General features: G+C 53.1%; 1 protein-coding gene across 4 annotated transcripts; it reads right to left on the bottom strand.

Annotated features, from left to right (window-relative positions):
• Positions 1–49,810: 49,810 nt before the first annotated feature.
• PCDH1 (protocadherin 1) lies at positions 49,811–105,526 on the bottom strand. Of its 4 annotated transcripts, none has more exons than XM_087760204.1 (6): positions 105,221–105,526; positions 99,433–99,526; positions 98,452–99,266; positions 94,680–96,872; positions 77,547–77,766; positions 49,811–52,890 (listed from the first exon to the last, which is right to left on the bottom strand). In XM_087760204.1, the coding sequence occupies exons 3-6, from the start codon at positions 99,247–99,249 to the stop codon at positions 52,505–52,507; spliced, it is 3,597 nt and encodes a 1,198-aa protein (XP_087616330.1). In that variant the 5' UTR covers positions 99,250–99,266; positions 99,433–99,526; positions 105,221–105,526; the 3' UTR covers positions 49,811–52,504. The 4 variants fall into 4 exon arrangements, with proteins under 4 accessions (XP_087616330.1, XP_087616329.1, XP_087616331.1 ...); XM_087760205.1 differs by lacking the exon at positions 99,433–99,526 and adding an exon at positions 54,861–54,903 and having other exon boundaries at positions 52,759–52,890; XM_087760203.1 differs by lacking the exon at positions 99,433–99,526.
• Between the last annotated feature and the right edge of the window lie 36,888 nt (positions 105,527–142,414).

Genomic DNA, 142,414 nt, shown 5'->3' with positions numbered 1-142,414 from the left:
GACAATTCCCAAGAAGGTTGTTGTGTTTTGTGCTCAATCCAACTTGGCAAACTTTTCTCTCAAGAATCTCTGTAAAGGCTTTTGGCGCTGACATGCGTTTTTCAGATTAAGGGTAGATTCTGAAGCTGGGTAAGGAGGATCCTGGAAGAGCACCATGTTGGTGGCCTGGGCTGTCAGCTGAAATGTGGAGATGGCAGTTCAACCCCTGTTGGGAGTCGTCGGTGCCTCTCTAACCCAGCAAGGGCTTATTTATCTCTACAAAACAGAAGGACAGCAGTGGGAACGTCTCCAAGAGGGACTTTACTGCCCAGTGACTGGGCTACTGCATCAGATGGGCCACAAACTTCACTCTCCCATGGTCTGGAGAAATGACCTGACTCCCGAACTATTTGTGGTAGCTCATTTCTTTTGGAACCATCTTGAAAGACTCTGTTTTCATTCTGATTCAGGCTAGTCACTGATTTTTTGGAAGGTGAATGTCTTTTTGTACAATAAAATTGGTAGTCTCACCTAACCCTCACAACCCTGGCGGCAACCTGGCTCTTCCATGAGTCTACCAGGAAACAATAGCTTTCTTCTAGCTTACCACAGGGGCTGGTTGTGGGCAGCTCTGGTGGGGATGAAAACCCATCAGACCACAGGAATGTCCTGCCATCACTGCTGGCAGCTTGGAGGTGCTCCTGCAGCTGGAGGTTTTGCTTTCTTGTTGATTCCCCTGCCTGGAGGTGTGCACTGGAGTGCCTGCACCCCCATTCTTCTGGCAGTGTGGTTGTTGGGATGAAGCAAAACCAATGCAATAACCAGAGATTATTTTTAGTCAACTAACACACTGTGTTCTGCTTTTCCATGTGCCGGGGATCTTCCCCTTTCCTCTGTACATCAATGCGTGCAGACCCTGGATGAGAAGGGACATGGGAGGGATGCTGCAGCCAGCCCCTGTCCTGCAGTCAGCTCCAGGCCTCCAGCCTTCTTCGGTCATCTGGGGTCCCTACTCAAACAGGATCCCTACTCAAAAAGTGCCAATGTTGCAGGCATCTCTGGCTCTTGGCTCCCCTTCCCTCTTGATGGTCCTGGCCTGGTGCATGGGTCTACCGAGGCCCCAGAAATCCCATTTTTGGGTCATATCCCCAATTCCAGGCTGTCTGCCTGGGACCATCTCCCACAGCAGGAGACCAGGGCTAAAATCCCACCTCCAGCCAGCTACCGGCTGCAGGTACCCACCTTCTCCCAAGTGTCAGTACAGCTTCTCCTTGCTCCCAAATATGTTGGTCCCTGCTGGTCATGGGGTCTCCATCCCACCCACCCACCCTCTCTCCAGCACTGTGAACCACAGCAGCGCAGGCAGCCATAGAAGGAGGCAACCCCGGGCAGGTGGGGAGAGCACATCTCACACCTTATGCGCGAGAGGCACGTGCATGTCCAATACAGAGGAGCCGTCAGGCGGTTAATTAGACCCAGCACTGTGCTCCCGCTGAAGTCTATTAGCAGGGTTTTAGCTGACTGCTCCCTGTTTGGGATAACTGATGTGAGCAGGGTGGGAGAGAGGCAGCAGGAAGCCCCAGAAAGGAGGATTTGTGCTCTGGCTGGTGTGGGGGAGTGAAATCACACGACATTCCTTGCCAGGGTTTCTCAGCGGCAGAGCGTCTTATTAATCTCCTTCCCTCCTGCTTGTGGAGCTATGTCCCAGGCAAAGCAGGAAGCAGCTGTGGCCTGGATTACCTGGTCCGATTCAGTACCCTGATAAAGCCCAGCTCTTTTGCAGCCCTTGGGGAGGAGGAAGGAAGCAGCACAATAGCCAAGGGCCAGAGGTCCACACAGGAAGACACCCTTCCCTCCTTCCTAGCACTCGCCTTGCATCGTGGGATGCCCTCTGAGCAGCCCCTTCCCTTGGACACCAGCCATGTTGGAGGAGGGGGATGTGTCTCAGCACAGGGCTGTGAACCGCACTGCTACTCATTTCCCTGTGCTCCAGATGCCTGGAGAAATCAAGCCCTCAAAGCATAGGTGAGCAGCTCAGCCTCGAGGCACCCCAAGCAGAAGCCATTCCACAAGCAGGCAAAGAACAGGGAGCTGATCATGCAGGAAGGACCTTTGCAGGGAGTCAGGAGCAGATGCAGGCAGCAAGTGCTGCTGGTGCCCTGGATGGAGCTGTATGCAGTGTGGCAGAGTGCTGAGCAGACCACGACAGCCACCTCATCTGTCCTGCTCAGCCCATGAAGGGTGACCGAGGAGGAAGCACAAGGCACCACAAGGTGCTCCAGCACTGTGGGACATATCCCCCTCCTGCAGTCAGGCTGCTGGTCTCCCCACAAGACCCTGACCACAGCCTGGCAGACCGCACTCAGACCGAAGCCATGGATGGCACTGCAGACCCCACTTGCCTGTTGTGGTCTCATTCCAGGCAGCCTCTATCACGTGCTCTTCTCCATCTCATCCTCCTCCTTTGTTTTTCCATGCTCTCATTCATGCAGATCTGCAAGGCTCCCTCTCTGCTGCTCAGCTGCCTCCAGGGCCCTCTCCCTCTACTTTGCTGAGATTATTACTTTTCAAATTTTCTCTTAAACAATGGCAAACCCTCCTGAGAAAATGCAGCGCTCCAGGTAGGGAGCCTGTTCACCTCTACACAGGCTTCCTCATGCAGGCTCTACCCTGCCTTCCCCCCACCTCCTAGGTGCTGCAAAGGTGGAAATTCAGATGCTGTGCTTGCCTGTATAGCTCCCAATAAAGACTATCACACAGGAATGAAACACAAAAGCCACCTGGGGAAAAATAAAAGTTCCTGACACATTGCTAGGAGGGCTGAGATGGGAATGCCGCCTGCCTGAATGTGATGAGGAAAGAATGGGGAAGCAGGAGGTTTCACCTGCTCCGTGTCTGCACAAGCGCGCAGAGGAAAGCAATGAATCAGGAGGTGCTCTCCTGCACATCCGTGTGAGCAGGCCCCTGCCCTGGCCTGCCCCTACCTCGAGACATAGATGCACACTGTGGTGGAGCAGTGCTGCTGCCTGTGGGAATCTCCAGTTGCTTCCTCAAGCGTGCTTGGATAAATGGCACCATGGGAATTTACAGCAGGAACCCGAGGACAAGCTCAGCCTGGCTCTCAAAGGCTTGGCTTTCCTGGGATCATTGCTGGAGGACTCAGAGGACATATTGTTATCCACTATAGAAAGGTAGCTGATATTTGCTGGAATTTGTCCATATGTTCAGCCCCATCAGATTCAGTTTCCCCTAGGACGGTTCTGGCACGACTATTGTTTCCTGTTCGGAGCCGGAGCAGAGGATGGCCGGGGGGCACGTGCGGAGCATCTCAGCCACACACCCCTGCCTCTACCCCGGAGCCTTTGCTGGGGGATGGCAGTGGTGCCAGTTGACCTTCTAGACCAATCATGCCTTGCTGGGATTTATAATCTGAGATACTGAATGTTTACATCCATTTCTTCCTGCAGCATGTGTACAAAAGCAGCCTAAACCAGAGCCTACGGGACAGACTCTTGCAGTGAGGCATCCTACGCTATGGGCTATTCACCCTCAGCCACAGTCACAGCAGAGAACACATTCATCCCAGGACATCTGCCCCTACTCTCAACCTCCTCCACCCCAGTGCCACCCCCAGACCCTTCCCAACCCATCGCCCTACCCACCGCCATTGCCTCCCCTCTCCTCTTGTTGCTCCTGGACGGACCAGCTGTTTCTCCTTCTCTCTCCGAGAACATCCCCCACAGCAGTTGTTTGCTCTGACATCCGAGAGTTATTTAATGTATGTTTTGCTTCTTGTAAATGCAATTTGGTGGCTGGAAATGGGGAGGAAACCATGTGAGCGGCAACATCCCTGCGGACCTCTGGCAAGCATTCAGCCCCTTCCCTGGTGCTCGAGGGACCTCGGTTGTGAGCAAGGCAGCCAACCGCTTGGAGCATCTCTGCCTTACAAAAGTTAATGCCTGATGCAGAGTCCCCGTTCCCTGCCCTGACAGCATTTCCTATTAGTCAGCCTGGCCTCTGCCTGGGCAGCACTGCTGCAGAGTGGGTCCCCTCCGGCTGCAGCCACTCCATGCCTGGCACCTCATCACCCTGCTGTCCCACGGCACTCAGGGTTTTGGAGGGGAATCAGAGTGAGGACCAAGAGCATTGCTTTTCCCAAACCAACAGCACTAAACTTACAGGCAGATTAATTTAGCATGAACTAAATGGTATTGCAACACAAATGCCCTGGAGCTATAAGGACCAGGCATTTCTCAAGCTCTTTTTTTTTTTTTTTCCCAAGGAGAACTTAGTCAAAGCAGAGCTGCCATCAGCTTGGGGGTACCACCGTGCCAAGGAGCACATGAGTCAGCAGGACACCTGGGATTGCTTGGGCAGCACAGGGGAGGAGGGAGGCAGAAAGCAGCGGAGGGTCACTTAGAGAGCCTGGGAGAGGGTCTGCAGCTGGTCCCTGGTGAGAGCAGTGCGTGGAAATGAGAGGCAGGCAGGCAAGTGATGTTGCCAATAGCTATTACTGCATCTCGCAGTGCTGACACAGGGCAGAGGGGAATGCAGTCCCTGGCTGATCTGGCCTGATCCAGTCTGAGTGAGCAGAAGAAGGGTGCAGGCTCTGCCCCAGGGTACATGCCACAGTTTCACCCTGCCACTGGGTATGCTCCAGCTCTGTGTTGTTTCTGGGTGGTTGTACAGCTGCATGCAATATTCACTCTCTTCTATAAAATAGTCAGCCCACAAAACAGTGCAACATAGACATTTCACACAGTGCTAGCAAAGGATATGACAGCCAAGTAAATAGCACTGCAAAATAACTGCACAGGGCTTCCAAAGCAGTGTCCAAGTGGACTCACACCAGGACTGAGACAGCCGGCTTCTTCACGGTCTGGAAATGGGGCTGACTCAGTGTGCAGAACTACAGTTTGCTGAGATGGGTTAACTGAGGATAGGTGAACCATAAGCAGCTATAAAGGTTCACTGAAGGTCCAGGCATATGAGGAAGACCAATTCTCCAGTGCACAGCCAGAACACGGCTGTCAGGAAGGAGATCCAGGGATCAACATGGAGGGTGGTCTCAAAATATCATCCTAGGAGGGGGCAAAACAGTCACTCAGATGTGAGGGATTACTAGGAAAGGAGTCAAGAACATCACTGCTTCTTCAGCAGACTAGGAACCAGAGGTGTTTTCCCGCCCTCCCCTGCATTCCACAGAGGTGGGACCTGCAAAGGGTTCATCCTGGCAGAGGCACTGAAGGAGCCTAAACTGAGCATGGGGAGAGAGGACACTGGAGGGGATGAGTGTGAGAAAAGGACCAGGAACAGCTATTCAGAGCGCCAGGCCCAGCGCACTGGACGAGCAGCAGCCCGAGCATACCAATTTATCCGGTGCATAATTAAAACCTGGAACTAGTTGCCCTGGGACATGGCAGGGGCCAAAAACATAAACAGATCTGAAAAGAGATTAGACAAAGCTGCAGCACTGAACACGATGATCTGGGTACAACTTCCAGCTCCGAAAGCTCCTGAAATGCTGTTTGTGGGATGCTGGGGGAGGGCTGAGAGGAGAAGGACCTCTCTAAACCTCTGTTGTTTCTTAACCCTTCCCCTCTGCATCATCTAACGTCCATCTGCAGGCTGACCGCCAGGCTACAGAAACCTTTGGCCTGAGCCAGCATGGCCATGTTATGCTCTTGTGATCTTTATGCACTTCTCTGTTCTCACGCCTGCTCTATGCGAGAGCAGCTTTCTCATGGGAGCTTTCCCCTTCAGCTTGCCAGCACGCACTGCCTGCTCAATGCACTCAGTGCTGGGAGCTTGGAGAGAGGATTGCATCAGCCCCAGCATGACGAGCGCTGTGCTAAGCATCACTAGCAAAGGCAGTGCCACCAGCAATGGCACTGCACAAGAGGCCAGGTCCCTCCTAGGCATCCCATTTGGTCACACACACAGCTACAGCCATGAAGTTATCATCTCTCTTATTGAAAATGAGAATTCAAATGCAGCTAAAAATGTTGGAAGAGTTGCAAACTGCTGGGGTTTGCCAGACCAGCCCACAGGGGAAGAGAGGGCTGTTTTCTGTGAGTAGAGTTACCCCCAGGTACAATTTTTGGGGTTTGACCTGCAAGCCTTCCCAAGATCCAGATAAAGATGCAGGAGCTGGCAACATTTCCAAAGAGATGGAGACAGATTAGTTTTTGCAAGACATGCATGAGATACTGTATTTTTCTGACTCAAATTAGAGGTTAAACTCCCTGAAAGCTGGGAGATGGTGTCCCTCTTGGAAACAGTCAACTGCTTCATGGCATCTTCCTGCAGCACAAGGCAGATCCAATCTGAGCGTGGGCATGCTACCTCTCACCAGTGTGCCAGGTCCTGGGCCAGTTCTGGTCATGATACATACCATTTTAAATCTTTGCTCTGACTTCTGGGTAACCATTGCTGCTTGTCTTTCCCATACAACATGAGAGTTCTCCACCTCGTTCTGATTGAACCCTTCAAAGCTGGCTCCACTTTTAATTTATAAAGTGACAAACAGAAGTTGTGTATTTTGCTTTGGAGTTCTTTCATGATGACTCTCATGACTGCCTTTGTTTTCCTGCCACCACCGTGAATCAAGGTGATCTTTTTGCTGGAAGCAGGTGCTCTTAACTCCAAGGTCCCTTCCCTGTGCTTGGCATGTACAGGTGAGACAGTTTTGTCTCCCATGCACATTACATTCCACTGAAGTCAAATGTCACTAGATAATTTTCTGGCCCAGGCACTCAGTCCCACAACAACATTTGGCAGCTCCTTACAGCCAGATTTTGTTTGCCTGCCCAAATTAGTTTTATGCCGTTGGTGAGTTCTGCAGCCTCACTGCTCCCTTCCTTCCCAGACCATTTGTGCCTGTACCGAGCACTTCAGCCCAGCTCCTCATTTGACTTCATGGGCCAACTCCCTCCCACCTGTGAAAATCACTAATTTTTTATACCCTTTCTTTCCTATTTTTCAACCAGGAGAATTATCCATGAGAGGAATTTCATTTTCAACCCATAACAAGTTAATTTCCTGATGAGTTTCTGATGATGGACATTGCCCAAAAGCATTTTGAAAATCCTAACAGATTATATTGACCAGATCACCCCTGTGCATATATTGATCCCTTCAGTGAACATTAATGGATTTCTGATGCATGATTTCCTTCCACAGAAACTGAAGCAACTTTCTCCTATTATATCCTCTTTATTCATTTACCCAATAGGTCTATTCTTTGTTACAATTTCTACCTATTTGCTTGAAACAGGAATCTGACCTACTGCTCTGTAAGATTCTACACCCCACTTAATACTTAAAAAAACCCCGCACAAAAACCCTAGTGTCACATTTGATACCTTCCCTTACTTTTCTACAGAGACCATTTTAAGCTATAGGTTATGTATTACAGTTAGTAGGTGGGAAATGTCATCTTTTCTTTCCATACGATTTTTGGGTGAATCTGCCTGGTTCTGGCAATTAGTTCCTATTCATGCCGCCAATTTGTTCTAAATTCTCTCTTCCAATGGCACTTCCATTTGAATCAATTCCTTTGATTTTCTAATATCAACCTGGAGTGTTACCTGAGGCTAAGCCAGCCTTGGGGAAGTCCCGTTTTCTCCCTCTTTTCCCTTTCTTTTTAATTTCCTTCCAGACTCTTAAGCTGAGTTCCTCCCCCTCCCTTTTTCCCTGGGACTGGGTTTCTCTCCTGCCAGCCCCGGTATCTTGTCCGGATTTATAGCCTGACTGTGTTCTCAATTAACATGTTCCTTCCAGCTTTTATGGCTTCCAAGTCACAACATTTTCAAGACTATGGCAACATATTATAGACTGTACATGTAAAATAAGTATTAACTGCATCTATATCTTCCTAGACTCATAATTTCCATCTTCTGTCGAGCTCTCCAAAGACTACACAAGACTTGGAGGCAGACGTGACTTTAGACAGCACTCTCTAAATTACCTTCCTTGGTGTGTCTTGGTGAACAAAAGACCTTCCTGCCATTCACCCCCTACCCTCACTCCTCTTGTGCAACTGTACCTAGTTGGAAATAAATGTAGATGCCTTTCCAACACCTTCCCTACTGCTTGCCTCCTCCTCCAGCTCCTCAAGAGCTGTGTAAGGCTGCAGAGCCCTGGTCAGATCTGCCCCTCTTCCCAGGACAACCCTCACTGCTCTCCTCCAGGATAAGGTGAGTGTGGTGGGAAGCTGACTGGTGAGCTTTCGGGATGCCTCTTTAATAAGAGCAGGATGAGGAATCAGTTTATAGATGAAGACGGAGCAGCTGCCTGCTAAGATGGTATGAAATGTCCTGGAGCAATGGATTGCTGTCAGTGAGGGCCTCTGTGCTGCAGGATCTGCAGGCCATATGTGTAGGTGTCCAGGAAACTCTTTCAAAATCTCCCAGTGGTGTACTGACTGCGGACTTGCAATTTCTTCAGGCATGATCCCTAGGCTGGACACCGTCAGCACCCTTAGCTGCGCTGCCAAGCTTCTGTGGAGACAGGAAAGGAGGGTTTAGATTGGAAAGGCATCCCTGTGGCTCTCCTGACTCCCCCATGAGGGAGTTTGATGCAGAACAGCTTCAGAAGACACTGAACAGACACTTTGGATTTCCCCTCAGCCTTTGTCGAGGGTCTCTTCTAAACTGCTTGCCTGCTAAGGGCTGATTCATGAATGCAGCTCCTTCTCTCTCATTGCCTAACTTTATTAGTTCATGAAATGAAGCTGAACTTCCCTTAGGAAAAGACTGTAAACCCTGCCTGACTCACTAACTTCCTCCGCTGTGAACTGGGGTTGCATGACCTAGTGAGCATGTGGCTTGATGGACCATTTCAAGACTAAAGAGATAAATGCCTGGTAAGATAATGGAGACTTGCTTGCTGTGGTGGCAAAAGAGTTGCATGAGAGACTGCATTCACACCTGAGGTGAGGCTGAAGCTTCTCTGAGATCTTGTTTGTGACTTGCAACACATACAGGATTTAAAGACCTTGCTTTGCTGTCTGAGTGGAGATGCAGTCCAGCAGTAGCTTGGTTGAGCTCTCTGCAGTTCTCTCCTGACAGTGCAATCCGCATGAGGACAGATGGCTCAAGCAGTCCAGTGACCAAGAGAAATCCATTCTCCTTACAAGCTCAACTTAAACCCAAGCATGACAAAATTCAGAAATTGTGCATTATTGAAAAGACAAAGGCACATGCACACCCAATTAATTCGGAGGTCATAAATAAAATAATGGCATTCATCTGTATGATTCACAGAAAACCTTAACAGTGAGCAGCAGGCAGCGAGGACATTACAGAAATGGCAGAGAAGCTTTCGGGAGGAGCACAACATGCACTTTTGGCAAGGTGGATGACAGGATCACTAAGTTGAAGCTCGTGGCTTTTATTAAACCATTTGGACATCAGGAATGTAAGTGAATGTCTTTTGGTATTAGTTTGCTCCCAAGGCATTTGAAAGAATAATAGCACTGATCTTGGAGGGATTTCAAGAAGCTGAAATTAGAATGAATGCTGTTTTTAATTTGGACTAACGAGCTTAAAGAGCAAAATGAAAGACTCCAAGCAATTTTGCAGAGTCAAGACACAACACCAAGCTGAGGAACATCAGAATCTGATCTTTGCAAGTGTTTTCCATCTTATATACAGAAAGAGCAAACAAGACCCGGTGTCTGATTCAGATTAAATGGTTAATTATTACTGCTATTGTTGAACTCTGACAGTGTAGCAAATCAGTGATGTACGAGAGAAAAATAAAACCAGCCTTGCTCTGAACAGCCTGCAATGCAAGGGAGGATACAGAGAGCACCAGAGACTCACAGCATTGCAAGCATATTTATTAGTGTCATCTCACTTCTCCTGAGATTGACAGAAGATGGGAACCTTTAGCATGGACTCGACTGGAGCGAGATGATAGCCTGGGGGCCAAGCACAGGGTGAGTGTTAATAAAAAAAAAAAAAAAACAAAACGCAAGAAATGCCCAGATTTATTGGGATGGTCACCTGCTCAGCAAAACTCACTCCAAATCTGTCTCTGGTGAATAAAACCCAGAGGGATTTGCCGGACGGTGACATTGTCTCATTCTGAGCAGTCACACTGGTATTAAGTTAAAATTAAAATACCTATTGCCTTGCAACAGCAGACTTCAAGGTTTTTTTTGGAGAGCATTTGGCCATATTACCTAAAAAAAATGTGCAATCACAATTGCGGCAAGATCTCTGCAGCAAGGTGCAAAAAAGAAAATAAATGTTCCCAGCTGTGTCAGAAAGTCTGCTTATGTGAAAGCCCTTGCACCAGCTCCCTGTTTCTTGAGAACCAGGTCTTTGCAGCTGCTGCTTGAGCTCCATTGCAGAATGGAAAAAAAAAAAGAGGTCTGTGAGGACTTGGGTACAATGTTTCCCATGGTGGGGACCTCAGGTGGCTGTGCAGTAGCTACAAGATTCATCTTCCTTCACAGGATCAGCTTCTTGTTCAGACAGACATAGTTGTGCGGTGGCTGAGCAGTTTTCTGGTGCCATTGTGTGGCACATGCAGTGACAGAGCATGGCGACACACAGGCATGGTCCCTCTTAGGTAGCGATAACAAACCTGCAGGGCTGCATCGCTCAACTCAGCAATCATAAACGTTAGCAGGAAGCTGCCAGCTGCGTGAAACCTATCTGTGTGGCTAGCCAACCTCATCTGGAGGAAGCTTTTCCTCCTCTTCTCCTCCTGATATCACACACATTGCTGTTCCTCTTGTTCTGCAGCTGCTCGCTCTTGATTTTGCATTAGCTTTGCTCCTGCTCCCTCTCTCAAAACAGATGAAAATCATGAGTACGTGCAGGTGAAAGTGGCCAGTCCTTCCTCCGTCCTGCATGCTCTCTGACCACCATAAACCCCGCTTGCATGGTATAACTCTCAGTGGGCCTCCTTTTGGGGATCATCCCCTTGCACAATGATTTCATACTGTTCCGGCTGATGCTGTCCAGGGGAATATTTAATTGTTCTTTCCATGGAGCCTGAGCTAAGTTTGGCAGGAACATCTAATACTTTCAACCAGGGCTCAACGGTGCCTCTTACTCCCTTTCAATGGAGGTTTCTAGTTAAGTTTTTTGCAAAGAAAATCTTGTGCCTCATTAACATGAACCTCAGTGTTTCAAGTGGAAATGAGCATGTAATGGACTTTCCAGGGCTTTCCATTTTGCCAGGACAGTGGTGCTAGTGTGAGATGCACTTCCAGATATTGGGGGTAGATCAGAGGACTCCCTCCTCACATTCCAAATCTGTGCTGGTCTAGGCTCCTTGGGACACCATATGTTAACCTGTCCATGCCTGGCCAGCTTGGGGACCCCTGCCCAGATCAGCAGGTGCCCTATGCTGAGCTGCCCCCTCAGACCTTGTCTCTTGGTCCATCTGTTACCCCTAATGACTTGACATGAGCCCCAATAAGTCCCTATCTTAAACTGCGCACCTTGAAACTACAACCCTTGCAGCACCAGGATGGAGAGACACAGAGCCCCTGGGGTGGAGCAGATTTGTTCTGCTGCTGCTGGGAAGAGCCACAGCCTCCCTTGGCCAAAGCAAGAGACAGCTACCCACCAGGGCTCAGCACTGCTCCCAGCTCTTGCCTGGGACAGCACACACGAGGCACAAGGCCCTCCCTTCCAGCCTGCCCCATTCTTTGTCCCTACACCTGGCCACTGTCCCTCTCTGCCCTGAGGAATCCCCCAGCTGGCCTATTCGGCAGGATGGGGAGAAGGCACATCCTGATTTCTTTATGGTATAACAATGATTAAAGTGTGGCTGAAAATCACTTGCTTTCCTTCGAGCTCTGTCTGCATCCCTGCTAGAGCTTTCTCCCTCTTCCTTCCCTCTTTCCTGAACCCAGAAAGTACCTGGGCACAGAGGAGCAGAGGAAGGGATGTGTATGGAGCCATAGGCAGCAATCTGCACTTCCCACCTTAGGGGTTGGCAGCAGCAGAGATCGGGCTGCAGCCTGGAGCCGGGACTGTGCCTGCTTCAGCACGGGATGCCAGCACTCCGACACAGAAGCCTCTCCGTTTGCTCTGGTGTTCCTCTTCTCCTCTCTCCCAAGCCCTCCTCCAGCCAGGAGTATGCACAGTGTGCCGCAACCTCCCTCCTGTTCACATCCCGCCAGGAGAGAACATCAAGGTGAGGATAGGAAGCTGGGTGGGATCTGCCGGGCTCTCAGGGCCAGCAGGGCGGGGAGGCTTGAAACAATCCAATTTAGCAGGCGCTGCTCACAGGGACATGAATAATGGGAAGTTGATGCTAAACTGGAGCCATAATTTTCATACCAGTGCAAACAGATCCAAATTGTGATAAAAGGTTTTCATCTGCAGAGGCTTGGAGAGGCCCCTGTGCTCTGATTTACTGCACCTCTTAATGTCGCATCTGACAGCACTTTGCAAACAAAATGTTCTGGCCATAAACTAGCAGGAGAGTGAGTTAGTGAGGCTGGGGGAGGGGAGGGGATGAAAGGAGAGGGTCGGAGAGGGGTGAAAGGGATGCTGTTATTGCACGGTTCCTTGGGTACCGCTGCAGTGTTCACCAATTTACCCGCGAGGGCAGCAGAAGAGCCTGTTGGAAGAGACCAAAGCGGGTGGCAAAAGGAAGATGAGACCAAACGCAGAGAGGCACCCAGATTTGTGAAGCTCAAAGGGAGGCATCCAGCTCCTTCTGCCAATCTCCATGGGAGCTGCATGTTCAAATGTGAATCAGGACTATCCCTGTCTGCCACCTCTTCTGTGCCTACAGCTGCCCCATCTTCTGCACCTGCCACCTTCCCCTTCTTCTGCCAGGGTGCCTGACCCCAAGCTGAGATCAGAGAGCTCCACATGTCCAGGGAAAAGACCTTCAGACCAAGAGAGAGCAAGCAAAAGAGATCACAGAGCCCACCAGGAGAGGTGGACATCATGCCTCTTGCCTGGGAAGGGCTGTCTTCTGCCATGATCTCCCCTTTCAGCTCCAGACATGGACAGCTGAGAAGCCCACTGCTGGGAGAAAGCTGGTCTCAGCAAGTGTGAGATGCTTCAGGTCCTGGGCTGGAGTGTGGCAGGGGTGCTGGGTTAATTGGGAATACGGGTAAAGAAGAGGGAACTGCAGGGTGATGGATCACAGCCCCCAGGCATCTGAGTGTGCAGGCTGCTACGTTTTGCACCAGTGGAAGCTTTCTCAGCCTGCTTGGCTCCATTCCCAGATATAATGAGCTGCAGTAATTGAGCCCGGAGGTCAAAAATGCGCAGCTCACTGTTACCAGAGTGTAGAGGGCACTGTCTTCTGCACAGGAAAGGCTTGGTGAAGGTAATGTCTTGTCTCCATGGATATTTGGATGTTGAGCAGCACGGGTGGTGCTGAAATGATCAAGAAACCTTCTGGGAACTGTAGTGCCGAGCAAGCCAGCTAGGCCCAGAGTCAATGTGCAGGGTGGTGCTCAGCTCTGGCCACAACACTGCCTGGGCAATCGCCACATTGGAGCAGTGCCAGGAAGACCCCAGTGTCCAGCCTCTGGCTCCAAGATGCTTGCAGGAGCTCTCGGTGGCAGGGGGAGCAGGCAGCCCATGTGTACTGATTCCACTTCCCCTTTTCTCCCTGCCAGCTCAAGGGTAAGATGGGATGTCGTCCATCTTTTGTTGTGTACAATGCGGGGCTAGAGCTCTGTTGGTCATGCTAGGCTTCACAAGTCAGCAGAGAGGAGTAGGCGACAACTTGTCTGATCTACCTGAGTACAAAAGAATTATACACTCAGCAAGACTGAGTAGGTCTCCATTGAAGCCAAGTCCATGCTGAAATTCAATCAGATGAGTCCCTTGACCCTGGATCACAACTTTTTTCTCCCCAAACCTTGTGACCAAGTTCAGTGTGATTTGTTATGCTCTTCCTTGATCTCTCCATCACCTTTCCCGTTCTCTCTGGCCTGGGCAGAACCTCCTGCCAGGTGAACATCATCACTTTTTTAAAACATCTAGATGTTGTCAGTTCACAATTAGTCCAGACCTGAGGTTTCTGAAGGGGTCCCATGGCCCAGATCCGTGAGATACCAGAAAACCTGCAGCACTGTGCTACATGCTCACTTAGCAAGTAACCTATCCAGCAACGCTCTGACTAAGTGCTGACACATTTGTCATCTGAGTTGCCTCCTGTCCCCTGGGAAAAGTAAATGACATTATTGTAACCCAGGCAGTTAATATCAGGCCCTCCTGCCTCCTGTCCCCTGCATGTGCAATGACCACTTCAGTGCTGAAGGCAAATGAGCGTGTTCTTAATGACATTCCCAGCAGTGCATCCTTGCTCCAGAGAGGACTAATCCCTGTAGCCATTCATAAGGTGGCTGAAAGCAAGCAGGCTGGGATTTGCTTCCCCATCTTTACGTGTCAGGCCCTGCTCATGCTGAGAAAGCATCAAGCTTAGCAGGGAAGGAAAAATGAATGAAAATACCCCAAGCAAGCAGCCTGCCTCAGGTCCCTCTGCCTGGGGCATGCCCCTCTCTCCCTTGTGGTGCAGACTAATCAGCGCCAGCAAAATGCTTCTCCATGTCAGACCTTTTCCCCCCTGCTCTATAGCACGGCCATGCTCACAGAAGCTGTGTCCCTCCATGCCTGCATCTGCCCTCTCTTTCTCAATTTTGAGGCAGGATTTCCCCTGCCCTTCTTGGGGATTTGTTCTGATCTCCACCAGCAGGCTGGCTGAGATGATCCCAAGCTCCTCATGATCCCAAGCTCTTACCATAATCCCAAGCTCCTCATCTCTTCTTATCTGGACCACTGGAGATACCTGACTTGGCTGGAGATCTTGTACTGGCCTGGAAAGCCCTTTATAAAATGAAAAGTGCTTTTTTGGGAGATAGCTACTGTTGTCCCACTGAGGTTGGCCATGAGTTGTGATGTTTACTGTGGTCAGCTGAAGGGACATTTGAGATTTAGCATTCGATATGCACAGCCAGCATAGCACCCTGTGGACATAGGCTGATTGCTCTTGATCCTTTTTCCTCTAGGGAAGCTTTTGCTCAAAGGTTGCTGATGCTGCGGCATTTTACTTGATCTCCACTTTGTCGCTCTCACCATGCATTGCCCTGGAGTGAGTCATGGGAATGTCCGTGGTGCTGGGAATGGTCCTGAGGAAAATCCAGAACATGAAGGAAAGCCAGTCAATGTTTGGTGTGGAAAAAGGACACCAAAGTCAGGGTCCTGGAGCAGGCAGGCTCTGGCTCTGACCCCACCTGGTAGTTCTGGTGTTCCTGTGCACTCTAGCTTTTATAGGACAATTCATCTGACAGTACATTTCTGGAAAAATAAGGAAGGTATAAAGACAGGATTCCATGTTCTAAGAAGCTGGCGCACAACGAATGCTCATCAATCACTACTGCGTAGTAAAGGAACTTGGAGACAATTTCCCCAGCATTCAGGAGACCAATGAGTTCGGTGTCCCAAAATGATGGTGGTTTTTCAGTGTCCACAGTCTGGAGTTTTGAAGACTGCACAGCCACATCCAAGACCTACGCACAGCCACACTCAAAGTGACTTGGAAGCCAAACCCATGGTGAAACAATAGGCTTCCTCCACAGTGAATGGGGATGAACGGCACTGCAAATGGGCACTCCCCAATCTTGGCCAAGTGGAAGACACTATGGTTTCGCACCCTGTTGCATTGCTGGGTATAATGCTTACCAGACATCATGTACTCTGGTGGTGCACCCGGACCTGTTCTTTTATTTGATCCAGTGGTGAAAGAGTGATAGACCTGTATGTTGAGATTTTGGATGTTTCTTTTCACCAGCTTGTCTCTAGTAACAGGCTCTGGGTGGGAGACGGGAGACAGGAATCCCCAGACAGAGAAACCTACCCTGGGGATAGGTGGACCTCCACATGGTGCCTTCTGACTAATGCAGCACTGTGTGGCTGAGCTGACAGCTAGACCACCCTGGAACGCAAGGATTTTATTTCAGAGACTGGAGCTTTTTAATACCCCTGAGGTATGGTTTGCTCCAAAAAGCAGGTATTCGTAAGGCCAGGGACTTTATCATCTGCTGGGGCAAGGAAAGGCAAGTCCTGTGTCTTCAAAGCCAGGCATCACTGAGTGCACCAGAGCTGATGGTACTGGTAGGCGCACTCGTACAGCTCACACCAAGCTCACATCCTCCTCACCTAGGGATCAGGCTGCTTCGGCTGTTGTCAAAGCAACGGCAGCTGTTCTGCAGTTTCTCCTGGCAATAAAGTTTTGCACTGAACCTCAATGACAGTTACATGTACTCTCAGCCCAGATGCTTTCATGATATCTCCTCGTGTTGCTGCACAAAAGAGCCAGCACACATGGCGGCATAAAGCATGTTTTGAATTGTCCCCAGTGAGAAACCTCGTGGCAGAGATCATTGGGCCAGTAAAAAAACCCCCATGTGCCAGTTAATTTCCCCTGTAAACCATGCCACAGTAACACAGGGCAGATCATACTTTATTGCCAGCTCTGTTCCCCACCTGCATGCTGTTTGAAACTCTGGGAAGTCAGAGGCAATGGGATCAGTTCCTTGGAGTCAGATCTAAGTGCTGAGTTTCATTTCACTGCTGAGGGTATGGCAAGTGCTTGGTGTGGGGATTTGTATCTGTACAGGTTGCTGCTGACAGATAAAGTAGAAGGTCCCGATCACACTAGCACGCTACAGCATTGCTAGAGATGGGAGCTAAATGTCCTGTCATCCTGCCACCACCTGCAAGGAGCTTTTGCTTCTTAGGTGCAACCCTGGGTGCTCAACATGCCTCAGGTGACAAGGGGAGCCCCCAAGACACTGGTGCCCATGAGGCAATCTGGCGCAGTGCAAATAGTCTTGTGCAAATAGCCTTTCTGAACACCCTTATGCCATAAAATTTATAATAAACATGGACATGGATACCTCACCAAAAAAAAAAAAATCCTGCAGCCCCAGGTGGGAAGGGCAGCCAGTCTTTCAATGTCTTTGGGGTCCTGCTTACCAAACCCAAGCATGCATAGCAGAGGTCAGGGTTGATGGGTTCTCCACCTCCCCCAGTCTGTTGTTGGTGTTCCCTGAGGATGGTGCACCAGGCATCTTGGAGCAGTGTGGAGAGATGCCAATGCTCATGGCTAAAAGCTTTGCTATGACAAAAAGGGCATATGTCTACAGGGAGCAAAACAAGCACTAGCTTGATTTTGGGGTAAAGCACTGGTTCATGCAGCTTAAACTGGAACAGCTGCCTTCTATTGGGGTCCTGCGCTGTTCTTTCCTAGTGCTTCTGCCACTCCCTCCAGCTCCCGTGCCCCTGGAGTGCTGGTAAAACTGCTGGATCAAAACTGCAAACCCACACTGGTGGGCAGCTTTAAGATGGCAAAGAGGCAGCCTCCATTTCTGCCAACAGGAGTGCTCAGCACTGGCCAGCACAGCAGCTCGCTAGGACAAATCCCCCCATATGTGGTTGCTCTGCATCCTAGGAAATTCCCAACCCACCCGCTCCTTGGAGCTGCTGGCTCGAGAGGGCTTAACACTCCCAGCACAGAGAGCCCTGGAGCCCTGCCATCCACCTCCCATAGTCTGGTGCCATTGCAGCACCGAGTCCTTCCTGAGCAGCACAATAGCTCTCTACAATAGCTCTTCCTCTGCCCCTCTGAGGACAAGGCTGCAATCTTACTAATGAGTTTGTTCAAAATGAATTTTCCAGGTTTTTACAATTGCTCCCCCCACCCCCTCATTCCCTTTTTCCAGCTGCCTGACTCCAGCACTCCCCAGCTTACCCAGCGCCGAGGTTGTTTCTCTCTTCAGTCGCAGTTTAATTATATGAACTGCCTTTTTTTTCCTCCTTTTGGTTGCTATTTGGTGTGTGAATTCAATGTTCATAATGTACCCTGGGAACCCCTGCTCTGCATGTGCTCCACTGGGTCCCAGCACTGCTGATTAGAAAGAGATCCTTTATCTGTGCCGGAGAGGCTGGCGTGTCAAAGCAGCCCAAACTTTACCATTCACATTTCCCCCTTTCTGAAATGCCTGTGGGTCCCTGCCACACTCGGAGTCTCTTTGAAAATCCCTACAATTCAAATAGCCAGAGACTGACGCTTTCATCACTGGGGTCATGGCTCCTACCAAGAGTTATTAGTGTGCCTTTCTGTATTCTTTAAAGCTCTTTCATATAACGTTCTGTCTGTTTGTGTTTAGAAAGGGTTTTGTATAGATTTGCCACTGGTGCAGCTCTTTCTGTGTGGAGCTTTCTCTGGCCTGAGGCTGACGCCCTTTGCTTCTCCCCCTGGCTGGAGGGATCACTGCCTGCCACGGGCATCCTCCCCAAGGGGCTGTGGGACCACAACTTTCACCAGTGCTCATCTGGTGACTGTGCTCTGCCAGGGGCTCTGTAAGCAGCACTGATTTTGCACAGTCCCAGATGTCCATGAGGATGTGTCAGGGCTCCTCCCAGAGATATCAGGCCAAATGGGCACTGATACTGGCAGCTACAAGGCACGGACTCTGGACCCTGACTTCTGTGCCAGAGGCATTTCCATCCCCATTTAAACTATTGAGGTTTCCTATCTTTGGGATTTGTAAGCACAGCTGCATTCTGCTGTCTGCATCAGCCTGTCCTCCAGAGGGCCAAGTATCCCTGCACCACCAGGGCTTTTCCCACCCTGCCCAGAATCCTCCTGCTTCTGACAGCTACATCTTGCTCAGAAACCAGCTCCTGCTCTTTGTTCCCTGCTCATTTCCTCAGTCAGAAGCAGATTCCTGTTCTTATCTCTCCACATCTCACCCAATGACCAATTTTCCCCAGAAAGAGGGAGCTGGCAGCCCTCGGGGTCCCACAGCAGGGACAAGGCATCTGGTGGATCCAAGCAAGTGGTGGTCAAGTCCTGTGTCCAGTGGAACAGTCCAGTTTTGCTGCTCTTCTCCATGACCCTCTCATTTCCTTTCCCAGTCTCGACTGCTACTATTGCAGCCTGCATCTCCTCTTCGGGCTGTTGTCTGGCCTCATCTCCAGCCCCCAAAGTTCTGCCGTATCCCCAGGCAGGGATCCCTTTCCTTGCAGATGCATGAGAGCATGAGCAAGTAGTTAGTTTATGGCCCAAAGCACGCAGGCTTATCTCCTGGCTAAGCCAAATGTGTGATCCTGTCCAAGGGTGGCCACCAGGGATCTCATCTAACCCATTTACAGATCTAACCCTCTTCTGATCCCTGCTAAATCCACATCCTTAGGCATGCCTTGTGGCCATGAGTCCCTCCAGCTAAGCTTTTGCTGTACATATGAAACTGTTTCCTTTTATCAGTTTTAATTAGGTTGCCTTCTGGTTTAATGGTCTGGTACTTTCTTTTTCACTTTGAGAAAAGGTGAACAGGGGGACAGGATGTTCATTATATGATATCTGCAATGAACAGGTACCCTGTACCACATCCCCACTCATCATCTCTTCCCCAGACAAAGTGATCCCAGCCCTTTCCAGTTCCTTGCACGCCAAGTCCCTGAAGTGCAGCACTTCCATCAGCCTGATGTTGTTGCTTCCTAGTCTGCTTGCTTCCAGGTAACATGACAAAAAGGGACATCTAGTTGTTTCTTATAATTTGCCTGGAAGAAAGCAAACCTGTAAGCTTCACCTGAGCCTGTGATCAGCTGCAATTCAAGGACCAGGCCTGTGGTAGCTTTTGCCCAACCTCCAACATGAAGACAGATGCATAGCATCTACTATCCCATTTCTTCTGCATCCTGGCGTGGTCGGTGGGTCCCTGATCAAAGAGGATGCAAGTAGAGGAGGACATCCATGGTGAACCATGGCCATGGCACATGAATTCACAGTCATACTCATCTCCTTTCTCAAATGCATGCTCTTTCTCTTGCTGGAGTGCATATTTACACTCTCAGGTCGTTCTCCTCATGCTTCTACAGGTCTGACTTGCCTTAATTATTCGTGTCATATGCAAGGTCACTGTTGCCCCTTTTTCCTCTGTTATTAGCTAAGGCTTTGTGCCACAGCTGCTACATTATGCCACTAGACAAAGTCTTTCAGATCTTCCCTAGCAAGTGAGAAAACATTTAGCCTTGGGAAGGCAAGGGAGTGCCTCTGGAATAAGGGACACGTGGGATGGGAGTGGGTGAGAGCAGGACATCTATTAGCTAAAAGCCCTGCCGGAAAATCAATTCACTGCTGCCGCGTTCCCCTCTGCAGGTGCTGATATTGTGCTATGGTTCCTGGAAAAAGATATTGCCCTGCCTGATGCAGTGTATGTGTGCATGTGGGTGTGAGTGTGCAGAGTAAGGAGTGTGCTCAGATGCCTGGGCAGAGTTCATCTCACCTGACTTTAGATATTTGTAGTGTACATCTTGCCAACTGGACCACTCATCTCTGTTTCACTTGCACTCACTGCAGAGGAAAATAAACTTCCAGGCAAGATATGTCTGATCTGCTCTGGCACACACCCCAAACCTGCTGTAAGAGGAGCTCAGGGGGATAAACTCAGGTGAAGATGCCTACCTCCAGTCAGATTAGACTGACCCTGTGCCTAGTTTCATCTTTCCAGGAAGCATTTTGCAAGGAGGCACAGTGACAAAAAAAGATGCTGTACAAACACTGTGGCCGAGGAAGCTGGGAGCTCTTATGCCTAAATAGAGATGAAGCAAATATCTGAAGCATATGAAAAAAAATCTCAGAGGCCTGGAAGGAGTTCAAGCTCTGTCTAGAGGCTTTCTAGGAGACACAGAGAGATGCCCTACAGCTGCAAAGAGGTCAAAGCCAATTGCCTGGAAGTAAAAGCTCTGCTGAGGGCTCAGATGTTCAGGCATAGTTTCAAGTGGAGCCTCAAACTGCCCAACCATGGCTGGCAAAGGGGGTTGAAGAGCTGACCCCCTCTCACTGGAACCATAAGGCTTCATGAAAACAGAAAGAAGTCAGCATGCCACGGCCTCCCTGGAACTTGCTAAGAGATGAGGGGCTCAGAGAACTGCCTTGTGCAAAACCCTGAGGGCTGGCAAAACATAGGCAACCACCCAGCACAGCCCACATGCAGAGCTGGGTTAAGGCATGAGAACCTTTGCACTTTCTGCCCTCTCTGCATCCCACAGGAGCACAAAGTCAGGTTGTCCCTGCTCAGGTGCAAGGCACCTCCTTCTCTTCCCACTGCTGCTACCCTCCTCCATGCAGTAGTGGCTCAGGTCCATGTTGCAGTTCAAATGGACAGGCAGGGCGATGAACCAGGCAGGGAGATGAACCAGAAGGGAAGATGAATGAGGCAGGGGCAGGTGGGAAGATGAACCAGGCAGGGGAATGAACCAGGCAGGGGGGCTGATTCTAGGTTGAGCAGCCAAGCCCTGATGATGCTGCAGAAGTTGCCCTGGACCGACTTATCCAGAGCTGGCACGGATCCTTGCATGCTGCCTGGGACCAGATGACACTCTGCATTGGTCAGGACTCAACAGGGGTCCAGGCAAGGATATTCAGCAGGATTTCCACCTGTGGCAGCTGGGGAGCTGAGAAGCATGGCACAGCAGCACAGCCAGGTCTCAGCAAGGAGCCCAGGCTTGCATGCTGCGAACCACAGCTAGGACAGCAACCAAAGTCAATGGAGAAGAGTGGGCCTGTGGTGAGGCTGCAGGACGTGCTGCAGACCTCAAGCCTGGCCATGCAAAGGAGAGGCTGACTTCCACGGAGCTGTGCACATGAATGTCTCTCACGTACAGCATGGAGCAGGGGATGCTCATTTGATTAATGGCCCTTTGGGACAGTTAGAGAAATTGTTAGACTCATCTAGTGAAACAAAAGAGATTGGCAATCATGTGAAAAATAAGGAAAAGGGTTCAGTGAAATCCTGGCACTGTGAAATGAATGTTATTAATTCAAAGCGAGCCAGGCCAGAGTGTCACAAACGTCAAGGCCAGGCATTGCCCTGCTCAGGAAATGGGCAGGCGCTGAGTGGAGAGAGCAAAGACTGGTAATGTGGGCAGTGGCCCCATGGTCTTCCCATAGATCTGGGCAGCTGAACAACAGTTCTGGGAGCTTGGCCACAGCGTGCATCAGGGTGTATGGGAAGCGCCTGGGAGCTGCAGCCGGCAGCTCGTGGGTAACGGTGATGAGAGCAGACGTGTGAAAGTGCCAAGGGCCAGAATGCAGAGCATGGGGATGCTTGGGCAGGACAGTGATGAGGCAGAGTGTGCAGTAAAACAGCACCCTCGACACTGCAGGGAAGGGGTGGTGAGACGGGGGAGAGCTAGGAAATGCCCCAGATTTCATCATGGTTAATTCGAGCTATGGACAATGGGAGCACCTGGTTGGCAGGCACCCGCCCTTGCTGTGAGCAGGCTGTCCCACCTCCAGGCACTCCAGCACTGGTGATGCCCAGTGGGGACACATGTGGGCAGAAGGGTCAGGCTGGGAGCCAACAGCTGCAGCAGCAGTATTAGCTGCTGCTGTGTTTTTAGGCTCAGAGCAGGTCCAGGTTCCCGTCTGGTCACAGAATGATTCAGTTTCACAAGAACTGAAAGAAAAGCCCAAAGCAAAAAAAACATCCAGGGACAAATAGCAGTTGTCAACATTTTGAAAATGAAAAGGAAACCAGCAACAGCCATTTCCCAGGGTGCCTGATGGACTCCTTCTCTGAGGTTTGCAAGACCAGCAGGCCTGAGGGAGCATGGGAAGCTCCTGAGTGGAGTGGTATGGTCCCTGCTGGACTCCTTGGATATTAAAATTCTCCGTGGCAGCTAGTCAGTTTTCAGCCCTGCCCATGAGGTTATCCAAACTCTTCACAGTGCAAACCGCACTGCAGACCTGCACAGATCTAATTTCCATCCATGCATAGCTGATTACAAGCCAAGGAATCTCCTCAGCTGATGCCCCATTGCTGGCAGCTCCTCTGCAAGAACCAGGACAGGATCCAGTGAGCCCTGAGCTGCACAGTGTGGTGTCTGAAGTACACCTGGGGACAGCTTCATCCCACCAGTGAGAGCACTGCCTTTGATGTCTTGCCCAAGGGAAGTGACTAGGTGGGTCCGTTGGACATGTTGGGTTTGCAGCCTGTGACATAAAGCAGAGAACAGGTTTGAAGGGAAAAGAAACTCTCTGGCCTCCAAATCATGGGGGAGTTGAGGCAGAAAGTCACCTTTCGGTGTCTCTCTAAATGCATGTGTCTTTTTGAATGTCTTTTCGACTTGAGATTGTCAGCTTCCACAGGAAGGTGGGTGAATTGCTTGGCCTGGGGAGTTTCTGGTGGCTCTGGAGGCTCTGGAAAGTGGAGCAAGAGTGTGAGGTCAGTTTGCAGAAGCATGTCAACCTGGGTTTAATACATCACAGCTCTGCACACTGTCCTTCACCGCTCATGACCCAGAGTACTTATCACCCTGAATGGCTTGCTCCTGTCATCTCAGAGCTGGCTCCCCTGTGAGGGGGCTATGCCTCCAACACAAACATTTCTGCAGCTGCTGACAGATAAAATTTTAAAAACTAAGTGTTTAGATTGATGAGATGAATACACCCAAGGCATTTCCAAGTAAGAAACTCCAAAGACATTTGTGCCACTTCTAAGACCTGGGACCAACTCAGCAAAACCAAGATATATGGGAGCTGTATGGAGCACAACAGGCAAAGGCGTTTGTGAGCCTGAAGTTCTGGGCTAATAGGAAGGAGCAGAGAAAAGTGAGTCTGGAGTACCTTAAAATCTCAGATCTAAATCACAGGCAGCTCTACAGATATAGGGTTTCTGTGCTGGCATCAGCTTAAGTGATTTGGAGGACTTTATGTTCAGAGTTTGACAGATTGTCATGAGGACACTCTATCTAAAATAGCTCATGGAAGTACATTTGTGCTAATTACAGTCATAGGACCTGAAGCAAGGATTGTAGGCACTCCTCCCTGTTCTTACCAGTAACCACATTTTGCAGTTCTTTAAGTGGACCGTGGGTTTTAGCAATATCTGCCAAAGGAGAATGAGCAAAAGCCTCTGGAGCTGGTGAGAGTATGCTGGCGGCCTCCTGGGATGGAGGATCAGGTAGAAACATGGAGTCAGAGGAGCCCTTTGCACTGTACTCCTCTGAGGCATGGCTGTTGCCTCCTGGCAGGATTGCTATTTCCAGCCATTGGGCTTCAAGGCTCCTCAGATGCTGTTTGTGAGCCAGGGGACTTAGATGTCACAGATAGGCTTTGACAGTCATCCCAGAGGAGTTTTCTTTCCAAAATCTGTCTTCAGGACCTGAACCGAGAAATCTGTCCTCTCTCCTAGGAGTTGGTTTCTGTCATGGGATCCTTCCTATGAATCAGGGTGCTGGGTCAAATGGATCTATAGATCCATTATAGTTATAGATCTATAGATCCATTCTAGATCTTATTATATTTCAAGGAACTTGCTCTTGTTGAGAAGGAGGCTTCTTTCTTCCCCAGGCCCACAGATCCAGTTATTTTCCCCTGCTGTCCCTGAAACTTCAGTGAAACTGTGCCCTTTGGACAGACAACAAATAGCTGCAATATCAAGCTGTAAGGCTATATGTTTTGGTTGATCATAATTCATTAATGAAAACCAGAGAGATAAAGGCACACAGAAAAGGTTATATGAGCAGGCAGCTGCTTGTTGCCACTTGACTGAGGTTAGCATCACAGTTAAGCTACTAGTTTTATAATAACCTCATTGGGGATTTTTGACAGGAGGAGTGCCTTGCTGGTACACAAATACCACCACATTATACCAGCAAAACTCCTTGCACAGATGAAGCTATCCCAAGGAAGTAGCCTTTTATACCCACCATAGGAAACCCAAACCAAGCAAGCAAACCCATCCAGACCACAGAAAGCACAGCTCTGCCCATGAATTGCTTCTGCAGGAGGGGTTTTGTACGATCCCACACTGTCCCCTCTCCCAGCAGCACTCCTGCCTGCAGATGCCTGCAGGGTTTACCTGCGTGAGAAGCTCTGTCACAGCTCAGCTGACAAGCTGCAGCATTGTCATCTAACTCTCAGGAGCTTCACAGAAGAGCACTCTTAGTTTGACAAACCCTGCTCCAGGTGCTTGCTTGTACACTGGGCAATTGCACCAGCTGAAAAAATCCTTGAGAGCCAGCACTGTGCACAGGCATGCTTGGATGGGGGGACAAGACCTATTGACACTACCTGCTAGTTCAGCTGCATGAAAATGCTGGCTTCTGTTTTGGCAATGGGGAGCATGAAGGAGTCAGCAGGAGAAGGCTGGAGACTGCAAAGTTGAACATTTTTGAAAGCTGAGAAATGGGAAGTGACAAAAGCTGGGCTCCTTTTGCCAAGGGAGGAGAAGTTCTTGGCACTAACGGTCCACGCAGCATTTCTCACGCCTACAGCTCACTGCTGGAGGCCTTGCCCTGGAGCTGATGCCACTGTGGCACAGGCAGAATCAGAGAATCCCTTTTTTCCTTCCAGCAGATTTGCTTTTGCAGCCGCTGAGGCATAGCACGTGTGTGTGGTAGGAGATCCAGGCGTTGCTCGCAGGGAAAGGCAGAATTAGACTGATGACTGTAACAGGTTACGTGCTGTTCCAACATGTTTTACCAACCAGGTTGCAGAGGAGTTTCGTGTCTTTAGCCCGGAGCACATGGTTTCACCCCAGCACATCATAGCTGCAAACTCGAGAGACAACCAAGTCATCTGGACAAACTCCAGAGATGACCAAGAGGCTGTCCGGGATCTGGACATGGAGGCTGAATTTTCCACCCTTGTCCCGCTCCTCCAGTTACCTATACTGGTACATACCATGCCTCCACCTTCTGTGTTTAAACATGACAGGGGCAAAGAGAAGGAGAAATGGAAGAGGATCCATGTGGGGAGGGGGACACCAGCCCATGGATGGAGATGTGCTCCTGGACTGGGGAGGAGCTGCTCCGCATGAGTAGCCTCTGCTTTGGAGCTCCCTGTGATCCTGGGCTTCAGGGACCAGGGCCTGGTCCAGTTAAAAGGTATTTTCAGGCTTTTATTAGGAAGAACAAGTATAAATAATAGGTGTCCAAAATTCAGGCTCTGGGGAAACTCCAGGAATTCCTCTGACTCTTTCATTCCCTAGTTCAAAGATGTGCAATGTTTTCACCACTTCAGGCTGCTTTGGGAACTAACCAAAAATTCCTAGGCTACACCTCATTTGTATATAATCTGCATCTGAGCTTTGTTATGAGATAAATGCAGGCTGGCAAGAGGACACAGCTGTTTATACACCAGAGCTCATAAGCACTGATTTTTGCAAACACAGAAGGACTTTCTGTGCAGGGCGAAGGGGCTGTCAGGGTGGAAATGCAGCTTCCTGAACCTCTGAAAACAAATGTTTGCTCTTCATTTTCCCCTTGGGTCTGCACAGTGTGGAAAGAGGGTCAGGCAAAGGCGTCCCTTCTTTGGTCACATTCCCATAGGAAGCATCTGCTACTAAACATATGTTGCTGGAAAAAAACTCATAAATACAAACACAGTCTTTTAGTTTGTTTCTGGTTCACAGGCACTGCTGTCAATTCAGGATAGGGTTCTCTGAAGCTGGGACATGACCTGTCAGTTGTACCCTGCATAGCAATCTCAGAGTCAAGCCTGCTGGGAGCTGGGCACCGGGTCAGTGGAACCTCTCCATGGATCCATCAGCTGAAGGTCAGAAGCAAGCTCAGACAAGCCCTAGCAGAGCTGGCATCTATCCCAGCTGTGCCAGCTTCCCAGGAAAATCATAGAATCATAGAATCATAGAATGGTTTGCGTTGGAAGGGACCTTCAAAGATCATCTGGTTCCAACCCCCCTGCCATGGGCAGAGACACCTTCCACTAGACCAGGTTGCTCAGAACCCTGTCCAGCCTGGCCTTGAACACTTCTGGGGATGGGGCATCCATAACTTCTCTGGACAACCTGTTCCAGTGCCTCACTACCCTCACAGTAAAGAATTTCTTCTTTATATCTGATCTAAATCTAGCCTCTTTCAGTCTAAAGCCATTAAATGGAATAAGAGAGTGCAGGGAGAAGGGTGAGGGAGACGAAGGAATAGGGACAGGCACGGTGCAGGAGTGAGGGAGGACAGGGGGCTCTCTGAGGGTCTCCAGCCTGAAGTGCATCTTCTGGGCAAAGGGCTTGTTGTAGCTGCTGCTGCAGACATTTGATGCCCTTATTCAACACTGGGACCTACCAAGAGATGAGAACGTGTCTTCCATGCAAAGCTCGGGCAGGAGCATACAGGGACATGATTTTGCACCCCCAGTGTCTATGGCACGGTGTGTCATGCTGTTAGGTAACTTGTGTTTGGGAAGAGAACCAGGCCTGCCATCTCATTCCTGTCCTTGTGTGGGGACACTCAGTCTGGGCACAGTGGTGGAGTGAGAGCAACTTCCAGTCACGTGGGATCCTTGAGAGTCAAGGTCATGCCGTGCCACATGGGGCACCCCTGTTCTCTCCTCACCCACCACGCATCACCATCACCACAGTGCCTCGTACCAAACTCACATAGCTCCTTGGGAGTGATTTCTATCCCCTCGTGGGTGACAGTGCTTGTGACTCCAGCCCCGCTCCTCTCCTGCAAAGTGGCCACCACCTCTGTCTCTCACTGCTGCACTCACTTGCATTTCAGGGGACCCTTTGCCAGCAAAGAGTTTAGGAATTTAAAATAATTTTGCTTGTCCTGATGGAACAGAGGCCTCAGCTTAGAGGAGAGTGGTTTCTAGTTGTTGCTAATAAGAAAGAAAAATTTCCCTTTTCTTAAGCAAAGAAAATCAAGAGCTGGATAAGTAAGGAAAGGGCAATATTCAGACATGGTAATTCGAGGGTTGCTGGTCCCCACAAGTCTTTTCCCACCTCTCCAGAGGAAAGCTTTGAGCCTCACAGCAAGGCACAGCACAAGCCTCCTGGGGCAGTGATGGCATCTGAGTAGGGCAGAGGGATGGGGAGGCAACAGGGCATGGAGTACCTCCTCCATGTGGACCCCTGGGGTGTGGGACCCTCCCTCCTTGCCCCTGGGTGCAGGGTGACCTGCACAACCCAGGAGGCTCTGAGGCTCTCTTTCATAAACAGCAAAAAGGCTCTGAGCCAACCCTTCCCTGCTCCTCTTGGGAGGCTTTTCCACAGCCACCCTGATCTTCTGATGGCTTCAGCAGTTTTTCCAATTTCTACTCAAAATATATTCATGAATAGTTTATCCCATTTGCTCTTGTGCCAACACTGGCCTATAGTTTAAATAACAAGCTGCCGTGCTGATGTTTACCCTTCCCTCCCCCTCTTTCTCCCCAAAATATTTATAAAGAGCTATCACATGTCTTTCATTTTTCTGGGTTACACATTATGGGGCAGTCCCATGGTTTACACATGAGCTGAGCTAGGGGAAGTCTACTGCAGGGCCAGCAGCTCCAGTGAGCATGTGCACTGAGCAGCCTGAGGTGCACAAGGAGGAAAGCATCCCACTACTGAAGAAGCTCAACAGCTTCATGAAATGCCAACACAAAGGGGCAGAACAGCATTACCCACTTTTAATGAGAAGAACCCCGTGGGCACAGTGCGTCCCTGCACTGGTTTCCAGCAGGTGGGAGGCTTGAAGGTGGGCTCAGCCCAGGAGTCTCAGCATGAAAGGAGGGTCATTTCATTCTGTCCCATCTCATGTGCTGCACAAGTTGCCCTGGTTCCTCCTCCCTTAGGTTCCTTGTCTCAGTATACTGCTAACAGTCTCTCCTCTCCAAATTCTGCAAGTCTCTGGGCTGGGTTAGAAACATGGCTTTCCTCAGCAGAAAGCTACCTGGGTGCTGTCCTTACAACTGTCCACACTTTCTGTCTCCTGGATTCCCATCCATTCTTCTTTTTTTGATTTCTTCTCCCTGGGTATTGAAATCAGATGTAGAGATGATGTGGGTCCTTCCAGCCTTACTCTGGTGTCATCTGATGACTGATCCTGTGCCAAGCTTGATCCCATGAAACCCAAAGCCTTCTGATGTCCTCTGAAACCTCTAGTACAGAAACATGTCTGCAGATATGTGGTCTTTACACACAGCAGCACTAACTGTCACCGTCACCTCCTGGGGACATGTGCTGACCTGGACTCTGAACTCCCCAGCTCCCCTGTATGGAGACCCTGCTATCTGCACAGCATGTGGTGGGGAACCACTTCTGGACAAGAGGCTCCCTCCTGGGAAGGTTTAAATATTTGCTTGCAGTGGGTGTGTGGACATCATGGTTCCCTGCCCCAGAGCAGCCGTGCTCTGGGCTTTGATAGCCTGTCTGCTCCTACCAGGCTTCGACCCCTCCCCAGTAAGGCTTCCAGCTCCCACTGCAGAGCAGGACACCACTGGCAGCCGGCTGTGTGTCACAGCTGGCAGTCTTCCCAAAGCTGTCCAACGTTGCCCAGACTGCATTTCCAAGAACTCTCTTCTTCTACACCACACGGGTACTCATACCCACAGGAGTCTTTCACTGGTCTGAAGAGCTGGCTGACCAGAAACAGTGAAAAGCAGGATCTGGAGAAAAGGCAACTTGAGGCCTGACCTGAGCAATAGGCCAGGCTTTAGAATAGATTTTAAAGGAAATTGTAATTAAAAGCATTGAAGTAAATAGAAAACGGGATTAAATACCACATGGATTTACCAAAGGCATACTGTGGCAGGTTGGCTTGATAGCTTTCTTTAAGAAGGTATCTGCTTTCCCAGACAAAAGAATTGAAGTAGATCTCATCTCCCTGGACCTCAGTCAAGCATTTGATGTAATGCACATGAGAAATTATTAATTAAACTGGTGAAGATGGGGATTAATGGAGAAATGATAAGGAACAGGGGTAAGATGGGAAATGGCTGGAGGGGAGGCAGCAATGGATAGTGTTAAAACAGCAAGCACTAAGCTGCAGGCAGGCTACTAATGGAGTTTCTCAAAGATCCATTTGGGGCCTGATTTTGCTTAATATTTCCACTAATGATCTTTGCACAAAAGGTAGGAGACTGCTGATAAAACCTGCTGATGATTCAAAGGAGGAAGCAAATGCATGGCAGCAGTGGAATATCAAACAGAAGCGATTGGGTGACCTTAAAGACTGCAGTAAGAGACCTGGAAGGAAATTCAATAGTACAAATGTGAGGTCAGGTACTTAGGAACTGATGCAGGAACTTCAGCTGTAGCTAGAAGTAAATGAAAAGCACAAGGAGCTTGCTGGGGGAGTCAGTCACCAAAGGGCCATAAACTGCCAATTTGGTTCAGCAGTGAAAAAGGCATGTGTGAACTGAGCTGCAATATTTCCTGGAGAGAGAAACGCATCAGTGCTGCAGACGGTGTATTAGTAAGGCTTCATCAGGAACAGTCTTGCCAGTCCTGCCTGCTCTGAGACTCCCAGCATGGCCCCCTCCCCATCTTTGGAAGAGTTTGACCTGCCTGCCCACCAGGATGGCTCAGAAGGCATCCTGCTCCCCAAAAATGCTCCAGGGAGGGTCATGGAGGAGAATCTTTTGAGCTGATGGGTGACATCATTGGCACAAAGAAAACTAGGATTGAACAAGCTGAACAAGTCCACTGAGGCAGTTCTGGAATAACTTGCTAGCAGCACAGGGATGAAAAGTCACAGCAAAGTGTATTGAACAGTTTGTGCGGTGGACTACACACTGTGGTGTAAAGGCTGGAATTTGCCTAGGACCCCATGGCTTTGCTGACCCCCCTGAGATCTCCAGCCCTGTGACCGTGGAAAACTGCTGCACACCATGCTACAGGTTTGCATGAATGAGCCAGCTGGTGTAATGTTGTTGCCCTCACATACCACTGCTCTTTTCCCTGCTTGCTGCCCACAGGTTTGGCACTACCAGAGGCACTACCCAGAGAGGTTTAGCATTGGGTGAAAAGAACGGCTATCAAAGTATGCCACCTGCCATGCACTTGGCTTCTTTGCCAAACCTGACAAAATGAGCCACTATGTGACGTGGTGGCCCAGTCTCACTGTTGGTGGTGGTCAAATCTCCTCCATGGACAGTCGTTGAGAGCAGGCATGTCTTGGCTTCTACTGATGGGTGATAAAACACCACTGGACCCATGCAGGTGTGAAGCTCAGTGTCACCCATTCCTGCTGGAAACCCCACCTCCCTGTGCCAAGCTGCAGCATCACCTCCCTTCAAGATGTCATTTCTTTTGGCCTCCCCAAAGCTCACAGGGCTCTGCAGCTGGCGAGAGCTGCACATGCCACTGCTGACATGCTGCGTTCCTCCCACGATGTGACCTGATGAGGCTGATGTGGCACTTTTCCATCTGACCTGACAGCTCAGGAAATTCAGTCGGGCTGACAGGACACACACGCCACTTGCCGAGTGCAGTGGGTCCCAGCGTGGGCGCCAGCTGTTTCTGCTTCCACTTCATCACTCCTCTTGGACCAGCTCTTCAGCACTGGCAGCAGCAGCAGCTCCTTGACTCGAGACCTCACAGACGTCAGCTCTTGGAGAAAGCCTACGCATCTGTGTCAGGACAGTGACAGGGATTGCCAGGCATCCTGTGGTGACATGGCACTTCTGCAGCACAGCAAAGCTGCTGCCTGGGCAGGATGTGAGCCTGGCTGCGGGATGCAGGGAGATGAAACTCTGCCGGGAGAGGGTCACAGGTGCTCACAGATCTCAGGATGTCTGGGTCTGCAAAGCCCAGCCCAGAGGGGATGGGGAGCCCCATGGCAGGTTAGAGAAATGACCACTTTCCCAGGGCAGAAGATAGCTGCTGATGCTGCCGCCTCCAGCTGAACTGGAGAAAAACCATGAAGCAACCCTCACTCACCTCCTCCCAGAAGGGTCTCCCACCCCTCCTCTGAAGCATATTTACTCCATGTTTTAGGACTGAAAACACAGCCCCACTCCTGTACTTATGAGCAGAGGGCGAACCCAAACTACCATCATCCTTGGTCAAAGAAAGCATCATGGACTGCCTGTGCTCTGCTCATGGGAGCAGCCAGAACAGGCACCTGGCAGAGAGAAGTGTTTTCAAAACAGCCTGGGGTCCAGTTTGGTCCTGAGAGATGCACATCAGCTGGAAGTGGAGCTCTGAGACTCATCCAGTCTGCACACTGGTGCCCATGAGCTTCCAGCTCCCAGCTCAGCAACAGCGCCCATCCCCCTGAGGCACAGGGCTGTCTTAGCCAGTGCACCCACTGTGGGGTGCAGCGTCCTCACAGAGCCTGCCCCCCTAGCCACCTGTAAACGGGCATCTCCCAGCAGCTTGCCCCGCAGCTTGCTGCAGCCACCACCTCTGCTTCCCATGCTGTTTGCACCAGAGAGAGTTTGGGAATGGGTGTGCCTTGAGGGGTGCTTCTGGCCCCTGGTGCCGAGGGCATGCAGCATCCTTGTTCACTCCGGCAGCCTTCCCCTGACACCCACCGCCCTGCATCCTCTGCAGGGTGACCCCAGGTGCTGCTGCAGGTGCAGTGCTCTCTCCTGACACATCAGCGATTTCTCCATTACTGCTGTTATGATAGTATCCAGAGACTTGATTTGAGATCCTCGAAGCCTGGCTGGGAAGTCAATCCCACCCAATATTGGCTTCATTACTTGCAAGTACATGAGAAGAAACAGGGCAGTCATACAGTAGCTAAGCAATCTCTGCCACCTTGATGTGCCTGCAAGTGCTAGAGAAGCAGGTTTGCAGCTGGGGTGAAAGGATATGCCCTGAGAGCATGCAAGAGCTGGGAGCGAGTCCTTTATAGCCTTTAGAGCCCATCCTGCAGAGACGAATGTTTTTCCACAGTGTTAAATATTGATTCGTGGGTTAGGAGGCACTGAAACGATGTCTAGCTGCCTGTGCCAGGGTAGGGAAGGGCTGCTTGGTGTGAGGCACAGCTGGTGACGCAGGTACCTGCCAGCACCCAGGTGGACTGATGTGACACCTGCTTGTCATCACTGTGTGTGCTCACTGCCACAGACAAGGACATTTGTTCCTTGGGTTCAAGTGAACCGTGAGTCAGCCCAGAGCAGCATTTTCCTGTTTCTTTCATTCTCCTGCCTTCCACTCTGAGTCTGCCACTAGAAATAGGAATCTTTGCCTGGCTAGATGGCTGATTTTCTCCTCTCTATAATTAGATCTTCTCATTGTCTGTTCGGTGTTTGTGCGACCGTATCTGAGGTTGGTTTCTGCTGTCAGGCAACCACAGGGCATTCCAGTCCAAGTGCTGTTGATTTCTGCTTTTATCCATCTGAAAAAAAAAATGAATGAATACCCTGACATGCCAGTCCTGGCCCTGGTCCACGCTGCAGCCAGACGCCTGCCACTCGGCCCTGCTCAGGGGGAGCACTGGGAGGGGAGGAAGCCAAGCTGCCCAAGCCACCTCTGCTGCTGGTTATGGAAATAAGAGATGCTGTGCGCTGCGTGGGGCTGTGCACGAGAGAAGGTCTTTGCCCTCAGCCTCTCAGTGCCTGTGCTCATCCCACTCCTGTTTGCCTTTCCAGGGGATGCTCTGGGAATGGGAACTGGTGTCTTTTCAGCATCATGAGCATGGCAGGAGATTTGCAAGTGCATTGATGGCCAGTAATGGAATTACAAGGGCTCATGTGGGAGACAGGCTCCTGTCTGGCTTCTGACCAGGATCCTGGCTGCTGTGGGGTGAATGGTGTTGTCAACAGCATGTGGCAGGGCAATGCAGGCAGCCAGCAGCAGCAATCAGCAGGCAGGGAGGCACAGAGCTCCTGGCCTGCCGTCCATGGTGGTGGCGGGTATGCAGTCTTGGCTCCCTTTTAGACAGGGTCTGCATTTTACAGCTGCTAGCAATTTAGATGAAAAATCTCATCACTGCAGTCAAAACACATTGGCTAAATACCATGCAACTTTGAGTGAAAAAAACCAAAGATATTTTAAGTAATGCTTTGGTCAACAGATAGAAAACCTGGGGAGCCTGGAGACAGAGAGACATGGTAGCTGGAGGGATGGGGATTTTTAGTGCTCCAGAGACAGGAGTGCTTGTGAGGGTGGCTGAGCCCACAAAGGATTGCAAAGAAGACCTGGCAGGTGGCAAGGTGGCTCAAACCCAGGGAGCGGTCCTGGAGGGGAAAGCGAGGACCTAGCACCCACCAGGGGAATGGGCACTGCAAATGTGAGGCGCTGTCACACATGTCCAAATTTGCAGCATGGGGAAAGGCAGCTGCGTCGCAGGGAGAGACCTAAAACAATCCTGAGCAAACAACAGGGCAGAGGAGCCCCAGCTGCTGCCTACCAGACTCCATTTTGCTCATTTCTAGCAATCTGGAAACACAATTTGTGCTTTGACAGTTCCAGTTCATGATAATATTTTTTTCTCGTAACTTGATTTTGCTCTAAAATGAACTGACACAGAAGTTCATCAGTCTTACAAGACTGGAGTTGTCCTAGAGAGGCAGCACTGGGGTGAGACTCTTGCTTTCAGGCAGGTTGCAGGCATGTGAAGGAATTCAGGTGCAGCGCTGGTGAAAATCTGGCAGACCTGAGGTGCTTTGAGCAAAACATGACTTGCTCAACAAATCAGCATTTCATGATGTGTCCCAAAAAGGGATGCTTTTTTGGTTGGATTATTTCAGGGACACTTTAACAGCACAGCGTGCAATGCCCATGCAGTGACACAGAGCTGCTGCACCCATGGGACTGATAACATGGGTGCACCCAAGACACCGTGGGCAGAGCTGGCCCCTCCTGACACAGCATCCTGCAGGAGGTGGGTGGTGGAGCCCCGTAGCTGCTTCCTTTCTCCTGACCCAGTCACTGCTACAGCCCCAAATGCCTCCAGCACAAAGCAGGGGTCCCATCACCTTGCTTGGACCACACAATGCTAAATGGTGCTCTCAAAAAGCTTGGGATTTTATCTTTTGTGATGGTTTTGTCCAAATCAAAAAACAGAATAAAATGTGTCTATTCCCATCTTATTTTATTTTAATAGGATTAACTATTCTGGTGCTATCAAAATGTCTGTTTCAACATTTCCAGGCTGAATAATTTCTCTTTGTTCAAAATTACATTATGAACAAATTTCATTTAAGTGATCTTTTAACTTCTGTTTGAAAAAGTCCAAATTGCAATGACGTATTTTGGCTTTGTTGACACTGAACATTCGGACTGATCCAAAAGAAATGCTTCCAGATCTTCATTTCTAGAAAAAATTCAGACTTTGATGGGACTGTTTCATTTGCAAATGAAGAAAAAAAAAAAAGTCACATTCTCAGCATTTTCTGTAAAAATACAGCTCCTTTCCTTTCCCTCATGGTCTCTGAGACCGCGTGGAGCAGATGTAAGATGCTGTCTCCATGGGTAACCAGCTGCTGTGGGTGCATTTTCAGGTGGGGGTGTTGGTGCAGAGCCCCATGAGCAGTGAAGATGGTGGTGGGGATGTGGGTGCAGGCAACATCTGGGCAGAGCTGAGAGGCTGGGGTACTCCCAGGATCTGGGCTGGCTGGGTCCCCAGCAGTGGGACCTCCCAGCCTGATCCAAGTTGCTTTTCAGCAGAGGCTGCCCCTGGCAGATGCCACCCATCCTTCTCCCAGCTGGCTCTTTGGCAAGACCCAGTTCTTACAAGTTTGGTCACCAGTGGATCAGTAATTACCATGTTTCAAGTGATGGGGAGCTTTCAGGGCCCCCTGCTAGCCCCTGGAGCACTTCAGAGGGATTGACAGCCACTGGGATCTTGTGCCATACAGGGGACTTCAACCAGTGATGGATTGAGCCTAATATATTTACTGTTGCAGGTCAGTCTCGGCACTTTTCTCTCACTCTCTAAGTGATGTTTGCTTATCAGTTTACTCCATTTATCATTGGTTAGCTGGTGTGAGCTAGCAACTCCTGGTCTTGCCCGCAGAGTACAGTTGATTAGGAGAGATTTCTTCTCAAAGTCTAGGGCTGCCTTACCAGCTCAGGGAGGGATGCACCTTTGTGGGGCTGTAATTAATACAGGGCAAGCTACAGACCCTGCATCATGCCCCCTACTCCCCTGGCTGCTGGTGAGAGATGTGAGGAGGAAAGGGTGTTATTTTTTTGGGTGGCATGGGGAGAGTATGACATACTCCCTCAACAAGGGGGTAGATTTCAGCAAGTCGCCTAACAAGAAGCACACAAAGAACCGGCAGCAAAACTGCTGAAAGATCTGATGGGATGGGACATCAGTGTCTTGGAGGCAGGGAGGACAGTGACTGACTTGAACCTGTCGGAGATGGGGAGGAAAGGCAAAGTGAACTAACGCTGCCAAAGAGGTTAAGGGGAATAAGATGGTTTTTACAAATATACCAGGGGAGTCTCAAATACTGGAGAGGAAGTAGGAGCCATTAATAAATTAGGAAGAAGATTAAATTAATGATGACTCTCAAATGGCTGAACTGCTGCACAGCCTTCTAAAATTTGCCATTAACCAAAAAAAAAAAAAAAAAAAGAGCATCTTACAGACAATAAGAAAACAAAAAAAACTTTGTCAAATTGTCAGATATAATTCTTGAGCAAAGACAGGGTGAACCTGCATGGCTCAGCAGGGCTGGGGGCATGCAGCAGGGAATGGGGTGGGACTGAGCTTATGAAATAAAGCAGGGACCGACAATAGAGTTGTTTAAGTTACAGAGAAGCAGGAAATTACCAGAGGATTTGGAAAAAGGAAGAACACCAGCCTTCATGAAAAGACAGTGATGCCAGCAGCGATAACTTTATGGCTCCATCTTCAACCCAACAATAGAGCCAATAGACAGGGAGACTTCTGGAAAATAACAAAATTGCGGCAGTGTCCAGCAGGACCATGAGGGCAGAGGGGGACCAGGCACACGACCCACAGCGTCTGCAGGCTGTGCATGCGTTTTTGTCCCTGTGACTTACCCGTGGCACTCCTGCCCTCTCCCTGCACGGTCTTTTGTGCTGCCAATCAGAGGGCTAGTGCAAAATGCACCCTTGGTGATCGGGGAGATGTGTTTTCCGCTTTCAGGCTCCTTCCTTGTGGAGCGGCAGCTCTGGGGATCTCAGCAGCAGCTACAATCCTGCTGCTTCAAATGGAGCCACATTGGGCTTCTGGTGCTGGAAATGCGACAGCTCTCACAGGGAATCTGGACAGAGGCAGCCAGAAGAAGGTCCTAATCAGATAGAGAGGTAGAAACAGCAATTGTGGTTACATATGTTGGATGAATCTGGGACGGAAATGTTGAATTCTAGGTCATCTGCACAAAATGTCTTATCGCACAGGAATGGGAGAACAGCCCCCAAAGCCCTGACCCAGAGGGGCAGGACATGTTCCCACTGCATGACCTGCAGTTTTAGTCTCTGCAGGATCAGGCAAGCCTCGACGGATCAGTCACACACCCTCATCATCATGAGATTTTTCTCCACAAGTACGAGAAACATCGCTGGGTTTAGCCTGGAGCAGAGATTTTGGCCCAAATTTTGCAGAGAGGAAAATCTGCAGCAGCAAGTACTTACAAAAGCAGAGCCCTGGGTTTCCCTAGAAGATTTCCAGTGCCCTGTGATCAGCTGGGAATGGAGCAGATGCCAGGGCACACAGAGGGCTGTGTGAGAGAGGGGATGCTGTGGCATGACAGGCACCAGCACGGAGAGCTGAGTGATTGCAGCTATGCGCCATGCCTCCTCTCCCTGCCCTGGTGCTGCCTGCTTTGGCAGCTCTTTTCTCCAACATTTGTCAGGGAGCAAGCAATAACAGGGGTCTGATGAGGGCACTGAGGACTGCCCATCACATCGGAGGGTCTTGGGCTTAGACCAGCATTGGCAAAGGAGGCTCCTACAGACAGAGGAGATAGCCAGAGGCAAACAGTGCCTGGCATGCAAGGTGCCCCCAAGCATCCTTAGAGACCCTGGTTTCCCAGGGTGACACGCCACAGAGACAGCCCAGGGGATGCGGGGTGCCCCAGTGCAGCAGTCGTGTCACACACACCAGGGCTGCCAGCCATTGTGCTGGCACCAGCAGCCCCTGCCTGCAGCTTGTATGCCTGGGCACAGCTGGAGGCACTGCTGTCCCAAGGAGATACAGACACGATAGACACAAGGAAAATGATGAAGGGGCTGAAAGATGGGATTTAGGAGGCAGATTAAATGAACTAAATCTGTCTAGCTTTCCCGATCAATCATGCAGGCAGGAGCCAGATAACTGTCTCTGAGTGCCTGAAGGGTGCAAACACTGAGGGAGAAGGAAATTACTTAGGGGACTTCAGGGTGTCAGAGGGGGAAGAGGAATGCCAGAGCTGCTGACTCAGCTCTTCCTGCTGTTCATGACAGGTCTTCACGGGCAAGGGATGGGACAGACCCCCAGCCAAACCATGCCTGGGCTGCAAGGGAAGCTTCTGGTCCATGGCTGGCAGGTCAAGGAGGTTTGCAGAAATTGTATATGGGATGAGGGGAGGGTGATGGAGCAAGGAGAACATGGTGGGCTAACGGAGCTGTGCAAGGAGAGCAGCGGGGTGAGGAAGGTGGGATGGGACTGATAAGCAACTGCAAAGATTGCATTGTCTGCTGCATTTGTTTTGTTACAGACCTTGACTTTGGCAACATGGCTCCATAAGATGCTGCTATCATGCCTGCTTGGAGTCAGCTGTCTGTCCTGGAGATCTCTGGGCAGAAGCTGTGGTGGGAGAGCCCAGCAGAGGGGAAGGTGGTCCTCTGCACAGCAGTCCATACACAGTCCCTGGCCATACCCTCTTCAAACACCACAGGGATGGAGGTCACCCAAGTCCTCATTGTCACAGATAGAGCTCAGCCCAGTTGGTGCTGGGGAGGGATTGTTTTGGGTGCCCTCCCAATAGAGGTGAGCCACCACTCCTCCCCAGTGGCATTCACAAGGCATATCTCCCAGCACTGTGGACCAGACCTGCTGCCCTCCATGCTGCCTTCCCCAGCTGCAGATCAGGCAGCAGTGCTGACTTGCAGGACAGATCATTTTAACTTACCCCCGCCGTGCCAGCTTCCCCTCATCAGCCCAGCCTGCTGGTTTATTAGGGCCTCTGGCGGAGCTCTGCCTCATTCAGGCTCTTTATCTGTTTTCATTTTCTATGCACACCTCTGGGGCACTGTACAAATATAAAATAATCAAAATGACAGTCCCCAGATAAAGGCCACTTTTGTTAGGAACACACCAAGTTCTCATGTAAAAGCATATAAATGGCAGTTTATTTTCTATCTCAGCACCTTTTGGGTCTTGCAAGCACTGAATACTTCGTGAGTCCAAAGAAAAATATCCTGGTCAGCTCTTTCACACTCGTGAAACATGGTGCAGTGCATAAAGTTCAGAGCCAGGAGTGAATAACAGCGACTTTCATTAACTGTCGAGTGAAACCAGAGGCAGGCTGAAGTGCTAATTCCAGTTGGGACCCGTTCAATAGCAAATTAACCTGCCAGTGATCTCCCAGTAGGCTACTGAACAGAGCAGAAGGAATAATTTGAAACTAGGTTTGTAGAGGTAGGTAATATCTTTTTTATTAGATCAGCAGATAATTTGTAGCCAGATATTTATTCAATGAGCCTCTGTGTGCGTGAGTGGCGATCTGCCTCTCCCTGTTCCCCCCGATATCTGAACAAATGACGAAGACCTTTTCAGATCTTGCCACGGACTGTTTGCACATAGGCAAAACCCAAGCGGGGGGTCCATGATGGACCTCACACATCGGGAGACGGGGCTGGTGACCCACGATGGGAAGGGCACAAGAGCACTTTTGGTACTGACACTGAAGCTGATTTCTGCAAACCCTTGCTTGCTGCACCCGTAGGAGGGGAGGGAGCACAACGCAGATTGAGGAAGGCCACAGGAATGTCTGTAAAGGCTTTGGCATTTTCCCCTCCATCGCTGGCAGGGAGAGACAGGGCAGGCCGGCAATGAGCAGTGCCGGAGGAGCATTACATCACCAGCGCAGAGCCGCGTTGGCTGCACAGCGCCCGAGGAGGAGGATGCTGTCTCCTGGCAACCCCTGCGCCTGTCACATACATCAGCATCAGCAGCGAATGCAATGCAGGACCGATCGCCTCTTGCAGCACCCCTCTGCCCAGAGGGGAGCTGGCCGCTGTACAGCAAGGGTCCTGCAGCTTTGCTGGGCACTAATGAGGTCTCCCATCCGATGTGGCTTCCCAGCTGCAACTCAGCTCCCCACCACCCCTTGAAATGGGCTTTTCTGACACGGTCGGCAAGAATAAAGGCAGCTCTGGGGCTGGGCAGTGACAAGGCTTCTCAACCAGCAACAGGAGCAAGTGCAGTGTTGGGAAATCAGACTCTAGATAGGATGGCTCACTCCCAAAATTGAGCACCATGCTGGGCCCAGCTGCAGAAACTCTGTGCTTGCCCCAACTGACAGGTCAAGACATCCATCCTTGCCGTCCACACACAGCAGAGAGGAGGCTGCTGTGCCATTGAGGGTCTTTCCTGCAATACCAGCTCTGATTTTCTCTGTGCTGGGAGGCAGGGACAAGGATGGAGAGAGCTGTCAGCTGCAGCCATCACCGAGTCCTGCGGGCACCCTCTTCCTCTAGGGTCAGGGGAGGGGAGCAACTGAGGAGGTACCATCTCCATGTGGAGCTGCCATCAGTCTGGGCCGATGGATTCCTTCGGGTGCCTGGGGCATGTCAGCCACTGCCAGACCATTTTGCTTACCTGAGTCCTCCAGCACTCCAGACTTTCACCTTCTGGCCCCCAAAGGGAGGGAGATGAGGCAAAATATTTGTGCCTTCTCTGCTGGGGGATGCAGGGTATGTCTTCATCCATCCCCTGTCTTTTGCCAAAGGTGCCTTCCAGAGCATCCCTCCATGCTGTGCCTTCTCCCCATGCCTCAAAGCCTGAGGTCCACCATCAGCTCTGTTCTCTGTTTGGTCTCCATAGTCTCTGGCCATGCAACTTCATCCCATCCCATGGCTGTACCCTTTCTCCGATCTCCCCCATGTGTGGTTGGTGACTGCAGGTCTGTGCAGGCGGAGGCACCCCAGCAGGAGCAGCACAGACGCTGGGATAAGAGGCAATAAAGGCTGTGAATCAGCCTGGGGCTGTCAGCCAGGGCCTCTTCTGGCAACTGGCAAGCTGCCTTCAGTCTCACAGATGAGTCCTACAGCACCAGCCTATTCAGGGACTTCTACTACTAGCCTGGAAAGGGAATGGGGATGAGGCACAAGATAAGTGCTTTCCCTGCTGGAGGATGCACGCTGGGATGGACTGGAGGAGGAGCAGAAGGATGGGGAAATGGGAGCGAGGCACAAGCATCCAAGGGGATATACTGTCTCTCAAAGGAGATGTCAGCTCCTGAGCTGCTTCGAGACAGGGGTTTAATTTGCAACCCATTCAGCAGCACAGCAGCATCTGCACCAGTGGGGGGGCTGGAGGCACTCAGCATCTCCAGGCTGCTCCTGGCAGCTAGGAAAATCCCCAGTGCCTGGCAGCTGGGGCAGCGATGGAGACAGAGCGGGAGCACTTGGAGGGCCAGTGACTGAGCAGCCACCAGCTCCTGGAAAAAAGTCATGATGGCCCCAGGCTTCCTGACCGCTGCAGGCTCATGGGCTCCCACAGCAGGGGGGAGATGAAACAGGAGGGAGGAAAGCTGCATGGAGGGGAGATGGAGAGAGAGGAGGAGAGGAAGAGTGGGGGAGGGCAGGAGAGGGAGCACCTGATGAAGAATACGGGAATGGGAGGCAGACAGAAAAACTAATCGAGGATGATTGAGGGAGAGAAGGAGGACGAGTGAAAGATTGAGACAGAGTGATAAAGAATATGTCAGACGGACAGGTACACTAATAAAGAATAATAACCACCCCTGGCTGAATGCAGCACACACACCTGCCTGTGGCTGCATGTGAGAGCACAGCAGCATTTGGCCCCCTGCCCCATGCCCAGGGAGGACACACGTAGGGACATGCTCTGTGGCTGGCCACATGCACGGCCCCCCCTCGGACATATGGTCACCCACAGACGCTTGCACGCACACAGAGCCCTGTCAGTAGCCCCACGGAGTGCTCTCAGCTGTGCGGGGAGGAGGATGGCATGTGTGTGCAAACCCAGGCACCACCAGCAGCCGCTGCCCACACACTGATGCTGGTCACTCTCCCCCCATGTGTGCTGTATGCAGGGTGTCGTGTTCCCCCACAGTACCCAGACTTCATCCCAGGACAGGGGAAGGATGAGGGTGCTTGGAGGAAGGTTTGCCCTCAAGACATTTGCCTCCCAGAGCAAGTGTTCAGCTTTGACAAGAGTGGGGAAAACCAGCTCCTAGAAGGCTCAGCTGTGGCTGATTTTATTTCAAGTATGTGACCCATTTGGGATCTCACCGTGTCCCAAAGGCTGTTTGATGTGCAACATCTGTGAAGGGTTCAAGTGTTGCATCTGGTGTGCTGCTGCACTCAGCCGTTGCTGGTGGCTGTGCTGTTGGAGCATATGCCAGCATCGCATCAGGCTGGAGGCGGAGCCCTGGAACAGCAAGTAGGATTTTATCATCTCTTCACCTCCTGCAAATTTGACTTATGAGCATAATTCAGCAGGTTTCAGGCTACAGAGAGCTACACAAGGCAGGGGAAAATAGCCTCTCCTTTGCTTTTTGCTCTTTGGAAATGGCCAGTCCTTCCCCACCTGCCTTACCCCCAGCAAAGCATTTTGAGGTGCAGGTGGTGTCGTCAGTCAGCATTTCGGATGAGATTGTCCACATAGTGAGGGACCTGTGCCATGGCAGACCAACTTTGGCAGCCAGAGAGGCACTGGGAAAGATGCCATCCTTTCCAGCAAGCTTAGAAAGGGCTGGGATGAGCACAGCTTATCCCAGGATAGGAATGCCGTGCCCTCGCAACCATGCTTGGAGGTGGCTGCTGGGCTGTGATATAAATATCACGGGGGGTGTGGTGCCGCCGGGCCTCCCACACGTGAATGACGGGTCTGCTTGCAGTAAGCAAGCACGGCGCGTGGGAGCTGCTCCATCTGTGCACTGAGTGTGCATGGAGGAGTCTGACCTGCCAGGGCCAGAGGAGAAGGTCCCCTGCAAAACCGGAGACAGCAGAAACACTGACCAGGAGCAGAGCACTCAGTGGGATGGGATGGAGAGCATGGGGGAAGGCTTTAGTCCAAGGTAAGATAAGGTAGGGAAAGAAGACTCTGTCCCTCCTGACACCTTCCCACTCTTCTCACTGCTCTGCATCTCCTGTCTGCCTCGTTGCTTCCCCTGGTCATCCCTCCCTTCCACACAAGCCCAGACCCAGCGCTTTGCACATCCAGCTGTGCCCAGCACCTTCCCCACTGTCCTGCCCAGCCTTGGCACAGTTACAGCCAAGCACTGCTGGCACACAGCCATTTGCTTCCTTCAAGGCTTTCCTGCTGGCTTCGATTTTTATTGCAGCAAGGCAGTATGCGTATGGAGGCAGGTGGAAGTGGTTGCTCAAAGTGGAGCACACGGGATGCACCACCAGGGTGATGTGTTTAGTGTGTGGGCAAGGCAAGATGACCTTTATTATCCATTTTGTAATGACAGACATCCTCCATTTGCAAACCTCTACTGTGTTTGGGTAGAAAGCACTGGGCTTTGGGGGTTTCCCCAGCCTTGCGAATGGTTTATGTTTGTGTCTGCCTAGGTGAAGGATGAGCTGTGATACTGCCATGCAGGCAACAAATTATGAGTGGGCAAAGCAGCCTGCTCTGATGGTTTCTCCAGATCAGATCCACATATTCATAGGGAAACTGAGGCCTGACCAGCTGACTCCAGAGATGTTGCCCAAAGGACACACAGAGTCCTGGGAGAGCCCTTCATCTGCTGGACCATCAATGAAGGACTATCCCAGGTCTATGTGGTCTTTGGAAAAGCCATTTAAGTCACTCACTCCCTGCTACCTTTCTGAGTCTGTAAAGCAGCCTCTGCAGCCCTTTCTTCAGATCTGGAATTATTTCATAGGGCAGAAGGAGAAATGAAAAGCAGTTAAGGACAAGGCTGGGAGACATAGCAGCAAGACATTCGTGAATTTCCCCTGCTGAGTGTGAAAAGGTTTACAGCTCATCTCTGATGGGTACGGAGATGTTGCAGCAGCTCAGCTCCATGATCTTGCCATGCAGTTGCCCACAGACACCTTCTCCTGCATGATGGGAGACCCAGGAGCAGTTTCTGCAGCAGCATCCCTCTGTTCTTTCCAAGCTGCATCAGTCAGGAGAGGGTGGCTGGCACCACACTGCCAGGATACCACCCTGCCCACGATGGCCTTCTGTGACAGCTACTATCAACTTTGCCTAATTACAGTCCCCCTCCAGCTGACAGCCATCTTTGTTCCATCTCCAAGGGCTTGTCTCAGCTGTAGAGTTACAATCCCTAGTGCCCAGGTTCAGTCTACACGTGCAGCTGCCCTGCTCGCAGGCAGCTGAGCTTCCCAGGCAGGGTAGCTGGGGGGGAAGGTGTCTGCTTGGTGTTGTGGTTGCATGGGTTGGTAGTCTTCCCACAGCCCAGCATAAGCATGTTATAAATCGCATCGGTGTGGCAAAGCCAGAGAAGCAAACATCTCTAGTCGATGTTTGCATGGTGCCGAGCGTAACACCGCAGTGGTTTATGGTGGGAGCCTCAGTATTATTGCAATGCTAACTAATCAACAGTAGGTGCTGATGGTCCTCCAAAGACTTCCATGTTGCCCAGAAAGACAGGCAGATCATGGGGCTCCAGAGCACCCCGGCTCCCTGCAGCGCTGGCACTGTGCCAAGGCTGCTGCAAAGAGAGAACCGAGGAAGGGTTTGGTGTCCATCCTGACATTGCAAACCTTCATTTTAAAAGCCTTTTGAAAACAACATCTTTCTCCAGAGGCTAATCTGGTAATGTCGCAATTTGGAGCTATTTCACAAGTGAAAGTGGGACTCAACCAGGTTCTGCAGCAGAAGCTGGCTGTCCATAATGAGATCAGGGTGGAAAGATAGGCTCACAGACTAAGATATCTGATGCATTGCATCCATTAATTTGGAGGAGCCTAGGACAGCGAGTTTTAGAAAGCTGACTTTTCTGAGGAGTATGGGTGCTGAGATATCTGGTGATTGGCATCCCATCAGGGTTGATGGACAGGCAGGGAGGGAAAGGCAAGCTCAGCAAGGGAGGGCAGGCGTGCATCCCTCTCTGCTGGAACAGAGCATGGCTCCCATTTGCACTAATCCTATTAGGTCTGTTTGCACTAAGCCCCTGCAAGCACTCCCTTGTAGAGAGAGTGCCTGCCTTTGTGTGGGCCAGGCTCAGCTCCACGACCGCCACGAGCAGATGGGGAAGAAGAGCACGGTCCAACCAACTGTGCCTCTTTGTGTGATTAAAACATGGTGCCAGGCCATCCTGGCAGGGGATCTCAGAGGGTCACACCAGGCTAAAGGGTGCTTACAGCACTGCAGAGGGCCTGGGGCTGGCTGGGATCAGCTGAAGAAAGGGATGGGAACAGCAATGTGGGGTGAAAGCTGTTGGGGGTTGAGCATCTGGCTGTGGAGGAAACTGATAGACTCTCTCTGTCTTGGATGATGCCAATTCCCTGCTAGCAGAGGGGGAAAAGTTCCTGCTCTTAGATTAGCTGCTGTGAGCAGCACCCCAGCCTTCTTTCTATCAGTCTGCCTATGGGAATAAACTGAGCTGCGTAGTCTGTGGGGGCTTCAGTTCGAGAGCTCCCCGGAGAGAGGGCTGGGCTTGCTCTAAATCTCCTAATCCACTTCATCACACTGCCAGATAACCAGAGACACCGCAGAAAACTGCCTGGGGCTGGGTCCCCCTGCCTCCCCCGAGCTGCTTGCAAATCCCAATCATCCTGTGGGTGATTACAGGGGTTTCTCCTGTAGCACAATATCCAATCTCCCCCAGAGGCCACCGCAACATATGCAGGGCTGGGCTCCATGGTCACTGTGAGCAGAGGCAGCCCTGCTCATCCTATTAATGGCAGTACACGGGGGGGATGAGCGGGGCAGGCATGACCTCTCCTCAGCCTAAAGCCAGCCAGGGGAGGAGGGCTTTGCAGCTTCCTTGTACCATGGTCCTGCTCCTCCTGCATGGTGGGCTCTGTTCCTCGCAGGATCTCACCACGGAGTACGGTTATTGAAGCACATCACTGCCCTCTCCACAGCCAGCCCTGCTCTTGTGGCCCCATGGCAGTCCACAGCTGCCTGTGGGCATCATGGCATAAACACATCCCCTGCCAGAAAGATGGTGTCAGCTCTTAAACTGCTTTCAGCTCTTTTTGAACCTCTACCCTGAACATCAGGCTGGCACAGCAATGGCCCAGCGCCCTGCTCCCATGCAAGGAGAGGCCACCATCACAGCACAGGCTGTGCCACCCCATCACTCATCCGAGCAAGAAAGCCACCCTGGTGGGAACTCATTGTCTGGCCACTTCAGCTCTGTGCAGAGCTCTGCTGGCTCACTTTGTCCTCCCACCAGACCTGCTTGGCCCAGGAATCATCTCATTTTATTTCTTTAAAGATTCAGTGAAAATAGATCAGGCAGTCCTGAGATTTCCACCGGGTTCCCTGTTTCTGGCTTGCAGAAATGCCCATTGCTGTAGAAGTGAGGAACTGTGACAAAGAACCAAGTAAGCACAGATCTTCTGTGGTTACTGACAATACAGCTTTAAACTTCATGGTGCTTTTTACTGAGTAAAGCCATGCTGGGAGAAAGCCTCAGAAGAGGCAGCCTCCATGAGGAAGATGGTGCCGCTGCATGAGGTCTCTCATGGTTAGAGCCAGAAAAAGACCCCAAACCTCATCCATTTTACCATGGAAGCACTGAAAATGAATCTGCCAGATCTGTGCAGGCAGCTGGACAGCTGAAGCTGCAAGGTCAGGCCCTCAGGAGACATGAGAATTAAGTTTTCCATCAAAATGGATGTCCCTGGCCTGGCACATTCCCAGTTTCTGCTGTAAGACCAGGACCCTATTAAACCAGATGTACTTGAAAAACCCAGGTAAGAACAAAGATTATGCAGCAAGTGGTTCCTTGCCCAGCCCATCTCCCTTCACACACTGTCCCCACCTGGCAGCCAGTCAGACCATCACCCCTCTTTGCAGATCCCCCACCCCAGGGGAGGCTGCCAAGGAGCGGGCAGGAGGGGCAGCTTCCCATCTCCTCCACCTTAGACTAGGAATGATTCTTGTGGAGCCCCAGGCTGTGCAAACCTCCAAGGACCAGTGGACTCGGCAGGTACACTGAGGCCATGTCACTTAACTCCATTTGGGTTCCTCATGGGACCCAGTCCAGTGGGGCACCCCTTCCACATCCACCTGCCTCACTGGGCACTGAAACCCAAGGGCAGTACTGACCAGGGACCCTTGTGTTCAAACCCCAAGCTATGCTGGGCAGACGCAGCATCCTCACCAGCAGAATCCGTGAGGCCCCTTCCCACCCCAGTAATCAATGTGTGCTGCCATGGAAACCAAGCCAGCACATAGCTGGCTGAATGTGATGCTCAGGGCTGTGCCGGAGGACCAAGAAGACTTGCTGCACTGGGGTGGGGTGAGGGGAGGGCGGGGCTGTCGGGGGGAGCACAGTGGAGTAGGGGAGGAGAGGCAAGGAGGGAACAGAGGAGGTGGGGGAGTGGGTAGGATGGGGCATGCTGGGGCGGCAGAGAAGGGTAGAGCAGAGGAGGGGAAGGAGGCATGAATGGCGGGCACAGGGGGTCTGCACAGCCTCGCCTGACTGGGGAGGAGGAAGGAGCATGAGGAGCAACTGTAAGGCATGGCACAAGGCCAGGCATGTTCAGGAGGGACAGGGAGGTCCTGGGTCTGTGTCTCCACTTAGGAAGACACTCTTTGGTGATCCTGGTTATCTTGGGGGCAGGTAGGTGCTGACAGCTCTACGTGGGTGCTACCTGCCCTCCCTGTGCCAGCTGTGGGAGTCTGGCACCATCCTCAACATCTGGATCCTCTTTCCTTGAGATGGGGCATCAGCAGGCAGCCAGGTCACTTGGTTCCCCAGGACCCCTCGAGACACATCCCTGCTGCCCAGCTGGCGTGTGCCTGCACAGAGGGGCAGCTGACAGCCTCCCACACCCTCACCCATGAGGTCATGATCCCTCAGGAGTGGGGGGCATGACCCAGAGGAGAGCCGAGGGAGAAGGGGATGGTAGAAAAGGAGTCTCTACAAAACCCCACCGAGACATCTTCACTGGGAAACTCTTCCTTCCCAGGGACACTTGCTGGTGTCTTCCAAGCTGGGGCTGAGTCTTGCCTTTGCCTGGTGCTAAGACCACAGCAAGCTCAGTGCCTGCAGCTCAGCAAAGAGAGAGAGGTGTGGTGCTGTGTGTGAGCCCAACACAGCCGAGACACGTAGCACCCATATGTAACCCGACTAATGAGGGAAGCATCTTTACTCTGAGCTTTACTCTGAGCTAAGAAACTGCCCTGTACAGCTATTGATCTTGCCTGTGCAAAGGCAAGCAGGAAAACACAACAGCCACAGCTGAGCAAGCTTCCTGCAGCTGCAGTAGAAAGCAGCCGCAAATGTGCCCTGGTTTGAAGTGGTCCAGCTGTTTCCAAAGGGTCTAAACTACCTAAAAAAAATATCAAGCATGCTTGCTAAAGGAGATGTTGAAATGGCGGGAAATAGCATCAGGCCTCCACGGAGCAGTAATGGAGGTGGGAGGGAGTCTGGACCTGGTTGGTGGGACTTTCCCTGGTTCCCACCTTAGCTGGTGACAGACACAAGTGCAGGCAGCCTTGGGGCTGAAGATGTCTTTTCACTGCAACGTTTTGGTTTTAAATAAAGGAGACTGGTTTGTGGCAAACTGCTTTGTGGGGTTGTCTTACTCATACCTGTGCAGAAACATCCTTAAGCTGGAAAACAGGAGCAGGGAGACAAGAACGGCCACACCAGTGCTCCTTGCACCTGGAGGAGGGCAGCAGGAGTAGGTATCTCCCCACAGCCACCAAGGCTATTCACTGCCTCCATGTGCTTTATTCCCTGAGGATGCCCCAGGCCGCCCCCAAGGATGTGACACAGAGGAAGAATCCATCAGGCATAGGCACCCGGGTTTTCACACTTTTATTGTAAAGCTTTAGGAAGGGCTAATTACAATGGAGTTGGTCATCTGACAGCTCAGCAAACAAACAGAACAGGAGAGAACAGAAAGGGGATCACGACGGTGTCATGCTCACTGCTCTGAACAGAAAGAATTACAAGGGAATCAATTGTGCTCACAGCGCCCGGGGAAAACCAAGCCCAAGGCCAAAAGCCTTCCCCGCACAGGGAAATGCATCACACATTGAGAGCAATACAACCTTAGCAAGAGGCATTGCCTTAGACATAGGTCACCATCTGAAAAATAGTTGGGTACTTTACTCTGCCATAGGACTTCTCCTTTAGAAAAGCTACACCTGCATGTACATAAAACTGTACAAAAAACAAGGCATCACAAGCAAGGAAATGAAATCTCGTATAAATAGAACCAACACTGAAGAGCTACAAAGGGGTCGCTTAGATCCTTCCCACGCAGCCCGCCTGCTCCCTGGCTCCCACCTTTGGTTTTACCCCTGGCTTGTCCTAGTGCAGTGTGAGATACAGTGAACCCCTCCGCAGAGGCGTTGAACGCCCCTCCTCTTCCCTGTGCTTGTCTAGACTGGAGCCCGTGGGGAGCTTCCCCCCTGCCACGTGCACAGAGGCTTTATCCTTCTGGCTTGTAATTGTGCAAATGAGCTTCTTTCCAACAGCACCTCTTCTTTGCCCTCCCCCAGGACTGATCCCCAATGACATTGCCAACTTCACCCTGGGACAAATCCCCAGCACCCCGTCTCCCAGGACCAATGTCCAATGCCTTCTCCTCCCCAGGAACCCATTCCCACTGCACCCCTTATAGCCTCCCACCCCTTGGCACCCCACCAAGGAACCACTCCCACTGCCCCCTCTGTTCTTGCCCACAGACCCACCCTTCCCCCATCATGCTCCCCCTAGACACCCATCCCCTCTCCACCCCACAGATACCCATGCCCTCTCCCCACTGTGCTCCCCTCCAAAGACCCAGCCCCACCATCCCTCTGTGCACCCCGACGAGACTGAACCCCCCCATCCTCCCTCCCCATGGCATGCATCCCCAGCACCCATACCTCCTACCCCTTGGGGACCCCCTCTGCACTCACCCCCCACCCTTGCACCATGCTTGCACTGAGAACATCACCAGGTGCTCCAGGAGATGACAGCAATTCCAGCCACAGGGCTTCAAGCTTCAGGGTCCCTCTGGTCACCCCAAGCATAAGGTAGGGAGCCCATCCACAGGTGAGGGGCTGGGGGAAGTTGGTCTTGGACAAGCACCCCTCAGATGTGGCTACATCACTCTCCCAGGGGGTCCCCAAGAGGGGCACTGGACACTGCCGCTGCCTAAGCCAAGGGGAGGCGTGAGCAGTCGAGTTGGCAGTGGAGTCAAAGATCCTGGCCAGCGTGGCCAAATTGCACATTCTGCCCAGTTTGGCCCTGAAACTACAGAGCTACAATAAAAACAAGTTCAGGAGCGTGACCTGCTCAGGCAGCCAGGCCAGGGGAACGTGGGCCCTGCTGGGCGGCCACTGCGGGCAAGGGTAGAGCAGGGATGCCCAGACGGGCGGGCGGACATCCACCAGGATCATCGCGCCCACCTCAAGGGCCCCCCAGCCGGTCAGCAGGGAGCAGCAGCAGGAGGCCAGGAGGAGGGTCCTGCCTCCTCTGGGTGGCACCCCAAGGTGCCGGGGCCATGGGCGATGCAGTGTGGCGCAATGCCACTTGGGGAAGGCGAGAAGCAGGGCTGGGACACGAGGGAGCGGGTGCGAGCAGGTGCCTTCTGCCACCCTTCCCTTGTTACCCGGGCTTGGCTTGCACCATGTCCCCTCAGGTCAACCAGAGCTGCACCAGGGAGCTGGCTGCATCTTGCCACCACTGCTGAAGCAAAGAGAGAGGAGCTGCTCAGAGAGAGGGATGCTGGAGGAGGGCAGGAGGCTGGGCAGGGGGCCCCCCGGTGCACTGCACCCCGACAGGCACTACAGCTATGGCAGGACAGTCTCTGACCCACAGCAGCTGGGGTAACCTGTCCCTGTGGTGTCCCAGTGCCGGTTGAGCCCAGCAGAGCCATCAGCGAGCCCAGCGGTGATGGACCGCATGGACTGAAGATGAGCCACAGGGGGAACCATCCTGCAGTTACCACTGGCCTCGCTCCCTAAGGAAGATCCCAGAGATGAAGACAATCGATGCACGTGCAAGTACAGGAAGAACAATGGTGCAGCACAGCCCCTCCCCGCGTCCTGGCGGGGGAGGACCGGGAAGGGCTACCCAGGAATGAGGCGGGAGTGCCCTGGACCCCTCCTGCCAGGGGTGCATGTGAAGCCCCCCAAAACAGGACTGTGCCCCGGCTCCTGAGGGAGCAGAGAGGCTCAGGAAAGCGCCCAGGGTTCCCCCTGCAGGGAGCCCCTTGAGGGGTGAGGGTTCCTCTCCCCACCACATGCGCAGCATTGCCCATGTTGGTTACCCTGCAAGGGAGCTGAGGAAGCTGGGGCAGCGGGGGACCTGCCAGGGAGACCGGTCAACCTTTGACAATGGAAGAGAAAGCTGGATCCCGTGAGAGTGGCCCTGTGGCCTAAGGGCAGCGGGAGTCCAGCGGGCAGGGGCTTGGTGGCCCCCGGTGTGACCCTGAGACAAAGCTCCTCCTCACAAAGGCAATGGTGGCTTACAGGCGGATGGGACGGAGGTCAAAGGCATGGCACAGCCGGCCTCATGGGCATCCCCTGCCCCGGAGGAGGCACAAGGCGATGGGCTGAGATGCCACAGCCCATGACGACCTCCCTGCCAGCAGAGTCGGACTGAGGGCTTCTCCGGACCCAGCCGGTCCCTTGACTGGGGGCTTCCCCATCCCTCCTCCACCCGCCGGGTGCAGGGCCACCACCAGGGAACCGCCTTCCAAAGCAGACCCCGCTTATGGCACCAGGCAGTCCCTACAGACCCTGCAGCTTGTGGGCACAGTGACAACGTTCAGAAAGAGATCCAGGCTGAAAAATAGCGAAGTCCCTGCAGTCCGGCTAGGACACTGCCCCTCTCCTCCAGCTCCCCAGCTGCTGTTTCAGGGACTGGTCACATCTCTATTTACAATATAGAACATGAGTGTGGGCTGGACGCTGCGCTCCTGTGGGCTCTTCCACGCAGCAAACCATTCAAAGCTGGAACTTGCTCCCTGTGGTTTGTTTCTGTTTTCTTTTTCTTTTTTTTTTCTTTTTTTTTGTGTTTTTTTTGTTTTTGTTTAAACGTCTTTTGTTTCAAGGACAATAAAAAGTTTCGATCAGGCAGGACTTGAATGTCATTCCTAAGATTCGTATTTACAGGAGTCTACAGCAAAGGGACAGGCAGCTCGCTCCCTGTGCATGGGGACACCCCTCGTCCTATGCCCCAGGAACTCCACCAGCTCTGCGTGGACCTTTGGTACGTAAGCCCTTCTCCCCAGCCATGCCCTCCGCACCAGGAGCCTGCCCAGCCCTCCCCGGTAATGCAGCAGTTCAGAGACATGCACCTGCAAGTGCTCAGAAATTGGGTTTTGGATGCTTTCATCCTTCCCACCCACCCCCGGCCCCAGGAAACAAAGGGTTAAAAAGGTGCTCCTCTCATCCCTGCCTTGCCCTGCCCTGCTGTCCGTGGAGCCCGCTGCCTGGAGAACCGGCTGCCGGATCGATAAAGCATTGAAGTTTAAAATGTTCCTCTGGACACTGGCCTCAGAAGCACATCTGCTCCCTGCCCCTCATGCCCAGCCTCACAGGTATATCTCCCTCTTGGTGGTCTGGGACGAGGGGGTGGTAGCTGGCTGGAAGTCCGAGGTCTGGGTGAGAGGAATTTCCTCCATGGGAGAGTCCTTGCAGGGCTCATGGCTACTATTGGAGAAGGCACTGTACGTGGGGAGCAGGCGGAGGTTGGCCATTTTGGTGCTGCGCTCTTCTGAGAGTCTGGGGCTGCCATTCCCGACTTGCTCTTGACTCCCTCTGTCTTGGTAAGGCACAAAAGTGGAGAGTTTGAGGGCATTCTTGGGCCTGCGGCTGGGGGAGGACTGGCCAGGCATCCAGCAGGTATCAGAGTGGCCGAACTCCGTGCACTCCCGGGTACAGGTCCCAGTCATGGCTACATCGGGCAGAGGCCGGAGATCTGCAGAGAAGCAAGCGAGAGCATCGTTAAGCACGCCTGGGTACTACCGGCTCGGGATGTGAGGATGGAGCACAGGGATGACAAGCAGAGCCTGGACGTCTCTGTACTACCCACACCCTCCCACAGTGGGAGGGGACAGCCGGATCCATGGCCACCCAGGGAGCAAAGGCAGAGCTGGGAGGGGAACCCAAGGCTCCTGGCAGCTGATGCCTCCCGTCCAAGCTCACAGCCCCAGCTCCCCCTGGACAAGCATGCTCCCTGCAGTGGCTGTGTGCAGAGAAATGGGAGGCAGAGCATGGGGAAGAGCTCCATGAGCTCACCCCCTTTGGAGATGAGCATTGCACAGGAGGGGCTCCACAGCCTGGATTTGCACAGCAGGAGACAGGCTGGCACAGGACTTGTCACCCCACAGGTGTGGGCACCACCTGGACCCTGCTATGCTCCAGGAAATCCCTTGGTTCAGCACCTTTGAGCACCACTGACAGCTTCACCATGCAGAGACACGGAACTGCCCTAAACACAGTCAGGCTCTTCACTGCCCTGAGGTACAACCATATTTCCCGAGCACCATCCTTTGGCAGCCCTGCCCTGCTCACCATCAGACATGCCAGGCCACCCACAAGCCCCCCCAAGCACCCATAAGCAGGAGCCCCATGCTCAGCCAGAAGTCCTCAGACATTGGCTGGTGTCCCGCGGAGCCTGAAATCCCCGAGTGCAGCAAAGCACACATGGCTAAACCCATGTCTACCCCCAGAAGAGGCTGGACATATCTGATACTCATGAGTCCCTGCCCCAGGAGTGCCTCTCTGTGCACCAAACACCTGCCCCTGGAAGAGCCAGGTATCCGAGGGCATCAATAGCTCCCTGCTCCTGGCATAGCCGGGAAACTGACCACCAGCTACACCAGTTCATGGTCTGGTGTCCTCACATACCAGCCACCCTCAACCCCAGACACTACAAGGTCTTCTTGAGCCTTGGCCATGTGTCCTTTACACAGGGAGTACCTGTCACAAGTCTTCAGAGGCCAAAACTTGGCATTTCCATGCAGAGGTGAGTGTCCTTCCAAGAGCCATCCCAGACACAAGCCACTCCTTGCCATCTACCCCAAATTCGGGCACAACATAGCCCCCTGTCACTGCCTCGGACACATCACTGCCCACTACCACAAGCACCTGCTGGCAGATCAAGCCTTATGCTGATGCTGATGCTGAGATCAAAGGGGGTGCTGCTCATGACCTTGAGACTGCTCTGACTTGCAGTCATCCCTTCTGGTTCACAGAAGTCCTCTCCATCTCTCCACCCAGCTCCACGCCTCTGCATTGCTGACCAACAGCCCTGCAGACTAATGGAGGGAGATACTAAGGAGTTCTGGGGACCTGAGGCATATGGGGCTTTTACCAGCTCAGGGCATGCCCCTTCCCACCAGATACACACTGGTACACATAATCCCCTCCTCCCAAAAATGAACAGACCTGCTGGCACTCCCTCAGCCCTGGGAAGAAGCAAACAGGAGCCATTCACACTGTGCTGGGGGCTCTGCCCTCATCAGCACGTCCCTCCTGCCAGCAGTTTGGGGCTCTTGGACACAGGCATCTGCGAGTCACGCTGGCACAGCTTTCACACACAGGCAGCCCCGGGATGCGAGGAAGGTCTCTGCAGAAGAAGGCTCCATACAATGGCAAGAATGGTTGACAAGGGTCATAAGTGAGAACTAAAGAGATGGGCATGGAAGAAGGGGCAAAGTTAGCAGCAAACAAGTGCATGAGCATATCTTGCCCTAGAACAACCCCCAGTGACTGTATCCCAAATTCTCAGCTCCTCTAGGGGCTGAGGCACCCCAGATTTTCCCCCTGGTTCCTGTGGAGGCTCTGGCACCCACGCTGCTCCCTGTGCTGGGAGCCATCTCCTGTGTCCCGTCCCCTGGCACACACATAAGCTGTGATATCCTGGCAGAAGCCATAAGGACATACCTCAGCGCAGACCCCCTTCACAGCCTGCTCCGCTCAGGGGACTCTAATGAGGAGCAGAAAAAGGACGAGAGGGTCACATCATTGCACAGCCCCCAGCCTCCACACCCACCCTTAGGATCCTCCTGGACCCTTCAGCCTCTGCCAGCCCTCCCCATCGCATTGCACCAAGCCCCACAGCATCCCTCTGGTACCCACTGCCTTCAGGAGTCCCTTGGCCTCTCCTGGCCCTGCTCCAGCCTCCCTGAGGCTGCTTGACCACCACTGCTGATCTCTCACCAGTTTCTCCAGCCTTATCCTAGCCTCCCTGGAGCCCACTGGCCATTGTAGGACCCACATGGGAACCTGAGGCAAAGCTTCAAGCCACCTGGCTTGTGGCACTCCGAGTCCCTGTGTGCAGAGGGACTGGGGCTGTGCATTACACGGCAATGTGCACACACACACATGGATACAGCCCAGCTGGATGCACACTGATGTGCTCATGCACCACAAATGGGCACACTCAAATGAACTCGTGCACAGGGGACAGCCACGCTCATGCTGCAGGGTGCAAAAGCAGGAGCCCAAGCATCACAGGGGACAAGATGCCTGCACAGGCCAGTGTGAGAGCATAGCTTGCCAGTGCATGTCTTTGGGGTCATTCTCAGGACTGGCCACAGACCAACTGTCCTATTTCCTGAGCATGTGGAAAGTTGCCTCATTCTTTCTCCTAGCTACAGACAGAAAGTAAGATACGAAACCAGAGCTCAGAAAGCTCGGTTTTCACCTCTACTCTGTGCAAGTCAAAGCAGAGACTGGAGCCTGTGTCCTAGATGATCCACCAGGTCTTCCTCTCAGGACAACAGGATGCCCCGGTGGCCACCGGCTTGGTCAGTCTGAGGTTGTGTTGTGTTCTCTTTCACTTCTGTTCAAGAGGCAATATTGCTGTCTCTCTCTCATCTACTTTCCTACTGGACAAATGGGATGGCTCATCATCATTTCTGCTTCCAGAAATGCCTTGGTGCTGTGCACCCCCAGGGTGGTGAGTAGATGAGTGTCACATCTTCTTGCTCTGGCAGAAGGCGCTTTGCTGAGTCTACAGGGGGTACTGGCAGGACCGAAATAAAAGCTACCTCTCCAGTGAACAAAGCTATGATGATTTCCTTGCGCCAATGGCAGCACAGAAATCGCAGGATCAAGCAGGAACGCTGTGTTCAGGGTCTTTTATTCTGGTTTTCCCATTGTCTGTTTCTGGCACCAAGGTCTTTTTCCAGCGTTGTCCCTTCACTTGCAGTGAGATGCTGGCATCGGAGCCCTGCTGCTAAAGGAGCGTATTATGTGCCATGAGCACAACCAGCTCTGCTTTAAGAGCCCTGGAACGGGGCAGGGTGTAATTCCTCAATAGCTGTGATTTAGAGCAAACATGACCCTACAGCCTAATTCTTAGTGCATGCCGGTGGGCCAGAGACTTCAGTGTGCCACTGCAGACAAGCAAAAATCCTTCTTTGGGGGTAAACGCTGGTGGAAATTTTGCCCGCAAAGTGCTGATTCTGGATGCCCTGCAGTGTGGTAAGGAGGCAGAGCCCAAACCTCACCTCAAAGTTGAGGTGTCCGTTTCACCGTAGGAAGCGTACTTGTGATTTTGGATCCCTCCTTCACCCCAGGAATGCAGTTTTGTGACTTTGAATCCCTGAAATCTGACAAAGTTCCCAGGTGATGAAGAAGATGGCCATGCGCTCTCCAGCATCTCATTCCTCCACGGCATCCTGGCCATGCAAAGTAAAAGCTATGTCTGTGCAGCTGCCGTGTTTTCCTGAGCTTTGCCCTCTCACTGCGCTCCTTCGGAGGGCTGGCCCATCCTGTTATCGGCATTTCCATACCAGAAGGCTGTATTTCACAGTCAGGAGGGTTGCCTGGTTGTCTGGGCATTCACAGTCCTCACAGTCTTCTGGCTCCCCCCTTTCTATAGCTTTGCATTTCTCTGGCATCCTCTTGTTAGCTGCCTTAGGGCTGCTCTGCCTGGGCACATTGCATAGGAATGAATCCGGGGTCATAAAAGTCGCATCCCTTTGAACTTTTCAGATGAAAAGGGGGCACGGTTGGGACTTTACACCAAGATGCATTCAGAGATGCACCCCGGGCCCTTGTTCTGGCTGGAGGAGGGGAAGCTCTCTCGAGCTGCGGCTCTGTTCTTGATGCTGGCATGGCTGTTCTTGTCTCCTGACATCCAGGACACCTCTGCTCTTTGTGAAGGAGACTGTGCCAGGCTGTCTCCTCTGGGAAGAGGCACATATTGGTGCCTCTGCTAATTATTTCTCTCTATATATCCCCATGCAGGGCAGGAACACATTCTCGCAAGGGCTCCTCTAATAGTATTATTCCTCTTAGTGGGGGATTTCAACAGTGCATTTGAGTACTGTTAGACAGGAGACAAAAGCAGGCAGCCTCATTCAGCAGGCACTTCCATCTCCTGCAGTAGATTTGCAGAGGTTCATTCACCCACTGCAAGCCAGGTATCTTCAAGCAGAAGCTGAGAGCCAGCCTCAACCACTTCTTTTTTGCCACCATCTGCAACGTTCACAGTCTAGTTTGGTTCCCCCTGTCTTCCATTCGCATCAGACATCTGCACCATATGTGTGGTGTGTGGCACTGGGTGAGCAGGGATGATGCAGCACAGAAGGACAGATCTTGCGGGTGAGGGGATGTAGTGGAGCAGCTCTGGGAGGGAAGACAGTGGGACTGTGGGGACGTGACACAGCAGAGCATGGCAGAGGATGCAGAGAAGCCTGGAAGGGAGGAGGAGGGAAGCACAGCATGCCAGGAGGGACTGGAGAGTTTCAGTGGTACAGAGAAATGGGGAATATGACAGTGTGGGGAGAGCAGCTTGGAGGCAAAGCAGGATGCTTTCCTGAAGCATTAGATCAGAAAGACTCAACTTCCAAACCTGATGGCATGGAGAACATCAGCCACTAATTTCAACCAGCTACCCCTGTTCAGAGCCCAAAAGTACTGTACCTCTTCTAGCCTCGGTCAGGGAGTAGAAGGGTGGAGCATGTCCCACGCTGCAAACTGAGGGCTGGGGTGTGAAGTATTTCTTCCAAAATGGCTGTCTTTCAGCCAGGGAAGGATGCAGTGTTTCCAGTACAGGCAGCTTTACCACCTCTATTGCCCTGGTGTGGACACCTGGAAACACCTCTTCTCCCACACCAAGCCCTCAGGGCTCTGCAGACCACTCTTGGGACACCCCTTACAGTGGTGACCTCCCATGACATCATATCCCAGCAGCACTGTCCTCCCTGCCTGTCCCTACAGCATCTATGCAATAGGAACAGCTTCCCCAGTACTGCTCTTTCCAACGACTCCCTTCCTACAGCACAGCTCCTGAGACTAGGCACCATTCCCCTACTCCACCATAGCTTACTGGTGCCATTCTCCTGCACCATTGCTCCCTCCAGGTACCACTCCCCGGAGTGCTCACACTTACAGGTACCATTGCCTACAGCGCTGTTCCCTACAGGCACCATTCCCCTGCCAAAGTACTGCTGACAGGTACCATCCTCCCATGCCACTGTTCTCTATAGGTACCACTCCCCTACAGCGCAACTACCTACAGGTATCGTTCCCCTGCAGCGCAGTTCCCTACAGGTACTGTCCCCCATAGCGTGGTTACCAAAGGTACCACTCTCCTGCGGCATTGCTCTCTACAGGTGCTGTTCCCCCGCGGTGCCATTCCTGGGAAGCACCATTCCCCCATGGCGCTGTTGCCTACAGGTACTGGTCCCCCACAGTGCCACGTCCTCCAGGTGCCATGTTCTGTGCTGCTGCTCCCTCCAGGTATTGCCTCCCCCCTGCTGCTGTCTCCCCTCCAGGCAGTACTGCTCTAATGGTGCCATTTCCTCCAGGTACCATGTTTTACAGCGCTGTTCCCTCCAGATACCACTCCCCTGTGGTGCTGCTTCCTCCAGGCACCGTTACTTCATGGTCTGTTCCTTCTTCACTACAACCTAACAGTACAGCTATTTGGATAGTGTGCCGCAACATCCCATTTTCTTACACCAGCAGCCCCATTGCTATGCTATGCTATGCTACGCTACTCTACGCTATGCTATGCTATGCTATTCTTAACATCTTTGCATCCCGACACTGCAGGAATGAGTGCCTTGCACTATCCTGCCCCTTGACTTACCCCTCTCCATGCCTTGCCCCAGCAGCAACATATGTGACTCAGTAGCCTGAAGGAGTCCCCCCACACTGGCAGCAAGAGATGCTCAACAGCCCATCCCCACCTGCCAGCTCAGTGTGGGCTTCCTTTGGTGTACAGGAGCTCAGTGGTTCCTTCCCAACACGTGTTCCCCTTGCAAGGGCTTTTGGGAGCAGGGAGCTGTGCTGTAGGTAACTGTGGAGTCGTGATCTCCTTTGCAAAACCCAGACACAAGGTCCTCCCTCAAGGTCCCCAGATGAGGTGGGCACAGCCAGTGCATTATCCTCAGCAGGGAATGCCCACCCTCCGGACACAGGGGACCAGAGCAGCAAGCTCTCCTTCTGCAGCTCCTCAGTCCATCTCCTTTCTGGCCCCTGATTCCCACATCACATGTGGACGTGACCAAAGCCCTCTACCTCCAGAGCAGCACAAGCACAACACCAATTTCACTTTCCAGGCCTTGGGGAAGGCTGCTGGACTGCTGCCCATTTCCACAGCAATGCTCCAGAGATCAATCAGTACAGAAATATCGGAAGCTGAAAGCACAAGCGGAGAGCTCCCCGCAGTCCACGTCAGTCCCTATTTTTCCTAGACTGAGCTAATACCATCCCTACAACACCCAGGCAGACGGTTTGCAGGACCATTCCTAGCACTACAACACCCAGACAGACGGCTTCAGGGACCAATTCTAGCACTACAACACCCAGACAGATGGCTTTCCAAACTTAACACCGTCACTACAGCACGCAGACAGATGGCTTCTGGTATCTGAGACCGACCTGACACTGCCCATAAAGGTGGTTACTGCAGTTCAACGCCACACCTACAGCTCTCAGGGCAATAACAAGCAACACCCACTCTTACAATAAATATTGAGAAAGATCCTCCGACTGATGCCAGCACACAGATGGATTTCTCCTAGGCACCAAAGTCAAGAGATATAACATGCACGGGCACCTCCCCCAGACCCTACAGCACTGAGCATCTCTCCCCTCATGCTAAACAATAGTATCTAAACACCAGTACAGACAGCTTGCTCCAAAGTTAATGGCCTGTCAGCCCCCAGATGCACACGTGGATCAAACTATAGCCTCTGGAGTATATTACAACAGCACACACTACCTGCAGCACTGAAGCAAATGACTTCCCAGATCCTGCCAAGGGTATTACAGCAGAATCAGCACGTAATTAATGTGGACAGATGCACCCACCAGCCTCAGCCTCACCAGCACAGGTAGTGCTAAACCACTTTGTTGGCAGAGAGGGCCTTGAGCCCAGGCTCCCAGAGGACATGTTCTTCCCTTGCTGACTGTAGCTGGAGATTGAGGGACCACCTCCCCGCTGCCATTACACCTGCAAACTGCAGGCAGCAGTGCAACAGTAGCAGGCTGGCTGGGAAGCGCAGGCATTCCACGGCCACATCACCACAGCACCGGGAGGTGATCTGTACCCTGTGCCAGTGGCAGGAGCACCCAGACGGATGGCTCTGGACACTGATCGTGTTCCTGCAGGGACCAGGCAGGGCTCACAGGGCTCAGTGACAGACTACGGCACCCGTGGGACTCCCAAAAGCACCATCTGCCCCCCAGCTTCACTGTAATCCCTGTGATACCCAGCAAAACAAATTCAATCTCCCTGTAACAGATTTTGTGCTTGTGGTGCCACTTACACGATCTCCTACCCTGGCACAGTGGGGCTTCAACCTTCGCTGGACTATAAAAAGCAGAATTATTACATTAAATTACTGAATAATTATGTTAAGAACTACCTTAATAGGATTACAGGGTTCAAAGGTTAGGAAATGCCAAAATTAGGATTGTCCATGCAGTCTTAATTCGCTTCATGAAAGACTGCTTCATGATGCAGACCAGAATTAAGCTCTGGTGGAAAATATTTTCCCTGGAGTCCCTTTGTGCCTCCGGGGGAGAGGACAGAACCACCTGGGAGATACACCAGGCTTTTTGGGAAGAAGAGGCTTTGCCAGTGAGACTCTACCCCACAGGCTGCAGAAATTGGGGAAGGTACAATGAAAAGGTCAAGAGATCACAGGAAATGACTTCTCTAAAGCATGGGGCTGGAGGATAGGGGGATTGCTTTACTATTGAGAAAAAGCTAACAATTTCCTTTCCTACCTCCTTTGGGAAGTGAAATATCTGGACAGATTTCACTGCCACTTTTCAAAGTATCTGGTAAATAGCATATGTCCACTATGAAAAATTGTGTCCTTGCGGTTAAAATTTGACAAAACTTCAAGCAACTAAAAACAAAGTCAGGTAATGAGCATTACTGGGCAATCCTCTTCACCCACATTGCATAAAACACAGTAACAAGTCTAGCTCCAAAAAGAAATCCTGGTTCCTATAATATCCAAACACTGTCCTCTGGCCAACCAAGAACTTCTTGTGACACCTACAGACAACAGATATTCAACAAATAAGCACCAGAAAGGTCGAGGAGTCACGCAATAACCAAACCAAACTGTGCAATTACAAAACCATCTTCCCAGTCTCATTATTTGCCCCTGCAATATCCAGCCCAGGTAAGTAACAACTCCTGTAGTACCTTCAGGAGTGCACAAAGGTCTTGACAAGAAGTTGTGGGCAGCAGAGCAGCCGCCCTTTTTCCCCCCCTGCTCAAGGAGGAGGGGCAGGTCGGAGCACAGGGCTCTTCTGGCTTTTGAGTCCTCTATTGCAAGGGCTAATGATGGTTATGTAAATAGGCAGAGGAACACCACCTGCTATCCCCAGGGGCTGTCAGCTCATGCATGCCTTGTATGCACATTCCTGCTACCCAAATACCTACACAATTGCTCCTTCCACATTCTCACCTTGCCTTTGCCGCCTCCCGTGCATAGGATTCCTCCCAGACCCTCCCGGTGGGGATCTCAGCCTGGGTCTGTGGGGCTGATCTGTCCCCCTCTCCAGCCACAGGTTCCCCGGGGACACAGGGATGCCTGGCCCAGAGCCTTCTGGCATGCGCCGGGTACCGGTGTGCTGCCAGTCGATGGGAGTGGGGTGACCAGAAGGGGCCAGGCTTCCAGGGCCAGGAGCAGTGCCACCCAGAGAGAGTTCTGGCTACCCACCGACCTAGCTAAAGGGTACCTACAGCTGAAGTGCCCTTGCCCAGCCCTCTGGTGCAATGCACTCTCCAGCCAGGCTCTGCCACATCTGGGTGAACAGCAGGAGAGCTGAAGTTGGGGCCTTGTGGCACCAGGTCCTGGGGAGCTCCTAGTCCATATTATTATGGGTTGCTGACATACAGTGGTCCTCTCACCCCATCTCCCTCCTCCCCTCTCAGAGTATCACTAAGACACATCGTGGGTTCTGGAGGGGACTAGAGACCTGTCCCATGGCTCCTGCAGGAGGATTGTGCCCTGAGCTCCTGCCACTGCTCCAGAGGCTGGGGACACTCATCTGCTTGCACTGAAAGCCTTGGGGCAGCAGTGGGGGCAAGCGCAGCAACCCACATGCCCCAGGCCACCTCACAGCTTCCAGGAATAGGATGTGTTAAAGCAGCAAATGCTTCTTACAGAAGGAACCTGAGCGGCTAATCCTTGAGCTTTACCTTGTGCCTAAGCCTGTGAAAGGCAGGGGTCTAATCCTCTCTGACCCAGCCCCTCTGCTCAGGCACAGGGCTCAGAGAGAGTGCATGGAGGGGTTCCCTCCAGCCCACATCCCACACACGCTTTCAGGCGAATTGCAGCCCCCCGTCCCTGGGGCTGGCCTCAGCACCCGCTGTCTGCTGCAGCCCATCACTCCAGCCAGCCTCCCTCCAAGGGTTAATATTCCTCTCTAGAGCTTCTCAAAGCTAATTAGAAAGGGCCTGGGCAAGTGTGGTGGCAGACACCGCTGCACTTATCTCCCCACTTCCGGGGCTCTGCCCTTATCATTTAATTAAAGCTGCAGTCGTGCTTCCCTTCCTGGCAGCAGCTAATCAGGGAGGGCACTGGAGCTTGAGGCAGCCTTTGCCAGTTCGCGGGGAAGAAGCAGGAGAAGGGCAGGGAACATGCCCCAGGAAGGACAATAAAAGGGAGAAGAAGATAAAGAAAGAGTCCCTTTGTGCTGGCAGCCCGGGGACCGGGAGGGCAGCGAGGGACTGAGCCCCAGCCCTAGGGCTAGTCTGCCAGCTGCAGTGCTGTGCGTAGGGGGATGCAGGATCCTCTCAGCTCTGGATGGACCTCTGCAATGTCAGCCTGGGAATGAGCCAAGAAAGCTGCCTCCACCACAGGCAGGCTGGGAGGCACTACAGGCTAGCTCCATCTCCCAGCACGAACAGGACCCTGGACCCCCACCCTGCCCCAAAGCAGCTCTCCTAGCAAGGCACGCTCAGATGCACCCTGACACCAGAGCCCATGCATGCCACATGCTCCAGCAGCAGAGCAAGCCACACTCAATCCTCCCATAGGCAAGGAACAACCCGTGCCATGCAGTACCCAGCACCCCAAAGAAAACTGGGGACACCCAGAGTGCTGGGGAAAGGGCATATCCAGGAGGGATGTCATGAAGCAACAGCAGGGATGTCCATCCAGCAACAGCAACTGCAGCAAGCTCCTGCACCAGGTCTCTGAGGGAGGGCAAGGATGCATAAGCCCTGAGAAATGCTGTTGTTTGAAGGCCACACAATGGTGTGTGGGCGCAGCTACACAGGGATGCATGCTGGCACACATTCATTAAGAGACTCAGGCATTTTGGGGCAAACAACCCCCAACCGATGCTGACAGCTTCTGTGCCAAATTCCACACCTCTCTTGAAAAGCATGGTTAAGCTAATGGGTCTTGAAAAGAAATCCTTATAACCAGTTTGTTAGCAGGGCTGAGACAGCATTTCTTGTTCTCAAAAAACAGCTGGAACACCTCTGCTAAAACTTAAGAAAAAAAAGAAAAAGAAACCAACCTGAGGGAAACCCAGCATGGAAAATTTAAGCTTTAGCATTGAAAATCTGCTGAAGTGATAAGCAATTGAAAATAAGTCTGTATAATACAAAATGTCAAGCAGCCTGAGGCTGCGCAGTCTATATAATGATCCTCATTGCAGGTTCCAAAAGCTGCTCTGAAGGCGCAGCTTGGTTGGGAGATGTATGTGTGTACTTGGCATGCTCCAAGCAGGAGGAATACAGCAATTGTTTCAGCCTTATGCCAACACTGTACAGGCCTTCCACTGCTCCTGAAAAGGATGGTCCTCTCCCACCATTGCTCACCTGCTAGTTCCTCGATCCTCCTTGTGTCCTAATCATATGAGCAAGAATTAATGCAGGATATTTTATTTTTTTTAATTTATTTTCAGCAAGATCAATTGTCTCACCTCACCTACAGGCTTGTGTTGGATTGGAGTGAGTGGGTAGCCACATGCGCCGCATAAGAGTGCATTGCAAGGTGTGCCTGTTCATGTGTACAGGGACATAGGAATACTGGTCTGGTTTTATGAGCACTCTCTGTGTTTGCTCCTTGGTGGCTGCCTTTCATTGTACACTTGTATTAAAGCTCTTGTGTCAAGGAGAAAAGAACTGGCATACGCATGTCTGACTTTGAACAAAACCATTGTTAAGCTCCATCAACAATTTAATAATCTTTCACTAGCAGGAGAATGAATCGGGGGAAATTATTATTGCAGGGATGCCAGTAGCCACACAGCAAAGCACTGTTCAAGGTCTTTGAAGTCACATAGGTGTTTAACTGACAAAAGAAATCACAACTTTATGAAAAGGGCTTGCCTCAACAATGGGATCTAGAAACAAAGAAAACCAAGACCACTCAGAGAGATGCAGAGCAAGGGAGAAGGAAGAGCCCTTGGAAGAGAGTCAAGCCAAACCCCAAGGAAACTGGGAAAGGAAATGACAGTATGGATTTGCATGCATACGTTTTGTTTTCTTTCCACAGATCTTTCCTGGGCTGCTTAAGAGTAAAGTGAGCACCTTCACTTGTCATTTCAGCTTTTTTACAGTCTGTTCTGACTGTAGAAACACGCTGATTGCCTGAACCATAATGTAGACACTGAGGAGAAAAAGGCCAGATCCTTGCCAGAATTTGTGGTGGATATTTGAAGGATCTGGGAACGGGCACTAAATCCAGGGCTGATGCTCTTGGGCTGCCCTGAGGAGGAAATACCTGTCTGCTGACGGAGGATGCACACATAGACCCGGATACCACACCCAGCCACAGAGAACCAAATGCACATGAAATCCAACATACAGCTGTTTTGTGAGGATTAGACCAGGGGTATGGTCATGAAAATTTGGAGGAATGATCCGACACCAAATGAGGGTGTCTGACTGCTGATTGCTCAAAGATCAAGTTGAGCAGCCCACGCAGGAGAGCCTGAACCTCTGAACTACCCAGCCCGTTTCTCTGCAGTGAAGAGACATGCCATAAACCCAGCTGAAAATGCACGTTATTGATGCCTCAAACACCCACAGCCTCGGAGGCTGAAAATCTGCAGTGGAAGCTAAATGGGGAGAGATTTTGTGGCTGGCGCGTGGCAGAAGCAGCATATGCACTGGTCAAATCCTCCTATGGTGCAGCCAAAATACATGCCAAGAAATCAACCCAGGTGGTTAACGTTTCTGAATTGAACCACTTGCCATCTTGCTGGCATGATTCCCCACTGAGGCACTGAAAGGATTTGAAGCGCTGATGGCCACGGCTGGGGAGAATTCACCTCCTCATGTAAAAATAGGAGGTATCAACACCTCCTAAGCTGCTAAGGTGCAGCTATGATTCTGTGATCAGTGTGCTGATGTAAATGGGGAGGTTCAGGAACAGGGCAGACTGGTTATGGTTTGTTTGGGAAGACCCAGGAAAAAAGCCCAGATCCTGATGAATACTGCTCTGCCCTATGTTTTTTATTTGGATGGCAGAAAGGTGCTCTTGTGGGAGAGTGGGAAAAAGAAGGATAATTGCTTCCTATAGGGAATATCAACCTCCAGCTACCCCTGGGTGCTGCAGTTTACAGACTGCTGGAGGTTAGATGCAATAAAGTTTGCACCACTCGAGGGAGACCTGCCAGAGGCAGTCCTAAAGGCGCAGAATGAATAAAACACGCTTTAAAGAATGAGTGAGGATTAAACCTGCTGCCTAACATCCTGGCAGGACAACAGGGATACACCATCGCCTTGCATTAGAGGCAGACTGGCAAAGGGGATTTGCCAGCTCTGTCACCCCCAAAGCACAGCACAAGGGAACAGCAGGATGATCACGAGATTTTGATTTCACGGTCCAACAGAGATGTATGAAATCTTCCAGAATCAGTCCAAGGGCATAATTTTTACAGATTATTTTTCAAAAGGGAGAAGACAGTGATAGCAGGTCTGCTCCTTATGCATAGTCCATAGCAACAGAAAATATGTGCGTAGCATTGAGCAAAGCAGTGGTGTACCTGCTTGAAAGAGCAGCCCAGAACTGGACAGGTAAAGAGCTCAAAAGGATCTGTGATTTGAGAGGTCTAGGATCAGCAATTGACCCTTCGAAGGAAGTCATTAATCATCATTAAGGAGGTTTATGTCCCAAGGGACCAAGAGGCAAAATGTGAGCCTTGTGTCTTGTGATGTGGGTTAGCAGAGAGAGAAAACGGCTTGGAGAATGAAAAATGAAATGTGTGTGGGCAGCAGGTTTACCTGCAGCAGGGAACTGCCTGAACATGGGAAGGGTTCAGGATCTGGCTGCTGAAGGCAACTGATAGGGTGAACAATAACGTCGAAGCAGCAGTGTTTTCAGGAAAGGCAAGATATTTGCCTTCTTTCACTGATTTATCTGCATCTCTGTGGGTGCCCCTTCCTGTGTGGCTAATTAGCAGCAAGACACTAGATATGGAATACACAATTTCTTTTGCTTTTATTCATTTTCTTTCTAGATATAATAAGTCTTGCTTTTGTCAAGATCCCTGTTGTCTGCATAATTTCATCTAGAGATCCTCAAGGAACAGAGATCTCCATATCCCTCAAAGTTTAATATCTTGGTTTTAGTTGGCATATTTTCAAGCAATAACTTATACAGCTGAAGAAGAAAAAAAAAAAGCTTATGTCTAATTGGCATTATACTAATTACCAGCAGAATATATCAGGCAAATATCACATCTACTAACTCTGTCATTTTACGTTCCCTACTCCATCTTCTCTTTCCTCAGCAGCTATAAAACAACACAACATGCTGTTCTGACACATCCCTGAACAAAGATCATATCCTAACCCTCTCCTCCTTTCTCTTTCTGCTTCCTTGTTTTTTTCATTTCCAAGCAAGGTCGTTTTAAAACAGACACAGACATAAAACTGATTGAGAACTCCTGGTTTTATGAACTTGGTCCCATATACTCCAGCATCCTGCTCTTCTCTGCTGGATCCCTTCCCCAGCCTCTCCCAGTGTTTCTTGTACAGAGTGTTTATGGCTATCCATGTAAGAATGTTTTACCTTTTATATCTGAACAAGTATATGAACACAGATAGACTAAAACAGAGGCATACTTTCTCTCACACACAGGCCATCTGAGCTGATTTATTCCTGACTTTCAGCATTTTTGCCAGTTTACCCTAAATGATTTTAAAAGTGAAATAAGTTAAACCTGATAACACCAGTCTTATGCTGGAGTAAGGGTCCTGAGTGTAAACCTAAGCATTTCCAAGACCCACCATGAGCGCTGTCCTCATCATCCGGCTCATTTTGAGATTAGCCTGCTTTCACCTGGTTCAGAGCAGCTTTCTGCTAGACAAGAGCCCTGGAGCAGTTTGGGGGTGAGCACTGTGGAGGAACCCTTCCCAATGGACAATATGGATGAAGCAACACTGACTGAAAGAGTTTAGCCCAGTAGACATGAGCTGTGCTGGGGGAGTTGGCCTCAAAACCCAAGAACAGGATCTGGTTCTTTGTTTTTAGTGATACAGCAGTGGAAGGAGCACCCATGTAGGGCTCAGTATCCATCAGACCCTGGGCAGTCCCATTCTTCCATCAGTGAGGTGCAGCCCTCCTTTCCCATGAGGAGCAAGGCTGAAGCCCATCGCAGAGATTATCTGGGAAGCCTTGTACCCAGTGCAAAGGTACAGCCCCTTCTCCATCCCACTGCAGTCTCCAGTAATAACAAATATGGACAACTTGTCACTGCATGCCTCTGAGACCTGTCTAGATGTGCCTGCCTGGGAAAATGGAGCCTGCCGGCCACGAAGCACATAAGCTTCCCCTGTTTCTGCTTGTTGAAAGCTTCTTGTCCTGCTCAGACTGGATAGAGGGCTGAGGTGTTGGAAAGGGAGCCCAGGTCCAAACGCACTGCCCAGGGAAGAAGAACCTGACCGCCATGTGGCTTCTCTACACCGCTGTTGTGTCGGCACTGGCCCTGGGCAGACTGCATGGTTGCATCAGCTCACATGAAATGAGCCCTGGTTCCTGCAGGGGAACCTCAGCTCTCTGAAAGGAAAGGCAAATACAGGGGCTGATACGGTTAGATAACCTCTGAGTCAAAGCAGCCTATCCTTGGTATCTCTCGCCAGATGCCATGACTAATGTTAAATTTATGGAGTGTCCTCTCTGCAAGTAAAGCAAAGAACTAGCGTTACAACCACTTAATGGAGGTGACTTTAAATCAGGATGGATGAGAGCTTGTGGGAAGGAGACAGGAAGAGAGATTCATTGATAGTGAGAGCACAAAGGATAAAATCCTGAGGAAGAGTGAACAACTGAGACTGACATTTGACCTGTCTCAATAGCAAAGCTCACATTGATTTCACTGGGGACAGGAATGAATCCCTTATCCTCTATCTCATGCCTACAAGAGGGATTTTGCACCTGAGGGAATCTACACCTGACCAATCCTTCAAACTCAGGCACATGCTATTTTTATGAGAAAGAAAATGCAGTGTGAAGTCCTCAAGAAGCTCAAATGGGAGACTTCATAAGCTTCTCTAGCATTAAGTTTAAATCCCACACTAATGCACGTCCCTTTACATGGGAAGAGGTACTGCCAAGCAGGAAGGTTTATAGAGACATTCAGGAGCATTCAGAGGCAGATAAAGGGGAAATAACTGAGTTGGATCACATAGGAGCTGGAAATGGCATGTCAAATTACTTCAAAAGGAGCTTTCTAAGGAAGCAGGTCTTTGAAAAAAACAAATAGTCTGGGACTGCTGAGGGATCCTAGTTGTCTATGGCTTTTACAGTTGGTCGCTTTTTCTGGTTTAGACATATTCTGAACCTGAACGCCGACCTCATCTGACTGCTCACTGCCCCTCTGCAAAATCCCTGCTTTCTGCAAGTTCAGCTCTTTGTGGAGCCACAGAGGAGTCAGGTTAGGAAAATTGCTCTGACTGAAGAGTAATATAGCAAAAAAAAGTGATCCAGCAAAACTTCAGCCTGATCAGCTCCCCAATCCAGTTCGCCATGCAGCCAGCCAAACAGCTGTGTTGGCACAACAGACCACATGGCACAGGGACAGGGATGAGCAAACCAGACAGAGAGGAGAGGAGCTGCCTATTTTGGCACTCTTGCTAACAAAACACATGGGATGCAGGCTGTGGTTAACAGGTTCATCAACAGAAATGCTAATAACTCAGCTGCTGGCTCTCCCCCATGGATATCACACAGACCATCTGCAATTGCTCCAGAGCACCTGTCCAAAGGCAGGACACTGGGTCTCAAGCCCTGTTCAAGTGCACATCTTAAAATGTTATAGAAAACACAAAAGAAGAGTCTGAAGCAGCTTCATCCAACCGCTCATTCTGAGGAAATTTCCTCTCTGGAGAGCAACATGGTACAAACGAAGATGGGACCCACCTTCTTCCTCCTGTTGCAGATCTAATTCTGAAAGCTTCTTCCTGTAACACAGTTTAGTGAACTTGAGTTGAAAAGTTTGAGGATGACATAACCTACTCTTTGGAGAATAGACTTCATGCCAAAGAAGAGGTGTCTAGATTTGGTCCAGGTAAGAGTATCTGTGCCTGACCATTTGCATGGACATTTGCAACTATTGCCAGGCAAAAGCAAAAACCTAAGAAGTCCTGTGCAGACTTAGTGGCAGTAACCTATATCTCACCTTGCATCCACCTTGTGAAGGTGAAGAGTTCCCTATTTTAATGTCACTAGGGCTGCAGGAGTGCATGTCCTGCCAGGTGAGAGCTACAACCCAGCCCCAGGGCTGCTGAGATGAAATGGTGGTGGAAAGTATCCTGCCCTGGACTGGAGGAGGTACATGACATTGCTTGGTCTCCCTGGTCTGGCAGACTGGGAAATCCTCTTTTCCCTGGGACAGTAGAAGTCATCTTCCCTGCATAAGTTTATTTATAGTTTTTAGATAAAAGTTTTATACTCCCACCTGCTTGGAGTTGGTTCCTATAAGAAAAGTCTCAAAGTCTACCATGGAGCTGACCAAGCCTAGTGAACAGGGAAGAGTGGTTCCAAAAAGCAAGGTGAGTTTTGGGCTAGTGCTCAGCATATTCTCCAAGCCTGTGGTCTCTGCAGTATTGCCCAGTAAATCAGCAAATTCAGAGCAGGGTCACCTCCCTGAGATGTGCACTCATGATAGTGCAGGGAGAGAATTGTGTTGGGTAGGGCTTCCAAATGGAAGAAAGAATAAAGATTAAGAAAAATGACAGGATTTTCCCCATCCAGTAGGTTCAGAGCAGGACGAATGTGAAGGACATAAAAGAAGGGAGATGACATTCACTAATTTCCATCATCATGCCACAGACAGCAAGAGGGAATGGAAGATGTCACAGCCCAGAGCAGGATCGTAAGGAATAGCAGAAAACTCAAAAAATCCAATCTCAAATGCAGGAGGCACACATACAGCCATAGGGACCTATATATTCTACAAGAGAAGGCACCTTCCTACTGAAATATGAAGCTTTTTGTCTCTTGGGCATTGACTCAGAATGACTGTCCCGCCTAGATTTTTCATAATCACATAATGCAACCATAGTTCAGGGATAGAAAGGGTGAAAAAAGTCATCAGAATCCAACAAGGAAATTTGGTTCCTTCACATAACTCCTCTAGAGATGCCCAGGATATGCCAAGGATCTTTGGAGAACTTGAGGACAATCTTACATGTGCAGTACCACAGAATCCTGTGAGACAAGGAAGACACTGTCAAATAAATTATAAAAGCTATTTTGGACAACCTCTGAAGCAAGCAGCATCCTTCTTAGAAGGTCTTGAGAGGATTAAAGGCATTCTTTGTAGCTAGTAGCAATGTACTTGTTAGTCTGGGGAATAAAAAACAGCTGTACCCTGTTTAGCCTGGGATCCTTGGTACAATTAAGGAAGGTGACCTGGCTGATGTGACATGCCACAACTACTCTGACCTGAACGGCTCTTTCATAAGAGAGAGTTTACCCAGACACGGGTGCTGGAAAATATGGAAAAGAAGAAGTAGGGTGAGAACAAGTTTGAAATTACAGCTCAGACAGAAATGGCATGTTGAAACCAAGATGGTGTAATCCATGACCATTTGCAATCTGTCAGATGTTTTCTCTCGTGATAAGAATCTTTTCCCACATCTCTCCTCAGTATCGATTAGGAAAATCAGAAGTTGTCTTTGGGGATGAACCAACATTAAGTGAAAAAAGTAGAGAAGCTCACAATTTCTTAAGAAGAAATGCAGATGCCTGAAGATCACTGAGAAACCCAGACAAAATTTGTAGAACTGGACGAGATGCAGAAGATGGTCACAGAGGGTATGCATACCCTAAAAAAGAGCAGGACTTGGAAACTACTAGTAATGACAAAACACCTACAATAAGTAATTCCAGCCCTGATGTCAATAGTCTGTGTTAAAAAGGAAAGGGCTGCAGAGAAGTTTAAAAAAATCCACAATGTCTCAGCTAGAGAGGAGTTCAAACACCAGTCAGACCCAAGCCAACAGTTCTCAGCTGATCAGATGTGTGACCTGCTGGTTCTCAGTCAGCAAAGGGGAGACCAGTGCACAGTGCCAGCCAGAGGCCATCTTTCTTTATTCCACGGACAGCAGCATTTATCCTATCCTATGCCATACCCTTAGTTTTCTCCCACAAGGTGCGAGATCTTTCAGTAACAGAAGAGGTCTGTGTACCAGACATCCTATCTGGTCTCACCAGCGTTTGACCAGGAACGGCACAGAGCTAGCTCGAATCCCACATCTCAGACAGGAGCCCAGTCAAAAGAATTCCTCAGCACTCTGCAATGAAGCAAAAATGCTGCAGAGTACATTTGAAAAAAATGCGCAGACTGAACATGTGCCTGGAACACTTTCTGCAAGACAAAAGGGACATTCAAAGGTAATGCAAAAAGAGAATAGGTTTTAAGATCTAGAGACTTCACTCTGCCGGAAGAGGAGACAAAGTAATTTTTTTTTGTCCCATCTGCTGGCTGAAAGGAACTGAACAACAATAGCAGTGAGAACCTTAAAAAGCTCATGACCAGACTGAGACTAAGCAGAAGACAGGAGGTAGTGGCTGCCCAGTGCTGCAAATCCATCTCATCACCATAAGCAGTGAGAAGGGACCGTTGGCTTGGGAGTCCTCTTCTGAGCCACCCATCTTCTCAAGGTGCTGTGATATTGCAGGGTGCACGCACAGCCCAGTGCTAGCCAGAAGCAGCTCTGTTTGCATCCGATGGACACACATGCCTGTCATGAGACTATGAAGACAAACACTAGCAGTCACATTATCTCTCTGCCTGGTACTGCTATGGATGCCACTGAGTGCTGCTGGAGAGCTGCAGGCTATCATCTGGACACATCCACACCGATAAAAGGTTGTTGGCAAACTGGCGATCATGCAGAGAAAAAATGATATGAAGGAACATAAGATTTGAACTATAATCAGAAGCATAGCAAAGGGGAGCAGGAGGAAAAAAATCTCACCCGGCTGCCTTTGCAAGGGTTGCCAAAAAGCAGCACATACATCCAAGATGTGCCAGATGTTGCTGCTGCCCAAGAATGGGGCTGCAGGCCTGTGGTGGCATCACAAGCAGATGGCAATGGCTGGGAGGAGCCCAAGGAAGGGTGGGAGGAAAGGAAGAGAGGCCCAGATGCCAAAATGTCTTGCCTTGGCTCTGCTCATAGTAAGGGACTTGGCTTAGTTTTTGAGGGTATCAAGGAGAACTTTAAATGTTGACTTGCTTGCATGTGATCTACAGGTATGCATGAAGCAAGGCGTCTTCTAATGTCATAAGATTCAATGGAAAGCAATGGGAGCTAGAGCAGCTCAAGCAGAATTTAAGTGTAAGCTTGTGAAACTGAGGGCAGAGAGGATCTACCACCGGAAGGGCTCACCAGGGATCTCACACACTTGCCACCATTTGCAATCAAAACAGGATCTTTCCAAAGAAGCACTCCCACTCAGCCATGGTGAAACACAGAAATCACAGGGTTGAATTTTATGGCCTGTGTCATGCAGGGGTTAGACAAGCTGCTCCTTCTGGCTTTACAATGCATCAATCTACCAATCTTGCTCGAAACAAAGAAAAATCTGGACTGAAAGGGTTTTATTAAGTCCAGCAGTCAAACCCTGAAAATGGTATCTCAATTCATTTGGTCAAGCTGTGCTGAGGTGTACAGAGGAGGTAGGAGACCATGAAAAAAAGGCTGATCTTGTCAGAAAAGCCTATGGCTATGCACCAGGCGAGAGGATTTTACATCTAACTCCGCCACAAAGTCCCAAAGCCATGCTGCTCACGCCTCGTACGTCAGCAGCTGCCCGGAGGTGACTGATCCAGCCTCAGCTTCGCCGTCCAAGAGCAGCTGGAGACCTGCCTCATGGCTCAGGAGCGCTGGGATCCTACAGCAGCTCTCACCTTCTGAAAAGAGCAGATCGAGGAGCTGCCAGCTCATCCAGGGGGGTCACCCAAAGCTAGCAGACAACGTGGAAATGCAGAGTATAATCTTCTATTTCATTCCCCACCTATGGTGGAATTTCTTCCCTGGAAGGGGAACTGTGAGGATAAACTCATTAACATCTGTGAAGTACAGATATTACTGCCCTAAGTGCATTGCGAAAGCTCATGAGATGATTGTTAATTACATATTCAGTGCAGGGTTGTAATGGCATGCATTAAAAATGGCATGGAGTCCTCACTTTAAATAATGGGGATAAAACAAAATAAACATTTGCCCCTGTTCTGTAGGCTGAAGAAAGCAATTCAGAAATACTTCATCCAATATGTTGTCGTCTCAGGTACCTTTGTACCACACAGGGACAGAGTGAAACAGCCTTCATGTAACGTTTCCTAAATTGCACATATTTGGTCTTGTAATCTTACCAAATTCTCTCCATCGTCAATGGAGAGAGACTGGCACTTTCATAATCCAAGCTCTGCATGCATTATGGCAGGACAGATCCTCTGCAGAGCAGAATCACTCCCAGGCTCCTTCCAACTAAAGCAAATCTGTGATACAGGGGGAGCAGATGTCTTTAGCGAAAGCAACGGGTGGCCAAGTGGGAGACTAAGCTCAGTTCCCAGCTCAGTGTACCCCACAGAAGTGGATAACAGCATGGCAAAATGTTGGGGAGGAAACAGTGGGCAGCTAGGTAAAATACCAGGGATGACAAATGCTTGGGATGACTGAGGAGCTGGCACATCAGTGCCAAGATACTGGAGAAGTCTTCATCAGAAACATCATAATTCCTCCTGAAAAGGACCTGGCTCAGCCCCTGCAATACAGCATTTTACTGCAGTCTGCACAGTAAAAGGTGTCCAAAAAAGGAGGACACTGAAATGTGTGTTAATCAAGTGAAGAACCATCTACAAAGAAAAGGCATGGATCTGTCTTCCAGTTGAAAAGCTATAAATAGCCTTGCATACTTGCTTATCAGATTGGTTCGGCTGCAGGGATAATCTCCTGGAGAAAGCAATGGAAGCCCTGTTATGTTGGATATTTATAACTAGATGAAAGCCTAGAAAATGCACAGTCGTGTCAGTCTTGCGCTCGCACCATGAGATAGGGTGTGTGGGATCCAATTAGTCTCTTCAGTTTAATATAAGGTCAAGAATGCTTAGTCTTCCCAGCTTCACGAAAAAACAAAATCTGATCTCTTTGAGGGGCTGGTGCTACTCGAGCAGCTACAGAAGCCAAGACAAGGGCATGGTGAGACAGTCCCCCAAAAGGCCATGATGGTCCCACCTCACTGGAGACTCTTTGCAGGAAGCAAGACATGACTCTTTCTCTGGACAAACAAGAGAGAGAGGTCTTGTTTGCACCACAGAGAGGTCTGATGTGCCATGTCTCGGGCAGGCGGACCATGGGAAATGCAACTCTGATGAACTGATCCAACACGACCAGCAACTCATTATCTCCAAATCACCTGGCTCAGTGCCAGGGTCCCCTAATAGTCTGCTTAACAGATCGTGGCCCTGACCCCAGCCCCTCAAGTTCATTGAGCTGCCTTTGCCAGATTATCTGCAGCGCACCAGGACCAACTAGAATTAATGCTGGTGGATTCCCCAGAGCCTTGGCCTGCTACGGCCTCTGCACTGAACTGGGTTTATCCGGGTCAGGACAGCTGCTAGAGGCACTGGAGCCTGATTCCCAACCACTGCCATGTGAAGGGAGCCAAGCCAGGACAGGCTGGAGGACAGCAAGCAGAACAGGGTTACGGTTATCCCCTGGGAGCCTCTGCACATGTCTGTATTACATGTGGATTTGTTCGTGGATAGGTGTGTGTGGTCATTTCTGTCCTCCTGGGCTGTGAACATACACAGGATCTCTTGGGCAAAGGGAGAGAGCTGCCTAATTTATAGGAGAGGTTGGGTTTTGTGATGCTGTGGGCAGGGAGCCATGCCCGGGTGCTCTGTCTCTGTGAGAGCCACTGCTCTGGGCAGTGTCTCCTAGCCTTCCTCAGGTCTGCTTATCCCCATTGGGCAGACAACAAACATCCCAGGAACTACAGGCAGCCCTCTCTGCCCTCCATCTCCTACTGCAGACCCTCCAGGTCCTCCTCTCTCTCTCCTCTTTCTAGTTTTAGCTCTGCTCCTCCCTCATCATCTCTGGGTTGCCTGTCACCTTCAGGGGCTCAAACTTTCCTCTTCCAGCCCCATCATCACTACTGCCACACTATATCCTTCAGCACAGCCATGTGGCATCTCCTTGCCCACATGCCCTTCAAGCCTGTCTTGCAGGCACCTGGCTGTCCAGTACTGTCATCCTGTGCCAGGACTCCAGGAACCTCTCCACACTGCTCTTCCCAGTTGACTGGCTAGTACTTTTGGGAAGAAAGTGATTTTCACGACACTCCTAGACAGGACGGTGCTTCATATTGCAAGAGCAACAAATGGCTTTGGGAACCCTGCCAGACCTGGTACCACCATGTCTTGCCTCAATGGTCATAGTGTAGTGAACTCCAGCGTTACTCCAGGAACTAACCTGGGAAAAAGGGAGAGATGTTCCACTAGACCTTCAAGACCACAAAATACCCTGAGCCCCTTGTGTTCCTTAATAGGGGGACCCAACAGGTTTGCAGCTCCCTAGACCAGCTGAACACACTCTCAGCCATTTTCACACCAGATACAGACCCATCCCAAAGTCAAGGTTGCTCCCAGAAGTAGGAGGAGACTTCAGGAGAACTCTTTGCACCTCTTTTTCCCTCCCAAAGGTTTCTTTCAACTTGCCAGCTCCACCGTGACCCCCCCTCAGTAGAAGAGCACAGAAGGCAGCAGGTACAGGAAAGTAGATGTTATGTGCACAGCCAGAGCCAAGTCCGAGGAAGCAACTTAAGCTAGCCAGAGAAGATAGCTTGGGGAGTGGGCTGGTTGAGGGTAGTCAGGCAGGCAGCACAGAGGCAGCACAAGGAGCAGAACTAGGGTTGAAGCTGCACCAGGGTGGGGGAAAGCCAGTTCTCCTGCGGTGAGATTGCAGGCACCTCTGGTGGGGTTCTCAGGTAAAGGTGGACCTGAGCAGGAGGTGACCTGAAGGGCCCAATGAAGGCAGGACACATCGCTCTCGGGTTTGCCACCATCACACTCTCTGATCCTCTGCTCTACATATCTCCTTACCCCAGTCTGTGCCACTAAGCCTGCTCTCCGCCTCTGCTCCCCGTGAAACTCCCATGGCTGCGACACCCACCATAGCACGGAGAGCTGCATCACACCCCAACCACCCCTACACCCCTGCCCTGCCACGGGGGCAGGCACCCATGGGACCACCTGACTGCAGCACGCAAGCTCACCATCAGCTGGGCTACAACCCCCTCTGCATGCTGCCTGTGCTGCCATCTCGGACCATCCTGTTGGGCCCCCTATGTACATCATGCCAAACCCATCTGCCTCCTGCCAAACCCATCTGCTTCCTTGGCTTTTCCCACTCCCCCATCTCCTGGCCTCTCCCAGACCTCCTCCCCCTTATCCACCTCTCCCCTCCCCACCAAGTCCTTGCTGCTCACTTGCTTTGAGCCTCACCTCTTCTCCAGCCTCCCAGCCCCACCAGACTTGAGCGTGGCAAGCCTGTCCCAACCAAGCTCCTCATCCCATCTCACCCGCACCAGGGGAGATGCAGCACTGAGGATGAAGAGCTTCAGGCACAGGGTCCCTGGGAAGGGGGCAGGCACGCGTGCCATCAGTACCTACCATTCTCAGGGTGCTCCATCTCCCCGATGCTGCCGTCGGGTGTGGTGCGTTCATAGTGGTCCTCAGGCAGGGCTAGTGGCCCGATGCGGGGCCCTGATGATGATTTGCTGCTTGGGGTCTCTGACTCCTCCAGCCCGCTGTCATAGTAGCTGTGCTGGGAGGGATCCTGCAGGTCCTGAGCCTGGCTGGCTGCAGAGAACGTCACTCGGCGATGAGGTAACTGGGAGAAAAGACAAAAGTTGTTGCATCACCCACCCAGCAGATGAAGGCAAAGAGGGGGGTCATCAAACCTGATCCCTAAAGAGAGGCAGAGCGTTCCTGCCCAGCGCTCCTAACACCAGCAGGGTCCATCATCAGCCCCCCACAGCCATCCCAATAGACACAGTGCTAGGCTCCACCCCAGCCAAGAGCACCCCATCAGACACCACCCCATGCAGGGAGCACACCTTGCACGGTCACTGCGCTCCCCTGACCCAGCAGCTCCCTCCATGGGTCATGCCCCAGCTTCCTCTTCCACCCAGAGATAACCCTGGGCAGATGCCCTTTCCCATAACAGGTAGGCTCCAGAAAGGTCTCCCATTAGCACAGCACCCTCAATCATTGGCCCCCACCTCACCCTTCATCTAGGGTCTCCACTTCGCACTCAAACTCTGCATGCACCCTTGGTGCTCTCAAAGACCCACCTGGCAGAGCCCACCTCTCCCGAGAGGCTCTCTAATGGGATCACTGCCCAGCACAGAGCGCTATGGTGACACCATCCCTCACCTTCCAGCCGCTGGCCTGACACCATCTCTGATCTTAAGAGGTTCTCCATCAAGGGTCACCATCGCTTCTTTTGTCTGCTTGTTAAACATTTCAAAGACCCTACTTCACACTTTCTCTCCCCAGCTTTGCCTCATGCTTGGGAGGAGCTCCCTGCAAACAGCCATTAAGCTACATCATTATCCTCCTCCAAATCCTTCCATGAAATCCTTCTTTGTCATGATTACCAAGAGTGGAAAGGGTAGCACAAGTTCATAGGGCAAGAGCAGGATGATGAGCACAGAGAATGAAACACAAACACCAAGAGACAGAAAAAGACACAATACCACCCATAAATGTAGGAAGGAGCCCAAGAAAGGAACTATTTGATGGGGATCTGAAGGCAATCAGGAGAGAGAGGAACCAACACACCATTTAGGATGAATACCTTTTTTGCTGATGTCTTTACTACAACTGAGTGGCAATCAGGCATCCCACACAGCTAGCACCAATGAGGAAGGGGAAGAAATTGAGACTAACCGAGGGGAGGAACACACAGGGAGCATTTAGATGAGCTAGCTGCTTTTAGGTTGGTTGGACCTGATTAAATTCACCCCAGGTGCTTAGAGACCTGATTTAAGTAACTTCAGAGCTGTTAGGGCTTTTTTTTTTTTTTTCCTTTTTTTTTTAATATACTTTTTAAAAATAATTTGTAGAGAATCAGGGAGCTTCCAGAAGACTGGAAGTGAGCTAAAATAGCACCTGTCTTTAAAGATGAGAAAAAAGAAGAGTTGGAGAATTATAAAACAGTTAGCTTAATTTCAGTTCCTGGAAAAATACTGAAACAGATAAAAGAACTCTTTGTAAGTACCTACAAGATAACAAGGAAATGAGTAACAGCCACTGTAGGTTTGTCACAAACAAACATGTCAAGCCATTGAAATTCTTCCTTTGAAAAGACATCAGGCCTTGTGGATGGAGGAGGAGCAGTAAATGTTATATCTTGACTTTAGGAAGCTTTTTGACACTATTTTAGATGATATTCTCACAAGTAATGCAGGAAAATAGTGTAGGTGCAGCATAGTACTTCTCTGCTTAGGTAATATAGTGCAATTCACTGCAGGGTGGATGCAAAGCATTTAGAAAGTTGTATTCAGAAGATAATTACTGAAGACAGGCCTTTCAACTGGGATGATGTATCAAATGAAATTCTTCGGGTTGTGTCCCGAGTCCATTGCTAGCCTGTATTTTCATTAACTGCTTGGATGACAGATGTGGAATATATCTGTCACATTTGCACACTTGGGAAAAAGAATCACTGCACAAGCAGCAGGCTGGCTGAAGGATTGGGGGTTACAACACAGATCCTGGGTTGACTATCCGTCAATGGTGTCAATCTTTCACCAAAAAATGCATCTATATTGGGATGTGTAAACAGACGCTTTGTCTTTAAGTCACACAGGGATCTGTCTGCTCTGCTGGGCTCAAGTAGGACTTCAGAGGCAGAGCTGTGTCCAGTCTGGACACCACTTTCAAGAACATGTGCACCAGTTAAGCAGAGAGGAACAGAAACAAGCAGCTGTTAGAAATCATTGCAAAGCATAAAAAGACTGAGGAAACTGGTTTGGGGAGGAGAAGGCTAAGGGTGGCAAAGGCAGCACTCTTCAACCTCGTAAAAGCCTTCTGCAGAGAGAAAGCTGATGCTTTTGACCATCGACAGACAAGAAGGAATGGCCTTCACCTGCAGCAGGGAAGGCTGAGGTTAGCCGCTATGGAAAAAAACACAATGGTAGGTTTAGCCAAGTGCAACAGATTGCCAAAGCAGAAGGTGCAATCTCTGTCATGAAGGGATAGGCAAGCACCTCTCAGGAGGTCTTCGTGTACAGCTCTGAGCTGAGGTCAAGGCAGTCCTGCCTGCTGCAGAATTGTGTGCAGATAACTCTCCAGAGGTCATCTCCCAGCCCACTTTGTAGGCTGTGCAGTTGTGTAAAGCCTGCAAAAGCCTTCACTGTACAGATGTCATTGCCCACCACACCAGGTAACACTGTCCCACAGCTTCCTCCTGCACCCTGCCTGCCTGTCTGAAACTGCTTTCCTCTGCCACCGTGGCTCATCCCTAGCTCCAAGCTTCTGCTTTCACTCTGTGCTTGTAAAACCCCTGACAAACAACTAGGGCTCCTTGGGGTGCCTGCAATAATACAAACAAACAGCCTCAGAAACCCAGCCTGTGATAGCTACTATCCCTCCCCTGAGGGGTCTCCTTCCAAATAGCATCATTTTACCTAAAAAACACCTCCTTTAAATGTCAGATCCTGCCTGGTAGCCCTTGAAAGGGCTCTTCGCCTCACTGTGCACAAAGCCAACCCACACTCAACCCCACTCTCCTCTGCCCAACCCTGCACTGCAGCATGACACTGATGGGAGTTAGTGCCCCCCTCGTACTCTGCGTAGCCCCCACCATGCTGTGACCAATGCACTTCAAAAATAATAGTAGCTTGTGTCTGGCTGAAGCTCCTCACCTGGAGAGCCTTGTTCTGGAGTCACGGAAAGACACTGAATCCATTTGTCTGGCACTGACTTACAGAAATTGGGTTTTGTTTGACCTTTCTCTGCTAGGTTAAAGAGCCTTCCAGCACGCAGTGTTTTCTACACAAGAAGTTGCTTGTACAGTGTAATCAAGGCACCCCTCAATCTTCTTTTTGAGAAGTTAAACAAACTGGGTTCCTTAAATCTCAACCTGCAAGGCAGCAAATCAGTCTTGTGGCCCTCATTTTTACTTGCCCCTGTTTTTTCCCCATTCCTCCTCAGAGGTGATGCCTGCAGGACTGCTGGTGCCATCTCACCAGGCCTTTCTGTAGAGCCTCACTTCTCCTACCTCTCACGTTTTTTCATGAGGATTGTATTAGCCCTTTGGCGGGAGCACCACAAGCACTCATGCTGAGCTACTCATGCAGTGTGACCCTTAAATCCATTTTAATGTCACTGCTTTCCAGGATATAAACCAGCATTCCCTATTTCTCAATGTATAGCTTTGCATTTGGCCGTGTTAAAATGCACTTTGTTTAAATGGGCCCAGTTTACCAAGCAATCTGGATTGCTCTGCATGACTGCTCTATCCTCATCATGATCTCCCACTCCACCAATCTCTGTGTCAGCTGCAAATTTTATCAGTGGTGATTTTATATTTACTTCCAGATCATTGATTGCAATGTTGAATGGCAGCAGGCACAGTACTGCTGCCGAAGAGCTCCTCCAGGAGAACCTCGTTCCACGAGGGCTCCCAACCAACAACTGCTTTTCTTTGCTAAGCTGTTGATGAACCAGATCTTCATCTAGCTAACAATGCTTTACTTACAATGAGTAGTGTTAATTCAAAATAATAATAACATAACGCATTATCAACTCGGCATCTTCATCAAACTCCAAGTTGATCAGCTGCACACTGTAATCTCACACCAACATAAAACAAGTTCTGCTGCTTCAGACCCACAGGTATGCCTAGAGCAGATCCTGTTCCTCACAGCAGCTAGGAGCAGATGCCTAAGGAAAGGTTTAAGTGCTGGACCTGTCATGTAATGACACTGCCCAGTATCCCTTCCCATCAAACTGTCTTGACTGACGTCAATGCTATTTCCGTCATTGAGTTTCCTGCCTTAGCTATTAATCCAGTTGTTCCCTGGGGCTGACGAGGACAGTATGCAGTGCACACAGCATCCCCATCACTATTCCAGCTGGCTCATGGCATCACTGCCCTCCCACTTCTCCTGGCCCGTACTCGGGTCCCCAGCTCTCCCGGATCAGAGAGCTCCTACTCCAGACCTTTGAAGACTTTTTGGCTCAAATTATTTTATTTGATTATTTCAAATATCACTATTTAAAGGAGACGGTATTTTGAATGTCTTTGCTGGTTACCAACGCATTGGCAGGTACTGCATCCTACATGGTTATGCCTCAGTCCAAATTACTAGAACTATTTATTGAATACTTTTGCATTTTTCTACATAATTAACAATTTTGCAATCTCCATTTGGAAATGACAATTACTGGATTCCACCTCTTCCTAGCACATTTTTTAAAGTACTTCTTATTGTGTTTAGCTTGTCAAAATTGATTTTCCCCCAATGTTTTTGGCTTTCCTTGTCAATTTTCTAGACTCCATAACTACTCATTTCTACTAATTGCTATACACTCCCTCCCTTTTCCTTTCCCACCCCCGTCCCAGTATCCATTGTTTTTCTATTTCTAACTACTGTTTCCACTTTGCCACTGCACTAGAATGGGATTTGGGGCAAAGCTGTCTATTTTCTTAGCTGAGGAATTGTGGCTCTGAAAAAACTCCTTTCAAGGGCTCCCCAGTGTTCGCTCTTATATTCCTGATGGGGAAACCTGTCTGTGCCAGCCTGTACATCTGAGGAGCAAACCAAGCCCCCGTCCCCCACTTTCCACAGGGAGCACGGGCACTGGCGGCTGCCTCCAGCAACAGCGGATGCTGTGATGAAGACATTCATCCCCTGGTAAATCCTGCGGGTTTCTGTTGTGCCGAAGCTCAGGTTTTTTTCCTGAGCAAGGAATCGTTTGCAGCTCATACGTTTAATGACCCCCATCCTCTGTGAAGTGCTCTCACGCCTTTTTGAGTCCATGCCAGCTTTTGGCCTCCGTGGCATGCTGCAGCAATGAACTCTCTGCCCATGTGCTACGTGGAAAAGCACTTCCCTTTGGTTTTACATCTGCTGCCTGGTAATTTTTCCTTGAAGTTCTCCTACCTGCGGGGTTATGAGAAAACATGAGTAATTGCTCCTCATTCTACCCCTTTTCAATTTCAGAGATCTGCGCTGCATTCTGCTCTGCTGTGTCCTCTGTGAGCTGCAGCACGCGAATAGGTGCAGCCTGTCCTCTTGCAGACACTGGGCAGGTTTGGCCAGCTTTGCTGCCCTTCTCTGTGCCTGTTCCAGCTCTGCCACAGCCTTTCTGCAATGGAGAAGCCAGGGTCACACCCACGGTTTCAGTTTTGGGGCTTATCTGAGAATAGCAGGGAATTGTTTTGATGAAAAATTTTCTCGGACTCTCCTGAACAGCCTTCCCCAGCCTGCCTGGTCCTGGCAGCACACCCCAAAACCCCCTAACACCAGTCCCTGCCAAGGGGCTCCTCTGTCCTGATGCCCTCTACCATGAGGTCCCCACCCACGGATGCTGGAGGGGGACTAAGGGGACCCCCTCCCTCCTCAGCCCCATTCTGCTCCCTCCTGCCTCTTCCGTTCATCACAAACATCTCCAGCTCTCATCGGGACCCACACCAAGCTGATTCTCCTTGCTAAACCTGGGGAAAACAAACTCAGCCAAAACGAGAGTGCTATGAAGGAACAGGGCTGTGGGGTGTCGCACCGGCTCCCCCAAACACACGGCATCACCCCCTGCGCAGACAGCATGGGCCGAGCGGCAGGAGATGCAGTCTTGCGTGACAAACCAGAAATTGCGCTGTTCACAAAGGAAACCTTAAAATCCATCCCGGGCACCCTTTTCCTGCTGAGAGGAATGGTGCAGTGCAACAGCTCCCATGGAGGTGAGCTGCCCTGCTCCCCGCCCCGAGTGCCAATTAACACTGGAGTGGTGAAAATATCAAAATTGTTAACTACCTCGCTGCTGATCTGAAAGCAGGATTGGCGGCTAATGGGCTCATCTGGCAACCTCCAATTGCTCCTGCGCCTCCCCACATGCCAGAAGCCTCAACGGCCTTTCAGCCAGCTGCCAAAGGAGCTTGCTTCCCCAACAGCCGCCACAATGCAGCAACTCACAGGGCTGAAAGTGAAAGGCAATGTCAGACCCAATGCCCAGAATATAAAAATAAGTGACAAGGGAGCCATTGTAGCACATGAGTTAGTCAACTTCAGATTAATTCAGGAACCCCTCTCTTTTACAAACCAACCTGGAGCTATGCAACATCCCTAGTTACTGAGAAAAAAAAAGATAAGCTCAGGGACCATGCCCCAAACTACACAGATCCAGCTTTTCATATATGGAGGCTTTGCTTCATGTGGAAATTATTTTATTTGCTAGTGTCATGTCTGGAGAGAAGCACAGCTTCTTCAGAGCAGGAGGCTGAGGGGAATATTATGCCCATGGAAACCAGGGCAAGCCTCGAGAAAAGCTGGACCTGAATTGCCAAGAACGGTCCAGGCCAACATTCTAGCTCTAGGAACAAGCTCAGCTCGTGGCCATAAACAATCGACCATTTTACAGCTCATCTGAGCAACAGCATGTGCTTCTGCTGGTGTTTTGGGGTGAGGACGGAGTCAGAGCAGATAGCTCTTCCCACCCCTTCCCGTGCTACCCCAGCAGCTCACTGTCCAGCCACTGCACTGACTTTTGGAGAAGAAACCCCCCAAGAACATCCCCCACTCCTCCTGCACCCACTGTCATGCCTGGGGCTGCCACACCTGTACGTGATGTGAAGAGATCACAACACTGCAAGGCACCAGGCAGAACAGCACAATGAGGGTGAGTGTTCGCATACGAGCAGCGAAGGCAAATGCTGCCCTGGCTTGGTGTCAGCCTCCTGGCACCTATGGCAACCCTCTGCTCCTCAAGGACTGTGCTCTCCCTCCTGTGCCCCCCTGGTCCCCTTTGTGGTCTGGGGATCCTCTCTGCCCCAGACGTTCCTCCCTGCCCTGCCACAGCATCTCCAGGTCCAGATTTTCAGAGGCACAAGGGCTACCTATCACTTCGTAAAGTGGACTGAACCAAACCAGAGCTGCAGCTCCCAGAATTACTGGATTGCTCCCTTTTAGCACAGCATGAAGGAATTGAGGAAAGAGATGGTGCAGAGCAAAGGAACAGGTCCCAGGGGCTCTGCCTGCTTTGGACAAGGGAGGGATGGAGCAACCAGGCAGGACAATTGCCTGCCTGGAGCTCTAGCCAGCACAAACAAGGGAAGGAGACAGATGGACCCAGCTCTAAGCAAAGGTATGGTCTATGCACACCTGTAAGACCCCTCCTGCATTGAAAAGAATGTTCAGGCCTTCCCAAAATTTTGTCATTGAAGGTGGTGTCTCCAGGCAAGCACTAACAATTCTGGACAGGACTACTAGCAGACTTAAAGGCCCAGTTTTCTGATCTATGAGTCTGACAATTTGCTGGGGTCACCTCCATCACAGCTACTGTGGTTGCACAAGGCACATTAGCAACAGGGCTGACACTTCTAGTCCATCCAGAGGTCTTGTTCATGAAGTCTTGTTTGATGGCTGTGCTCTGCCCACAAATCCTTGTGTCCATCCCTATCCCAGTGTCTTTAGCTCTCACTGTTGACAAATGAAGCTACAGAAGGAATCCACAACTGGAAGAAAGACGCAGAGGAATCCATGTGAATCACACCTCCCAAAACCAGGTATTATCAGAAAAGCAGCTCTTCTAAGTGGCTGTTCACGTGGCTTCCATTGCTGACAATTAGCAAGTGCTGACCTTGCAGTCAGAAGAGAGGTGCTACAAGTCCTGCTGAAATAATGATAGCAGAACAGCCATCCCAAAATGGACATCAGATCCCGAGGCACTATTTAATGAATAAATCTGGGTAAAATGTGGGCTGACTCCACATAGGTGCCCTGAAGCCTCCTGAAATTTGCATGATGCTCAAAGAAGCCGCCAAAGCCCGGTGCCAACCTGCCTGGTCAGATCGAATTTATCTAACTCATAGCAAGATTTAACACAATTAGAAACCCATTTAGACAGCCTCAGGACAGAGATTGCCTAACCTCTCAGCCTATCAGAGCTCTGAGCCCATCAAGGATGCGCAATTTGGCTTTTCTTTGGTTGAAATGAAGACTAGAAAGGAAAATATGGAAATAAATCATCTGAAGGGTGAATCATAAAATCTAAAGGGGTCATAATCTTTATGGAATAATGTCTAAATTGGACTGACCGTGGTGTCTTGAAATGTCTATCACCTTCAAGCTGATAATAGAGCCATTTTGTAGATAGTTGGTATAGAGCGGAAATTGTTCAGGACACAGAAGGAGGTCTCATAATCACGTTAAAACCATCTGAAGATCCCAGGGAGAAAAAGGTTCCAGGACTGGGAGTAACACTTGAATAAAGGCCTCGAGGAATCCAACAGCTGTAGAGTGGGAAAATAATGCTGGGAAAATAATGAGCTAATCTGGCTCCCAGTTGCACCCAGTGGAGCTGACAGATAGTACTGAAAGCTCTGGGGAGAGCAGGGGGTATAGAGCCATAGACTCAGGACTCTAAAAAAAGAGAGATAACCAGGAATGCTTCAACGGAAGACTTCACAAGGAAAAAATGTCAATTTGTTGAAATCAGATAATTTTTCAAGTGAGTTTCTTGTTTCAAAGTTGGGGCAGGGAGGATATCTTTGCTGACACGTAAAAATGAAAAAATGATACTCTTGCAAAAGTAACTTTCATTTCAGAATTCAAACCAAGTATTAATTATGAAGCTAAATTCAAAAAGGTCAGTCAAAATTGTGCCTTTAGAAATCATTAGGAAAAAAAATATATATATACATCTATATCTGTTGATTGACTTGAACCAAAATAGAAAAAAAATTGTCAGTTCTCGCTGATTTGTTTTCAAATTGATAATTTTCCTCTGATGGCAACCCTGTTTTCTAACCACCTCTGTTTCCATAGGGAAAGGGCAGAAGCTTTTCCTGCTTGGTCAAGGAATTTTGTCTGTTCCATAAGTCTGTGCACCAACATGCTCTAGACATCGGCAGAGCCCCCACTTTAGTGGTCTGCAACCAACCTGCACTTCATGATGAATGATGATACTGGGTAAGACAAGCCTTCATTTGGAGAGATCAAACAGGTAAGACAAGTAATATTGTAAGGCTTGTTAAGGCCACTTATCTTGTCTGCACTGGTCTGGCATTACCACTTCTACTGGCACAGGACCCCTGGTATGGATGAGCTGAGGGCAGCTTTCTTTTACCCTGTCCTCAAATTCTAGGTAAGCTGTGAAGTCCTTGGGACAGACTTTGCAGATCGTAGCTCATGAAAAATTTCCTGAACATTAGAGAGGTTTCTGAGCTCTCTTCTCTGGGCAAAAGACATCCTAATAGTCCCCAATAAACTGTGATCTACTTGACATCCTTGGAAAAAGCAGCCCAAGCTCCTCCAGGCACTCCCAGGACCTTGAATCACAACACCCCAAAAGGTCTTGCCAAGCCTGAATAATAACGAAGGGCTCTGCAAATATCTGAAATACTGATTTTGCTTTCTACTGGGCTTGAGTGCTTTTGATGAAGAAGCAGAAAGATTAACAGATTAGTGTAAGAGGACCATCAGACATCACATTAGCAAGACATTTAGAACACGATCTCAGTCCCGAGCTCAGACAAGAAGTTCCCCCCACAGCAGGGATGAATGGATATCTGTCAGAGTCTCCCTGGCAGCAGCTTTGCAGCTGCTGAAGAGCATCAGGGAGTTTGGACCATGTGAAAACCAGGCCACATGGGAGCTAAATAGCTCCAGGCTTTCAGGTTTTAGAGATGTCTCAGAGGAGCTGAATCAGGGCACTCTGCTCTGACAACTTCGCTACGGAGCAGGATCCGTAGGTGGATCCGTAGGAAGGGAGAGGTGGTGATTTGCTGCCCTCCCAAAATGATGGCTCTAAAGAGAGCTTTGATGAAACCTGCCAAGATCGAGGGCTGCCCAGCCGTGCCATGTTTAGATAGTAGATCAGGAGGTGTGTATTTTGCAAGTGAAGAGGTGCTCAGAAGGATGTTTACCTCCCAGGGCAGGGGCATCTTCAGGGATCTTTGGGCAGGATCCACAAGGCATGGCTGTGAAAGCCAAAATGGAGGTAAATGATGAGATAATGTACAAGCGTTCCTCTGCCCTCCTAGCAGGTCACTGCCACAAACCTGCTCTCCTAACCACTCTTTCCTGTGAGCATCTGAAGGACTAAGGCAGTAAACAGCTTACACCATGGGAAGACATTGAGGCAAAACAACTAGGAGGTGTTTTCAAGGGATCTTGAGGAGTTGTTTTCTTTCTGTTCCTTTTTCTGACCTCCTCTTCTTGTGTCTCAACCACAGGGTTGAGTTGGGAAACCCAGTAGGAAAAGAAACCTATACTACTGGTGGGATATGGAAAGCAGGTCCTCAAGGGTGCAGACAGAGACCTCCAGAAAACTCCAGAAAGTCAGAGAGAAAACAAGGTCAGCAGAGGACCTACTGAGGGAAGGCTGAACAGGTCTGAGTCACAGGTGACCCTGACTCCCAGAGGTGAGACCAAGACCGAGCTTCATCCAGGTTGGACTGATGGACATTGCAGCTAGCGTGAGAGGTGACAAGAAGAGGGGGACCAAAGTGCCAGAGGTGGCCTGTGCCCCTGCAGCCAGGCTCCTTCTCTGCCTCAGCCAAGCAGACTGTATGCTTCCTGGGGCACTGAAGGAACAGGGGACTGTGGGAAGGGTCCCTTTTGGAGTAATCTCCATCGACCATCTTGGTTTCTCCCAAGAGCAGAGCCTGGGTTGTGCAACTGCAGCTTGGATGGACTGGCTTGCAGGGCAGTATGTAGGAGCACAGCTCTCCCATGGCGATGAGCTGTGACCAGGGTTTCATGGGCAGGTGCTCTCATGCGGCAGGTATGCATGGGGATGGAGGGTGGAGGGGGAGGAAGGTGCTTTGGGCTTGGCACAGGGCTCAGCTCCAGGGGCAGCGTTCAAAAGAACATGCCGGCAAGAGAGAGATTTGGCAGGGTACTGCAGGGCTGAATGTTCAAGACCCCACAAACCATGAAGGGGAGCTCCAGCTCTTTGTAACCCACCCTGGCACAGCCCCACATGAGTTAGCCCATGCACTGCTGCATGGCTCTTGCCCATGATTCATGCTGTGGTATCCCAGGTAGACACCAGCTCCAGGGACACAAGTGCACAGCATCCACCTCTTCGCTGCTGCCCCACGCCCTCCTGGGGCTGCCCTCCCCACCTTGAGCTGACACAGTTCCCAGGGACTGAGCCGCTCTGTGTCCCTTTGCTCCACGCATCTTTTAGCCCTCGCACTCCCCCGCAACACCCCACCCCATCCTGCCCTACATCATGCACCCTCGCATTACCCCAGCCTCCTCTCCATCCCAGCTCTGCAACCAGGAGCACCCCACCCTCCACCTCCTTCAGCTGCATCCCACTCTCCGCCCTTCACCCCATCCATGGCCTCCTGGCTGCTTTCTGGTCGGAGGGACAACAAAGTGCCCGGGGACACACCCCGTCAGAGCATCGGGTTTTGCCCCAGGATTTGGGTGACTGATTAAGCAGGCTGCAGGGCTGGGCCCCACTCCAGCCTGGTCTGTGCGAGCAGGGAACAGCACTGCAGCTGAGAGCCCGGCCGAGCGGGCAGAGCAGTGCTGGGAATATCAATCAGTGCAGCTTGGACTGGGCGGCTGCCCACACAGCCAGCGCTTTCATCGCACAGAGGATCCACAGCTCGGCTGTGGGAGCCAGCCGGGGACTCAGCCCTGTGCTGCGGAGGGCTCAGCATCCCTCTGTACCAGGGCCAGCAGACAGCCAGTCAGGAGAGACTGATGGGGAGGGGAAAGCGACAGGGAAGCGGGAGGTCACTGCCCGAGCTGAGCAGGGGGAGAGATCAGGAGAGAGGGATAGAAGGAAGCAGATACAATTGTGAAAGGAAAGAGGAGAGGGTGGGGGGAAAAAAAGAAGCCCCCCAGATTCAAGCTAGGGAAGTCTGTGTTCACCACAGACCAACACTGGCTCCAAGGGTATCAGGCAGGGGAGAGCCTGGGGATCTGAGAAGAGAGAGGAAGAGGAGGGCAGGGAGGAATGAGAGGCACCTGGCTCAGCAGGGTGGGAACAGGAAACTGGCCAGAGCTGCAAGCCACCCAGGCAGCCCAGCTCGATGTGAGGAGCCCCAGGCAGGTAGCACAGGCTGGGCAAACCTTCAAGGAAGCAAAGGATGAGGTCTCAAGTGATGGTGGGGCCAGGGACTGTCAGGCAGGAGAGGCTCAATGCTCTCATCGATGGGACAGGGACAGTAAGCACTACTGCCTCATTGCAGACACGCTGCTTACAGAAGAGTTGTCACCTGCCCAAGGCTGCATGCTATGTACACCCTACTGTCACCTCCTGCCATGTACAAGCTGTGTACACCCCACTGCCACCTCTCCGCACCGTGCAGCTTGCACATAACCCTGCGCCACCTCTCCCTGCAGTATCAGCTGTGTACCCTCTCCATGCCTCCTCCCGCTGCAGTACAGGCTGCAGGTACCCCGCTGTCACCTCCTCCTGGGACAGGGGTTGTACCCCTCCCTGTGCCACCTCCTCACAGAGGAGGCACAGGCTGCATCCCTCCACATCACCCACCCCTGCTGCACAGCCTGTGCACATGCCTCCACCACCCCCTGCCACGGAGACCATGCACACCTCCATGCCACCCCTCCGTGGGGTACAGGCTGTGAGCACCCTGCTGTCACCTCCCACACAGGGAGCGCAGGCTGAGTACACCCTGCTGTCACCTCCCCCTGCAGCACAGCCTGCGCACACTGTCCCTGGCTGCACAGGCCAGGCTGTACCATGGGGTTGCTAATCTCCTGTGTCTGAAGCTCTTCATTTTGAGGTCCCAAATGCCCCACAGTGCTGTCCCAGGGATAGGCACCCCTCCCTGCCATAAACTGAAGTCCCTCAGCACAGACCTGCCAGAAGCCACTGCATATTTCTGCCTTGCTTGTGGGGCTCTCGGCATCCTCACCAACTCCTCAGAAGCCAGCATGGTGTATGACCCACTCTTCGCCCCCTCTTGTGCTCCCCCAAGTTCTCAGAAGCACCCCATTGGTGCTCACAAGCCTCTGTGCATTCCTAGTTGTTTTGCAGAGCCCAGTCACTCTTCTCAGCATAGCTAGGGCTCAGACCCTGCACTGCAGCCCCCGGGTCCTCACTAACACACTCACTCATTCGGTCTCTGCATGCCAGAGCCGAATCTGAACCAAGTGCAATTGATGCCGGGAGCAGGAGCTGATTTGCAGTGCCTGGGAACTGCTCCCAGCACAGTGTCTTTCTGAAACTGGGGAAAAACAGGGCAGGTCCCCCATGAACCCTCAGCTCCATCTGCAGCTCATTGCTGGATCCATTTATCAGCTCATTCCACGTGAACGACCTTGAGAAAATCCACTGACCCAGGACAGTAGGAGACTTTCCCAGACATCTGCCAACACCTAAACCTGCAATTTATGGAGACTCTAAGCTAAATTCTAAAACAAGACAATTTCATTTCTGTCCATTACAGTTACAATATTCCTCTTATCCCCCTCCCCCCGCAGAGAGTAATTAATCCTGCACCGTGCTCCTGAGCCTGCAGGCAGGTGCAGGCACCTCTGCTGAGCTTGCAGTAGCATGCTGAAGTTAACACCACTCCAGCCAGCTTCTCAGATGGTGGGGGGCTGTAAGGACTCAGGGCAGTCCTGGGCTTGTGCAGCCGGGAGAGGGTGTAGCATAGCCCCCCTCCCCAGTGTAAAAAAGCCCCAAAGGATGGGGCCTGGGAGACGGGCAGAAGAAAGAGACGCTCCCCACACTAGCATCTGAGAGGTTGTGTTCTCGCCCCAGGTTCATCAAAGAGTTGCCGAGGCCATGGAAGGAAGAGAAACCTCTCTCAGAAAGTTCCCAAAGGGAAGCAGATAGCAACGCTGAGCCAAGCCCCCAGCCTGCCCTGCCCAGCCCTGCAGGGACTAGTTATTTAGGTGGTTGCTGGTGTCTCCTTGCCTCCGCTGCAGCCATCGCATCTCCCCGCAGGTCCCAGCCCTGCCTGCCTAGGAGGCCCAGACACTTCCTGGACGGTTCAAGATAAAACCTTATGCTGTTAGCAAAACAAACTAGGAGGCTGTGAGAGCCAAGGCTGGCACAGGGCTGAAACCACCAAAGCCAGAACCACTGGTTTCCCCAGATGATCTAATCTCTCCCAGCGCCAGAGCTCCTCTTCTCTGGCAGCCTGGTGCGGCCGGCTGGAGCCCCTGGGGAAGAGGTGAAGCTGGCGTGATGGGCGCAGGGATGTCTGTCCCAGTTTGAAAGAAAAACTGTGAGAAAGAAGGGGTGAATGGGGAGGAGGTCCCTGAGATGTGATGCTTGGATGGAGGGACTGGGGTGTAGGACGGCCCCATCCAGGGCCTGGGGAAGGGGTGCTGTGCTGCTCCTGCCTACCAGGATCCATCCTCTCTCCAGCCCGCTGGAGACAAGAGCCTGAGCAAGCCCCACGACAGCAGCATCACCCCCAACCTGCCCGCCAGGAGAGGCAGAGCCATCTTTATGAGCATGGCCACCTGGCTCCATTGCCTGCCTGCAGCCCTGCCGCTGCCAGCAAGCCCGCCTGGGAGGACCTCTCCTTCGCTGCAAGGGTGCCCATCGCATCCCAGGGTGGGGAGAGCACCTTGCTTCGGGTGCTTCGCCCTGGCACTGCTGATGCACCAAGGCTTCATCTGCAACCATGTGCGTCCTCATTCCAGCACTGCGGCGGGTGAGAGGCAGGCGTCTTCCAGCCCTCGCTGGCAGGATTTGGGTCATGCTAGCCAGGCACTGTGCGGCAGGGATCTGCTCCTCCATGTGCTGGCTTGGGGACATGGGTGGGTCTTAAAAGGACATGGGGATGAACCAGGAGAAGCTATGCAGGGGGATACTGGGGTGGAAGAAAGCTGGGCTGGCTGGTCCGTGGCTCAGACTGCCTCCACATCCACACATGTACATGTCTGTGTGTATGTACATGCATATGTTATGAACCATGTCATGGAGGAAGCTGTCTCCTTAGAGAGCCAGGCAGTGACTGGAGATGGGAGATGTCAATCTGGGGAGGGGGTCAGTACCATGAGGCCTCTGGACTGGCCCTGCTGGGGCACAGTGGAGGGCTTGAGGAGATGTCTGGCCCACGTGAGCATTACTTCTGGGCACTGCAGGGGCTGGGTGCTCCGGTGGCTGAGGACATACAAAATATGCCTGGCAAACTGCTGGGAGCAAGAGCATCTTCAGGGGCAGCAGGGAAAATAAGGCACAACCGGTCAAAAATAGAAAACTTTATTGAAGTCAAATCCAACAGGGAAGCTGAGCCCAGCCCCACGGCAGGAGCCCAGCCTGCCGCTCACTGGGATACAAAGAAGGGAACAGGGGTCTCCATAGGGCACGGAGGGTACAGCACAGTGGGGGAGTGGGTGGTCCTCACCCACGGGGCCCCAGGAAGAAGGCAAAGCCACAGGCACTCATTCCCCCTCTCCCTCCCTAGCTAGTTAAGGATAGACCCGACAGGCGCCAAAGCAGAAATGTGATGCAAGCTAACTAGCCAGACAGCCTGAGGAAAGAGGGTCCTGCAAGCTCTGGGCTCATCCCATGACCTCCTGGGACAGCTCCAAGCTCCAGTGCACACCAGCGAGCAGCCCTTCCCAGTCCGCAGCGAAGACCTACCTCCACCCTGCCCCGCACGCAGCAGAAACCCCCGGCTAGACCAAGAGCAGTCACCCAACCGCAGCACGCAGCAGAGACCCCAGTGCCCTGCTCATCCAGCCCTGAGCACGAGACCCAGACCCAGCCCCAGCACATGGCCGGACCCGTGCTGCCTGGAGGAAGCGCCCTGGCCGCCGGGATCCGCTCTCCTCCTCCGCAGCAGCTGCAGCACGGCTCCCACAGAGCCATAGCTCCGGGCCTGATGCTCATGCTAAGGGAAGCCTGGTTTTCACCACGCCGGCTATGGCAGAGGGCCCAAGCCTGGGGGAAGCCAGAGACTGAGCCTGGGAAAAAGGCAGAGCTTTGCTCCTCCACCCAGCCCCACCTGCCTGGGCAGCCACAGTGGGTGCAAAACTCCCTTTTGGGTGGCTTTGCACAGCGATGGTGAAAGGTTCAGCTACACCAGCAGAGCCAGGCTGGCAACAGCAAGGCTAGCACCTTCCTCGCTTCTCCCTGGACAGGGACAGGGCTGGAAACTGGCTGCCCAGAACTGTGGCAGGAGCAGGACCAGTCTCTCCTTCCCACGAGTCAGCCCAAGCAGAGGGATGGATGGGAGGGTGGGCATTGCCCTCCACAGCGCTCTTAGATCCAGTCCCCAAAAGGGACCAGGGCAGGTGGGATTCCCTTCCCAGAGCTCCACATGCAGAGACAGATGCATGCAGTGCCCTTCACATTACCATCACCCAGGCAGTGCCGCCAGGACCCAGCCCCGGATGCTCTGACAAGGGCTCCAACAGTTTTTGGCCTCCCCCCTGCCACCATCCCCATGCCCTCCCCGCCCCACAACCAGGCTCCATGGCTCAGCTCCAGGGTAGTCCTTCGCCAGCCCCCCAGGCCATGCATGCAGGGCTGGGGGCCAGTCCACGCTCACTCCCACACCTCTGTCCAGATGGCTCCCCGGTGCAGGGGGGGGGCCGCTGCCGGCCTCAGAATGAGCTCTCCTACCTGCTTGTTGGTGTATTTCTGGGGATTGGTGCGGTAGCTGTAGTCCGAGTACTGCTCGGAGCCTGTCGAGTTGTTGTCCCCGGTGCCAACAAAGGTGTTGGTGGCTGGCAGGTCCTGCACCACTTGGTGCTTCTTGGAGGCAGAGGGTGACTGAGGCTGCAGCTGGATGGAGGGCAGTGGCGAGTTGGAGCGGTAGTGGCGACCCAGGTCTGGGCTGCCTGGCGGGTAGTTGAGGGGCAGGTGGATTCGGGGGCTGTCACTGACAGAGTCATTCATGAGGTTGAACTTGAGCGATTTCTGCAGTCCTGTCTCCTCCTCATCCTCCGTGGGCTTGGGTGGCTTCGGGGACTTGCTCTTCTTCACCTTGCTCTTGCTCTTACCACTCTTGCTGGCCTGCTTGGGTGCGTACAGGTCCTTGGTCTCCTTCTTGCCTGCCTGGTAGCCGCTCTTGGCCTCCCGCTGCCGGCAGTAGCGCACCAGGATGACCAGCACGATGACCAGGGTGACAGCCACGATGCCAGCAATGACTCCAAAGAGGATGTTGCTTCGCTGCTTGCTGCGCTCATATTCGGGGTCTCCAGCGATGTCTATGTCGAGTGGTGTGTCCAGGCTGTGCCCCACCAGCGTGTCCAGCAGCGTGCGGTTGGCCAGTGTCTCATTGACGTAGAAGTGCACCAGCGCTGTGCCATGCCGCGAGGGTTTGCCCTTGTCGTTGACGCGCACTACCAAGCGGTGCAGGCCATGGTGCTTGCGCAGGATCTCCTTCTCCAGGGTGATGTCTCCACTGTGCGGGGAGATCTGGAAGAGCTCAAAAGGATTGCCTCCTGTGATGCTGTAGGTCAGCTCCGCATTGACACCAGAGTCAATGTCCTCTGCCTTGACCTTGCTCACCTGCTGGCCAGGGCTGGTGTGGGGAAGGATGTGTTTGTAGGTGGCATTGGAAGGTGAAGTGATGAAAGGGGCATTATCATTCTCATCCAAGACGTTGATGGTCACCCCCACATAGGCAGACCTGGGAGGATCCCCACCATCCACCGCCTTGAGTCGGAAAGTGTATGTGCTCTGCTGCTCCCGGTCAAAAGAGATGCTGGAGAGGATGGTGCCAGTGCCATTCTGGATGACAAAATCCCCATTGTCTTGCTCCACCGACAGCTGGATGCGGGCATTTTCTCCTTTGTCAGCATCGATCACCGTCACCATGCCCACAGGGCTGAGGGGCGGCATGTTCTCCATCACTGAGAAGTTGTAGCCGCTCAGCATGAACTTGGGGTCGTTGTCATTCCTGTCCATGACATTGATGGCCACAGATGCTGTGCCCTTGAGGCTGGGGCTGCCCTTGTCTGCTGCCACCACCAAGAACTCATAGCGCTCCCGCTGCTCTCGGTCTAGCACCGCCTTCACCCGGATCTCCCCGGAGTCGGGGTCAATGGTGAAGGAGCCCTTGGAGGAGGGGTCTGTCACCAGGGAGTAAACCAGCTTGGCGTTGGAGCCACTGTCAGCATCACTGGCGCTCACCTCCATCACCAGGTCGTCAGGCTCATTGTTCTCAGGGAAGGCCACTTCGGTGTAGCTCTGGCTGAAGACGGGCGCATTGTCATTCACGTCCACCACCTGCACCTTCAAAGAGTTGGTGCTGGAGAGGGGTGGATTCCCCGAGTCCACCGCCACAATCTCAATCGTGTACTCCTTCACCGACTCGTAGTCCAGCGGCGTGGTGGTCTGCAGGAAGTATTTCTTCTTGCTGTCACTCCCTGTTTCACTAGCCTGCCGCAGCTGGAATGGGACATCACCAGCCACCACGCAGGTCACCACGGCATTTTCGCCCTCATCTCGGTCGGACACCTGTACCAGAGCCACTGCTGTCTCTACTGGCACATCCTCTGAGATGTTTGCCATGCCATCCTGGTGGGTCACGAGTCCAATGCCCCGTATCTCTATGGAGGGCGCGTTGTCATTCATGTCCTTGATGGTGACCACCACCTGGGTGCGGGCGCTCTTGGGGTTGGCCCCCTTGTCCTTGGCCATGACAGAAAACTTGAGGATGCTGACATCCTCACGGTCAATGGGCCCCTGCACGGTGATGAGCCCTGTGGTGCGGTCCAGGCGCAGCAGCCGGCGCACCATGTCCGAGGCTTGGTGGAAAGAGTAGTCGATTTCAGCGTTGGCGCCCTGGTCCGAGTCGTTGGCTTTCACCTGTGGGATGGAGAGAGAAACAGTGAGCAGGAGGGCAAGGCAGTGTGAGCCTCTCCACAAACTGCCACACTGCCTGCCGCGGCCTCCTCTGCAGATGGCTGGTGGGGAAAAACCAGGATTTCCTCTTCTGGGGCCAAGGACTATGGGGCAAAGAGCCTGGGACCGGCAGAGTGGCTGGGAGTGGCCCTCTGGCATAGAGGCTTTTCCTTGCTCTTCCAGCAAAACCGGCTGGGCCGGTCGGCTGTGCTCCCTGGCCAGCTCTGGCATGCAGGGAATCCTCTGGGAACCCTCGCCGCCATGACCCAGGCAGCAGCATGGAGGGACGGCTCTGGCTGCATCCGCTCTGCAAAACCCTCCCAGAATAGGGGCTCAAGGCAAGGATGAAGAGGGAGGTGAGGATGTGCAGTCGCAGCAACTCCATCCCAGCATTCAAGGATGCAGCCAAGCAGGGACCAGGGCCGCCTAAGCTCTGCACAGCACCAGCCATCCCTGCCTGCCCATCAGGAGCTCTGCATTCACATAAACCTGCCTCTACGCCTATTATTTGCTTTCTAAAGAAGATGAGGTTTGTCTAACATTTGCCTCCCTAATCGGCTCTCCGAGCAGCCTCTTCTCTGCACCATTTGCTGCTCCGCCGTTATCTTGCTCAGCAGATTTGGATGGAGAACGAAAGTTGTTAAATGTAAATTCCACCTTTTACCTCCACTCACAAAAAAGGCGGAAGTCATTTTCCCCCTGAAAGATAAAAGCTGAGCAATGGCAGCAGCGGCGTCTCAGCCCATTCTCCTCCCGGCCGTGCGGCTCCCTTATCTGCTTCCAACTTCCATTCTCTTAACAGTGAAAAATGAATTCTTAAAAAATTCACATCAGAATTAGCAAGCAGATGAGAGCTGGCTGCGCTCTGCTTATTAAGATGGCAGCTGCAGATAAACAGATGTCGGCTACTATCATCTCAATGCCCCCTCCAAGCCAAATCCACCAAGATCCACCCCCCTGGGCTCCCTGGGCCAGTTTGCATGACTGCCTGAGATGGGGCAGAGCCCCTGGCCCCTGCAGACAGCAAGGCACCCCCAGAGTCATGGGAAGCCCCCCCAGATGGGCAGCAGGGATGCTGCCTGCCCCCCATCTCCTGTGCGAGCCTGAGTTTCCATGGAGTGGCCACGGGAATGCAACTTATGAAAGGGTCTATGTCTTGTCTGCAGGCAGCATTGAGACCAGTCTGGCATGAAGCCAGACTCCCCGTGAACCTTGGGTCCCAGCCCTCCCCATAACCCGGAGCCTTGCTCCCGCATACCCGCCAGCCCTGCTGCTGCCCCTCAGTCATGTTCTGCAGCCCCTGCTCTGGCTGCACCTTCCCATGCAGCCTTTCCAACCTCGTTTTAGCAGATGTGACATCCCAGGCACCTGCCTGCCTGCTGGCCCCAGGTGACACTGGGGGCTCCTATGGCTTGCAACCCTTCTAGGCTCCCTCATCCCTTGAGGAACTGTGGCAGCAAGCAGCCATATAAATGCTCCCTGGGTTGTCCCTGCTGCAGCCAGGCAGCAGGGGAGCTGGGGAGAAGAAAGCCCCTGCACTCACCTGGAGGACAGAGTGCCCCATGGGGCTGTTTTCGGAGAGCTCTGCCTCGTACAGGGCCTTCTCGAACTTGGGCGCATTGTCATTCATGTCCAGTATGGTGATACGAAGCAGGGCACTGCTCGCCCGTGGTGGGTTGCCTCCGTCCTGCACCTTGATGGTCAGATCATAGGAGTCCCACTGCTCCCGATCCAGGCTCCCCATGACAATCAGCTGTGGCTGCTTTTCGTCCTGATCCTCCGCCACCTGCAGCCCAAAGAGCTCCTGTGCCTCCGGACCAGCCGTCAGCTCGTAAGAGGCAACGCCATTGAGTCCCGAGTCCCGGTCCATGGCCAGGGGGATGGGGAAGAGCGTCCCAATGTTGGTGTTTTCAGGGATGGAGAGGGTGAGAACAGGCGAGGCAAAGTTGGGGGTGTTGTCATTGATATCGAGCACCTCTATCTGCCCCTCAAGCAGGCGTGGGCTGCTGTTCAAGATCAGGTCAGTGATGGACACTTCGAACTCCAGGAAGCAGGGCTCTCCGGGCCCAAGGTGCTGGCAGTCACGCAAGCTCTCCCGGTCGATGGAGGTCTCTGTGGTGTAGATGTCCCCAGTCTTGCCATCCACACGTAGGTACGGGGCCCCCACTTCCAGCTTGTAGAGGTGCCCCACATCCGGGAAGCCATAGTCGGAGGCCAGGCTCCCTATGAGGGTGTTGGGGGGTTGTTCCTCCTGCACTTTGTAGACCACACGTGTCCCAGAGACCAGTGCAGGGAGCTGGAAGAGGAGCCACAGGCCCAGGCAAGATGCCAGCGGTTTCATCCTGCACTGCAGGGGAGCTGGAAGGAGACACAGACACTGGAGGTTAGGTAGTCCCAGGCCCCCGGGTCCACTCCACCCCAGCCCACTTCTGTGGCATATTCTTTTGGGTGCACCCCCTGTGCCATGCAGGACTGCACGTGTCCCAAAGCAGTCCCCTGAAGGGAAGTGGCTTCAGGGGCTCACCTGGCAGAGCTGGCCCCAGCTGTGGTCTCCTGGAAGCCTGCTCAAGCAAGTGCCCGGGAGGACTGGTCCTGGCTTGCAAAGTTCCTGCAACACCCTGTTCAAGTGAGCAACCCAGTCATTGAAACCTCATCCCTGGCTTCCTGTCAGTTGCAGGAAGCCACTCCTGCCACTGTCCACCCTCTTCGTCACCACGCAAACTGTAATTAGACCCAACGAGGCACACTAACAGGGTGGACTGCACACAGCCTGCTGCCAGCAACCCGATGGGAGCCGGCCAGGCTCAGAGACAGCTTCTCACCACAGAAACACAGGAGCATTGTGTGCCACGCACTGCAGGGGCACTGCCTGCCACGCACGGCGGGGACACAGAGGCACTGCACACATCTGCCAGCCCTGCAGAAAGCACCAAAAGGGGATCAGGGGCTCTGCCTGCTCTGCAGGGGAGCAGGGCTGCCACCCATCCAGCACTGCAGGGATACGGGGCACTGCAGGGATGCAGGGCTGCCACCCACCCAGCGCTGCAGGGACATGGGGCGCTGCAGGGATGCAGGGCTGCCACCCACCCAGCACTGCAGGGATTCAGGGCACTGCCTGCACTGCAGGAATACCACCTATCCATCAATGCAGGGACACACGGCACTGCCACGGAAGGGACAGAGCAGCACTGCCCTCCCTGCACTGCCGACACAGCAGCACTGCCAGCCTCACACTGCAAGATACGAAGGCACCACCCATCCGGCACTGCAGGGATGCAGGAGACCCACACATCATCCATCCTGCACTGCATGCAGGGCACTGCCATCCACCTGCACCCCTCACAGAAAGAGGGGCACTGCCCACCACTGTATCAGAGGGACACAGACTCACTGCCCACCTTGCACTGCAGCGCAGACACACCTCACAGGGCAGACTGCGTGCCTCTCCGTGGAGCAGCGGCACTGCACAGCCCCAGCACACTGCAATGGTAGGCACAGCATCTCCCCTCTGCTGCACAGTCACTAGGCAACCCCACACCCTGCGCCAGCAAATACTGTTCCCTTTGCTCACTGCAGACACACAGTTCCTTCCCATTCTCTCAGACTGGGACACTGCACGCATGCACTGTGTACCCACCCTGCCCCGCAGGGACATCCTCGCGCTGCCCACCCAGTGCCAATGTCCACCCCACCCACTGCAGAGGCAGTGACAGAAGTACTGCCCCCCTGCATTGCAGAGACACACACTGCACACGCTGCACTGCAGGCACCCAGTCACTGGAAACCTCCTCCCAGTATGGACACACTGCAAAGGCAGTGCCAGGCGCACCACCAGCCCCATAGAGACTGCCCCCTTCTGCGCCAAGCCACATGCCCTGTCACCAAGCCTCTCTGCCTAGTGCTGTGCCTGGCCACCAGCTTTCCCATCCACCGCTATCCGTTCTGGGAACACACCTTCCTCCAGGGTCCAGGCACACCCAGGCAACTTCTGCTGAGCCGTGAGTGTGAAGTGGTGCAGACCAGCTCAACGGTGCCCAGAAAGCCCAGTGGCTGGATGCCCTAAAATCAACAGCCACAAGCATCTGCCATGGCCCCACAGCAGCAATCCTCTCTCACCACTCCCACCACTTGCTCTCTCCATACTCTGCACCCAGCCTGTGGGATGGGTGAGCACTCCACCATCTCCCCTCCATGGTGCCACATAGCAAGTGCCTAATTCCTGGTTACCCCAGCATCATATAGATACTCAACAAGTGGAGCATCCTTCACTGTCCACCCTGGTACTTCCCGCAAGCCGGCAGCTCCCAGTCCCTCCACCCCTCCGCTTCCCCATGGACAAGTGCCTCATCAGCAGCACGAAGAGAGGAGCTCTCCCTCCACAGGTGAAAATACATCTCTCTTTCTGGAGATGAAGCTATGGTCCTGAAGCTGAGCTTGACTCTGCTCCCTTGTCCTGCAAGCATCCATCATGCAAACAAGAGGTATCTCCACCTTGCTGAGGGCATGCATAACTGTCCAGACCAGTGCTGTGTGCAGATACCTCTGAGATGTATGTCTCCAGGAGGAAGGGAAGAGGCAAACAAGCCTTCTTCCATCCCTGCACAGGCCTGAGGATGGAGGAGGTAAGAAGCTGAGCGGAAACACAATGCATCTCTGCATCAATACAGGCAAAACCCAGCAATGCATGTACGTGCAAACGTGTGCCTGCACTGAGTGTGCATGTATCCCTGTGTGCACTATTAGCATTTGGGTGTATGTGCACCTGCCCAGAGCATGACTGTGTGTCTGTAGCAAGAAGCGTACATGTGCTCACATGTGCACTAGCAGGGTGTGCAGGCGTGCCACACATGTGCATGCACTGCGAGGAGCACATCCATGCCTGCACAGGGAGAGCCTGTGCACCAGACACAACTTTGCATTCCTGCTCTGAGCGCACGTGTGTGTGCACTGAGCAACGCGTGTGCCTGCGTGGGGGGAGAATGTGCGCATGCCCCTGTCGCCACCGGCTGTGCGTTTGTGTGATGTCACCCCATGTGGGGGCACTTGCACTGTGTGCGTGTGCATGCCCCGGCTGGGTCACACATGTGTCTGCCCACAGCACGTGTGTGCGCTCACACCAGACCCCTCCCACATGTCCACCTGCCTTCACAGGGTGTCCGAACCCACACTGAGCTTCATCACCCTGTTGCCCTGCGCTCCCTTTGGAAATGGCTGTGTAGTGAGGACCGGGAGAAGGGAAAGACAGGCAGCCCCGGCCACTGGGAAGGTGCTCCTGGAGGATGCCCTGGCCAGGAGAGGCACCCATGCCTGCCACTGGACTGTTTGCACAATCCTGTTTGCACTAGGCTGGGTCGCAACTGCGGATGACGTAGTGCCGTCCTGACTAAGCCTTGATGTGAGGTGGAAGATAGCAGGTAAAGGTAAAAGTCCCAGCATGGGGCGATGCCTCACATGGCCCTGACTGAGCTGGGAGGGAGGGCCCCAGGAGCTGGAAACACCAGGAGTCCTGTGCCAGCCTGGAGGAGGAAGGGAGTCACCCAAGGGTGCCCAGCACTCATGCTTTCTGCTCCTAAAAAGGGGCCGGAGCCTGAACCCAAACCCCATTCTCACAGGTGAAGGAAACCTCCAAAGCAGGGAGGCTGGAGGAAGAGAGGAGCTGGGAACCTGAGTGGGCCCATCACCCTGCAAGGGACTGCCGGCAGGCGTGAGGGCCCCCGGGTTCATCGGGGCAAGGAATCCTGCTTGGCGCCTAGGGGTGCGAATGACACAGCGCAGACGTGAGAGCCCAGAGCTGGGTGTGAGGAGGAGGCGGAAGCCTCCACCACTGGGGAAAAGCACGTCTGTGCAGGAGACAGAGGCTTCCCAGGGGCCAGTCCAAGGCATCGGGCTATTTTCCCATGGGATCTAAGGACCATCCCACACTTTCTTCTCCAGTGCCAGGCACCTTTTTCCGACCTGCTGGCAGAGCACAGAGCACTTAAAAATAAAAACCCCTCCCAAAACAACTATTCCTCCGCACACACAATTCTCCCTACAGGGAGAGTGTGAGAGAGACTGAACCACATGAGAGAGGCGTTAGTCACGCTGCTTAATGCATGACTGGGAAGCTCTCGGAGGACAGTGGCATGCAAAATCCTACAGAATTCAGCCATCCACTCACAAAAAAAACAAGCCCTAATGAGAAAGAGGTTATAAAGCGCCGAGAATTTAAGCAACTGCTTGAACAAGCCTGTGCTCCCTGTGATTCCCACAGCCCCTTGGCCCCATTCCACAGAAGGCAGCACCACTCCGGGAACGGGTACCAAAGTCCATGCTCTTATTGCTCCCAATGGCTGATTGCGTGGCTCGGAGCCATGCTTACAAGTCTATCCAAACCCTGCACTGAGCACACAAGTACTAATCCCCCCCCCCCCCCCCCCAAGCTCTGCTCTGACGCTTGGAGCAAGCAGCAAATGCTAATCAGCTCCACCGGCTCCACTCCGCGCGAGGGGCTGAGATCAAGGACCATATTGTCCAAAAAACAGCCACTGATGTTCAGTCCTGCATCGAAGGCACGGATGGGCTGAATCCTGGGCATTTTGTGGCACGTCCCATAGTTTGCTTTGGCTCCGGCTGCCACTGCGGCTGCTCGGCATTTATATGGCTGGGCCCAAGCACCCCGAGCCAGAGCGGACCGCGACAAGGAACCCCACTTGCTTGTGAACAGCTTTACCCCAAAAATCATCTCTTAGGAGCTGCACAGTGATGAAAAGAGGGCGAAGCCCGTGGCCCTCCCTCCTCCTGCCTCCTTCTCTATATCCTTTCCAACTCCTGCAGCCAGCGAGGCAAAGACCTGTCAGAGCCTCCCCAGGGTGGCAGCCCTCATCCTCCCACCCCGGGGGTCCCCCACAGCCCCTCCGGGATCCTGCGGGCTCCTCTTCCTCCCTGCCACCATCCTGCTCTCCATCCCGGCCTGGAGGGGAGTCCTGGGGGAAGGCAAAAATGTCGCGGCCCTGAAACACCCCAGCAGGGCCGCAGGGAGCCGGCAGCAGCGAGTGCGGCTCTTCTACAGGACCGCAGCCTGGAGGGGCTGGGGAAGCCTTGGGCAGGGGGGATAGGGAACCGCCTGCCTCGCAGGGGGCCGGGGAGAGCCGCGGCTCCGGGCCCCCACCCGCCCCTGCCGGCTGGGAGGGAGGATGGAGGCCGGGCTCCGCTCCCCGGCCGCCGCGGCCGAGGCTCCCCGGCCACCGGCGGGGCCGCCCGGGCTGAGGCTCCCGCAGCCGGCAGCGCTGGCTCCGGTCACGGAGCGCCCCGCTCCGCCGCTCCCCGGCGAGCCCCGGGGGATGAACGGGGCGCCCGCCGCCAGCCCCGCACACACACACACGTACACGCGTGGAAAACACACGGGAGCCGCTCTCCCGTCCCCGGCTTCACACTCAGCATCGTGTACAGGCAGGGAAACGGATTTTCTAAGGCGCGGGCACGCACGCCCCGCTGACACACTCACCCGCACACACACCCCTCTGTAACACACACCAACACACACCCCGCTCCACGCACGCACCCGCAGCCCGCTCCTCGACACGCACAGCACTCCTGTAACCCACACCCCAGTGGCACACGCACACGAGACACCCCGCCACCGACACAGGCGTGCACACCTGCCAGCCCCCTTCGCCCCGCTCCTCTCGCACACGCACAAACACGCACAGGCACACGCACAGCCCCGCTCCCAGCACCCAGCGCTCGCCCCGGTTCCCAGCCGGCTCCCAGCTCACCCGCAACTTCTCTCGCTCCCACGCACCAGCGCACCCCGAGCCGCGCTCACACCCGGGGCGCACACACCCAGGGGAGGATGGGGGACACACACCCACAGCCACCCCCGATGGGAAAAAAAAAAAACACAAAAACAACAAAAAAACACGCAAAACAAACAAAAAAACCCCAGGCTCACCCCGACACAGCCGCACACCGCAGCCGCCCCACGCCACCCACCCTGTCCGGGCCCGGGCTGGCCCCGCTCCGCGCCGCACAACAAGTGGCAACGCCGGGCGGGACCGGTAACCGGCAGCCGCCCGCCGCCGCTGCTGCCCGCAGAGCCCCGCGCCCCGCTGCTGCCGCCCGCGCAGCCCAGCGCGGAGAGGCGCGGAGGGGAGCGGGATGCTCGCCAGAGCCGCTCCGCCGCCGCCCGGCCCCGCGCTCCCGCACAGCGGCGGGGTCCCGCCCGGGGCATCCCGCACCGCCCCGCACCGCTCCGCTCCGCGCCGCCCCGCACCGCTCCGCAGCTCTCCGCGGCCGCGGGCGGGGGCTCCCGGCCCTGCCGCAGCTCTTACTTGGATGCGGCCGGCGCTGCGCTCCGTGCCGGCCCCTTGCGCGCTGATCCAGCGGCGTCTCCATCGCCTCCTCCCCGCCGGGACCGGGCTCCCCCCACCCTCCCGGCTCCTCTCGATCGTTATCCACGGATGAAAATCAAATTAAAAAAAAAAAAAAAAGAAAAAAAAAAAAGAAAAAAGGGGGGGGGGGACACACACAAAAAATATCTCCCGTGGGAACCGCCCCCCTCCCCCGGGCCGGGGCTGCGGTTCCTCCGGCGGAGCGGCGGCGGCAGGGCTGGCGGCAGCCCCGGTGGGCAGCTCCGTCCGTGCCCGCCTCCGTCCCTCGGTGTGTGTGAGGATGTGCAAGGGAAGCGCAGCGCAGGCACGGCCCCTTCCCACCCCCCCGCTCCCCGCTGCCTCCGCCTCTCGCCGCCACCACGGGGAGGTGGAGCTCCGGCTCCTTATCAGATCCCGAGCCCAGCCGGGCCCGGGACGAGGCGGGTATCGGCTGCCGGGCAGAGCCGTCGCACCGAGCACCTCCCGGCTGCCGGCTGCGGGCACCGCGCCAAGCCCCGTGGCGGTGGAACAGTGGGGGTGCCGCAGCCCCCCGGGACCCCACTCACCCCGGGGACTCCTCCACTCCTCACCCACACACGTGTGGGATGGGTCTCCCCTTTCGCTTCCCTCCCGGTGTTCTTATTTGTTTATTCACTCATTTATTTTTCTACCCGGTGCTTCACACCTCTGCAGCCCTGCTGCACGGGGAAAGGGGGCCCGGCTGGCAGCGCACCCCGGTGTGCTAAGGAGAGGGCCCCTCCTTGGGAGCAAGCCCACCGGCGGGCTGTGCCCAGCCCTCCTTGGATCCCCCTCAGCCAAGGAGGACTCCTGGCAGGCTGCAAGCAATGGCTCTCACAGCCCTGCCCAGGTGAGGTAGTGGGGTCCGGAAAAGCAACTGTCCCCTCCCGCCACACCTCAGTGAATCATGCTTTTATTGCAGGGTGTCGGGACTTGGGAGCAGAGAGCACCTGCAAGCTCCTAAAAGCACCTGCAAGCTCCTGGCTGCCCTTGCGATGCTTTCACAAGCTGTGCTACCTCAGCTGGGTCCTCACTTGCCTGCTGGCCCCCGTAGGACCTCAGATGGGTGAGTGCAAGTCCCAGGGATCCTGGGGACAGCGTGCTCCAGGGGTGCCCCTTCCCTTGATGCTTCCACTGGCCTCTGTGTTCCTGCGAGGAGAGACAGTGCTCCCTGACAGTGGGCTAGATCTGCAGCCTGGCCCTGCCAAAGACCTCAGCTCTCTCAGATGGAGATGCTGGGGTGGCTGTCGGCACCCTGCAAGGACCAGGCACCCCTCACCAAGCAGCACCCGCCTTCTCGGCCGGTTGCAGTGCACATTTCTTGTCAAGATGCTGGAAAGTCCTTTCTGCTTCGCCGCAGCGTGAGGATGGGAGCATTGCTTCCCGCTGAGCTACGCCAACCTGTTGCGCAGCTCCCGTCGCCGCACACATGCTCAGCTCGGCTGCGATGACTGCACCATCTAGAGGCTGCGCCGGCCTGCTCGGGGGAGCCCTGGCTCCGGCTCAGCCCAAATCGCCCCGCTTTTCCCCCGCAAGAAGGAAGCTCAGCCCCTGGCAGGGTTTCTTCTTGCTGGGCAGGAGAAAGGGGCTGGAGAGTCATCCCCTCTGGGTGGAAAACCCTGCTCTCCTCAGACTTCCCTGTAGCAGGGCCACCTCTGCTCCTGCAGACATGTCAGCTTCTCCGTGACTGTATGTTTTTGGTTTTTTTTTTATGGGTGTCAATTCTCATGAAGCCAATTTAGCAGAAGATGTGAAGTGAGAACCCAGGGAAGGTCAAAGCCCACTGTGGAAGGGCAGGGAAAGGAGCTGTGGGGTTTGTCAGGGTTTACCCTGCTGATACAGTGTGAGCTGGGGATCTGGACAGAAAGAGAGAATTAAACTCTCTGGAGACAACGTGAGATTTAATTCATCAGTCACTGGCAGCCCTCCTTGGAGGGCTGGAAAGCTGTAGCAAAGGGAAGAACTGAGGAAGTGACCCTGTGGATCCAAGGCTGTCTGTGGAGCCGTGAAGGCAAACAGGAGAGCGCTGGTGACCAAAGGGTTCCATTTCACAAGGGGCACAGGTAGTCGATAGGCAGGCTGCGCAGAGAGCAGCTGGGGAAGCTGTGCATGCATGCAGTTTACTAGATGCTGCCTATTTGTGGGGGACCAGTGCCTGCCATCTGCAGCCTCTGCTCAGGCACGTTTCTGAGAGGCAGGAGAGCGTGAGGGGGAAAAAGTGTCCCAGCCTCAGGAGCCACTTCTCTGCAGCCCAGAGGAGCTGCCTGGCAAAGCCCTCTGCAGTGCCAGCAGCACCCAATGGCCAGGGGAGCTAGCTGGACGCCATGTCCAGGCCACCAGAGGCCTGGCATCCCAGGGGTGATTTCTCTGTCGATACCTTCCTCCTCTGCCTGCTGCCTTTGAAAGTGGCCAGGCTCCTCCCAGAGTGCTCCTTGCCCTCTGACAGCAAGGAAAGCCTGATGCTGGCATTGCCATTCCCTGTCCTCTCTTTGCTTGGGCGTTACAGTATGAGTCACCGTTCCTTACCTTGTCTTCACCATTTCCTAGAAAGCAGGGCCAGTCCAAGCAACGGGAAACCATCTGCAGCTTTGGCCACAGAGTTGTATCGCGAGACCCTCCAGATCCTTCCCATCCACCTGCTGTGGTGCTGGCAGTGCCACCGACCCTGGAGATGCTGCTGGAGGCTCTGGCTTGCCCCGCACAGCGGGTGCCCCATGCCGGGATGCTCTGGCGTCACACAGAGACAGCTGCTTCATGGTGCCGGTGAGGCCTTGTCAGAAGAACAAAACCTGTGAGGGAAGAGCATCCAGCTAAATCTCTGGGAAAGCGAGAAGAAAGGGAAACACGGAGAGCAAATGAACCTTACAAGAGAATAAATACCCCCTCCCCAACATACACACGCAGCAACCTGGCTGCCGTCTGCTGCAAGGAGTTCAAAGGCTCTTCTGTTCTCTCTCTCATCAGCTCTGTGCTCCACAGGAGAAGCAGCAGCGCGGATTTGGGCAGCAAATGCTAATAACACAGATGTTCTGACAATTTGCTTGTTTCTACAATTAAAAACAAAAAGATCCTCAAAACCCAAATGCAAGGAAATGAGCACATTAAAGAACTTCTTCTCCGCATGCCTACCGCGTAATGAAGGGCTGCAGGTTTGCGGGGGAAGGAGCTGGGCTGTTTCAGCCTGATCCGGAGCACAAGTGGGATGCTGTGGGAGAGGTGCATCCCTCGGACCACGACGCGCTGGTGAGCGCAGCCGGGAGATGCTCTGGCCATGGGATGCGGACGGCCGACCCCTGCACCGGGATCAATGGAGGGGCTGAATGGCTTGGATGGTTGCTGCCTGTCTTGCTGTGGGACACTTGCTGCTAAATTATTGGGAGATTGTTTTTATTACTGTTTTAACTCTTTTTTTAACCTTGTTTTTCTCTCGGCTGCACTTTCACTCACTCATTAATTTTGGTATTTTTCTCACGGTATATAACCCCTGTCACGGCTGCCATGGCAACAGGAGGGAATGTGCTCAGCGCTAAAATATCCTCTCAAAAATAACAAAAATAAGACAACAGAGGCAGCTTCTGTGGGCTGCTGCAAATGCAGATCTGGCCCGGCTTTGTGGTGACGGCGGATGAAAGATCCTGCAAGCCGGGGAAGCCCCTGAGCTCTGGTCCTCCCACGGCGCTCAGCCCACCTCACATCTCAGGGCCACACGGGCTCCACCATTGCCACGCTGGAAGCTCCTCCTGGGATGGACCCTTGGGACTGAGCATCTCAGGCCTCCTCGACCAGCCTTGAAAGCTCATCCCCTTCCTCAGGGACCACCATCCCCCACTGCAAATGAGGAAGAAACATGGGTATAAGCTAGGAGAAGGAGGTGAGGGTATTGCTCAAGGGGGTTTGCTGGTCTCCAGTGGGTTTTCAGTCCACATGTGGATCCCTGGGTTGAGGAACAAATGGCGATGTGAGGTCCCCAGAATCAGGAGCTGCAGCCAGCATGATGGCACAGATAGTGAGGCCAGTCACACGAACCTGTTGTCTTTTTCTGACAGGATTACTGGTCTGGTTGAGAAAGGCAATTGTGTTGATATAGTACACTAGGATCTCTCCGAGGCATTTGACTTACTTCCACCTGACATTTTGATTAAAACTTGCATTATAAGGAATTAACAGGGCACATATTAGATGGATTAAAAATGCTTCCCTGGCAGATCTCAGAGGTAGTTGCTAATGGGTAGATATCAGTAAGTAGCGCTATTTCTACCTACCTCCCCCCGGGGACCCATTCTTCGTCCACTGCTATTAAAAATTTTTATTAATGATGTAGATGAAGGTATGAAATCTTTGCTGGTAAAGCTTGAAAATGACACAGAGAGTGATGAGATAGAAAAGAACTAGGATGGTTTCATGCTGAATCACCTGGTTAAATGGTCAGGGTGCATTTGAATACAGATAAACACAGGAATATGTCTGGAAATGAAGCTTGCATGTTAAGCCTGCAGGCTAGATCTTGGAAAGCAATGACTCTAGGCATGCCTATACAGGGTGGAGATAAGAACATTGGTTTTTAACCAGCAACCAAGGGAGCTCATTTGAAGCCCTCCCAGTAGTATATGCTTCATCTAGCAATGTGGATTCGACTGTCAAAGAGAAATTAGGGATCAGCGTGAACAGATACCCCAAAACGAGCTTGGTGCGCCCTGCTGTGGGTGTCTGAAAGGGGAGCACTAGTAAATAGCTTACTGCTGGAGTGCCGCGTCTGGCACCGACACTCGGAGGAAGTCAGGGAAATACCTGAAGAGCTTGGAGGAGCACCACAGACCTGACCACAGGCTGGAAAGCCAGGCCTAATGATGTGATGCTCATTAAAACAGTACGCTGTCAGGTGATCTGAGGACCTGGCCTATGTCCTCCCACGTGGAAAAGGTAGTGGGGAACCATTAAATCCCACAGAAAGGTGTAACAAGAGCGGGGCTGGACCTGAAGAGAGGCAGATTCAAACTGAAAGCCAGTGTCCTAGTGGTGAAAGCATTTGAAGGCTGGAAGAGCTTTTCTCAGGGAGATGATGGGCTCACAGTGTTGTTCAAGCTTTTCTAAAGAGATTAGATCTCTTTTTTAAAAAGGAACCTTTTAATCCAGCTTCTGGGAGCAACTCAGGCTGACGTGGGAATGGGCTGGGGTGAGTGACCTCCCCTGGCCTGCAAGGGCCTAACGGTCCACCTCATCCCTTCCTTTCACAGGCAGTTGGGAACAGATTGTCTGCAGTGCCCTGCAATTATTCAAGCAATGATTAATCAATCTCTTGCTTCAGGGTTCAGGTGGACTTCTGCAGAGAGCAGGAAGGTTTCTCCAATCTCCACCCATCCTCTGTGGCACCAGAGATTTCTTCAAGTAGAAACAGCAGAGCACCAAAGATGAAACCCTGCTGGCAAATTGAGCTTTGGTGCTCAAAGCCCAAGCTGATCTTGGGATTCAGACTTGAGAGGAGCTTCCCAGAGCCTATTAGACTATCGGAAACCTGTGGGAATGCTCAGCTTCCCTGGGCTGTGAGCTACACCCAAGGGGCTGCTTCTGCTGTTCCCAGCACCATGCCCATGCCAGGGACTTGGGCTGTGGTGGCCTCCCTCCCATCCCCTGCCTCTGGCACTCTGTTTTTTCCCCTACAGAATCAATTCTTGCTCATGGGGCTTAACACAAGGGCTCCTGGGTAAGCAGTGAGCTGTGCTATGCATGAGGTGGGGGGGGGGGGGGGTCCTTTGGCCCCCTTTGCTGCCTCCCCACCCCTACCTACACCCCTGGACCTGGCAGGGTGCAGGTCTAGGAGCAGCAACCCTCAGCCATGCCCTGGCCAAGACACAGGTGGGTTCATGTCCTGCTAGTGCAGGAGTTGCTGAGGGTCTGGCAGAGCTGGCCCAAAGGGAGGAGAGGCTGGAGATGAGCAGGAAGAGGGAAGCTCTCTGGAAACACAGCTTTGCAAGGAATCAGCTGAATCTACCGCATCCCTGCTGTTTTCTAAGCTGGCCTCTCCTCCTCTTGGGGATCTGCTATTCATACCTCCTCCGCAAGGAGAATTCCACCCACTTCCTGCTTTTGTTAGGGTCCAATGGTCTCTTGCTTGTGAGCCCACCTCCAGCCAGCCTCCAACTGCTTCTGGGAGATGGTCCAGCCCTGGAGACAGTCTTTGAGATCAGGCACCGGTGAAAGGTTTCCACATCCTCAGAACAGGAGTTGTCGGCTGTTGGGGCAGCCATGACCTCTCCGCACAAGATCCTGCCTTTTGGCTGCAATCTAAAGGAGGCAGGAGGAAACTCAGGGAGAGGAGACCAGATCAGACCTGCCCTGCCCAGTGTGACTTACACGGGGGACGGGAGACACAACAGCAGGAAACTCAGTTCACGCTCTGACTTGCCCAAGGAGACTGGGCTGGGCAGGAGAGGAGCAGCTCTGCATACGGAAAAAGGGAGAGGCTGGGCTCCCCTCACCCCCGCTCCTGGCAGGGCAGACACGTCTCGGAGAGCCCTGGCCAGCTGTGCTGTCAAGCATACTTCTGTAGGGCTCAGGGTTGCATCAGGGGCAGGCATCATGGCAGGGAGGGTGTTGGGTACTGACTGTGGGGCAGGGAGCATGGCAGGGACAGACAGACCATGCTCATGGACACCAGAAGATGGAGAGGTCAGGGATAGGATGGACTTGGCAGGAGATGGCAGGGACAGAGTGAGAGGTGGGGGCTGAAGGCAAGGTTAGTGGATGGAGACAGCGAAGGAGAAGGGAGGTGGAGGACAGGGAACCCAAGGTGCCATGAGCATCAGCGAGGTAGAAACAAGGTCACTGTGGGCACAGGGGGCAGGAACAGGCAACCCTAGCACTGGGACCTCATGGGTGGGGGAGACCAGGGCAGCACGGGCTGACGATGGAGAATTACTGAGGCCAGGCAGGCAGTATCTGGTGGGAGGTCAGTGTGCTGCGTGCTGGGGCTGGCATGTGGCCTCCCTGCACCACCAGGCAGGAGCACAGGCAGAGGCTTGGGGCCAGCAAGGGGCTGGGGTGGGAGGTGATGGCAGTGGTGTACCTGCATGGCCTTCGCAGTCTCTGGGATGGAGGTTGGAGAGTTGTGTTTGCTCTGACAGGATCATACTGCGCCTTTATCTCTGCTCTTTGTTTGCTCTGCAAGATTCCAGAGCCAACACTTTTCCAGGGCAAAATCCAGAGACATTTGAGTGAGACTCCAAGGGGAATGTAATGCTAAACAAGTGACAAACAAGCTGGGCTCTGCTGAAAAAGTCTAACTGAGACCCTCTCACAAGGGATGCAGTTCCCAGCAGTGGGAGCCCTGCCCAGCAGGACTGGCCACAGTGGGCCTGATCCAGCCCCATGCAGAAATGACATATCCCTAGGGAGAGAACAAGCCTGAACTAGGAGGTCTGCAGGTCTGGAGTGTGGGATCCTTGTGTTGGGATCTTTGTGTGGGGCTGGGGCACATGGGGATGGTGGCTGTGCCAGAGTGCCTGTGCTGGTGTGGGGATCAGCTGGACCTGGGATGCAGTGGGTGGCATACTGGGGATGGGATGCATGTGGTGAGCATCGCTGTGCTCTGTACCGGGGCCCACCATCTATGCTCCCTGCTTGTGCCCAGGTGCCAGGATGATGGACACATCACTGACAAAGAGTGCACAGCACATCCTGCTTCCTCTTGCCCCTGAGCATCACTGCCCCAGGCTGGGATCCAGTGTGGGCCTTCTCCCCTCTTGCCCCTTGACAAAGTACTTCTGTTCCCAAAGCTCAGGAGACCCCCCTGGCCTGTGCAGCAGCGTGCCATCTGGTTTGCTTGGTGCCATGTATGTGAGTGTGCTCTCCCCACAAGCAGCAAGGCCAAGGAGGCCGAGCAGAGGTGGCAGGGCTGTGTGGGCAGGGTGGCGATACAGCTTTGGGGCAGGTTCATGAGGAGCTGTGAGCAAGTTGTGTCCAGGGAGACTAGACTTTGCCCATCCTGGTAAACAAATAGCATCGATTGCTCCAAAGCAATAACTGACTCAGTCATCCATTTCTCTTGCTAACAGACACAACCTGCAGGGCCCTGAACTTTTGTATATTTATTTTAGGACAAAATCATTAAAGGGAAAATATCAAACAACAAATAATCTACATGCATACTGGCTTCCTAGGCATTCTCTGCTCCCCAGGGCATGCTGGTAGGTACAGCCTGTGCTGGTGAGTCCCAGATCACATAAGCATGTCTGCCTGTCCCCAAGCCCACAACAAGATTGTCTCTAGTCCCTCCACATCCACCATTCATCCAGCATCTCAAAACAGAACAATCCAGTCTGAGTAGTTTCCTCCAGGAGGTGAGGCTTTCTTCAGACTCGTTTGCTGCACTGGCTCTTGCATTTATTTTTCCCCTCCAGATGGGCCCTGTGGGTCCTGGGGACCTGAGGATTTGTGCAGCACCTTATTGCACAGGGTGCCCTTTGAACATCTATAGCATCTTCACATAATCCTCTAAAATGTTCCTTTTTTGGTTGTCTTTCATGCCACACAATTGCCAGCATGCAGCCAGTTAGAAATGAATTAGAAAAGCCCTGTGTTGGTGGGCTTTGTCTGAGGGGGGAAGTTTCAGCCTGGAGGATGGCTCCTTTGGCCTCAAGCCTGCTGAGGTCACCAAAGTGCCCAGCTTGGGGCAGCTCCAGGACCACAGACCTGGTCCAATGCTCACCAGCAGCCCAGTCACTGTCCCACCAGGAGCTCCAGCTTCAGCAGCAGTCGCTCACACTTGCAAACAGCCTTATTTCATCTCCAGAGGAAACTCTTCAAAGCCACACAAGCACTTTGATTTGGGAAAGGTTTTCATTCCTGTGAAGATAAGAAAAGCTCCCTTGACACAGTGCAAGGTCCCCCGAGAAGCACTGCAGCCCATGTGCATGTGAGCCTGGCAAGCAAGGGGCTGAGAGAGCAAGGCGGTCAAACAAGTCCATGGTCACCATCTGCAGCATGCATCACTGGTGGCTTGGCACAGGACAGGAGCTGGCCCTGCACTTCTGAAGCTGGATCCTGCCCTTTGCCAGGGCCAGCGGTGATGTGTGGTGACCCAGAGATAGGCTGTTTCAGCCCCTGGGAAATGGGGTGGCCACCCCTAGGCACTCAGGACGGGGCTTGTGATAGGTGACGGGGAGGTGTCTCCTTGTCGGGGTCTGAGAGGGAGGTGAGCAGCGTGCCCGGTGTGGCCTCTTGTAGGGATGACGGTGCAGGGCCCCAGGTGTTGCGCCCAGCTGTGGGCTCCACTGCCCAGGGGCTTGTTTTGGAAACGGGTGGAGTGTGTCCGGGTTTGAGAGCTGTGAAATGAGAAAGTGCAAGAGGGACAGATAGATGGGATGGGCTGACAGCAGGGTGTAAAGAGCCACGTGGGGAATGGAGAGGATAGGGACCAGGCTCTTGGGGCAGTCTGCCTGTCTCTAGGGAATGATGGGGCAGTCACAACTGTGGGGGGGAACCTTCTTCCTGTTACCCTCCCTGTGGCCAGAGCCTTGCCCCAGCCCTCCAGCCTCATCCTGGCCCTGAGTAATCAAGGTTTTAATCACAAGAGGCTTTGACCTGCAGGATCTAGGGGCCAAGAAGAAAAAGCAGTCTTGTTGTCTGGGTCTTCTCCATAGCAAGAAGTAAAGCTAATGTCCTTAGACAACTTGGATGGGAGGTTTGGATAATGAGATCCCATCCACTCAGCTGAGGTCCCTGGCAAAACCACCGTGACCCGGCCAACAGGCAGTAAGGAAAGCCTTTTGGAAATCAAGACATCCCAAGCCTGAGTATGGAGATGGCTCTGTTGGAGGGATATCACAGGGAGCTGCAGCCTTTAGTAAGAGCTGCAAGAAAGTGGATTCGGTGCTGCATGGCAAGAAACCATGGTCTCTCCCACCCAGCAAATTCAATGGTGCTGTGCATGAGACATGAAAGCAACGCAAGTGGAGCCAAGCGTGGGAAGTGCCACTGGGGTTAAAAAGGGGCTGTGCATGCCAGATACACATTTTCAAGCAAAAGGGTAGATGAGCAGAGAAAGGAAAAATATTGGAGAGTGTTGGCCCGGCTTGCAGTAAGACTTTTTTAGTGAACCTCATCGCATTAAGTTTTCCTCACAAAATTAAATCTCTTGGCCTGATAACAGCAGCGTCACTTGGACCTGGAGTGGGCTGAAGAGCCACACGCAAAGGGCATTGTGAAGTGGTTTATGGAGCTAGTCAGCCCCTCATGAGTGGTGAGGAAGGTGAAGGGGGCAGCATGCCGGTGTCACCAGGGTGCTCCGTGATGGGAGGTGGCAGCATGGGGAGGGAGGATGCAAGGCACAGCCAGCACAGAGGCTGCTGAAATGCAAGTGGGAAGGGGACCCTGTGCTCCCCACCTGCTCCACGCAGGGGCTGCCCTGTGGGTTCAAAACTCATCAAGCTGAAGCAGGGCTGGTCCCAAGTGAAAGCTCAGCTGTTGGCTCTTGTACAAAACCCACTCCACTTCAGTGTGGCCCCACAGACAGTTGTGATGGTGCAACTAAGGAAGGCATAGGAGATACGTGGAGGACAGAGCAATTGTAACACCATTGTTCTGCCATGTCAGCCCCACACGGCCACCAGCACCAGATCCCCCCGTGATGTGCATGGTCCATCTTGGGGATGCCTGAGAGTGCAAGGAACACCAAGAGGCTCCTGAGCTGCCTGCAGTGGCAGTTTTAGCTGGGCTGAAGGGGCAGTTCCCAGGCTGGGCAACATGTTCCTGTTCCCTGTCCTTCTTTTGCTCTTTGTGACTCCACGCCTGCAGTATTAGTGTCCTGTGAGACACCAGACAGGCCCAGCTCAAAGGGACCCCCAGCACAGTTAAATCGGGGACACCATTGAGTTTGAGGATTACATTGGTGGAGCAAGAGAGGGCAGGGTTAGGCAGGAGTGAACTGGAGAGATGCTCAGAGTGATGGAAGGAGCCCAGGAGAGCCTGGGAGACATGTCCTACTTTTTCAACAGTTAAGAGCAAGGGGGGTCCCTCCTGATTTCTTGTCCTCAGGCCCCTTGGCATATGCTGTGGGAAGCTGCAGTGGGGATTTCCAGACCAGCGTCCCTCCAGACCAGCCTGCAGTCTCTGTGGTGCCCTGTGCAAATGCTCTAGAGAAAGGTGCATGAATGCCCCGGGGCACAAGGCAGGCAGAGGAGGCCCTTGAGGGAAATGCTTGCTCTTCTTCCTGCCAAGAAAAGCCCAGGGCAGAAACATTCATCTGTGCTGGCTGCCTGCCTGTACCCCCACCTCATAACAATGGGGGGCTCAGCAGGGCTGGTTTGGGGGCACAGTGAGCTCCAAAGGACTGAAGCAGGCAAAGATGTACTCTCTGAGCATCAGACCTCTGCTGATGTGTCCCGAGGGCCTGAGGTTCCTTGCAGGGGGCTTTGTCACAAAAGGCATTATAGAAAGGTCTTTCTCAGCTGTTTTTTGGGTAGTTTTTTTTTCAGTCTGAGTCAGGTATTTAAAACCCCATGGACCTTTCCATGCCACTCCACCTAGTTAGGAAAGTGGGAGGGGAGGAAGTAATAAAACAGATCTCATAATACATTTTTGTTTTGCAATCCTATTGTTAGCACTGAAAAAATATAACCCAAAACCGCATCAATGGAAGGCAGCTTGCCCAATCCCTGCTGGTGGAACCAGCCCACTCGGAGACACCCTGGCTGGCTGCAGGGGAGTGATGGCTATTTGGTCATTTGGGTGTTTGGTTTATGGTCCTTATATTTCAGCCTGGTTTTCTAAGGAAATGAGGCAACTTTAGCTCTTGGCTGATTCCACCAATGGGGGTAAGCTCTGCAGGATTTACCTTCCTTGAGGCATCCCCAGAATCAGTGGCTGGATATGGGGAGGTGCAAAAGGTGCCCCGAAGGAGCAAAAGACACGACATGAGCAAATGGCAACCTCCTGCATGACTGCTAGCATCTTCCTGGCACTGCAGTACCCCTGATCCAGAGTGCTGGCGGCAGGGGCCAATTCTCTAGTCTCAATCTGGATCCTGATGTGCACATGTGCAGAAACACCAGAGATGGAGCTGCTCAGTGCTCCCATGGCCTCTTCCCTGTCTGTGCATGAACAGTGGGTTCCCTTCCATGCTTGAATGTGCTCCTTCCTCCCAGCAAGCACTCCCTTGTTTGTGCAGAGCATCAGCGCTGGGTGCAGCATCTTGGGGAAATGAAGAGGGAAGTGACTCTTTGCAGCACAGGGGCAAAGCCACATGCCCTGGGCTATGCTGGGTCTGACCTGCTGCTGTTAGCATGGGTGCCAGTGCCTTGGCAGACTCTAAACCCCTCTGTCTGACAAGAGTCCTGCTCTCCCTGAGGCCCTGAGGTCTGCTCACAGTGTCAGTGGCAGCTCTGCCTGCTGCCAGCCCCTCCATCCTGGCCCCAAACTGTGCCTCCTGTTGCATGGGCACAACCTGTGTGTCCATGAGGGGACCAGGCCTATGAATAACCTGGCCTAGAAAAGAGGAGCTGCTCAGGTGATGTGCACTCATTTGAAGTGGCTGGATACGGCAGCTCAGGAACCCCTGCTCTACAAGATTTCTAATTATGCCTATGCATAATTGTTTCAACCATTTCCTTGCACTGAAGCAAAGCTTATTGGCTTGTAATCCCTAGCACACCCCAGGGCCTTCTTTAAATTGTAGGCCCAGCATTTACTGCCCCCGGTCCAATAGTTGGAGGATGTGAATTTGTGTGTTATTGCTAAGAGCTTAGTCACTTGGTTTTTAGCTCTTTGAGGACTCCAGATGTGTCATCTGGGCTCGGGGATTTGCTACCTTTTGTGCATTTCAGCATCGTGGCTTTGGATCCTCCGTCTGCCTTTTGCTTCCCCACCTGAGGAGGATGAATTTGGGAACACAACTCCCTGCTCCTGCACGAGGATTTACTTTTGGGATGCACCCCTGCTTGGCTGGGTGGTCCCACAGCTCCACCACGTTTCCTCCATGCCCCCATCCCCAGCAGGGTCCCCTGTGCGTGTGTTGCATTGGCTGTGTGTGCTCTCAGCCATCTCTGCCTCCCAATTTCCATCCCATGTTTTACCCGCTGCATTTTCTCTTTCTTTCTGTTAGCTCTCTGGAGGTTAATATCTATTTTCTCAACAGCATTTGGCTCAAACAATCTCATGCATCTGCCAATAAGAGCAATACGAACCTTCCCTGTTTCTCTTCCCAGTTGTCCCCAAAACATTGCCAAGCAGGCCCAAGCCCGAGTCCCATCACATTGCATACTGCCACATTCAGGTCTCTGCCTTTCCCGCAGGTCTGCAGGGCCAGGCTTTAGCCTCCTACATCTCCATCCACCACTCCTAGGAGATGTGTCGCAGTGAGAACTACCCTTCCTTCGATCCCAGGCATGGCAGCTTTAATTACCTGCCTCCATGTCTCGGGGATTGCTTTGTGGGAGTCACAGCATCCCTGACAGGCAGGATTGGAGGCAAAGTCACGAGCAGGGACTGAGGTTAAACCTGGTTCTGGCCTGTGACAGACCTACGGGGGGGGCAGCCTAAATGGGAACCTCCATGGGAAGGGAAAGGGCATGCCACCCTGCTCAGCAAGAGGGCTTGGGCTCATGCTGATGCTAGGGCAAGTGTAAGCTTTGGGGTTGCATAAATGATGTGCCCTGTGTGGCCTTCCAGCTGAGGTGGCACAGCGAGCCTTGGGAAGTGGGTGCGCAGGGGCCCACAGGCGGGGAAGGTGGCATTACCCAGCATGGACAGTACTGGAGCAGCAAGCTGATACCTTGGCAGGAACAGCTCCTGCAATTGCCGTTTCCTTCCCCCTCTGCCTGCAGCCTCCTCTCATTTTACAGGTGCTGCCAGAGCCCGCCTGCCTCCTGCTCCACGTGCCCCTCCACAGAGACCATGTTATGTGACCAGGGGACTGCTCCCAGCAGGATTTTGTGATCTTTCTCCATGACTTTCCCATTTCCATAAGCTTTTGTGGAGGAATGGGAAGCACTGAGCTTCAGGACAGTCTGCCAGCAGGCAGGAACCTGTGCAGGGTGGAGGGCTCCCAGGAAGGGAGGCTGACTCTGTTCGGCACAGACAGATTGCTTGCAGAGCACCAACGTTTTCAGCCAGAGGAGAGGGACATTGTGGACCATCAGTGTCTTGCCATGATTTCTGCTGATGAGCATCTGAGGGCCTGGCCCCACCTGCACAGTCCAGGTCAGCAATGAGCTGTTGAACACACAAGCTTTCCGCACCCTCCCAGACTGTCAGAAGTTAGGAAAGCATCCCTGGCAGCCCCTGGTGCCCTGTGGGGTCAGGCCTGGGGAGACACAAATGTGATGGAGTAACAGAAAACTGGGAACGTGTCTCCAAAAAAATCCCAATGAGGCTTGGGAATGTGGTGCCAAGAAGCCACCTGTGAAGCCCTCCACACCTGGGACCACTGGGAACATGGACAAGTGGCTTCTTCCACAAGCCCCAAATCCTGGTGCTGCTGTCCACATTGGGATAAAGAAAAGCTATCTTGTGTTAGAGCTGCTGCGGCTCTTGAGAAAACAGAAGGGAGCAATTTGGGGACCCAAGCAGCAGCAGATCTGATGGAGCAGCAGCACCAAGGGGAGGTGTGTGCCGCCAGCACCAGCAACAGCTTCCCCCTGCTCCAGAGATGCTTCACCCTGCTTGATCTGGGGATCCAAGGCCCCTCTGGCCTCCTCTCAACAGCACCCTGCTGTCCAGCTGCCTCCCCGCTGTGAACTTAGCCCTGTGCCATGCTGATCTGCCAGGAAGGAGGAGGGATGAGGCCAGGGCAGCTTCCCAGGGCTGCCAGGTTTGGCACCCTGATTGCCTCTTCCAGGTCTCTGCCATCCCTGGCCACCGGCTGCTGTGGGAACGGGCTCCATCCCCAGCCTCTGCCCCAGTCACCTCCATCTCTTTGCAGCTGTGAGCTGAATGGCGCTGCTGATGGATGCTTGGATGGGCTAAGCCATCTACTGAGGCTGGAGCTCCCCGTGCTCTCCTCCACAGACAAAGCCTCTTGAGTGGCTCTGAAGTTGCTGATTTCCCCAGAGCAGCCCTGAGCACCCTGGCCAGGACACAACCTTCCTTTGGTTGTGCATGTAGCATCTGCAGACAGGGATCTCTTCTAAGAGACAAGGCCACCCCAGGGTCTTGCAGAGTTCCCAGGGCAGGACACACACGGCTGTGCCATGGTGCTGCCCAGGCAGAGAAGAATAGCAGCAGCAGGCCTGCGCAGTTATGCAGTAATATCCAAATCTGCTTACTGTCTGCCACTGTGATTGAAGGAGTTTCTGTAATAATGTATTAGCTAAAGCTTCCAGATTATCCCAAAAACATCAGCTTTAACAAAGGGGTAATGCCTCTTTAATCCCCGCATGATCCCGTTCCCAGTCTCTGCAGGACATTAATTCATGGCTAATACACAGACTCCAGGCAGGCTGCTAATGTGGGCTGCATCCGAGGCTGGGGCTAGCCGGCCACATGCTGCTTCTGCCTTGCCAGGCCACTGCTTTGTTCCCCCTGCTCTCTGGGAGCAGCTGAGATCTCCAGCCTGGCTCCGGTTTCTGAGCAGGGCTCCTGGCTTTGGCTGGCTGCGGTAGGTCTCAGGGCGATACAGGATGCTCCCCTCTTCCCTGCACCATGAGACAGGCAGGCTCTTGATGCTGGGTGTTGGACATTTGTTCCTCACCCCCACATCCCTGGAGGAGGACAAGCTGGTGTAATTGGCTGCGGCTGGTTTTGTTGCACTTGGCAAACAGCTTCCGTGAGGCTTTCTGACTGGAAATGCCATGGCCAAGGCTGACGGGGGCTGCTGGGTGAGCACGGAAAGGTGCATCCCTTGCAAGCACCAGGACCTCAGAGGGGGCTTCACCCTGGCCCCATCCCTTGTGCCAGAGAAGCTGTTGTCTGTCTGCTCCTGGGAGCTGGTTTTTGGAAAAGGACAGTGCAGGCTGTTGGTGGACAACAGCCTCCTGAGGGCCCAGCGAAGGCAGGGCTGCAGGTCCAAAACCCGGTGTGTGTGGAGATTAGCCAGGAAACAAGACAAGACAGGAGCTGGATAGACAAACCTAACAGCAGATGGGGACCACGCGATGCCTGTCCCCTTCAGCAGGACCTCAAGAGCCAGTCTGCCCCACTGACAGGTTGTAAAACACCATGGAAATTGCTGTTGTCATCCTGGAGTGCTGTAGCCGGAGATGCTGAGCCCAGGCCTGCACCTGAGCCTCCACTCCCACCCCGTTACCAGCCCAGCCATGTACAGGATGAAGCTGGTTCAAGAAGAGGTCCCTTGTGAAACAGCTTCTCAGCCTTCTCCTTCTGCACCCCATTCTTGTTCTCCTCCAGGCCCAACTCCACGAGCAGAAGGGGCTATAACTGAAACTGATGATGGTGATGGTCCAAAATCTGCTTTATCAGAAAAGATATTTTGCCCTGCAAAGCTATGGTTATCTGGTGGCAACATCTGGCTGATTCCAGCCAACCCTTCAGAAAGCTCATTTTCTTCATGGCACAGAAAGCAATCCCCCTCCATCCTGATCTGCTAGGGATGTGCACATAGTGCCAGCTCTCTTGAAAACATTTGATGGTGGGAGGGCAAGACAGGAACCACTTCATGGGTACGAGCACCCTCAGTGGGGAATGCCCCTTCCACTGCCCATCTCTCTGTGAAGCTTGGGACAAGGCTACAGCACAGAGCACAGGGCAAAAGGCCGAGGAACACAACCTCTACCACAGCAGCTAAGGCATCAGTGATGGTGGCTGTCTGGCCACACATGTGTGGGATCCCTGGCCATGAAAACTTTGCAGTGGTGCTTTCTGTCCCACTGGTCATTCCCTCACATAGCCAAGCCCTGGGTTCTGCATCCACGGGCTGCTCCAGAAGTAGCTGACAGACCTGTCTTGGAGCTTCCCGAGAATGTCACAAATTGTCTTCCAGAGGTGTCCCCATCCCCTACAGCCTATAAAGGAAAACTCAGAGCAGGCTCAACAGGGAGGCAGTTTGAGCTGGGAGGGACACGTCCTACCCCATCTGCTGAGGCCAGTAGCCATCTGGGTGAGGACCTGAGCACAGTTCTGCTGCAACCTTTGGGCAGGCTTTTCTCAGTTTCCTCTTTTGATGTGTAAATCAGCAGCTATCTCAAAGAGCTTCGAGATGGCTGAATTCAGCAGCAGGTGCCTTTTTCAGATTTTTACTTTCTCACCAATTACCTTTCCGGTATCCAGGGTTACTGCATCATCCTGCATCGAGAAGGTTTCTCTGCCTGCTTGTCCATCACCTGGCACCTGTGGGGGCATTGCTCCAGACCCAGTGCTGCAGACACCCAGCTGCAACAGGAACAGGAGGCTTGAGGGTCCCCAGGGAGAAGATCTTTCCTGATTGCCCGTCATGCCTGACTGCCTTGAGATGCAGCCTGATTTGCTGGGAACATGCAAGCACCTGCCCTGACCATGCCTCTGTTTCTGCCACTCCACTGTGTGCACACAGACACTGGTGTTGCTGAGGCACCAGTGTTGGCTGAGCTCCTGAGGAAACACGCACTTGGATCCATATGAAGGCATAAGCTCCTACCCATGTGGGGATACTGTTTGGACATGCAGAGGCCAAATGCACTACAGTTTGGCAGGGATTTTGCTTTCAATTCTTCCTAGGCAATGTGAAGGCTCTTAGGTGGAGCCACACACAAGCAGTGCAACCATGAGACACCACCTTTGAACCTGGGTTCCTGTTACAGCTGGTGATGTAGGCACAAGCCAGGAGCCATCACAGGTCATACTGGGAGCCTGGCGGAGCCAGGACCTGAAACCAGCCCTCCTACAGTGTCTGGACCTGCAGTGAGTCAGTCACCTCCTGTCTGCTCTCTGCCAGGCAGGCACTGAAGACGCTGCTGCAACAGGTCCTTTTTAAGGTCGTTGCCCATGCCTGGACATTCCCCAGAGCTGTGTCACTGCAGGGAAGATACCTGTGAGCTTGCACACACAGACGTATGCACATGCATGCACACAGATGTGCACAGAGTATGTGCAAGCACGTCTTATCATGGGGTGAGCGACAGAGGGTCCAGGGCAGCAAAACAGCCAGACCATCCTCCTGTTCAGCTCCGGGAGATGTCTCCAAGGTTCATTTTGTCATCTGCTTTCCCAGCCTCTGTTTTCTTCCCAGCGCTCAGTTCCCACACAGTTCCCGTAGCCAGTACTCTTGCAAACGCCGGTTAATGCTCCCCCCGCCTCTGATCTGGGTTTCCAATGCCAGCACAAGGAGCTGCAGCAGCAAACCTGGGACGGTGCCAGCTTCTGAAAGTCTGACTCTGCCATACCGCACCTCAGCACACTCACAGGGAATCAGCCCCTGCAATCAGGTTGGGGGAGAGGGCATGAAGGGGGAGCAGCATGTGTTGATCCGGTCAGTGGAGCCAGAGGTGTGACACCCATGCAAGAAGGAACCAAAGCTGTCAGAGAGGCTGGGCTCACTCTCCCCACCATGCTGCAGAGTGCAGGGCTTGCCTGCAGCCCAGCAGCCTGGCCTGGTACCAGGAGGAGGCCAGTGCAGCCAGCAGCCTGCATGCACTCCACGTGCAGGCACAGTGCTCCCCGCTCGGGTTCCCAGCAAGCATGATGCTATGCCTGGCCCCGTGCCCCAGAACTGCCTCCAGCAGGGCTCTCCCGCATGCCAGGGAACGTGTGATCCTTGCAGCGAGGACTTCGTGTGCCAGGGAGGCTCCACCAGCCTGTGTAGGTTTAGGAAAGGCACGGGGCACCCTGCAGAGAGCTACCCGGACAGGTTGGATAGCATTTTCCTGCAGGGCACCATTTCACAGCTACAAAGTGGTTTCTCCCCAGACACATGTGCAGGAGGTGCATGGGCAGGCATGGAGGAGCAGGCCAGGCAGGCAGGGAGCTTGGATGCAGGCCTGGGAATACCAGGAGCTGAGCCAAGGGACTGGCATGAGAAGAAGTGGGTCCAAACTGGGCACAGACACATGGAGGCTAGAAAGAGGAGGCAGCTCTCGCCTGATTAGCGATGGCATCTCCCAGGGGTGCAGGGAGGCAAGTCACTGAAATGCTTTCACACAGAGCCTGAGCATGGCCTCAATGGTGGTTCCTGTGCTAAATAGGGATGGATTTGTGACCCTGGAAGTTCACCTCTGCTTCTGCCTACAGCTCATGGCTATTTGGCTTGGGCCTTTTGCAATTCTAACCAACCTATGCGGCTCCCCTCTGACATGGGAAGAGTCAAGTGGACCTTTGGGCACAGGAGCAGGGAGAGCCTGCAGGACCACTGCCCCAGCACCCAGAAGCTTGGGGGCTACTGGTGGTACCTTTAGCACATTTCAGCTCCGTGCCATCACTCCTGCTGTGTAAGCAGCCTGCCACCCTAATTAGACATACTTTAACGACAAATAAATGCCACATACCGCCCACAGCAAGAGGGAGTGGAAAGCTAAAAATACCCTCCCCTTACGGCTGCCAGCAAACCCCAGCAAGCCACCTGCTAGCGGAGAGCCAGAACCACCAAGACAGGCACTCACCACACACTAAGGAATATAAATGAGTCTTGCAGCATGACCTAGTGCTGCCGGCGTGGGCTCCGCAGCATGGCCCTCGCAGTGGAAATGAGTGCCCAGGCAGCTCAGCCCAGCTGGCAGCTCCCCATGCTGCCTCCAGACACAGCGGAAGGTGCAGCTCCTGGGGAGAAAGGCTTGGAAAATACTGGGGCGGGTTATATCCTTCCCTGCCTCCTCCCCAGGGTGGCAGAGAGAAACCGGCAGGCCAGAGGGAAATGCATCAGCAAGGGCATCGGGGCTGATGGCAGAGGGGCTGAGGAGCTGGCGGGGACATGCTGTAGTGGGGAGACATTGCTGGTGGGATCAGGGTGTTGCAGTGGGGGCTACAGCAGGGACATTGCTGTGGAGTTGGGGTAGGGACGTTGGCTCTGTCGGTGCAGCCTGGTTTGCACTGGAGGCAGATGAATACAGCACCAGCAGTGATGGAGGTGTAGGGATGAGGATGGTGGGGAGATGCCCCTGAACCTGCAACACCCTGGACAATGTTTCCCCAGTTCTAGATGGTGGAGATGGCACCTTCCCACCAGTGGCTGCAGGGAAGGGCATTGGTGACCTGCGGAGAGCCATGAAGCAGGGAGGCATGGACAGCACAGGGAGACATGGAGATGCACAGAGGTGCAGATGGAGCAGGAGCTGCTGGTTCCAGCCCTGAGTGGCACTCCTGTCACCAGATCCTGCAAACTCAACCCCTCCCCACCCTCTTCTACCCATTACTCATCAAAATGCCCATAAAGACCAAGGTTTGCTCCCCACTTTGAAAGCTTCTGGACTCTCAGGGATGGCCGATACAGACTGAAATTCCTCTGATCTCTGGGTAGGCAGCACCTCAGGAGCTGTGGGAAGCACAGGGGCTGGGTATGCCAGAGCTGCTCTGTTCAGCTCACCTTGCTTAGGTAAACACCTGGGACCTCGGGGAATAGATATGAAGGGGAGCAATGGGCCACACGCTGCCTTTCATCCAACAAAATGGAAACAAGAGGTCCTGGAGGACACATCACAGTGTAAAGAGCATGAAACTAGAAAACATCTCTCAGCTCCCTGCCTGCCTAGCTCTGGAGAGATCTGCCCACTCAGCCCGAATGATGAGAGATGGAAAAGGAGCAAACCAGAAGAGCTTTGTCTCTGTATCAACCCATCAGAGACTTGAAACTTGACAACAATGCAGGAGAGATTTTCACCCTATTGTTACAGATTATCAGTGCATGAAAATGCCTGCCACACTTCGCACCAGACCCATGGAGCAAACCTTCTCTGAATGCCCACGCTGAGAAAATGCAAGCAAGCCCCAGTGAGCAGCATGCGTCCCATCGGCACCAGAAAGCCCACGGCTTCCTGCAGCAGCACCAGACCACCAGATGAGCAGGACCCAGAGCCCCTTGGAAAGCTGCAGGCAGGCTCTTGCTCAAGATGGCTTTGCTTGGGCTGAATTTCACTCCCCAAAAGTGACCCCTCTTCCCCTGTAAATCCTCCATGGATTCAGGCTTTCATGTCCTGCTGCCTGTGTTTGTGAGACCTAGGGGCCCACGCAAGCTCACCCCATCCTCCAGCAGGACAGGCAACTTGCCAGGGGAAGTCAAGCCTGGAGGACCCCTCTTTTCCCACAGAAGAGGAATTTAGCTAGAAAGACAAAACCAGTGTAGGGACCCTTAGCCGGTGGCAGCCCTCAAGACACAGGAAGCCACAGAGAGGCTGCGTTGCAAAGAACTGAGTCATACAGTCTTTCTTGCTGTCTCATGCCAAATATAATGGACATGAAAAAATAAAAAGCAAGAACTAGGTTTTCCCTTCTTTCGCACAGTGATGATGCTGAACTGCGTGCTGGTGGCATGGTGGGGACCAGCCTGACTCCTTCTGGGGCAAGGTTCAACCCTGTAAAGCCTGTAAGAGTCTCACCTTGCTGTCTGGAGGTTTTCTCACCTCCAGAGTTTCCTCGCCATGTACAGAGCAGGCGAGATGCTTTCTGCTGGTATCTGCTCTGGAATCAGGGCACCCACACATAATGGGTGCCACATTACACATTATGAGCTGTTATTATGGCATGTTTATTCAATCAATCGGTAGTTGAATAGCCAGGGTTAGGAAAGGCTCTGATTCACCACCCGGGTGGGCTAATTTGAGGGCAATGTTTCCTGTCCCTGCTCCCTGCTCCACCCTCTGGCCGTGCTGCCAGACTGGTTGTGTTGCTGGTAAACCAGCCGCTGAACTTCCATGGCAGAAGACAGCCACCGCAAACAGATCTCAGGTCTCCTCCACGTGCTGGGCAGTGATTTGTGGCCACACAGCAGCTTTGCACAGGCAGCAGGAGCACCCATGGGACCAGACAGGGTGGTCGTGGCGAGTGGTATCACATCCACCAGCTGGAGGTGGTCGCCTCCACTTGTGAATCTGCCCCTGCACTCTGAAATGCTCACACTTGAGACTTCCCCAGAGGATGTGGAGACCAGCAAAAGTGCTGTTCATTGCTATGCCACATTTTCATCTGTGGTCTGGAAGTAAATCTAAAATCTTGCTGCTAATATTTGCACCTGACACATGAGCCTGGCAGAGCAGTAAATAGTGATGAAGAGACGGCAGTCTTCAGACCAGCACAGGCTGATCCAACCATCCTATTTAATACAACCAGCTGAGAGTTATAACTAGGAACAAGCAGTGCAGGCTGTTCCTGCCAAACTGAGGTTGGTGTTTTGAGAAGAAATATGCAGGAGCCATAGCAAGTGAGCATTAGCATCCCTGCAAGCACTGGCGAGAGGGCATCTGTGGTCCTGAGCAGAGGAGGGGAGACCAGCTACGGGTGGCTCATGCATGTGCTAAGAAATGCTGAGCCTCAGCCCCTGCCCTAGGTGGCACGTGAGGTTCGCAGCATTAGCTCTTGGCTCTCTCAAAGGTCCACCCAGCTCCACACCAGTGAACCTCCCTGCATGGGGAGGAGATAGTCAAGCCACAGAGAAAGACAAAGTAGATGTTTTCAGGAGCATCTGCCCTGGCAGCACAGCCCTGGCCAAGGGGTATGCACGGTTCCATGACCCGCTGATGAGCTGGGTGCAGCAGGGCAGGGGCATAGATCATGCCAAGCAGCTGATGTGAGATGGAGTGCCCTCAAATGCACCACAGATTTCCTCGTCAGCTCCCTGGCATCCCAGGGAGGGTATTCCTGCCCTCCCTGAGGCTGGAGCACTGGCCAGGCCCTGGCTAGCAAGATGGGTTTAAGAAGTTCCCATCAAAGACAGCTAAATGTGTCCTGAAAAGCAAGAAAGAAATGGGAGCAGTGAGGGCGGTGTTGCTGCTGGATACAGCCCTAGGCAAAAGGCTGCAGAAATACTCCCATCTGCAGGGAAAGACCATCTGCCCCGAGAACAGTCTCACTCCCTCCTTGTGCTGGCACTGGCCACGGGGAGGCTGTGCAGCAGACAGTTCAGCAAGCTACCCAGCTAGGAAGTGATACAGCAAAGGGAGAAAGAGAAAAGGAGCATTTTTTTCAACAAACTGACTCATGCCTGCATTGTTATGAGTTGGGGTGGCAGGACCATGCAGCTAGAGATGGGGTGGCAGGGCAGCTCTGCCCCTTCTGGTGCTCTCGCTTGTTTAGGCAGGCTGCAGCCTGGTGTAAATGCCTCCAGGAGGTGACCCTGTGTTCTGGTGTGTGTCTTGCCTGCACTGGTACCAATACCAGGTCAGGGTATCCCACCCCACATCCCCTCTCTCCTGCCCTAGTGTCACCCAGCACTTGGGTGCAGCCGTGCAGACTGCCAGGTGGGTCAGATCCAGAACCAGGAACTAATTCAGACTAAAAATAGCCCTTTCTTTTGCCATATATATACATGTATTCTAACTTGGCTCAGGTCTGTGAGCTGGTTCCCTGCACGACCCCCAACTAAGCAGGCTGTTTCCTGGGAGCGCACAACCAGGAGCAGGAGAACCCAATGCTGGCGCACCCTGCCCCAGGCGCTCCATTCCTGCCTGCTCAGGATCAGTGCAGTGGGAAATGACACCTCTGTCACCACTGCCAGTGAGGTGAGCAAGGCTGGCAGTGGAGAGAGACCCCTCCAACACAGGGGACCCACAAAATAGTGAAGCCGCTGTAGCCAAAGTACGAAACCCCCATGCAGTTGGTTGCTCAGTCTCCTCCAGCCAGCACTCGGTGATGGAGGTAAGCTGCGTTCAGCCCAAGAGCATGTCCCCATGCTCACTTGCACATAGGTTTAAAGAGGATGACAAACAGCCTCTGCTTTCTCACATTTGCCTTTGGGAGAGCAGGCGTGTGCACAGAGCCATGTAGGAGAGCTAAGCAGAGCGGGTGAACAGGGCTGGAGCAATTTGCATCTGCTAGCACGCCTGAGCTCTGCACAGCCTCCGGAGGCAGACTGCAGCCCTGCGCCGAGCAGGGCTCCCACCTCACCCGCTGCTCCTTCCTGGCACCCTTCCTTGCTTTTCCACCCTGCTTTCTGTCCTCTCCCACTCCAGCCAGCTACCAGGGCAGCATCCCTGCAAGAGCATCCTCCTCCTCACACGCCAGCCCCTGGCTGGCCTCCCGCCGAGCCGCGGCAGCTCCCTACCCTGTTACCAGTAAAGCAGAGAGTGCTGGGATCCCTGCCAGAGCCCCGTCTCCTGCACTTCAGCTTCCAGCTAAATGCCAGAAACGTGATCTCCAGAGCCTGCCAGGTTACGGGGAGGGATGTTTTCTCCTGATGCCCCACACCACCACCCACAGCTATGGCAATGGGGCCGCTGGCCTTGCCATGGGGTGCATCACCAGTGGTCCCACTGCCATAAGCACCTGGGCCTCTCCTCTCCCCGGCCTGGGAACTTTCTGGTAAACCGAAACCCACTGGAGCCTGCTAAGTTTCAGAGCTACTTGCAAGAAAACCCCTTGATGGGCACCAGCAGGTGGGGGATGCAGAGGGAGGCAGCTCACGCTTCAGAGGCATTGGGAGGAATGGGGCAGGACCCTAAAAGGCCTGAAGAGAGCTCAGATCATGCCCAAGCCAGGAGAGTCTCCTGCTCCTTGCGTAACCCTTCTCTGGGCAAATCGATGGTGGTCATCCCCCTCCTTGGAAAATCACCAGCTGGACGACTAATTCCCAGGACATGGGTTACTTGGCTGGGTGCATGGGCTCAGGCACCATGGTGTGCTCAGACCCAGTCCCCACATCCCACATCTCCACTGCCCCCCCATTGCCTCCCAGGCTGTGGGCCCAGGGAACCCAATGGGAAATAGGATGCTGTGTGGACCTGGGGACAGAGCACAGCATCACCAGTGACTCCCATAGCAGCACCCACATGTCCTGGGGCACCACAGGGACACCTGAGGGAGCTCCTGTTGCTGTCATCCTCTTCCTCAGCCAACGGGGAAGAGGCAGCAGTGTGAAGCAGAGGACCAGTCGCCACCAGCCACACTCTGGCAGGAAGCTCTATCAGGCTTTGTCATGGAAACCTTCACCCAAGGGGCATCTCCTTCTCTCGCCAACCTGATATACACTGCTGTGCCAACGGTTTTTCTTTTTTTCCCATATTTTCCCTGTTCTCATCATTCCAAGCTAGTGCTGATCACTGCCTATCAAGGGATTGTAAGTCATGGCACAGGTTCCTGGGGTGCTTCTCTGCCTGTTCCCCAGCACACAGACCTGCACAAACCACCCCACAGGCAAACACTTCTGTGCCTTGTGTGCTCCCACTGTCTGGGCAGTGCCATGCTCTGCAGCTCAACAGGGTTTGACCAACCTCCAGAAACTTTTAGGTGATGTACCCTCCCAATCCTGCCAGTGCCCAATACTGACACAGCCAACAGCAAGCTCTGCAAGGGAACAGGACAACTGTCACCCACCAGTTCTGCCCCACAGACAAAGCAACAGGACGGATGGGCATGAATGGTCCCCGGGGTGTTAAGAGCAGTGTGTGCACTCACCAACATGGGAATCTTTCATCATAAAGCATGCAAAAAGCGGCATAAAGCATGCAAAAACATTGCAAAATGTCCCATTTTCAAAAACAACTATGCAAAAGACAAGAAATGCAAAGTTAAGTCTCTGCTTTCAAACCTCCTTCCTCCACCTGGGAATAGGAAAGCCAGGGTTAATACGAGTTGCTCTGGCCTGACCCTTGCACATTCCAGGCTAAGCCACTGCTAGCAAGGCAGGGTGGTATCGAAAGCTGGGCACACCTTGCTGGCATTGCCCAAAAGCGCTGTGTTGTCCCTCCAGAGGCCAGAGAAGACAAGATCCTGCCCTGTGGCTATCCCTTGGATGCAACATTGCAGCTAGGCTGTGTGTGTGTGCTGCTGGTTTTTCAATGTGGCATATCACCTGGCTTGGTGCTCACACAGCAGTGGGATCCAGCATCATTGCTGAAAGCTGCATCTTCGTCTGCTTGATGAAGGATACAAAGTCCACATGAGTCCCAGTCAGCTCCCTACAGCACATGGCCCTTGATCCCCTTCGTTCACGGCCAGAGATCTGGAGCCACTTGGGGTGAGAGTGGCATTATCTAAACACCGAGGCAGCATTGGCAGCATTCACCAAGTCCTTGGAGCACCTGGTCCCTGGCTCTGCTCACAGGAGTGGGCACGTTACCTCCGACATGCCCAGCCATCCTGCTCTGCACGGCCACATCACGCGGGTCCAGGCCACGGGATGCAAAGGGCCTGAGTATTTTTATCGTCTGCATGTGTGCGTGAGTCACTCATTTGTCTCTCTGCAGTATTAAACCATTCCAGCACAGCGCAAGCTCTGCGGGAGTGAGCAGCGGAAAAGGATTTAAAATAAAGCTCTCCTTACAGGCTGGATGAGCGGAAAGGATGAAAACCATCTACGCTTACCCTAGGCCCCAGGCAGCAGCCCCCCACCCCACCCAACCCTCCCTCCTCTACAGATCCTCTCCAGCTCAATCCTAGACCTACAAATCTCCTTTCTCCAGGCATGGCCAGTCCCGAGCACAGCCCAGTCGTCTCCCAGAGAAGCAGCTGGGAATGGGCTGGCCCTCAGCAGGAGCCAGGCACTGACACGTGGCCAGGGGAGACCTGAAGTCCCTGTTGCTGGGTCTGCCCTGGGGCCAAAGTGTGGCTGTGCCCAATGCAGCATTTACACATTTTCTCTGAAAAGGAGAAAATTTCCCTGCATGCAACTTGTCCCTCTGGTTAGGAGACTCACAGCAATTGCACATGTGTGCTTCCCGGTGTGTGTGCTGTGCATGCAGTCATGTCTCTGCAAGTGTCATGTCTCTGGGCGTGCATGCCTGCATGCACACATGCACTGGGGGTGTGCTGCCTGTGTGTCGTCATGCACAGTACTATTGCCAGCACCAGGCAAGGTCAGCCCTGGGTCTGCCTGGCCAAATGTCCAAAGAGACAGATCCTCCCTCCTCTCTAACAACCTGCGGCAGGGAAAGAAGTTTTTCCTTAAATCCAGCACAAGGTACCGAGATGCAGCCTCTGGCTGCCTGGGATACCATCTGCCACAACGGAGATGTTCACCTCCAACATCTTTGCCACTTCTCTTTAGGCAGTTGCATGCTGCTGTTAGCTACCTCCTGGCCAGCTAAACCAGCCCAAATCCCACAGCCTCACCTCACGCAACATGGGTCGTGGGCCACTAAGAGCTTGTAGCCCCCTTGCAGGGGGTTACCTGCAAGGCAGCGAGGGGAGAGAAGAGGGTGGTGGGGCCTGAGCAAAGAGCTTTGTGTCCATCCAAGATGGTAAGGACAGATGTGACTTTGGGATCTTGGCTGCAGGCAAGGAGCGGAGGCCTGAGGGCTGCTTCACTCCCTGCAGCCCTAGAAGCTCTGGTACTGCTGGCCCAGGAGCATCAGCCATCAGGAGCTGCAGAGTGGGGGTCTCACTGCACCCCAGTCGCTCACTGCAGCCTCTTGCTTGCCCTCAGCTGCGCCACTGGTGGGGCTTTGCCAGGAATGGAGCCAAGTCCTCTGTAGCTGGAGCAATTCAGTGATCTGGGCTGCAGCATAACACAGCAAGCACATACATTGGCAGAGGATGAGGGCTGAAATGTGGGAGTCCAGAAACCGTCCCTGGCGCTGCCACCATGGCATAAGGCTGCTTGCCATTGCACCCAGTTACACAAAACATCATAGCACCCAGCCAGAGACCCAGGGCTGAAGTCTCCAGCTGCTGTTCCTTGGCTTTTCCAGCTTCTAACTTTGGGTGGGTTTTGCAGTTTTACCTTCACTCCTGCACTGACAGACTGGGGGAGAGCTGTTCCTCTGGTCCTGCTTCCAGCCCTGCTGAGCTCCTTCTGCTGGACTCCAGCAGTTCCTACCTCAGAATGGCATTTCAGAGAGGGAGCTGGGGTTCTGGGGACAGCTTAGGGAGCAAGGGACTCACAGGAGCACCTCAGCTCACTGGGAAACCAGGGAGAGAGAGCACCTCATGTGCCTAGCAGCCTCAAGCAGCAGGAGGTGAACATGGGATGCAGGTGCCAGCTCTGCCTGCTGCAGCATCCTCGCTGTGGAGGGCTGCATGGGGCCAGCCAGGAGCTGCGGCACTGACACAGCCTGTACCCCAGGTCTGCTGGTTTGTGGTGCCGGGGTGGCACAGAGGGTCCCAGGGCCAGAAGCTGCTGGCCAATGTGTCAGGAATGAGAGGTCCCTGCTGGGCGTGGGGACAGCTTATAATGTTGTTTTTTCACATTTCCCTGCACTTCAAGCGCTTCACACGTGGCCTCTGCTCCCTGCGTGCTACATGGGTCTCTGGGCCAAGGCTGTGCAGGAATGGGGTAAAAGGCAGCTGAGCTGTGTGGATGGGGAAGATGGGGTCAGGCCAGGCTTGGACTTGGTTGGCACGGTACAGGATGGGTTTGCATCCCACCAAGGGGGCTAGGCAGAGTGTGTCTTCTGAAGTTCTGTGCATGGCCCTGATGCCCTGGGCAGGAACCCACGAGGGACCGACAGCCCTCAGAGATGGGAACATGAGTTTGGGGCATCGCTGGAGCCCTCCCAGCCAGTAGAGGGATCAAGTCCTTTTGATTCAGTGCTTGTTTGCTGTGTGGCACCAGTAAGCAATCCTGCATCCTGCAGCACCCCCCACAACACTCCTAATCGCCCTAATCCTTTGAAACAAAGTATTAATCCCGCCGAGCTCAGTAAAGCAGAGCAGGGTTACTGCACCGTGCTATGGCTAAACAGTGCTCTAATCCCAGAACAAACTGCTCTAATCCTGGCACAAGGCTCCCTGCCCCCCGCCTGCCAGCAGATCTGTAAGCGATCTGCACCGTGGGTCAGGGATGGACCCACTTGGGGCACTGATGGACCAGGACCACCCTCGGCTGTCACCCCAGGGATGCTGTGCCTATGAGGGAGGACTCGGGATGGTGGGGTGTCCCCATGCAGCTGTGTGGATGCACTGGCCAAGGGGAATGGGGCTGGGGACATCTGAGGTGACGCTGCTGGGGCCGTGGCTGAGGCAGCCGGGCACCTGAGCCCTCTCCCTTCCATGCCGGACAGCTCTTGGCAAGGGATGCACTGGGCTCCTGTCCACCCCATCGATTGGCTTCAGCGATATTTAAAGCTCCCGTTTAATTTCCAAATGGAGAGGAGTGGTTTCTTGTCTGGCTGGCTGTGAGCATTTCCAGGTCTGCTGGGCTCCAGCACGTGCCTGCACCAGCACCAATGGGGAGGCGGGCAGAGAGGGGGGACAGCGTGCCTGGGGGGTGACAGGGGTGTCAAGGTGCCCAAAACAAGATCGCTGCTTTTGCAGCTGTGCCTTGCTGGGATGAGGCTGCTCGGAGCAGCGCAGGGTGTGAGCGATGCCGGGAGCTGCAGAGCTCGAGCTGGCCAAGCCACGCACGCCTGGCAGCCTGCCCGTGGGGCCATTTCAGTGCACAGGCAGACGGGGAGGGCTCTGCAAGCAGTAATTGCCTCCCTCTCCCCACCAGGAGGGAGGAAGATGATTCCCCCGGTGCTTCGCGTCCTCCCCTGCTGCTGCTGAGCTCATTTCTGCAGCACCAGGGAGCACCCTGGCAGCAGCAGGTCCTGGCCCTCCCAGTGCCTCAGCCCCCCCAGCCCCATAGCAGCATCCAGGTCTCCTCATCACTTCGTGGTAGGACCCAAAGCAGCCTGCAGAGACATCGGTCACATCAGCTTTCCCAGAGGAAACCAGCATCGGGGCTCGCACCCCATGTTGCAAATCACCAGCTCAGCATCCTCCCTAGCGAGTGGTGTCCACTGCCATTTCAGGGGTGTGAGTCCCAGGTCCCATCCCTACCAGTTTTCAGGAGAAGTTAGTTTATCCAAACTGGGCTGTGGCAAGAACAGCTCCCCCGGGAGCAGTCTTCATACCTCGGTCCATAACGTGCTCTGGCCAGTGTGATTCAGTGCCTGTTTGTATAAATCTGTTCCCCTAATAGCCTTTGAAGCCCGCGCATGCAGTTAAAATACCGGCTGAAATATTTATTGAGTCAATTTTCAACTAACATAAACTCTGTGCTTACTAAGTAAAAAAAATCACTCTCGTTTTCTGTGAATCCCAGAAATGCAAATACAGCAGTCAGTGCCAGGCAGGCTGGATGGCCTTCTGCCCCAGGGCTGCTGCTGACCAACGAGCCAGCCCCAAGCCCACCCCATCCCTCGGGCTGTGGGGTACAAAGGGGATATGCTCTGTACTTCTGCACTGCCTCTGCCAGCTTCTGGCGCCCACCAGTGCCCATGGCCCTGATGGGCTGTGTATGCTCTCCCCCATCCCTGCCTTCTGCCTGGGTACATCTGCTCCTTGCACAAGGGAGCTTTGTTCGCTCCCCCAGTGCTGGTTTAGCAGCTGCTTTGGACCTTTCCTTTGCAAACATCCAGGCCATGTGCAGCCTGCTCTGCCTGGGCTTGGCCCCAGCAGCGCGGATGGTCCCTGGGAGCTGGGCTTCCTCAGCCAGAGTGGCTTTGCTGGGACTCTGCAGTGAGGAGCCTTTGTCTTCCTCGCGGGGGGAGAGGAGAGGGGGGAAAAGATTTGCAATGAAAATGGAGTGGTTGCTATTTGAATATCTCCAGCAAAAGAGCCATTAGCGCTAATAACAGCTTTCAGCACAGTGCAGAGGGCACTTCCCATCCGCAGCCTCAGAGCACTTTGCACTGAGCCATTTCGCCATCACATGAGATACGAGGAGTGCAGAAGCACCTTACCCAGGAGCGCTGGCTGGTGTGGGGATGTCAAGGCTGCCCCTTCCACTGCCCTCCCAGCACTGCCAGGGGCTGAAATGGGAGGGCACAGGGGCTGGGACCCAGCTCCTTGTCCCATGGCCATGGCTCTGGGGCAGGCAGTGCCCTGGCATAGGTGTCATTTCACTTGTCCTCTCCATTGGGGACTTTCTATCACCCCTTGAAGGTATCTCCAGAACTCTGGGGTTGGAGATGGGTTGCAGAGTTCATCCTGCAAGGGCTTCCCCCGTCTCCTAGAGGTGACTTGGCTTGTGGACAGAAAGCTGAACAGAGGAACACCTGCCAAAAGAGCCTGGTAAGGACCAGGTTCTCATCCCACCTGGTGCCAAGGGATGCAAGGAGTGGGAGAGGGACAGGCAGGGAGCTGACATGGTGTGAGCTTCCCTCGCCACAGTGCAAGCTGGGGCAGGGGCTTGTGGGGAGATTTTCCAGTCAAAAACCACAGGTCTGAAGCTGAGATCTTCCTGTAACAGAGCTGAGCTAGAGCACCGCACTGAGAGAGGCCGGGGAGACAAGCTCTGACAGGCTCCAGCGATAAGCAGGAATTAGAAATGCATTAGAAGCCGCTTCAAAGCCCTCCAGATCAGAGCAGCACATCTGATGCCGCAAATGCTCTCCGCTGAAAGGCAGGCAAAGCAGACAGTCACATGGGTGCTCCCAGCTCTGTGTCCCCAGGGTGACATGGTCTCACTGGCCACCACGCTGCCGGCTGGCTGGTACCAAGACTGGTATCCACCCTGGCCCTAGATACTCCGGCACAAGTGCCACGTCCTGGGAAAGAGCCACACTTGCTGGCACCTACAGGCACACTGAGGGTGCCAGAGGATTAGACCCACCTCTGCACCCAGCTTCTCGCAGGTCCCAGCCCCTGGCGTGTTTGCTTGGATGCAGGTCTGATGTGGATGCTCCTGGTAAGTCACTCCTGGGTGCTAGGGACAGATCAGATCTGAGGGTTGCACACAGGGTTTGTGACCTGAGGCTGCAGCTAGGAGCAGGTCAGTTCACCTGGGGATGCTGCTGTCAGGACAGTGGGACCCTGATGGGGAGGTGACAGATGATGCTGCCATCCTGCCCTGAGTAGCTGGTGCTGGCCCCTCACCATGCACAGCCGGGCTTGCTCATGGGATTGGGTTTCTGTCTGGCTCTCAGACATGCAGAGTGCATAGAGCCCAGCTTTGCTGGGCTGGACTTTCCAGCCCCGCTCTTCTAGTCGGATGTTGAGTGGACGTTAGGCAATACTCCTTGTTGCATTCACCCTGGGAGAGGATGGGTTCAGCTGGGATGTGCACCCTCTCCAGAGCAGACATCCCAGGTCTGTTTAGGAATCACGCTCCCCCTCACTGCTTAGAGCAGGATGTTTATGCTGGGTCTATTTTATAAACCTTGCCAGGGAAGTAAATATGCCAGCTTTGAGTCCCACGGGGCAATGCAGAGGCCCAGGCACTGTGGTGGGATCCCAGCCAAGGACGATTCCACTGAAGAATCTCGTAGAGGGGAGATGCTAGCCCTCGGGTCCCATCCTGCACAGGGTTGAGCCCTCCTGTGTATAAGGGGACTGAGGATGCTCAGTGTGCAGGCACTGAGCCCCAAGGGCGAAGGGAGGGTGCTGTGTCGGGGTGTGGAAGTTAATGTTGGGGGTCCTGCCCCTCCCGCCAGCCCCGGGGCCCGTTTGCATGCTCTTTATTTTTATCCTGCGCTTGATGGATTGGTGCACGGCTTCAATGTTGCCAGATGATTTTCCACCAGTTCCATCACATAGCAATTTAAGGTTAGTACTGACTGCCAGAATGAGTCAAAAGCTTTTAAAAAGCCTATAAAACAGGCATCTATCTTGCCCTGGTTTTATTCCACTTCTTTGTTTATTGCTGAGGTCACCAGCTCGTGTCTCAGGGAGGAATCCAGGTCGCTGGTGGCAGTGACGTGGGGTGAGGGAGGCGCTCCCTGCCTGGCTCTTGGTGGAGCTGGGACACCTCTGCCTTTGCGTATGAGTCCATGTGACGGCTGCTCACCTCTTGATGCATGCAGAGCAGGGCTGCACACCTAGGAACAGACCGTGCAGGACACATGGACTGGAAGGGGAGTGTGTTTTCAGAGATCAGCAATGCTGAAAGGCTGTGAGCATCAGGAAACTGCAGGAGCCAGGCCTAAAAATACCTCCCGGAGAGGAGCTTTCTTCTTGCAGAGTTCAGCAGGCGATGGCGAGACCCAAGTGGTGGCTGAGAAGGATTCAAGGGAGCAGGAGGCTTATCCTCATCAGGGCAGGGGCTAACCTGGGGTACACCAGCTACAGGATGCTGGAGATGCTCTGCTGTTGGATTTTGGGAGGCAGTGGGTGTCTTTTCCCCAAAACCACCCCGATGTCTGCTGTCAGGTCAGATGGTGGTGCAGCCCTCTGCTAAGCAGCGGCTGGATGCTCCTCTGGACTGCTGGCAGGAGCACTCCAGAGGGCACATGAAGGCACAGGGACACCCACCGCGCTTCACAGATGTTCAGGCAATAGCTTAAGATCAGCACGGCCAAAATGCATCCCTTAATCCTCCTCCCAGTCCTCCCTCCTCCAGCTCCAGCAGTTGCCGTGGAGAAAGCCAAAGAGCACTTCTTCTCATCCCCTACCTTAAGTGAGACCCTCCTCCCAGCCCTCTCTCTCTCGATTTTCCCATTCCAGGTGTAAATCCTGATGGTTTTCCTAATGTCCTCAGCCTTTCCCAGCCTGGCTTTCATCATCCGCCTCCCTTTCTTCTGCCTGGAACAGTCCTCATCTCTCCATGCCCCCACCCAAACCTGCCACAGCCATCCTCAAACAGCCAACACCCTCAGTCCACCCTTCCTGCACAGTCACGGACCTTACTGCCCCCAGATCCCACCTCCTGCCAGGCTGGCACATGTCCTTGCTGTGTCCCTCCCTGCCTTTCCCCTGGGATGGGGACTGTGGTCCCTTGGGAGAGGTGTCACCCTGGCATTGATGTGGCTACGTGGCCCCAGTGCCAGCATTGTGGGGAGGAAATGGCAGCTCCAAGACTGTGGTGGCGAAGAAAGCCCAGGCTATAGATAAGTGCATAGTTATACAGGCAAGTGCACACACCCATCTGGGCAGCCAAGAGGGCACAGGGATGTCCTGGCTCCTTCTGCTCACTCCCAGCCCCGGGCTGGGCATGTGCCAAGGCAGGCTGGGCTTTTGGGAGAGTTATTTTTAGGCCAGCTGTTTTCAGGATGTGGCTGGCAGTCAGGAGCCACGGGGCCAGTGCAATTTAAGGGACAGCAGACTTTGGAGAGGGGAAGGAGCAGGTAGATGGACAGGATCCTTTTATCTGGCATCTCTGATGTTTCCAGGGGATCCCAGCTCACTTCGCAGTCAGGGGAGGGCAATAGGGAATGGGAGGGCACCCAGGCTATGTCAGGAGGAGAGGACACATGCCTGCACATCACCTGTCTGCTCACCTCCAGTGACCCCTGGGCTGCAGAGTAGCTCTGCATGCGCTTTGCTTGGTGGTCCCTGGGGAGGATGCAGCAAAGTGATGCCAGCAACATGCTCAGCCCCGATGAGGAGGAGGAGGAGAAGATGCCCTCCAAGGTCTGGGCTAGATGCATGACGAATGTGACTGGTACCCTCACAGACAGGGGTGCTGTGGGTGTTTAGAGGTGTGACGTGGGTGTTTAGGGGTGTGCCATGGGGAAGTTGCTGTAACTCTTTCCTGGCCTTGCAGCTCATAGAGCTGATGATCTGTGCTCTCATATGGAGCATGGAGTCCTGAAACCCAGCCCAGCCCCAAGATTTTTGTCCCTTTGTGGACCCCGGTTTTACCCCTCCAAGGGAACAAGGGGAAGGCACAGCTGCCCCCAGGCCATGGAACACAGAGATGTCCAAACTATGTGTGAATGAGCCAGTTCTTCCTTGCAATGCTGCACAGATCCCAGTCTGGACCTCACACCCCACATCCTAGCCTGCATTAGCGGTCCAGGATGTACTGGGATGGGAATGCTGGTGCCAGAGTGAGACGGGCATCCTTTCAGCTACCTAGAAGGCTGCTGGTTGCTGCCTGCTGCCCACCTCAGGAGGGGCATTTCATGGCTGGGATAGTATTCCAGGTAACTCCGGTAGCCAACAAATGACTTTTGCTAACAGCTTTGCAGGAAAAGACTTTATAACCTGCTGTTGCGCATCTGCCTCCCCAGGGAGGCACCCGCCTGGGAACAGCAGTCTGTGCAGGGAAGGGCCCTGGTGCAGCTGTGGTTGCTGGTGGCAGCTGTCTATTGTACCCTGTGTCAGTGCACCTTACCCCCCAGCCTGAGCACCACTTACTGCAGCCTCCAAAACATCCAAAAGCTGTGTGCAAAAATGCCTGCCCACCCCTCTCCTCCCTCCCTCGAGCACAGAAGTGGCCCCAAGGGAAAGCAAGTGAGAAATCATCAGCCATTAGTTGCTTGCAAAAGCAAACCTGCATGAGATTGCTTTAAAAAAGTGTTGCTCTAGAGCAGGGAGACCCTGCCCGAGCAGGGGCTGGCGAGCTGGCTGATGTACCAGAGCTCAGAGGTGAACTCGGACAATAGCTGCTTTCTAAACCAGCCCAGCATCAGAAACCAGGCCTGGAGCTCAGATGGTTTCCTTCTGTGATGGAAAGAGCGATCAACACATCTGCCCGTGCCCCAGGCCAAACCACTGCCCTGGGAACGTGCTTGACACCAGGATCAGAGAAGGGAGGTCTGTGCAGGCTCCGGCAGCACCGGAGCAATGCTGGGCTGTGCAGGACAGGTCCCCGTCCAGCTGCTCCCCTGGTTTCCCCCCAGCTGATGCCTGGCTGCAGAGCGGGCTGCAGGCTGTGGGTCAGCATAGGACTCCTGTCCCCACCGCACAAGGTGGCTCGGCACTGTCCCTGACACCTGCCTGCACACTGCTCCCTCCAAGGATGCAGATGTTACACCCAGCTGCCCTCTCCTTCCTGCTCTTCTCTGTGCAGCCAGCCGGCAGGATATGGCTACCCGTCTCACTGCAGATGGGCAGCTCCAGGCTCTGGAAATACATGGGCCCTGGAATGCTGGAGTGTCCAGTTTGGACCAACACCTCTGATTTTGGATGAGCAGTGGCCATCTGTCCGCATGATGACCTTCAAGCCCACACAGCTGCCTCCCCCTTGGCATACTGGGAAGAACAGGGTCCGTTCTGGGATCCTTTGGTTTGAGTCCAGCAAATGGCTGAGTATTTCCTTGTCACCTTGTCATCATGAGCTACAGGACCCCAAGGAGTGGCAAAGGGAGTCAAGGATGGTTGTGGTCTATAGCTGTGGTCCAGGAAGCATTTATGGAGGACAGTGTAGCTTAAACACCTTGAAGCAGGGTCCATGAGGCTCCAGGGGAAAGCAGAGGGGAGTCGATCCATATCTTCCCATGTGCTCACAAGGGTTTGACCCACCTTGCCAAGACCCCAGCCTTAAAAGTGAGGATGGGGCTCCTACACCCAGCTCCACGCTGCAGCAAGTCAACAGCACTGGGGCTGCATCTCTGTTGCTGGAAGGTCCCTGTTTACCCCCCAGCTGCCCACCACCCCCAGAATGCACCCCATTCCTGCTGCCCTGGGACCCCTCACAGCTCAGACAGCCCCAGCATGGCGACGGGCTCCTCTGGAGGTGAGGCAGACCTGGACTGGCAGGAAGCACCGGGAGCTGGTAATGACAACGTGTCCACCCATTTGTCTGTAATTAAAAGTTGTGTGTAGAGATTTCCTGTGACATGTCCCGTGAGTCCAGCTGCAGACACGACGCTGCTGAAACCAGGAGATGCTAATGAGTGCTTCTGCATATTAAATACCTTGTTTACACTAAGACAACAGCCGGTGTAGCTGGGGGAGGGAGAGGAGGTGGCTGTAATCTTTACTCATGCTTTCTGCCCCGGCAGCTTGTTGCCTGCCAGCCTCTCAGGAAGCTGCTGAACTTGGGTTTGGCCAGGATCTGGCTGCAGGGATGGTCTAGGGCTCTCAGCAGTGATGCTACCACCCTTCTCGAGCCCTGTGTGTTGGCTTCATCATCCCATCTCTGCTGTCGTCTTCCTCTCTGCTGTGGGCCAGTGAGGGCAGGGTGCTCTGCAGCACTCACATCTGCCCAGGGGTCCCCTGCATGATGCTGAGTCTAGGGGGCTCTGGGGGGCAAGAGGCTCAGCTGCCCACCCTGCCCTAAGCCTACCGGTGTCCACTCTGCAAAAGAGCTGGTCTCAACTGCTCCCTGGACATGAGGTCTTGGAGGGAAGCAGTAAAGGGGAAACTCTACCCAGGAGAAGGATGCAGGATCAGGGCCACAACAGGACTCACCAAGACCAAGACCTGGCCACAATACTGTTCCCCAGTGCCCAGCACCTTCCGTTTACAAAAGATACAGGAAAGGTGCACAGCCCTTCAATGCCTCATGTCCCAGGGCCGGAGACCACTGCACCCTGGGCACAAGAC

Source organism: Nipponia nippon, unplaced genomic scaffold (genome assembly GCF_047370975.1).
Source record: "Nipponia nippon isolate SJK-2023a ecotype South Korea unplaced genomic scaffold, ASM4737097v1 scaffold_21, whole genome shotgun sequence".
Taxonomy (NCBI): Eukaryota; Metazoa; Chordata; class Aves; order Pelecaniformes; family Threskiornithidae; genus Nipponia; species Nipponia nippon.
The sequence above is the reverse complement of the archived record's forward strand: the minus strand, read 5'-3'. Positions and strand labels throughout refer to the sequence as shown.

Coding starts and splice junctions, on each gene's coding strand:
- PCDH1 (XM_087760203.1), bottom strand. CDS start 105,284: ATGGAGACGCCGCTGGATCAGCGCGCAAGGGGCCGGCACGGAGCGCAG. Junction 96,873..98,451: donor TGGGGCACTCTGTCCTCCAG/GTGAGTGCAGGG, acceptor TCCATCCCACAG/GTGAAAGCCAACGACTCGGA. Junction 52,891..77,546: donor GATGGAGCACCCTGAGAATG/GTAGGTACTGAT, acceptor GCTTCTCTGCAG/ATCTCCGGCCTCTGCCCGAT.